This window comes from Oryctolagus cuniculus, chromosome 1, assembly GCF_964237555.1.
Source record: "Oryctolagus cuniculus chromosome 1, mOryCun1.1, whole genome shotgun sequence".
In the NCBI taxonomy this organism is placed as follows: domain Eukaryota; kingdom Metazoa; phylum Chordata; class Mammalia; order Lagomorpha; family Leporidae; genus Oryctolagus; species Oryctolagus cuniculus.
The window spans coordinates 6,046,038-6,176,422 of NC_091432.1; the positions used below are offsets into that span (position 1 = coordinate 6,046,038).

The following is a 130,385-nucleotide window of genomic DNA, read 5'->3' on the forward strand; positions in this document are numbered from 1 at the left end:
CCCTGCTGCACCTGCAGTTTGACGCCGATGAAGACCTGGGGGCCCTGCTCGGCAGCACCACGGACTCGGGGGGGCTCACGGACCTGGCGTCCGTCGACAACTCGGAGTTCCAGCAGCTGCTGAGCCAGGGTGTGTCCATGGCCCCACACACGGCCGAGCCCATGCTGATGGAGTACCCCGAGGCCATAACGCGCCTGGTGGCGGGGTCGCAGAGGCCCCCCGAGCCGGCCCCCGCACCCCTGGGGGCCTCGGGGCTCTCCAACGGCCTCCTCTCGGGGGACGAAGACTTCTCCTCTATCGCGGACGTGGACTTCTCGGCGCTTCTGAGTCAGATCAGCTCCTAGGGGCCCCCTCCCGGAGCAGCTCCCGGGGCGCCTGCGGTCCTGGGGTGCGCCCGCTGCCCCAGCTGCGGGCCACGTCTCCCGGGCGCGCGTTTTATTCTCATTGGCAGTCTCTCTCTCTCTCCTCGGAGGTGCTTGAGCGGAAGCATTAACTCCTGGAAAGGTGGGGCTGAGGCCTCGGGCTTCGCCTGTCCTGTTGGCCAGCGCCCTTCCGTCTAGGGAACGCGAGGGGTCGGCCCGTCCTCTGGCTTCCCGTGCTCTGCTAGAGAGAAGGGCCAGCTGGCGCGGCGCCGTGGAGGCCGCAAAGCCTTATGTCACGAGTCTTCCTCACGTCATGCCTTCATGCCCGACAGCGCCCGCGTGGCGCTCGCCGTGTCCTTGTGCCACACCAGCTCCGAGGGCCGGCCTGCCCGCCTGTGCGGTGCTGCCCGCTCTGGTGCGACCGTGCAGGCCCCCTCCAGGATCCAGGGCGGACTTGGCCTGAGACCCCCTGCCCACGCCCGCTGCCCTGTCCTCAAGTGCCTTCAGAGCGTGGTGGGCGGGCGCTCGGTGACCAGGCCGCGCGGTTCTCACGGGACAAACAACGCAGTAGGACTCTCGCTCTGTCTACTCTGAACTAATAAATTAGTTGCGAGCTGACCAGATCTGCCTTTGGTTTTGAGATTAACTTTGGGAGGTAGCGCAACAGGGATGTGCCCGCGGGTGCACAGCCGGCGCCGGCGCCGGGCCCGGAACTCCGCCGGGGCCTCCCACGCGCGGCGGCGGGCGGCTGGGTGGGGAGCTGAGCGGCTGCGCCCCCGGCGCCACTGGGCTGCGGCGCCGCCCGAGGCCGGATGGGGCCGGCCTAGGAAGCCCGGCCTTCGTCCAGTGGGCTGCCGGGGGAGAGGCCTGCCCACCCGAGCCCGGCACCCCGGCCCCGGGGAAACGACCGACTCCAAGCCCGCGGAGCCTGAACAAAGGCCGGGCCGCAGCCGCAGCCCAGAGGAGGGACTTCCGGCCTGGCCCTGCGCACGCGCACTGACGACGGGCGCCCTGCCGGCTGCGGCGCGCACGCGCGCAGGACGGTCCTGCGCTGGCGGGCGCTCCCTGGGCTCAGGCCGCCGGCCGGTGTGTTCCGGGCTCCGCACCGTTGCCAGGGTTGACAGTGGGGCGCGCTGCGAAAGGTAGCGACGTCTGGGAGCGACGCCGGTGGACGGTGCCTGGCCAAAGGAAGACGCGGGCGGCGGGGCCGGGGCCAGGGTGGCCACTCGGGGACCAGGCTCGGGAACTCCCGCCTGGGGGCGGGGCCGGGCCCCGGGTCAGGACTTGGGCGGACGTGCCGGCGCGCACCCGGGGCAGGACAGGGCAGGACCCGCGGGGTGAGGAGGCCGAGCTGGGAGCAGCGCTCCTCCCCCGAGTGAGCCCCGGTCCTGCAGCCCAGGCTCGGTCAGTGTCCTGAACCCGTCTCGGGGCGCAGTGACCTCACCACGCCCCCCGGCACTAAGTCCTTATCTCCAGCTAGACCTCTCCCCTGGGCGCCGGCCACTGGCCATCTCCACTCTGACACTGCTCAGGCCTCGTGAACTCACCCTGCTCCAAATGACCTCACCCGTCCCCTGCCTGCCCTGCTGGTCTCGGCCACCGCCCTGCCCCTCGCAGGAGCCCCAGCCAGAAACCTGGCCGCCACCGTGTGCCGTCTCTCTCGACGAGGTCCGCTCGCTGCTGCTAGCATCATCCCCTGGCCTGAGTCCCCCGGGCAGAACCCTGCCGTGGCCTCCTCCTCGGCCGGCCTGCAGCCAGACTGACCGCCCGATCTCCCGGCACTCTCCCTTTGAATGTGTCAGCCAGGTCTGTGTTCTGCTGACACCTGCCCCCCACCCCCAGTCCGAGTGCCACGGTGTCCAGGAGGCCCTGTGCAGCCTGCTCGGAGCCAGCTCCGGCCTCCCTGACCATGGTCCCTGCGGGTGCCCCAGCCCCAGGCCGGTAAGGCCCAGACCGGCCCTAATGGTTCCCATCTTTGCCTGTGAACTTGGAATCCTGCCGTGCTGTCCTCAGCGCCTGTGTCCATCCTGCCAGCGCCTTCCAGGACGGGGCACCGGCCCAGGGCGCCCCTGGCAGAAGCCCCCGCCTGCCGCGCTGGCCCCCACTCGCCTGGGAGGAGCCCGGCTCCACCCCGGTGCTCGCGCCTCCCGAGCCACGGTCAGGCTCCGCATGACCCGGCCCACCCTCCGCTCCGGACCTCAGCCCTGACCCGCGGGAGCAGAGCAGGACAGCTCTGACCCGCGGCCGCCTGCTTCCCAGTGTCGGTGCGCGGCAGCCGCGGGGAGCCAGCCTGAGCGCCCGGCCAGCGTCCCAGGGCCCCGACGGCGCCCCTCCCTGTCGCGTCGCCAAGCAGGGGAGCACACGAGCGGCGGAGGCTGCTTTACTCCCTGAAGTTCCCTCTCTCCAGAATATGTAGACAGGCGGTGGGGCGACCTCGCCACCACCCAGGGGCCGGGGAGGGGGGCAGTGCTGAGCCGCGCCTGGGCGCGGGGAGGGTTCCTGAGAGGCCGGCTCAGGCCACGTCGGTGCTGGGGGCGCCCAGCTGCTTGGAGGCCAGGAGCAGGCGGGTGGCTGCGCTCTCGGACTCGGCCTGCAGTCTCCGGTTGTTGTGCCGCAGGCTCCGCACCTCCTCCTCCAGGGCGGCCCTGTCCGCCTTCTCCTACGGCGCAGGGAGGTGCAGCCATCAGAGCAGCCCCCCCGCCCCCGCGGCAGCCCCCCGCACCCCTGCGGCAGCCCCCCTCCACCCCTGTGGCAGCCCCCTCCACCCCCGCGGCAGCCCCCTGCACCCCTGCGGCAGCCCCCCCCCGCAGCAGCCCCCTGCACCCCTGCGGCAGCCCCCTCCACCCCCGCGGCAGCCCCCCCGCCCCTGCGGCAGCCCCCTCCACCCCTGCGGCAGCCCCCTCCAACCCGCGGCAGCCCCCTCCACCCCTGCGGCAGCCCCCTCCAACCCGCGGCAGCCCCCTCCACCCCCGCGGCAGCCCCCCCGCCCCCGCGGCAGCCCCCTCCACCCCTGCGGCAGCCCCCCCCCCGCAGCAGCCCCCTGCACCCCTGCGGCAGCCCCCTCCACCCCCGCGGCAGCCCCCCCGCCCCCGCGGCAGCCCCCTCCACCCCTGCGGCAGCCCCCCCCGCCCCTGCGGCAGCCCCCTCCACCCCCGCGGCAGCCCCCCCCGCCCCTGCGGCAGCCCCCCCCGCCCCTGCGGCAGCCCCCTCCACCCCCGCGGCAGCCCCCCCCGCCCCTGCGGCAGCCCCCTCCACCCCTGCGGCAGCCCCCTCCAACCCGCGGCAGCCCCCCCCACCCCCGCAGCAGCCCCCCGCACCCCTGCGGCAGCCCCCCCCCGCGGCAGCCCCCCCACACCCCTGCGGCAGCCCCCTCCACCCCTGCGGCAGCCCCAGCCCCGGCCCCGCCCGGCGCCCCTCACCTTCTGCAGGTCCTCCTGCAGCTTCCTGAGCAGGGACTCCAGGTGCGAGACCTTCTCCGACAGGCTCCCAGGCTCCGGCCTGAGGACAGCAGGGGCGGGGCTCAGCCAGGCCAGGGCAGCGGTGGCCCCAGAGGCTCCTGGACCCCAGGACCGCGAGGGCGAGCGAGGGCGGGGAGCCTTACTCAGCGTCCGGCTTTGCAGCTCCCTTGGGGTCTCCGCTCTCCGGGATGGGCTGTCCTACAGGACAGAGGGGCCGTGTGGGCAGGCTGCAAGGGAGGGTGCTCGCTCCGTCCTGGCACCGGCCCTTGCCCGCGCCCGGCGGCCTCACCCTCCCGCGACAGCGACTCCAGGATGGTGTTGCAAGTCAAGGCGATCTCGGAGATGGACTGCCACTCGTCCTCCAGGGTCTCGCTGCCCGCCTCCAGCATGACTGCGGCACAACGAGGCGGGCTCGGCCGCGGCCCCGGGGCTGCGCCCCCCGCCCCCCACGGCACGCCCGTGCGCCCCGCGGCAGACTCACTCCTGCTGATGGAGTTCTGCAGGGACAGGGTCCGAGGCAGGAAGGAGGCCCTCAGCGCGGGGGCTGGGTCGCCCTTGTCCTCCTGGCCACTGGCGCTGCCCGGCTCACCCTAGGGGGCAGAGGTGCGCAGGGATGTGGCACTGCCCTCCGTCACGTCCGTGCTGCGGGGCTGCGCGGCTCTGTGCTCACCTGGCTGGGGGGCGTCTCGGGTGCCGACGGCTTGGCTGTGGTGGCCAGGAGGAGGTCCGGGGTGGTGTTGGGCAGAACGGGGGCCTCATCTGACAGGGAGCTGGGGAGAGCGGGATGGGGGGGGGCTGAGGGTCGGCAGGTGCTTTCCCAAAGGCTGGCCCGCCTGCTGGGGGCTCCCTGGGCTGGGCTGGCAGAGAGGCGGGGCCCACGAGTCACACCTGCGGGGTGACGGCGAGCTCTGGCTGTGCAGGAACTCGGTCCTCTCCTCGGCCAGGTCCCCGGGCCCTGGAGGGCTGCCACCATCTTGCAGGCACAGGTGCAGCAGCTGCATGGCGGTGGGCAGCAGGACCACGCCCGGGGCCTCGTCCTGGGCAGCTGCTGGGGCCCCCCGCCGGCTGGGCTCCTGCAGAGACAGCGTGTACAGCTCCGAAAAGCTCCTGGGGAAGTGGGGCAGGGCAGCGTCAGGCAGGACCCCCGAGGGCCCCACATCCCCCGCCCCGCCTCAGCTGCTGGGAGGAGAGCCCCCAGACTCCCTGCCGCAGTGGGACCAGCTGCCCGGCTGTGGGCCTGGGGCGGACGGCTCTGCCCGGGTTTCTCCATCTACGAAGTGTCCCAGTGCCCCGTGACACTTAAACGACACAGGTAACCGGCCCGGCAGCCAATGGCTCCTGCCAAAATCCGGCCTCCACCTTGTCTGTTTCTCTTCTTATAGCAGGGAGCCTGCTTTGCACTCCTGTGAGCTGCCAGTGCTCCGTGCCCGGCTGAGCGGCAGCAAGGAGCCAAGGGCATTCCCCAGGAGAAAACAGTGACAGCTCCCGGAGTGGTCCAGCTGCCAGTTACGCCACTTCACCCCGCCCCAGGGCAGGCATTCCTGGACACACGGGTGCTAACTCTGAGGGCAGAGCTGGGTAGCTGTGGCAGACCACGTGGTGCGGGAAGCCTACAACGTCTGGGAAGCCCTTGGCAGAAAACGGGTGCCTACACCTGTCCCAGCCCCGGCCGCAATCCGCCTTGCGCGGGGCGTGGGCGTGGGCGTGCGGGGGCGGGCGAGTGCGGGCATGGGGGCGGCCCGCGTGTGCGTAACTGGCTCCATGCCCCGCCTCTGGCGCAGAGAGGCTACGGCACGCGGCCCTCAAAGGCAACCCCGCGGGATTCTGAGGTGATGCAGTGACACGGGTGGCAGAGGCTGGTCAGCGGCCAGCCCCCGGGGCGCCCACCTCCCCACATCTCCCGCGCCCTGACCTGCGGGGCCGGCCGCTCTCGTCGGGGGGCAGCACGGTGATGCAGACCTTGGGCGCCGAGCGCAGCAGCTGGGCAGCGCCGTCGGCGCCGAGGCTGGGCAGCGTCTGGCCGCACACGCGCAGCAGGCGCGCCCCGGGCCTCAGCCCCGCCGTCTCGGCGAACGTGAAGCGCTCCACGTGCGTGATGAAGCCCTCTGCGTCCACCTGGAAGCCCAGGCGGCCTTGGCCGTCGCGGGGCAGGGCCAGCTCGCGGGTCTCACAACCCCGGCTCACCAGCTGCGGGGCGGGGCGGGGCGAGGGCAGGCGTGGGCGGGGCTGGCAGGAGGGGGCCGCCCCCGCACCAGCCCACCCCTTCCATGCGCGGAGCAAGCCCAGGGGTCGCGGCCCTCGCACCCCAGCCCCAGCTTCGCCCAGCTCCCGGGCTAGCAGGTTCCGCCCCCGGCGCGCGGTGCACCCCAGGCTCACCTGCAGGCGCGCCACGATCTCGCCCACGGCTTGCCCAGGAGCGCCGTCGAGCCGCAGCGTGATGGCCTCCCCACGGCCGTGGTACAGGTCGAGCTGTTGCTCCGAGAAGGTCCAGGCCAGCACGTCCCGGCAGGCGCAGTTGAAGACCACGCGGCCGTCGCGCGGCGCCACCAGCACCAGCGCCTCTGCCGAGATGCCCAGCAGACAGGGGGTCTCTGCGCTGTCGGGGCCGCCCGCCTCGGCCCCGGCCGCGACTCGCGCCCCGGGCGCCGCGCGCACGCCCCACGCCAGCGCGCCCGCCGCCTGCAGCTCTGCGCCCGGGCCCCTGGGGGGCACCCGGCGCCTCCCGCCCAGGGAGGGCAGGCCAAAGCGCGAAGCCGAGTCCAGCGACGTGGTGGTCACCTCGTTGGTGGCCAAGTCCTGCAGGTACTGCTGGCGCGTGCGCGTAGCCATGGCGTGGAACTGCCGCGCGTGGCCGGCAGCCTGCTCGCCGTTGAGCGCCTTGGCCAGCAGGAAGGCCCGGAAGTCGGCGTTGGCTGCGAAGGGGCCCCCGCCCGGGGGCAGAGCTGGCCCGAAGGCCGGGGTGTCCTGGGTCCGGCTTACGGCCACCCTGCGGGGAGGGAGGCGGCCGTGAAGGGGAGCAGGGAGGGTCCAGGACCCAGGGCTCGTGGGTGCGGGGCACGCACCTGTAGGTGGTGTGCGGGGTGCAGGGCGCGTGGGCGCGCACCACCAGGAACACATGCTGGAAGTGGGAGCGGATGGTGCTAGGGCAGAAGGGCTTGCTGCCCGGCTCCTGGAACACGATGGTCACGATGTCGTTGCCGATGTGGCGCTTCCGCAGGAGCTGGGGGCGGGCGGCGGGCGTGAGGGGGCACGGCCGGCCAGCGCCCCAAGTGCCGCCTCCTTGGGACACGGTGGCGCCCCTCGGGCCCGTGGTGAACACCCAGGGTGTTTGGGAAGGGGCCGGGCTGAGGGAGGGTTGCTGGGAGGCCGCAGAGTTCAAGCTCAGACTCCGCCCACTGCCTAGAACCCCCCGCCCACACCCCCGCCCGCCCCGCCCCCGCACCTGCTGCTGGTTGTTAGGCATGTAAGGCAGCATCGTGGACACGTGGAACATGATCTCGTGGTCCTGGTACGTGGTGTAGAGGGAGTGCGTGCCCGTGGAATCCGCTGCGGGGGCCCAGCGGGCGAGTGAGGGCAACCTGGATGGCCACAGGCCCCCACCCCCGCCTGTGGCCAGCCAGCAGGTGGACTGCCCTGCAGCCCCCTGCCCCAGGCCAGGGGGAGGCGCGAGACAGGAGACAGAGGGGAGAGACGGGCAGGGGCCGGGGGTCCTAGGAGCAGCAGGTGCTCTGTAAACACCACCTCCCAGGGGCCCGGGGGCAGGGCTGCTCCCCCAGGAGGCTGGGCTCAGTGGGAGGGGCAGCAGGGACCTGGGCCCTTGGACAGTCCCAGCCCCTCCTCCACCCTCAGCGTGGCTGCTGCTGCTGCCCTGCCACACCCTCAGAGGCCGCCCATCTCAGCCAGGGAGCCGGGCCCCGCCCCCTGCCCCGGGGCCTCACTTTTGGTGTCCAGCTGGGCCCGGTAGCTGTCAAAGCCCTTGAGCCGCACCACGTCGCCCAGCAAGGTGAGGAACTGCGTGAAGGCCGCGCCCGCCTCCTGATTGTTGTACATCTCCTCCTCGGAGCCCTGGCCCGCGCGGCAGTACAGGATGCCCACTTTGCGCTGGAAGCTCAGCTGGGGGCAAGCAGCGGGCAGAGGGCAGGGGTCTCAGTCCCCTGCCAGCCCCTCCCCGCCCCCACGCCGGCCTGCTCCAGTGGGGGAGGGGGGCCTGTCGGGCTGCAGGTGCACAGGAGGGCGGAGGGGACAGCGCGCCCACTCCCAGGACACACTGCCATCCCCCTCGCCGCAAGGCTGCACTGGGCTCCTTCCCCTCAAAGCCCTGGCGTCCCCCAGCCCGGCCTCGAGCCCCGGGCCACCTCTGCTCCCCTGGGCGCCAGCGTGTGCGCCCCGCGTCTCCCGGCTCCGTTCCATGTGTGCTCTGACCCCGTGGAAGCAACCCCAGGGTCTGCCGCAGCTCTTACCCCGCCCCCGAGGGGCCACGTCTGCCTGCACCCCACTTCGCTTTCACTGCTCCAAGCCCTGCCGCCCCAGTTCCACCCCGACTCCTGCCGCAGCCCACAGACGTGGCCTCCTCCAGCACCCTCTGGGCCACACGTGGCGCTGGAGACCCGGGACCCAACCTCTTCTGCCCCTCCCCTGCAGTGACTGCCGTACCCCCTCCACGGCGTGACACCCCCACCCCACCTCCGGTCCAGACCCGTTTCTCCAGCTGCGGCCCCACCCCCACCCCTCCCCCAGGAGGCAGGGGGCCAAGGCCCAGGGCTTGGCCTCCAGGAGCTGGCTGCAGGTGGTTCAGTGGGGCCCTAACTCAGCTCCCGCGGCCGGCACCCTACTGTGTGCACTGCAGGTGAGAGACCCCGCCCCTGGGCTCCCACCTCCTCTCCAGCCCACCATGCGGCTCTCACGTCTCTGGACAGCTGTGGCAGCCCTCCCCCTGGCCTCCCCGCCCTCCCCGGAGTCCGGTCCCCACGCTGCAACCAGGGCGCCACTGTACCCCTCATGTCAGCTTTGAATCCTTCATGGCTCCCCAGTACCCACGGAGCCAAATGCAAGCGCACCCCACCCCCCCACAGGCCTGTCCAGGGCTGAGCTGGCTCCCGGCGCCTGCAGTCAGTCCAGGCCTGGTTGCACCCGCCCAGACAGCACTGCGGATCCTGGCCCGAGCTCTCCATTTGCTCCCCTGGCTCAGGAAGGGCTCCCGGCGCTCACGGCCTTTGTGCCCCCCAGAGTTCCCAACATTCCCCGCCCCCTGATCTACTCAAGGAAAACACCTGGTCTGGCACCCACAGTTGGAGGAATGCTTGTTGAGTGACTGATGGATTGAAGGCACAGAGAAGGAGCACCAGGGCTAACGGCTGCCTGCAGCACAGCACAGCGCAGGCCTTCCAACCGGCCTGACCCTTGCAGGTTGTGGGCAGCTGCAGGAAGGAGTGAGCGCCCCGGACGGAGAGGAAGACCAAGCGGGGGCTGCAGGGCAAATGGGCCAGGACTGGGGACGTAGTTACCCTGGAGTAAGGGCTGTACCGTCCCTATGTGTCCCCGGGGGGTCTTCCCAAAACAGAGATTCAGTGGGGCTGAGGTGGGGCCCCAGAACCTGGTAGGGTGGGTGTGGCCGCCCCCCACTCACCACTTGCTCGTCCAGGGTGAGCAGCGTGCGGGGGACCTTGGGGGAGGCGGAGCCCAGGCGCAGGCAGGTGGGGCTCAGCCTGGGCGCCACGTGCTCCAGCAGCTTCCGGGGGGACAGGCCCCGCGGGGGCCCGGGCGGCAGCGCATCCTCCGAGATGGTGCCTCGGAGGGTCCGGAGCTGAGAGGGGGTGCAGGGGCCTCAGGACCCAGACGGGGCATGGGGGAGGCCCCCCCCCCCGCCTGAGCCCGCCAGCCCGCCCACCTTCGTGGTCCGAATGATGACGCGGTAGCTGTGCAGGGTGCCCCCGCCGCTGCTCTCCTTCTCCTCCCGCCGCAGGCTCACGGCCACGGGGCCCAGCGCCTCGTCCAGCCCGAAGAAGTTCTGGTGTTCTGGGGGGTCGGGCCCGGCTCAGGAGGGGCGGGCCCTAGGCCCAGTGCCGCCCCATCACGCTCTGCCCCAGTCAAGGGCCCAGCGCCTGCCTGTGCCCAGGCTGAGATGCGCCCTGGCCCCGCCCACCACATCCAGATCGCCCCCCTCCCTGCCCTGGTGCCATCTCCCCACAGCGGTGAGGACAAGGCTTCTGGCCATTCTGGACAGAATGATCCAGAAGGAGGCGGGGGCCAAGGCCCAGGGCTTGGCCTCCAGGGGCTGGCTACAGGTGGCTCAGTGGGGCCTAACTCCGCTCCCGCGGCCGGCACCAGGTGAGAGACCCCACCCCAGCCGGCCTCCCTGGGCCCGGCGCCCCTCACCTTTGCCATAGAAGTACTTGCGGTAGTAGCCAGCACCGAAGTCCGCATGCTCCAGGCTGTAGGCCGAGGTGCGGCTCTGCGGCTCCTCCAGGACGGACACGGCCGCGTTGGGCAGTGCAGGGGGCACAGGTGGAGACACGGTCCCGCCCAGACCTAGTTCACCCTCGCCCCCGAGCTCGCTCACAAAGCCGGGGGCCCCGAGCAGCAGGTCCGAGCTGGTGACCTGGTCCTCGGCTGCAGCCGGGGTCCCAGAGCCGGCCTCCGCGTGGCTCCCCGCCCCCCGCGGCCTTGGAGCCCAATCAAAGAGCAGGCTCTGCACATCGTAGTGGGCAAACCATCGGGGCTCCAGCACCGGCGGGAAGGCGGGCTCCGGCTCCTCGGCCGGCAGCCCCAGCAGTGCCAGTGGGTCCGTAAAGAGCCGGGTGGGGGCCGCAGCAGGGCGGCTGGCCTCCTCGTGGCTGTGGGCCCGCGCCCGCGGGCTGGCTGGCGTGGGGGGCCGGGCCTCGCCCGCATCGCTGCCGCTGCGCAGGAGCGGGCCCCGGGGTTGCCTGGGCTCAAAGGTGTGCGGCGTCAGCGGGGGCCGGGCCGGCTGGCGCAGCTTGCGGGCGAAGAGGTCGTCCGTGGGCGCAGGGGCCATGCCCCGCCGAGGGCTCCCCACGCCGCCGGCCCACATGGGCGTGCTCTGTGGGCCTGGCTCTCCAGGGGCCGGGCTGCATTGGTGGGCACGGATGCCTGGTGCCCCGCCGGCGGGCCGGGGTTCCTGCCATGAAGGAGGAGGGGGCTGCTCAGAGGGGCCTGGGGAGCAAACAGGAACCCAGGGCCCCCAGCCTGGTCCTCCAACCACCCAGGCTGGCTTCCGGCCCGCTCCGAGACCATCAAAGCTGCTTCCTCTTTCCTGGCCGCTTCCTCGTCTGCCTAGGGCTGAGGTTTCCAGACCCCTCCCTGGCCTAGCGCCGGGCAGGGCCAGGGCCCCGGACTCTTGGTGCCTCGGCCTGGAAGGTCCCAGCACCTCGGCAGCCCTAGGCCTGCCGGGGCCCCCCGGTTCCCACCCACACGCCTTGGCTTTTTCCTGGGCCCAGTGAGACGGCCCCCACCTAGACCTGGCCCAACTGGACACCCCATGGTCTCAGCTCGGACGGGAAACCCAGGGGCCACTGGTGTCTGGGTCCTGCCAGCCCAACAAAGGGAGGACGTCCTGTCCCCCGAGACCTTCCTCCCCACCCCTCCCACTTCCTGCAGGGTCCCGAGGAGCCCGGCACCCAGGGCCTGCTCGATGCCCTGGCGCCCGCCGCTGCGGCAGCTCAAGGACAGGGATTCCGGCCGTGGGGGGCAGTGCCCATGCAACAGCAATGGCAAGAGGACTCCCTTCGGGCAGGAAGTGGCCCAGCTCTGGCCCTAGCCCCCTGCCGGCCCCTGTATCCTGAGGAAGGTGCTGGGTCACAGCCGCTTGGTCACGAGACCCCAGTCGCCCTGGCCTGAGGGACGCGAGGGCCCACCCTGCAGAGGGAGCAGCTGATGGGAACTCCGGGGAGAGGCGGGCGCCGAGCGCCTTTCAGACCTTGAAATCCACAGCGGAGCGGGGATGGGGACCCGAGTCTCTCCGCCAGGGCCTCAGAGAGCTGCACCTGCCCCTTCCCGTGCCTGTGTGCGTAGGTGTGGCGTGGGGGGCTGGGCCGAGGCTCAAGGCCTCACAGGATGTAAGACTGAGACACCCAAGGCCCCAGGGACTCGCTGAGTGAGGAAGTGCGGTGAGGCCAGGGTCAGGTGCAAGGGGAGGGGAGGGGAGGGGAGCCGCGGGCGCAGGCCTCTGTGGCTAAGTCTCCGCACACCCATGGCGACGCCGTGCAGGCTGGGCCAGGAGGAGGTGGGGACGGCGGCTCCGTGCACCCCTCAGCCGGGGCCTCCAGAGCCAACCGAGCAAGGGCAGGCGGCCAAAGCTCGGTCCCTCCTGGGACGCGCCCTGAGGCTGACCTCGAGCCTCTATCTCTCATCTCTGAAATGGGTTACCTACCCCGTGCCCTCCCCAGACCACAGGGACACGTGCACGTGCGGCTCGGGCCTGGCGCGGCGTGCGTGTGGCAGCAGGAGTCTGCCGGCCCCTGCTCCGTGTGGGCCGAGCTCCCTGGATGTGTGTGCACCCAGCCCGGGGGCTGCCTGCTGCTCTGGCCCAGTGCCGGGCTCTGGCCCTGCCTTGGGGTGTTCTCAGGCTCTGCCCCCTGTCCCACGGCTGCACACAGGGTCCATTGAGGCCGGGACATTCCTCTCGGCCTGTGTCACCGAGGGGAAGGGGTGGCCCCGCCCCCACGGATCCGGAAGGCCTGGCTGCCCCAGGAGGAGGCGCTGGAAGATTCCCAACACATCTGGAGGTCACGACCCCACTTCTGTTGCCAGGGGGCGAGACAGATGTTTCCTCCAGGCCAGGCCAAGGCTGGGGGGCGGTGTGCAGGCAAGGGGAGGCCGCCCACAGAGGATGGGAGCCCCAGCACGGGGGGTGGGGGGAGCCCCGCACACACCCGGCAGCCAGAGCAGCTGCCAGCGGGGCCAGGAGGAGCCAGGAGCCGCGGCATCCACTCACCGTTCACAGGCCGAGCTAGGCCATCCCGCAGAGCAGGGAGCGGGGGCCTGTGGCCAGAGGCAGGGGGCTGGACACGCTGACTCGGGATTCAGCTGCAACCCGAAGGAAGATTGGGAGGGTGCAGGCGGCGAGCGTGGCAAGGATCTCGCTCCCCCCCACACACAGCGCCACCGGGGCCACGGCCGGGCCGCCTGGTCCCTCGCCCAGTTCGCGGTGCCTCCCGACCCCCGCTCCCGCCGGTACCTCGGGGGCTCCCGCCCGGCCGCCGCCTCCCGCGCTGGGGTCCAGCTGCCTGCTCTCCCGCTACCGCTCCGGGCGCCGGCTCCGCCTGGGGGCGGGGCCAGGGAGGGGCGGGGCCGCGGCGGGGGGCGGGGCCGGCCGAGCGCTGCGGCGGCGGGAAGCAGCAGCTCTGGCGGGAATCCAGGCCCAGGGGTGGTCAGCGCCACGCGGTGTCCGAAGCCCGGCCCGGGGGGTGCTGGGGGGCCTCTGCCACCCTCGGCCTTGGCCTGTGTCCTCGCTGAGAAACGGCAACAAGTGCCCCAGGACCCCGAGCGCAGAGCCCCGGGCACACGGACAGCAGGTGCCTCCGGGCGCTCGCTGCCTCGTTTCTTCCTAAAGCACCGTATACGGGTGCTGCCAGCGCCCTACGGCTCCTATCACCCGGGCTCCCGGGAAGGGCTTCGGCCGAGGTCGAGGCTGACAGCCGTAGGAGCCCAGGAGCAGGAAGTGTGGGCGTCTGGAGGCGGGAAGCTGACGCAAGACCTCCAGACCAAGGCTTGAGAAGGGGACCCAGGCCCGCCTCGGCCCCACCTGCCTGACCCTGCCCGCCCCTCACCCCGTCAGCCGGCCACCTCCTCCACCTCGTACCCACCATTCCCCACCGGAAGAAGAAACTGCCGACCAAAATCAAAAATAGTGTTATTAATTCTGGTGTCTCCAAAGCACGGGAAAAAAAAGGAAAAAAAAATGACCAAAAAAAAAAAAAAAAAAAAGAAAGAAACCACCCTTGCCACATGTCCGGCCCCAGGTCCTGGCCACGAGGACCGCCCCACGGACAGCGCAGGCCCAGGGGCTGAGTCGGTCCACAGGGGCTCAACGTGGGACCAGCCCCACGGGTTTGGCTCCAGGCCCTGGCTGGGAGGCCGACCCCCTCACATTGGGGAGCCCAGGCCAAGGACTAGGGATGAGGTCAGGGGTCACAGTCCTGGCCGTCAGTTCTAGGACTCTGGCTGACACAGCCAGAGGTCAGGGTTCAGACGGGGGAGCCCAGGCCACTCCGTTCTGTGGTCCAGCAGAGAGGGCCAGAGGCTGCAGAGGGTTGGGTCCGAGTCAGGGACAGGGTCCGGTGGGCGCCGGCCGCTCAGTACTGGTGCTCCAACAAGGGCTGGGCGGCCGGGCTCTCGCGCTCCTTGGCAGGGGCTGGCCAGTCCGCCGGGGCCCCGGCGGGCGTGCCGCTCTCAGCGACACCGCTGTCCAAGCAAGGGGTGTCCTGGGCTGCTCTGGGGGGCGAGGCCTCGGCGCAGGCGTCCGGGCTGAGGCTGAGGTCCAGAGGCGCCTGGGGGAGAGCAGACAGGCAGGTGGGCGAGCGCCCGAGCCCCCAGGACCCGGCCCTCCCGTAGGCCCCTTACCTGAGATTTGGGGGTGCCTCCTTTGGGGCTCCCTGAGGCTGGCTCCCCATCGGATCCTCCCAGCCCCTTCCGACCCCCAAGGCTCCACTTCCCACTGGGTCCCTCGGAACTGAGGAGCCCAGGGCCAGGGGGCCGTGAGGGTCGGGGACCCTCAGCAGGGGCAGGCGAGGCGGGGGGCGGTCCAGGGAGCCGAGGGGGAGGCCACTGCAGCGAGGGGGGGGGCCGCCCATCCCCGGAGCCAGAGCTCAGGGGTGGCTGTGGCCCCCAGCCAGGGCCCGGTGGGAGGGGCTGGTCACCGCTGCCTGTGGGGGCAGATAAGAGCAGACGCTTCAGCCGGCGCCCTCGCCACCGCGGGGCCAGCCCGCCCGCTGCTCACCTGCTGCGTTCTCGGGCGTGGGCTGTGCCAAGGGGGGGTTACTGCTGAGCGAGGTCAGGCCGCCCCCACCGCAGTCTGCCTCATCCACGTTGCCGCCGCTGTTGCAGCCGGCGCCGCAGCCCTTGTGAAGCCTGTGGGGGGAGGGGCGGAGGGGGTCGAGGCGACAGGGCTGAGGCAGGGGCCGCACGAGCACAGGTCCCAGCCCGGGACAGCCCCGGGACGGCCCCGGGCCCCGGCGTCGCCCTCCCTGATCAGATTCCACAGCCAGGCGGGGGGGGGGGGCACCCTGACTGCGCTGCAGCCGGCGGGGGAGGCGACACCTGCGGGGGGTGCGGGGGCACTTCCTGGCCACGCTCCAGGGGGGCGCGGGCGGGGGTCAGGGCTCACCTCTCCCAGCTGTGCAGGAGCCAGCGGGCGACGGTGCCCAGGCTGACGGGCCCGCCCCACAGCGCGCGCAGCTGCGGGTGGCTGCCGGCCAGCGAGGTGGTGAGCGGCGACACGTAGATGGGGTAGCCGAGCGGCTGGTCGCAGGAGGAGTTGATCATGTTGCGCAGCGCCTGCTTGGCGTTCTGGATGCTGCCGCGCTCGGGGTTCCGGTTGCGCAGAAACACCAGCTCCTGCTGCTGCCCGGCCCACAGGCCACGCACGCACTCCCGGTTCACCTGCGGGCGGCCGCGCGGGGCGGGGTCAGCGGCGGGGCGGGGCCGGGGCCGGGCGGGGCAGCGCAGAGCGGGGCGGGGCCGGGCGGGGCGGATCGGGGTGGGGTGGGTCAGCGGCGGGGCTGGGGGTCAGGGCCGGGGGCCGTCCCCACCTTGATGACGCGGAAGCTGAGATGGCGCCGGTTGAGCATGATGATCTTGTACTCGTCCGAGGCGTCGTCCAGGACATGGCGCAGGGCCAGCAGCGAGGGCGTGTTGCTGAGGATGGCGCTGCGCCAGGCCGGGTCGCCCTCGTGCGAGATGACCAGCCGCTCCTCGTTGGCCGCAATGGCGTCGTACAGTGCCGCCGGCTCCTCGTACTCGTCAGGGGACGTGAAGTGGTCCTGCAGCGCGGAGGGCCGGTCAGGGGCCCTGCCCTGGGGAGAGGCCGCATCGCCCTCCTGCCCGCCCACCGGCACACCCTCCCCACCTGGTGAAGCTTCAGGGCCATGCGGACCCCAGGCGCCACCACGCGGTGCAGCAGGTCCATGTCGGCGAAGACCCACTCGTCCCGCGGGGAGGTGATGCGGAAGTCCCCCTTGAACAGGGCGTGCAGCCCGTACAAGAAGGGCTCCAGGCTGGCGGGGAAGGAGGAGCCGGGAGGTGGGCATGGGGGCGGGGAGGAGCCGGGGCCTCAGGCTGCCGTGACCCGAGCTGAAACCCCTGCCCGGTTTCCCCGTCGTGCGGGGCGTCTGCCCACGAGCCTCACAGAGCCTGGGGACCGGAAGGCGCCCCGCCCACGCAGAGGGGCTACAGGGAGAAGAGTGTGGCGTAAGAGGCCCAGCTGCACCCACCACACTCACCTGGCCGACATGCTGTGAGAGGCGGTCCCCAGGGCCCGGCGGCCCAGCACGCACAGGCCGAAACACAGCGTCACCAGCGGTGAGTTCCAATCCTGCTCCACAGGCTGTGAGAGAGACCCCCATCCCCAGAGCTCAGCTCAGACCTGGGACAAAACAGGTGGGTGGGGGCCGGCAGCCCGGGGCCCAGGCCTGGGGGGGGGGGTGCTCAGAGCAGAGACGTGGGCGAGCCCTGGTTCCCAGAGCCCCAGGGTGGTGGCGCCCCAACCTGGCCACGCCGGGAGGCGCAGTACTGGATCCACTCGAGGTGCACGGCGCAGAAGGAGGGCAGCGAGAGACCAGAAAGCCGGAGGTCGTAGTCCTCGTCCACACTCAGCGAGAAGGTGGGGTCCGAGTCAGCGTAGCCGGGGGCCCGCACAGGCCGCAGGGCGGTGGCGATGCCCTCGTGGCTCAGCCAGGACTCCAGCTTCGGGGAACGGCTCACGTAGTAGATGATGCTCTGCAGAGGGGGTGGGACAGGGTGGGGACGCCCCGCCCCCGGAGACAGCCTCAGTGCCAGAGGCTTCTCCCCACACCGAGCTAAACACCCACCTCCTCCGGCCCACCTCGGCCCCTCGCCTAGGCCGGGAAGGAGAGGCCATCGCCGGGACAGGGGCTCCCAGGCAGCGTGTGCCTGGCTCCTGGCGCCAGCCCCACACTCTGCCCTGTCTGTAAGGGAAACTGAGGCTCAGGCGGATGCCAGCTTGCCTGATGGCATGTGGCAGGGTGGCCTGGACAGGAATACGAGCCCCCGTGACGCTGTGGGATACAGGAGTCAGGCTGCGGGGGCCAGCACTGTGGCGGGGCGCATCAACCACTGCCTGCGGCACCGCATCCCAAATGGGTGCTGGTTCCCTTCCCGGCTGCTCCACTTCCGATCCAGCTCCCTGACGCGCCTAGCAAAGCAGTGGGAGATGACCCAAGTGCTTGGGCCCCTGGGCTCATGTGGGAGACCCGGAGGAAGCTCCTGGCTGCAGACTGGTGCAGCTCCGGCCGTTGTGGCCACTTGGGAGTGAACAGTGGCGAGACCACCTCTGTCTCTGCACCCACCCCTGCCCTGTAACTCTGCGTCCACTCAGCCAGGCGGAAGTCAGGCCGGCGCAGCAGGCCCAGAGGCCTACGGGCCGGGGCCCAGGGCTCGTCAGGCAGCTGAAGCGCAGGAGTCCTAAGGTCCCCCTCAGAAAACAGAGCACCACTGCTGTGCCCCCGGCTAGTGGCTCCTGGCCCCCTCACTGTCATTACGCTTTAAAAGATTTATTTATTTACTTGAAAAGCACAGTTGGAGGGGAAGACGGATCTTTCATCTCCTAGTTCACTCCCCAGATGGCCCACAAGTCAGGACTAGGACAGGCCGAAGCAAGCATCGAGGAACTTGGGGGCGGCGCTGTGGCGCTGCAGGTAAAGCCACCGCCTGCAGTGCCAGCATCCCATATGGGCACCGGTTCGAGTCCCGGCTGCCCCACTTCGATCCAGCTCTCTGCTATGTTCTGGGAAAGCAGTGGAGGATGGCCCAAGTGCTTGGGCCCCTGCACCCGCGTGGGAGACCTGGAGGAGGCTCCTGGCTCCTGGCTCCGGATCTGCGCAGCTCCGGCCGTTGCAGCCAATTGGGGAGTGAACCAGTGGATGGAAGACCTCTCTCTCTCTCTCTCTGTGCCCCTCCTTCTCTTTCTGTGTTGCTCTGACTTCCAAGTTTTAAAAAAAAAAGGAGAATCCAGGAACTCCATCCAGGTCTCCCCCAAGGGTAGAAGCAGTCGGAGCCTTGGGCCATCCTCCGCTGCCTTAAGCCGGGCCAGAAGCAGAGTAGCTGGGGCTCAAAGGACACAGCTCCGCGGGCGGCAGCTTCACTGGCTGTGCCACGCTAGCCCCCGGGCCCCTGAACAGGCCCTGCTGGTTTCCAGCACAGTGGACACAGCCTCGGGAGGGCCAGGGCTGGCCCAGCAGGGGCATGGCAGTGCAGGCTGGGAACTGGCGGCCAATGTGGTGGTGGGGAATCTGTGTGCCAACCCGAGACGGAGCAGATGGGACTGGCGCTTTGCCTGGGGATGGGTGGGAGGGCGCCGCAGCTGGCCGTAAACAGAGGGCACCAGGCAGCAGGTGTCCAGCAGGGCACGGCGCGGGGAGGCCGAGTCGGCAAGATGACTGGGAACAAGCTAGGAAGGTCACGGGCTGCAGACAGCGCCCAGGGACAGGGGCTCTGCAGCGCCAGCCTGCCACCCCCTTGCCAAACCTCATGGGGTGAGCGGTGCAGCAAGGCTGGGGGCAGCTTCGGCTTCCGGCCCCCCCGCCCGGGGAGCGGCTCTGCAGGCCGGGCTCCACCACAGCCCCAGGACACTCAGGAACGGCACATTTGGAAACTGGCCGCTTGCCAAGGGTTCACTTTCGCCACCACCACTGTGCTCTGTGACACAACCCTCGCAGTGGCTGTCAGGAGGAAAGGGAGACCCAGGTCCAGCACCGGTAATGGTGCCAGCCTGCGAGCCCAAGCCACGGAGCAGCTCCGACCTCGCGGTCAGCGCCTGGCCAGAAGCAGGGGCGTGTCTGAGCCAGAGATTCCTCGCTGGCCCCGCCTCCTCCGAAACCACTCAAGGGTACGGCTGGGGAGAGCTGGGAGGAGCCCCAGGCCGGGCCCGGCTGCAGCTGGATGTAGGGCCAATCTCAGGCCACAGGGCTGGACTGCACTCCCGACTCCCAGGGCCAATGCTGCAGAGCGCGGCCGGGCCTGGCCTACCTCGAAGGCTGGCGAGGACGTGCCCCTACACTGGCCCAGGCCCTGCCCCCGCAGCCCTGACCCATCCCCAGGTCTGCAGAGCCTGCCCAGGCCCCCGGGCACCGCCAGCTGGCTGATTCTGTCCAGCCTCTGAGGCAGCCAAAGCGGTGGCAAGTTGGCCTCCCCAAGGGAATAACCCCGGTGGGTGCCTGAGGCACCGGAAGCCACCCAAGGCCTGAGCAGACTCGCAGGAGGCAGCAGTAACCTGGGCAAGGTCGCCGCCCTCAGATGGGTCAGCACCACATCCCTAGACCACAGCCTCGTTCCTGGTGAGGGCCACCATGGGCCGCTCTCCCTCCTGCAGGACTCCTGGGGGACAGTGACGGAAACCACAGCTCCTCTGACGTGTGACACAGCTGAGACCTTCGAGGGAGCAAGGCGTAGCTGGGGCTGCTTGGGACTCGCCAGAGGGAACCTGAGGTGAGCAGCCCACTGCCTGAAAGGACACAGGGGGTCCTGGGCTGTGACCATCACCCCCCCGATGCCCACGGCACTCACAGAACCAGAGCGCCTGCACTCCTCCAGGGAGAGTATGGCACAGCAGGGGTGACGTTCCAGGCCACTGCCCCGAGCCCTTCCGCAGGCCACACTGTGCTTCCTCAACCCCCGCTGTCCCAGCACATCTCAAGACCCGCGGGCCTGGCTTGGCGCCCCCAGGCCCACCACTTCACTCCCATGCTGGGAGACCTGAGGCTCCCCTCGGAGGGGTGTGAACCTCCCAGCCAGAGCTCGGCCCGTGGTAAGCACCCCTGCCCCGTGGCTGCACCTGCCATCACCGTGCGAGAATGCTGCTAGCAGTGTCTGCCGGGTGGGGTGGGGGTGGGTGGCCTCCAAGGCTGGCCTCAGCAAACGCCCTCCTGGGAGTGGCAGCCCAGTGAGAATCCACGCTCGTGCTGTGCACCTGCCCCGCGCACACTGCCAAGCAGGCCTCCAGGAGGAGCGAGCGCCTGGACCGAGTACCCGATCCCCCGAGCCACACCAGGCCTCCGGGGCCTGCGGTCGCAAGTGGCACTTGGAGGGTGCTTCGCTGAGGCCCGTGCATGCCCGAGCCCCGGAAGACAGGCGGGGCAGGCTGCGGCCGGTGCGCTCAGGCCGGCCCGCCGCCTGCCGTACCTTCACGTAGTAGGTGATGAGGATCTTGCGGAGGTCAAAGACCTGCAGCATGGAGGCGGCGTTGTTGTCGCTGATGCTGTAGCCCTCCAGCACGTACTTGCTGGCCGTCACCTCCCAGGCCAGCCAGCGCTGCCCGAAGGCGGCGTTGAAGGACAGCACGCGCGGCAGGTGGCCAGGCTCGCAGCAGCAGCAGCCCTCGTCCTCCTCCACCCCCTCGGTGATGGCCTCCACCTCCCGCTGCTGGCAGTAGGTGCCTGTGGGAGGGACACCCTGGCAGCGGCCGCGAGGACAGCCCTGCTGCCCCCTGCCAGCACCCAGCACCCAGCACGGCGCCTGAGGCCGGCTGCCCCCTCCTCCCCCGCAGGACTCCGCGTGTCCCCTTTCTCCTGACTTCCCGCAGCCACACCAGGGCAGGGTGGAGGGCACCGGGGTCCGGCTGAAATGCACAGGGCAGGGATCTGCTCGAGCCCCCAGCCCTCGCACCCGGGGGCCTCTTCTGAAGCTGGCGTCCGACGGGGGAGGCTGCCTCACTGGGGGTCCCGCCGCGCCTGATCACGGCCTCGCCTGACACCAGAGGAGCCAGGAGGGCCTGGCAGGAGAACCCAGAGCTCCGGGCCCCAGCTCCCCACAGTGCCGTGCAGCCACTCGGGACCCAGGGTCAGGGAGGGGACAGGGCAGAGCGGGACTGAGCACCAGCCTCCCGGCACCGTCTCGGGGCCACGCCTGCCCCCTCCCAGTCCCGGCCCCGCAGCTCACCCCGGAACTCAAGGCCACGCAGCTGGAAGGTGACCAGGCCATTGCCAACCTCGATGAGGTGCACGAGGGCGTTGAGGTAGTCGGAGGCCAGGACGAAGCAGTCGCCGGGGCCGTAGTTGCCCCAGCGGCCCAGCACCAGGTCCCCGCACAGCGTGTGCTGCAGAGAGCGCGTCAAGTGCTCGTAGAAGATGGAGTTGAGGTTGTTGTCGTCAGCGCCTGGGGACGCGGCAGACAAGGGACCGGGTGACGAGGGAGCAAGCTCCCGCCCTGGGGAGGACCGGCCCCCAGCACGCTGGGCGGGGACCCACCGGGGTTCCGGTCCAGCTGGGTGACGAGGCGGGTGTTGGAATGATCCACGCGCTTAGTGCTGCTCCGGGAGAGAACGACAGTCGCTGACCACGCAGGTGACAACGTCCACCAACGTCCACCGCCCCGCAGCGAGCCCGCTGGGCCCCGGCCCTGCCCAGCAGGGTCCCTCGAGGCCCACTCCTGAGCGCCGAGATCACGTATCCACAACGGCCCCAGCACACCGACGAGGAAGCACAAGTTCAGGGACGGGCGCCCCACAGCCCAGCCCCGCCCCGCCCTCCCCGCTGCGGGCTCCGCGGGCCTCACTTGTAGTCCCGCTCCCAGAACTTGAGAGGCCTGGCGTAGGACATGATGAAGACGGCGCTGCCCAGCAGGGGGTTGAGCGGCGTGGAGAAGAGCCCCGAGAGCAGGGCCTGCACGAACAGCATGGCCGAGTCTGCGCGCGAGTCAAGGAGGCGGCGGCAGCCCAGGGCCCTCCCGCCCCCCGCCCCCCGCCCCGGCCACAGCCCTCCTCGCACTCCCCAGCCAGACCGCAGGCGGCAGCCGGATACGTGGCACAGCAAAGGGCTGGGCGAAGGCGTGGAAGGCCGAGCCCCAGGTGATCTGCCAGGGGGCGATGTAGGTGAGCACGAACCGCAGCTTGTACAGCAGGTCCCAGAGCTGGCGGAGTCGGCCCGAGGTGAGAGACACACGGGTCACACACGGGGTCACACAGTCACACTCAGGGTCACACAGTCACACACGGGGTCACACAGTCACACACGGGGTCACCGCGGAGGTGGCGTCTGCACAGCCCCCAGGCTTCATTCAGGCCACGTGGGACCAAGCTCAAGGCCACTCCCAGCCCTTTCTCTTTGAACTTGGCTCCAGGCACCTGACACCAATACAACCCTGAACAGCTCTGGGGGGCACTAGCCATTCAGTTCACACAGTGATCCTGGGAGCTTCTTCCTGCTGGCCCATGGCACAGATGGGGAAGCCCAGGGTCAGGAAGACGGGAGAGGGTAACTCGTGTGGCCTGTGCCATGGACACCTGCCACGCTGGAGCAGCCTGCGTGGCGCCCCCGGCACCACTGCGAGCCGCCCTGAGCAGGAACCACCGGGAAGGGCATGTGCACACTCGGGCCCTGTGCCTCCTGAAACAGCTCTGAACAGCTCTCCAGGGCTGCGCTGGCGGAGGACAGAGCCCAGGGGTCAGGTCCCGGAGAACGGTGGGTCCCGACTGTCCTAACTGCTTCCGAGGGTGGCAGTCGGGGGATCAGACAGACCCGGGGTCGAGGCCTGGCCAACTCACTCTCGGGAGGACCAAGGCAACTCACGCCTCCTGTCTAAGCCTCGGTCCTGTCTAGAGAGCGGGAGGAGGCCGACAGCAGGGCTGGCCCGGGGCAGCGGGGCCAGGGCTCGGCCTGGGCTAAGCCTCCCCCAGCCAAGCAGACGGCTTGGCAGCCGGGCGCCTGGGCCAGTCACCGCTCACCTTGCTGCACAGCAGGGACATGAGGAAGTAGTCGAGCAGAAAGCCCTGGGAGAGGCGTGGGTAGTCGAAGTGGAAGAGCAGCACAGTGAAGGCCAAGGTCAGGTACTGCTGGGGCGGGCAGCAGAAGGCCGAGCGCAGCAGCTTCAGCCCAGCCACGGTCATCAGCAGCGCCCGGCAGCTGTGGATGACGGGCAGACAGCAGGCGCTGGGTGGGTACAGGTGACCTCGGTCATCCCTCTCCTACCCTGGCCTGAGTGCAACCCCAGGCCTCAGCTCTGCTGGGCCAGCGACCCTCAGTCTGCCCCCTACGGGCGGTGAAGGGGGGCACATCGGCTTTCAAAAGGGCAGGCGCTTCAATGGACAGTGTCTATTTCCCTATGGGCCTCGGTTTCCCCTACATCAAGTGGGAAGGGAGGGGACGGGATGTGGGGGGTCCTCACTGCAGGCAGAACTTGTCTGGGTGGCTGACGACAGTGTGGGCGTCCACCGTAAGGGCGTGCAGCACCACGGCAGGGTAGATGAGGTACTTCTCCACGCACTGCAGGCCGGCGTACAGCTTCTCGAACCACATCACCTGGGCGGCACCTGCCACGAGAGGCGGAGCTGCCGGCCGGCCCTGGCCCTCCCCAAGGGCGGGCAAGCCAGGGGCTGTGCTGGCTCCTAGAGACTTGGGGCAGGGTGGGGTGGGGCTGGGAGGTGGCAGGACACGGCGGGGGCCAGGGCAGACCGCCCGCCCTGTTCTGCTGTCTGCGGAAACACGGCTGACAGGGAACTCGATGCCCGTGAGGGGCAGCAAGGGCCACGCTGCCTGGGATCGCGGGCTGCAGGCCTTTCTGAGGGGCATCCCCCTGGTGGGAGCTAACCCCAGACACACGGGGATGCTGACCTGGGGTGGGGGGCAAAAATCTCCCTCTCCCGCTGCTTACAGAAATAAGGACCGTGACCTCCACAGGACAACCTCCCACTGCTTACAGAAATAAGGACCGTGACCTCCACAGGACAACCTCCCACTGCTTACAGAAATAAGGACCGTGACCTCCACAGGACAAAGCACAGTGTTTAAACACGGGCCGGAGCTTTTCTGACAGCACTACACAGCTCAGCGAAAACCCACAGCAGGCAGCTCCCCCCACAGCACGCAGCGTGCCCCCTGGACAAGAGGCTCCCGCAGGGCTCTGGACCTCCACTTCCAGTGCCAAGACGGCAGGAGAGGGCTGGCGCAGGCAAGGGGGGGGCACGGAAGGCCTGAGCCAGGCACGATGAGAGTGGGCAGAGACAGGACAGGGAAGGGACAGCAGCAGGGCAGACCAGGGTCAGCACACAGAGGGTGGCATGGGCAGAGGCTGCCCCCTGCTGGCAGCTCAGGCTCGAGAGCTACAGCTCCCACCAGGCAGCAGCTCCAGCCAGAGCCGATGCCCAGGCCCGGCCAGGCCAGCAGGGCAGGAGGGTGCACTCACCACGCACTTCGTACTGGCTGTACTCCAGCGGCTTGAGCACGGGCTGAGAGAGGCAGAACCAGGGCAGCTGCTTGCGGAGCTGCGGCAGCAGGTAGTGGGTGAAGAAGCCCACGGCCCCGGCCAGCGCGTACAACACGAAAGCCAGCACTGACTGCAAGACGGAGGGGCGGGGCTCAGGCCAGGCGCACAGGCCCAGGGGCCGCGGGGACCACCTGGCCCAGGCTGGGAAGAAGCTGCCCGGGGCCCCTGGGCTGCCAAGACCAAGGGCAAGGACCCGGCTGGACCACACGCACCTTCAGCGCGATGAAGACGGTGCTGGCACTGATGGCGAAGGTAAGCACGGCGATCAGCACACACATCACCAGGTCGGAGTGCAGGACCTCCCGCTGCAGGTCAGAGAGCAGCGTGGCTGCCCACAGCCACCCAGGACCCCGCACCTGCTGCCACCTCCCAGCCACGGCCCCGCGGCCTCCTGGTCCCGCCTCGTACCACCGACTGGCGCATCTTGTCTGGCAGCGGGTCCGGGGGCTCGGCTCGGGCTGTCTCCAGGCTGCGCTCCTCCAGCTCCGGGAAGACCTTGCTCCGGATCAGAGACCTGCGGGCGAGCAGGAGTCGGGAGAAGACGGGTCAGTGGGCGCCGGGAACGTGCAGACCCGCGGGCCCAGCACCCTCGCCACACGCGGACACGCAGCACCCACCAGAGCACGGTGGGGTCGCTGCTCTGCCGGCTCAGGTGGTAGGACAGCGCCACCAGCAGGCCACAGAAGACGGAGAAGAGGACAGGGACGTGCTGCTCCGGCCACGGGGACTGGGGAGAGAGCCGCGCTGGTCAGGGAAGGCGAGGGCGCGTGTAGGGGCTGCAGGGGCCCCCGTCTGAGAAGCCACTGCCGGGCCCAATCCACAGCCCTGTCCCAGCCGCTCCCAACCTCAGCACGCCCCTGCCCCCAGCCTCCCCTACCTTGATGGCCCCGAGACAGAAGCCATAGAGCAGGGCGGCGGCGAGCAGGCTGCGGGTGAGGCTGAACACTGCGGTGAGGGGGCTCGTGGCGGCTGCGCGGTGGGCAGGGCAGGTGAGACCCAGCTCCTCCGGCTGGATCCCACCTAACGCCTGCCCTGCTGCCCCGACCCGAGGTGGGCCTCCCGGGACACCACCCCGCCTGCTGCTGCCTCTGGTCCCCCACCCAGCCCTGCGAGGACCTCAGAGCTCCCAGCATCCTCTGGTTTAGCCACCTGCCCGGGAGGGGGCCCGGCAAGGACCGCGGGGCAGTCCAAGACCCCCCGGGCCCGCGCACCTGTGCCCCCGAAGCCATGCATGTCTATCTGCTCCAGCAGGTACATGAGGCAGGTGTTGACCTGGGGCAGGAGGCCCAGGAGGAAAACGAACGGGAAGCACAGGGTGAACACTGGCAGGGAGGAGACGAAGGCCCGGTCAGCCCGCCGGCCCCGCAGCCCCCGCCCGCGGCCGCCTCCCCGCTGCGCGAGCCTCACCAGTGGCCACGTCGCGTGCGCAGAAGAAGAAGGAGGCAGAGAAGAGCGTGAGGCCGTACAGGGACACGGGCGGGAAGGGCTGGGCCGCGCCCAGGGCGTCCAGCAGCCAGATGAGCAGGCAGCAGATGCAGAAGTAGACCGGCCGGCTGTACGCGATCACCCAGTTGTGGCCCTGGGGAGGCGGCCGTGAGGAGCCAGGCGCCCCGCGGACCACCCGCCAGGCACCGCACACGTCCACGCACCCAGGTCTGGCCCTGGGGAGGCGGCCGTGAGGAGCCAGGCCCCCCGCGGACCACCCGCCAGGCACCGCACACGTCCACGCACCCAGGTCTGGCCCTGGGGAGGCGGCTGTGAGGAGCCAGGCCCTCCGCAGACCACCCGCCAGGCACGGCACACATCCACGCACCCAGGTCTGGCCCTGGGGCCAAGCTAGAGAGCCTGCCAGAGTAGGGGGGTGGGGGTGGGGAAGCGAGGGAAACCTGCCCCCCCCCCCCGGCCTCAGCCCCTCCCAGGGCCCCCTGACAAGAGGCGCTGCTCCACAGGTACTCACGTGCATGGGAGATGCCGCATCGGGCTGGACGCTCTACGAGAGACGGGGCTACGTTGGCAACGAGAGCTGGTGCCGCCAGAGGGTCAGAGGCCCTGGACCTGCTCAGCTCCACCATGGCGCAGTCCTGGGAGACTGGGGCAGGGCCCTGACCTGTCCTCACTCCGGGGACTTGGTGACTGCACACAGCACGCCACCGCGGGCAGAGGCAATGCTAAGGGGACCAGCAGCACCTGATCTGCTTTCTAGCTCGCTCCCCTCCCAACGGTGGTGGGAGGGGTACGGCTGGGGGACGCTGGGGCTGGGGGGGCGACACGGAAGCAGCCTGACCTTCAGCAGGGAGTACTGGCAGGAGGCGATGACCAGGCAGAACTGGAAGACCCAGATGTCGGTGAAGAAGCCCTTGAGCAGCAGCAGGTAGCCCAGGAAAGCGACCAGGCTGCTCAGGCCCACGCCGAAGACGTTCTCCATCACCCCCCGCGTCCTGCAGAGACCGCCGAGTCAGGGCGCGGCCCTCCGGCCTCACCCTTCTGAGGGGCGTGGGGGACAGGCTCACCTCCAGGCCTCTGTGCCAGCCCCTCCTCTGGAGACCCAAACCTGTGACCTCACGGGAGGCTGGGTGGCGCCTGCTCCAGGAACCCGACCTGTCACTCTCCGCATCCCAGCCTCTGCCCCCCAGAGGCCCTCGGTCCCGGGGCCCGCCCACCTCCCGTCCAGGCTGACAAGCAGCCGTGCAGGTGGCTGCATCATCGTGCACACCGCAGGCAAGCTACCCGTGTGCACAGCAGCACCCCGCCGGCACCCAGTCTCAGCGCTAGGCGAGACCCAAACGGACAGAGAGCCCGGATGTGGTCCCAGGCTCCAGTCTGCTGCAGGGAACAAGTCACCTGACTTTCCCGGCCTCAGCGTCCCCTCAGAAGTGGGAAGTGAGGAACGCAGCATTCAATTCCCAACCAAACCTGACACAGAGGCAAATAAAGCCAAGCGAGCCAGCGGCTTCTGCTGCAAGCAGGACTTGGGAGAGTAGAGATTACTGTAGATACGGCCCCCACCCCACTGCAGCCTGCCCCAGCCCCCCTCCCCACACTGTGCTGCAGATACAGCCCCCACCCCACTGCAGCCTGCCCCAGCCCCCCCTCCCCACACTCTGCCACAGATATGACCCCCACCCCACTGCAGCCTGCCCCAGCACCCCCACTATGCCAGATACGACCCCCACCCCTCAGCCTCCCAGCAGCTTCTGACGCCATGACTGCTTCCACAGGTGCACAAAAGCTGGGAGGCCAGGGTCTGGCGACTGCCCGGCGGGCACCCCAGGGCAAGGCGGAAGGGCACTCACCGGTCCAGCAGGGCCAGCAGGGCGAGCCGCTCATAGCGCACAGAGGTCCAGCGGCCGGGGAGAAGCCAGTACTTGTAGCTGGGCTGGGCGCGGGGCGCGGCCTCCTCCATCAGCGTCTGCTCCTGGGATTCGTGCAGGGAGTCCTGGTCCAGCAGGTCAAACTGCGGTCCCCACAGCCCGGCCATCAGCCCCACCGCCCAGCACACCAGCCTGCACCTCTCAGGTCCCCAGGGGCTGCCAAGGGCTGCAGTCCCCACAGCCCAGCCATCAGCCCCACTGCCCCATGTGGTCCGTCGCAGCCCCCCCCCCCAGCACACAGGCCTGCACCTCTCAGGTCCCCAGGGGCTGCCAGGGGCTGCGGTCCCCACAGCCCGGCCATCAGCCCCACCGCCCCATGTGGTCCGTCGCAGCCCACCCCCAGCACACTGGCCTGCACCTCTCAGGTCCCCAGGGGCTGCCAGGGGCTGTAGTCCCGGGCTGCCCACGCAGGCAGCACATGCGGGTCACAGGGAAATCACACCACCGGGCGCCACCCTGGCACCGTGAGGCCTGGGTGAACGACCTAGCCTCCCGGGGCCCAGCCGCAGGCCTGGCCTGAGGACACAGTGGGGCAGGGTTGCCACCAGCTGCAGGGCACAGCTGCTGGTGCTGTGACGGTTACAAGTGACTCGGGAAGAAGGGGTGGGGCTTCTGCACTGCTCAGTCTGTCTGTGGCCGCCGGTGCTGGTGAGTGAGGGACGCGTTCGTGAGCTTCCCCCAAGCCCTAGGAGCCTGGGCTTTGCACCGTATTCCGGTATTTGCATCCCGGTATTCCCGGGCCGGCCGCATGGCAGCAGCTGCATCGGGATGGGTTCAGCAGGGACAGGAGCACCGCCGACAGCTACGCTGAGACCGGGACACGCACGGGGCCGCCGGGCAGTCACTTGTGGGGAGCGCCGGCAGAGGGGCCAGCGCTCGGTGGGTCTGGCCAACTGAACCGCAACTGTAACAGGCGGTGCTAACGGAAACCCTCTCCAGGACGAGGAGCCGCGAACACGGCCTCTCCAGGCGGGCGGACCCCCGGCTGCGGGGCAGACGCAGTGGAGGCCCCGGAGCTGCTCTCTACACGGCCGCTCCTTCCTGGGGGCCCGGGTCAGTGCCCCGCCCGCCACCAACACCCCTCCCCGCGCCGCCCCTCCCCGCGCCGCCCCGCCCCGCTCCTCACCTCCGGGATCTCCAGGGGCACCCGGCGCACCTGCATGCCCTGCAGGACCACAGGCCTCGGCTGCAGCAGGTTGAGGGCCCCCGCGGCCTCTGGGACATCGGCTGAGTGGAAGCTGGAGGAATGTGAGTGACGGTCCCTGTGGGAACACCACGACAGCAGGGCCTCAGGGGAGTCCGGGAGCAGGCAGGGTTGAGCCGAGCCCAGGCAGGCAGGGCAGCTTGTCCTAAGCCCGAGGGCTCCAGGACAAAAGGACACGAGAGCCAGAAGAGGCAGGCGACATTGGTACCGAGGCCACACTCCCCCATCTGCCTCCCTGGAGGTCAGCCCCAGACATCTGGGAGCTTCCGGCACGGAAGTGTCACGGAGCCAGGAATGCCAGGGCTCCCTGCGGCGCAGCTCTGGGCTTCACCGGTCCCGGTCCTCCCCCGCCCCACCCCAACAGAGGCGAGAACACCCCAGGCTCAGGGGGTCCCAGAAGGCGGCCCACCCGGGACAGGTCCAGCTTGGACTCACCAGGCTCCGTTGGCTGCCTGCTCCCCCTGCTGCCCTACAGGGTTCTCATAGCCGCCTCCGGCCAGGCCAAAGGTGTAAGAACGCCGCACACCTGGGGCAGGGACGTACAGGTGAGGGAGCAGCAGCGCCACCAAGGAGCAAGAACCTCACGCGCGTCCCCCGGGAGGGCAGCCCAGCGCCCAGAGCGCTGGACAGGGAAAGACACCCGCTCCCCTGGACTCCACAGAGCGGGCGGTGAGAACACCCGTGCCTCAGCGACACGGCAAAGGCGGCACCAGGTGACGTGGGTACAGCGCTTGCGCAGGCCAGGCGAGCACCGTGGCGGGAGTGGGAGCTGCAGCGGGCCTGGCTCGGGGAAGGGCTCACCGCTCTCGTCGTAGAAGTAGTGCACGGCGCCCTCGGAGGTGTCGTCGAAGGTGCAGGCCTCGTGCACGGTGGCGCCGGCGCGGGGGAGCAGCAGCGAGGAGGCCAGGTGCAGCGCCGAGGGCAGCGTCAGCGCCCGCGAGTGCGAGGCGGCCCGGCCCCGCTGAGCCTCCTGCAGGCTGCTGGGGAGGCGGGGCCCGGTCAGCGCCAGCCAGGGCCGGCCGCTCCCCACGGCCCCCCGGCCCAGCTGGTGGCTGCTCACCTGGGGGGCGAGCCCATGACGGAGGCCGGGGGCGTGGGGTTGCTGCCTGCGTTGTGACGCCTCCGGATGGCCTGGGTCCGCCTCACGCTGCTGGACGGGTCCCGCTGGCCGCTCTCCTGGGCTGTCAGAGAGAGGCCCCCGAGGGCGAGTTCCAGAGCTGGGGGCGGGGTGGGGGGCAGGACTCCGCCACGAGCTACCGGTCAGGTCTCGTCCAACCAGGTACCGGCTCTGGGGCCCGCCAAGTCACCTAGCCGTTTGTGCCTCTGTTTCCTCATTTGGAAATAACCACAGGGGCCGGCGCTGTGCCGTAGTGGGATAAGCCTCTGCCTGAAGCGCTGGCATCCTATATGGGCGCCGGTTCTAGTCCCGGCTGCTCCTCTTCTGATCCAGCTCTCTGCTATGGCCTGGGATAACAGTGGAGGATGGCCCAAGTGCTTGGGCCGCTGCACCCGTGTGGGAGACCAGGAGGAAGCACCTGGCTCCTGGCTTCAGACTGGCCCACTCCGGCTGTTGTGGCCATTTGGGGAGTGAACCAGCGGGGGGAAGACCTCTCTCTCCCACGCTCTGTAGCCCCACTTCTCAAATTGAAAAAAAACCCACACACAGCATGCACCTGCCCTGCTCCACCAGCGGCCAGGACGACGCGAGCCCTCAGGGAACAGAGGCCCAGGTGCCAACCCCGGCCCCGGGGCCAGGTGCTAAGAGGCTGGGCAGACAGCGCGCCCCAGCGGCCTGAGACAGACGCCGGGCTCACTCTGCCAGGTCTCTGTGCAAGCCCACGCCTCCGGCTGCCCGAACCCCAGGCCGCGGCGCAGCACTCACCTCCGCCCACCGCACCTTCCTCCTGCAGTTCCCCTCGCCAGCCCGGCTGGTTGGCAGCAGGTCCCCTGCGGGCCTCGGCAGGCAGCACGGCGGGCTCTCCGGCAGCCAGCTCCACCCCTGCCTGAGACTCCAGCTCAGCCTTGGAGCCAGCCAGGGGCGCCCTGAGCACATCACCCCCCGCGCCATCCATGCTCAGCACGCGGGCGTGTGTTTTGGCGCTGGCGGTGCTGGGCGTCCGCTGGGTCCCATAGGGCCGTTTGGGGGGCACTGCGGTCCCTTCCTCAGCCCCGGGAGGGGCCCGCCGCTTGCGGGGCCCCCCCGCTGCACCCCGGGAGCTCTCGGGGGAATAGCAGGAGGTAGACGAGGAGCTGCCGGTGCTGTAGCGGCGCTGTGACCGCAGACTGGAAGCCGGGCTCAGCTCACTGCCCTCGCTGGTGTCTTCGTCCTCAAAGAAGCTCCCAGCCTCGAGCAGGGGCCGGCGCGGGGCTCGGCCAGGCGGGGAGTGTCTTCGCAGGGGGGGCCGCCGCGTGCTGGGCCGCAGCAGGGCCAAGTCCTTGGGCCGCACCACCAGGAGCGGCTCAGCAGGTCCCGGCGGCGTCCCTGTTCCGATGACAGTGTCGAAGGAGCGCAGCGTGTCATCCGAGGGGACCCCTGCGTCCGGTGACGCCGGCAGCTCGGCCTCGGAGGGCGGGTCCGTGTCGCTGCCCTCGGGGGCCTGCCCACCGGGCGGGCTGTCCAGGTGGGTGGAGTTGGTCTTCTCGCTCTTGAAGCTGCTCAGGGTCTCCCGGTCAGTGCCGCTGAAGCAGGAGTCCGAGGAGCCGGCTTTCTGCGGCGTGGGCTCGCCGGAGCCGCGCCGCTCCAGGGGCTGGTAGCCGCTGGCCCCCCGGCGCTGCTCCCGGCGGCTGCTGGTCCTCACCAAGGCCCGGTCGGGCCGCGTCAGGGTCAGGAAGCTCTTGCTTAGCTCCTGGCTGAGGCTCCCTTTCAGCAGGGGGCTCATGGGGGTGTCGGCCACGCTGCTCCCGCCCCAGGGGCCTCCATCTCCAGCCAGGGGGGACCGCTCCGAAGAGTCCGTGCTGGGGAGCGAGGGCTCTGGGACAGCGCCCGGGGGTGTCTGCGGAAGGTCTCCAACTGCCAGGAGGGAAACAGAATGAAAGAAGGCACCCTGCCGAGCCTGGGGGCTGAGCGGGTGTCTGGGCCTGCGCCCGTCCCGACAGCCAGCCCAGGATGTCCTGAGACGGAGCATGGCTGGGGCGACTGGACCAGGCCCGCGTCTCCCACCCCCGGCCACTCACGCAGTCTCTCCTGGGAGCTCAGCTGCAGCATCGCTCTGTCGGCCGAGGTCACGATCACATTGTTGCTGCCCTGCTCGCGCACCAGCTCCTTGATGTCTGCAACCAGCGCGCCGGCTGCTTCAGCGGGACCCTGGGAGCCGGGCCACGCCACCCGGTCCCAGCCCTGCGCAGCCTCCGCCTACCTCTGAGGGGTCCAGCATCCTCCATCCGGGGCAGCAGCTCCTGAGCAGGCAGAGGGGCCCGAGGGAGCACACGGGGCGAGAGCTCGGCGCGTGCCCACGCCACAGACGCCTCCCGGGAGAGCGGTGGGACAAGCCAGGGGCTGCGATCACTCACCGAGACCTGGTTGAAGCCGAACACGGAATGCTGGGAACTGCAGCGGACGGGAGGCGTGGAACTCACTTTCCGAAACACCGTCATCTCCACTCCAGGGTCCCTGGGCGGGAAAGAGCGGGAGCTTTGACCCCCCCACCCCTACCTTTCCACGTCACCCCCCAGCAGCCTCATCCCTGCTTCCCCTCCGATCAGCTCCTCGCAAGCCCAGGGCTGGCCGCGGCGCAACCACTCACACCCACCCAGGCGGCCGGCACTCCCCAGGCTCAGGCACAGGCACCAGGAGCCCCCAGCACGCTCTCGGCCCCACCCACCGAGGCGGGTTGCCGTCGCCCTGGGCCGGTTCTTCCTCAGGCTCCCCCACGGTCGAGCTGCGCTTCTCCACAATCTCGCCCTGGTCGAACATGGCGTGCAGGCGATAATTCACCGTCTTGATGGTGGCGAAGATGACGGCCACCACCAGGCAGTACACGCCGGCCACTATCAGGCTGGGGGGCAGGACCTGGAGGGGGCAGCGAGTCAGGTCCCGCCCCCCGGGGTGCACCTGCCACCACCCTCACAGCCGGCCAAGGCGCCAGCCTGAGACCCTACGGGGGCTCTGTCTCCCACTTAACAGCAGAAAAACACGAACAGAGGGGCTCAAGGTCACCCAGCCCAGGAGAGGAAGACACTCGGCTCAGCTCCACACGTTCAAACTCTGCAGCCACTTGGGTCCCCGCCCCCCAGCGCCCCAGGGCCCGGCCGCAGAGCCCGCCAGGCTGCCCGCCCTCCGGGACCGGCCGCCGTCTCACCATGTACAGCAAGAAGGGAAAAGTGAGCAGGAAGATCCAGACATAGAGGTGGAAGCAGTTGGAGAAGGTGCTCTGGTGCGGGTCGAAGAACCAGCCGCCGGTGAGCGAGGCCCACACCCCCTGGCGCAGGATCTGCAACACCTGAGACCCCATGGCCCCGCCGCTGCTGCGCGCGCCCCGCGCCCGGGACCCTCATGGGGGCGGCCCCCGGCCCATGCCCCGCCTGGCGCCCGAGGGCCCGGGGGCCCGGCCTCGCGCTCACGCCATGGCCTCCCCCAGCGGGGGAGGGGAGATCGGCGGGCCGAGGGTGCGGGCAGGGGGCGGGGCCGTCAAGGGGACAAGGACCGGGCGCAGGGGTGGGGCCGCATCAGGGGCGGGGTCCGGGCCTCCGCCCCTGGCCCAGAACCACTCCGAGGGGCCGAGTCGGCAGGCAGGCGCCGGGCACGGGCCGGGCACCCGTTGGCGGCATCCAGATGTGGGCGTGGGGCGGGCGCTCCCGGAGTGCAGGCGGCCGGTCCCTTGGTTTCGGACAGGGGAAAGCCCCGGGATCCTGAGGTCCACTTCCGGGGTCGCAGGTCACCCGCTCGGGGCTCCGTGCCCGCCTCGCCGCTGCCGGTGCCGGCCCAAGGGGGAGGCCGGAAGAAGGAGCCGCGAGCCGCCAGCCTGCAGTGGCGCATGCGCCGGATGAACCCAGCGGGGACCCGGAAAAGGAAAAATCTGCCGGCTGGAGTGCGCAGGCGCAGAGGGCAGCCGCAGCGGGGGGACGCGGAGGTGCCCTTTGGGCGTGCGCAGTCCGGGTCCGGCGAGTACGGGCCGGAGAAGCGCTTGGGCGCATGCGTACAGCCGGGCGCGGCCAACCTGGTGGAGACCGCTGGGAGGAACCAAAGGCACACTTGAGTAGCCATTGGGCAGCGACGAAGTAATTGGTGCAAAAATCTTCCAATGAGTTAGAGGAGGCGTGGACGCCTCAGGGCCACAGCTCCCCGAGCTCTACGCCCCTTTCAGTGCTAGACCTCCCTACGTCATGAGCACCTCCCCTTCCGGGTCAGAGCTCAGACCCGGTGTGTAGAGCGCGACTCTCCGGAACAGGCAGAAGTAGTCGAAACGGGAGAACGTCGTCTTTCTTAAAGGGACAGGCTCAAAACAATACGGGTCACCCCGACCAGCGCTTGTGAGGACGACTCAGCTATTCTGAATGCAATCCCGGGCGGAGTTCCGGACCGCTGTCTCGGGTTTCTGCCTGTTGCAGAGGGGATGGGAAGCTGCGGGGTGTTTCTCAGGCGAGGGGACGAGGAGAGCCTAGCCGGTCCGCGCAGGGGAGGCGCGGCCGACTTCCCCACCTGCAGCCCACCCGCTCTGCCAGGCGGCGCTTCGTCGTCTCTGTGTGTCACCGCACGGACGCCCGAGAGGACGCAGTTCCGGCCCTGCCACCTCCCAGCCTAGGCCGGCCTGGGGGCTGCGGCGCGCCCAGGCCCGGTTCTGCTCCTCTGGGCCCGCTGGACGCCGAGGGCAGGCGTGGGCCATCCTAGACAGCGGACGGCCCAGCCCGGACCCCCAAGCCGGCTGCGATGGGGTCTGAGGCTACCCGTCCGGACCTCCCGCCTCCCCGGGAACTCCCCAGCCCAGCCGCCCGGAGCCTCCGGGAGCGGAGCGGTGCAGCCTGCCCGCGTCATCTGATGCTGTTTCCTGCAGGAGGGAGAAGAGCGGAAAAAAGTGAAACTCCACCCTCCACCTCTGCCTCCCGCCCCCGGGGCCAAAGTACAAAGGGAGGAGGAAGAAGGGAACGGGGTCGGAGCCGTCGGGCCGAGGGAGCCGGCCCGGGAAGAGGCAGCCTTGGCTCAGCCGAGGACGCACCCGCCCTCCGCCTCCCGAGCAGGAAGACCCCGGACCGAGCCCCAGCGCTGCCCCGGGCGGGCCCCGCCGAACCTTCAGCGGGCGCTGGAGTCAAACCCAGACTTCCAGGACTAGCCCGGGACTGCGGGACCCTCCAGCCCCTCCAAGCCAGCCATGGTGAGGCACCGGAGGCCCGGGGGCCCCACCCCTCCAGCCTGACCGGACCACCCTGGGTGCGCACCTCCAGAAGCCGGAGATGCGGGGGGCCGGGAGGCGACACTCCTGGCTCCCCAGAGAGGCGTGGGTCTGGGGCTGAGGGCCAGGGCCCGGATGCCCAGGTTCCGGGAGTAGGGCCTCTGCGGCCGCCAGCGGGGGTAAGAGCCAGGGGCACCCAGAGGAGGCGCCCACACCTCCCAGCACCGGCTCCTGGCCATGGAGCCCTTGAAGAACCTCTTCCTGAAGAGCCCTCTGGGGTCCTGGAACGGCGGGGGCGGCGGCGGCGGCGGCGGCAGCGGGGGCCGGCCGGAGGGGTCGCCCAGGGCAGCGGCGTATGCCAACCCCGTGTGGACAGCCCTGTTCGACTACGAGCCCAGCGGGCAGGATGAGCTGGCACTGCGGAAGGGCGACCGTGTGGAGGTGCTGTCTCGGGACGCGGCCATCTCCGGAGATGAGGGCTGGTGGGCGGGCCAGGTGGGTGGCCAGGTGGGCATCTTTCCATCCAACTACGTGTCAAGGGGTGGCGGGCCGCCTCCCTGCGAGGTGGCCAGCTTCCAGGAGCTGCGGCTGGAGGAGGTGATCGGCATCGGCGGCTTCGGCAAGGTGTACCGGGGCAGCTGGCGGGGCGAGCTGGTGGCCGTGAAGGCGGCCCGCCAGGACCCGGACGAGGACATCAGCGTGACGGCGGAGAGCGTCCGTCAGGAGGCCCGGCTCTTTGCCATGCTGGCGCACCCCAACATCATCGCCCTCAAGGCCGTGTGCCTGGAGGAGCCCAACCTGTGCCTGGTGATGGAGTACGCGGCCGGGGGGCCCCTCAGCCGCGCCCTGGCCGGCCGCCGCGTGCCCCCGCATGTGCTGGTCAACTGGGCCGTGCAGATCGCCCGCGGGATGCACTACCTGCACTGCGAAGCCCTGGTGCCCGTCATCCACCGCGACCTCAAATCCAACAACAGTGAGTTCCCGGGAGTGGGGAGAGCTTGGGGGCGGGTGGCAAGGCCGGCTCCCACCACCCGTCCTGGAGACAGGAGCTCCTGGCCTAGGGCGATCCCGGGTGACCCCAGAGTGGGAGTCCCGGGCTCCCGGGAGAGCCCTGCCAGGCCCCAGCCTGCCACTGCGGTTCGGGCGAGTTAAGAGACCGGGAGCTCTGGGGTGGGGCGTGAGCACCCTGCCCCACCGCGTGTGCCTGTGCCCCCCGCTGGCCCCTGCCCTGAAGTTCACCGGTGTGGAGGCAGCTCCTCCCGCACCTGGGGGGAGGGCAGCCCCTTCCAAGGCTGGGATTCCAGTCCCACCCCCGGCTGTTGCAGGACCTCCAGCTGGGAGCCTGTCTCAGTCCCTGAGAAGGGAGGGGAACGGCCTAGCGGCCTGGCCCTCGATGCCTGACCTGCGGAGGGCCCTCGGCCTTGCCCACTGCACCGCCAAGGGCCTTGCCCACTGCACCGCCAAGGGCCTCGCCTGGAGCCAGTGCTGGGCTGAGGGAACCTCCGCCTCTGGCTGTTCCAGGCCCTCACGGGCTGCCCGTCGGGGGCCCGGGCCGAGCGAGTGACAGTTTCGGGGGGCTTCCCTGGCTGGCGAGCTCTGCGCCAGGCAGGGCCGGCAGCGTTTGGGGAGAGCCTGATGAGCCGGCAAGGGCACGGGGCAGGACCCAGCCCAGTGGGGAGCACCGGGGACCAGGCCCTGCCGGGGCCCAGGGTGTGGGGAATGCTGGGGCCGGGGCCCAGGAGGGCCGTGGAGAGGCAGGAAAAGCTCTTATGAGGGGTCAGCGTGGGTATGTGGGCCTTTTGGCCTGGGCTGACCGTGGACATGGGGCTGGGGGTGGGGGCAGCAGAGCACCGAGACCTTTCTGGAACTTGCCTCTTCCATCAGAGGGGGCAGCTCCCATGGCTCTGCGTCACCCCTGGACCCCGGCCCCGCCATCCAGGGACCCCGACTCCTTGCCCCAGCCTAAGGGGGATTCCCCGCGGGTCCAGGGGGAGGGGACTCCTGTCTTCTGTTTTTCCTCCGTTTTCTTTCCAGAAGAAATGGAACAATAGCCCGGCCCCTGCTCCCCACCCTCCCCACCGCTTCCTGCGTTTCCTGCTGCCCCTGGGCCGGCTTCCTGCCCTGCTCAGCCCCTGCTCCCTCCCCAGCCCAGCTGCCTGGGGGTGGGGGGTGGCAGGAGAGGAAGGAGCCGCTGATGGCTCCCCCGCTCCTCCCCAATTCCCCCGCTTCCTTCTCAGAGTCTGGGCGGTGGTGGAAAAGGGCAGGCAAGGTGCCCTGGGCTCCCGGAGCCCCACGTCCAGCCTCGCAGACCCCAGGCCTGGGCCCGAGCTGCCGTCTGTGGGATTGGGGTGGGGGGGATGGGGGGCGCAGGCAGGAAACAATGGCGTGATTTTCCTGGACAATGGGGGCCTTGTGAGGAAGCCTGGCGGGGAGAGGAGGGGGAATTCTCCAGGCCCACGAGTCACAGGACTGACCAGCCAGCCCGGCCTGGGCCTGGCCTCCCCCAGTTCTTCCCCCAAAGAACCCCCTCCCCAGTGGGAGACCCGGCTCAGGCCTGGCAGAAAGGAGAAGTAGGGACCATGGCAGGGAAGTGGAAGAGGGGTGAGCGCCCCAGGCCACTCCCAAGCCCCACAGAGGCCATGGCGGGAGGGCGCCTGGAGGCGGGTCCCTTTCAGAGTTGGGGTGCCTTGAGGCTTGCCCAGCCCTGGGATCTGGAGCCGGTGCCCTGCCCACCCATCCCGGAGGTCTACGGCGGCACCAGGGCTCGGGCAGGGACAGTCGAGGCCCAGGCTGGGGCCAGGTCTGCGGCGGCACCAGAGCTCGGGCAGGGACAGTCGAGGTCCAGGCTGGGGCCAGGTCTGCGGCGGCACCAGAGCTCGGGCAGGGACAGTTGAGGTCCAGGCTGGGGCCAGGTCTGCGGCGGCACCAGAGCGCGGGCAGGGACAGTTGAGGTCCAGGCTGGTAGCAGCGGCTGCGGAGTGAAGCTGAGGCTTAGCAGGTGTCGGGGGGGGGGGCAGCAGAAGGGCCTCGTGTTGGGAGACTGGGGGTTCCTGGCCTTCTGTGTGCCTCAGAAGCCCCCACTGTGAGAGGGGGAGACGGCCTCCCAGCTGGAGAGCCCAGTGCCAGCTCTGAGGTCCCACAGATGGCGAGGGATGGAGCGCCGAGAAGGGGAGGCCCCCGCTCCACCCAGCTGCCCCCGGCCTGTCGCGGTTCCTCTTGGGTGGAGCCCGCGCAGGGCTTAGCTTACTGGCAGGAGTGTAAGATGGGGAGAGGCCAGAGTGGACGTGAGGACGCGGGCAGCAGAGCGTGTGGCGCAACGGGTGGCTGCGCTGCGTGGGCCCCGCGCAGGCCTGGAGCGCGTGGTCTGTCGTCAGCCTCGGCTCGGGGCTCGGCACCGCTAGGCTCTCCGCAGCAGGTGGATTTTGATTCAGGAGAGATCGCAGGGACTCTGCCGCCTCTGCCATGCACATGCGTGGGTTCGTGGCAAAGGTGGAGCGGCCAGTGGGCATGTGACCACCAGGTGGACCGGTCAGTGGGCGGCCGGATCGACTCCTGGCGGGCCTGGAGCTCCGAATGTGAAAGATGCCGCCGGCCCGGGTGAAGATGGCTGTAGGGAAGAGCCGGCGGCCCGGGAGCCGTGGACGGCAGGAAGGGGCCGGACCGCCAGGCCAGGGGCTTCGTGAGGTTCGGGGGGCTCGGCCAGTAGCAGGGCCAGAGGTTGTGTACACCCTGGTCTGCCACCGCCTCCGAGAAGTCTTCCCTGACCCCCTAGGCTGGGTTAGGTGGGCCCTGGGACGTGCACAGAGACGTGGCTGACCCAGACGTGGCCTCTCAGCCTCTCAGCCTTTGCTGTTCTGTGACTTGGTCCTCTTCCTGTTCCGCTTGAGCCACTTGCATCCCGCATGGAGTTGGGCGTCTGCCCCCAGCCCCCCCCCCCCCCGGGGTGAGAGCCGCGCCCCCGCCCAGCCTGACCCTGCGCTCCCGCGGTTGCCCCCAGCTCGTCCCCCGTGGCCGCCCTTTCTCTTCACATCCAGCTGCCTCAGGAGGTGGCTTTTGGAGTGGTTCCCCTGGCACTGGCTGCACCGGCCTGGTCCTGCCGCAGGTGCTCTGAGTCAGCCCCCCAGCCTCGCCGATTTCTCTCCAAGCCAAAGCCAGGGCTGGGGAGCGCTTGGCAGGCTGCCAGCTGGTCGTATGCGCTGCATTGCGAGGGGAGTTGGAACGCCGGCTGTGGAGCCGCACTCCCTGCCTTATCGCTGTGTTCCCCTGGCGAGTCACTCCCGGCGTGGCCTTCTCATCTGTACGGTGGGAATGTTCACACCCACCTCGAGGTGGCCTCTCGTAGATCCTCCGAAAAGGTGTCCCAGTGCGGTCATTATCGTTTCCTTTTATTTCTGTTTGCTTGTTTGAGAGAGACAGAGACGGACAGAGAGCAAACTCCCATCCACGGGTTCACTCCCCAAACGCCTGGAGTGCAGGCGGCAGGGACCCAACGGCCTTGAGCCGTCACCTGCTGACCCCCAGGGCCTGCGTTAGCCAGGAGCTGGAATCAGGAGCAGAGCCAGGCCCCCAGCGTGGGACGTGGGCATCTGAAATGCCAGAAAGCGCCTGTGCCCGGCGCCGCTATTTCAGTCCGATTCCAGGACGCTCAGGGCTGCGACACCCCCAAGGCAAGGTCTAGACCAAGGCGTGTCCGTGCCCTGACACCCGCGTCCGCGGCCCTTGTGCGGCCTGCTCCCGGTGTAGGGCAGCGACCCGGCCCTGAGCGTCACCCGTGGCCTGGCAGCTGGCAGGCTTTCTCCATGTCAGGGTCCTGCGGAGGACAGCGGGCTCCCAGCCCTCCCACCCGACCCTGGGCGCCCTCTCTCCCCGCAGTCCTGCTGCTGCAGCCCATTGAGGGTGACGACATGGAACACAAGACGCTGAAGATCACCGACTTTGGCCTGGCCCGAGAGTGGCACAAGACCACGCAGATGAGCGCTGCCGGCACGTACGCCTGGATGGCGCCCGAGGTCATCAAGGCCTCCACCTTCTCCAAGGGCAGCGACGTCTGGAGGTGCGGCCTGGGCCAGGGGGCCGCTGTGGGGGACTGCCGGAAGGGACCCACACCATTTGTTTCTGGGATGATTGGGGGGGTGAAGTGGCAGGAAGCGGGCAAGGAAGGGACACAGGCCCTCTGTCTCCCCCACAGCTTTGGGGTGCTGCTGTGGGAACTACTGACCGGGGAAGTGCCCTACCGCGGGATCGACTGCCTTGCCGTGGCCTATGGCGTGGCCGTTAACAAGCTCACACTGCCCATCCCATCCACCTGCCCGGATCCCTTTGCACAGCTTATGGCCGGTAAGCACGCGGGGCGGCCAGCTGAGAGGCAGAGCTCCTTGGCCCGGGACGTAGCCACCCACAGACTCGCTTATTCTGTTCCCCCTCCACGCCGTGCCCCTAGACTGCTGGGCGCAGGACCCCCACCGCAGGCCCGACTTCGCCTCCATCCTGCAGCAGCTGGAGGCACTGGAGGCACAGGTCCTGCGGGAAATGCCGCGGGACTCGTTCCATTCCATGCAGGAAGGCTGGAAACGCGAGATCCAGGGCCTGTTCGACGAGCTGCGGGCCAAGGAGAAGGTGCGGGAAGTCGGGCCCCGGGGTGGGCAGGGGCAGGGCCGGGAGCGGGAGGCGCCAGGCTGACCCCACCGCCCTCGCCGTCCCGAGCGCAGGAGCTGCTGAGCCGCGAGGAGGAGCTGACGCGCGCGGCGCGCGAGCAGCGGTCGCAGGCGGAGCAGCTGCGGCGGCGCGAGCACCTGCTGGCCCAGTGGGAGCTGGAGGTGTTCGAGCGCGAGCTGACGCTGCTGCTGCAGCAAGTGGACCGCGAGCGGCCGCACGTGCGCCGCCGCCGCGGCACCTTCAAGCGGAGCAAGCTGCGGGCGCGCGACGGGGGCGAGCGCATCAGCATGCCACTCGGTGAGGGGGCGGGCTCCAGGCGGCGCCCCGCCATTGGCTGCAGCGGCGAGGGGGCGGGGTCCGGCTTCTTCGTTGGCCGCGCTGGGATTGGTTTAAAGGGTTGGCGGGTGGGCTGAAATCTGGAAGGGGTGGGGCCAGGAGTGGTTTCTTTTTCCGTCTGTGGGCGGCTTCTGGCGGAAATATTTGCATGCCGATCTGGGAGTGGCTGCGCCCGGGGAGGGGCGGGGCTCGTGGAGGTTCTGGGACCGCCCAGGGGGCGGGCCGGGCCGGGCCGGGCCGGGCTCAGCCCCGATGCCGGATTCTGGGCGCGGCTCCCGGTGGTGGGGTCCCGCAGGTCTCTGCTTGCGGAGCACGGCGCCCGGGAAGGCAGTGAGCCGAGGCGCTGCTGCCTTCACCACAAACCTACACCCTGCTCCCCCCTGCCCAAACCCCAGACTTTAAGCACCGCATCACCGTGCAGGCCTCGCCCGGCCTTGACCGGAGGAAAAACGTCTTCGAAGTCGGAGCTGGGGACTCGCCCACCTTCCCCCGGTTCCGGGCCATCCAGTGTAAGAACCCTCGCCTCCCGTGCCCCACGGCCGCCTCCTCCTCCTCCCTGCCCTGGGCTTCCCGACACACGTTCATTCTTCGTTTTTTAATCAGTTAGTTACCTGGGTGACGCTGCGTGTTACCCATTGTCCTGGCAACTCTGCTGATGTTAATTCCTTACGACAATCCTGTTGGGTGTAGAGGTATCTACCTGTTAGGTAGATACTGTAGCCTAAACCTAAGTCCTTTATTTGCAAGACAGAGAGAGCTCCCATCTGCTGGCTTGCTCCCCAAATACCCAAAACCACTGAGGCTGGGGGCCGGGCTAAAGCCAGGAACCTGCAAGTCAGTCTGGGTCTTCCACATGGGCAGCAGGGACCAGAGGACTTGCTGTACAGCTGAGTGGCAAAGGCCAGAACTCAAAACCAGGCCATTGGCGTCAGGGCCTGCACTAAATTCTCGGCATCAAATGCCAGCCGTTAGACCACATGAGGTGTCCCCCTTCCCTGCTGTCCCCAGAACCCAGGCCCACCCCGGCCCTGACCCCCTCGGCTTCCCCCCGCCCCCGCACAGTGGAGCCTGCAGAGCCGGGCCAGGCGTGGGGCCGCCAGTCCCCCAGGCGTCTAGAAGACTCGAGCAGCGGCGAGCGGCGAGGGTGCCGGGCCTGGGGTCCCAGTCCCCCCAAGCCCGGAGAGGCCCAGGACGGGAGGTGAGTGCCCAGTGCCCCCGCCCAGCTTCAGCCCCTTCCCCACGGTCGCGAGACTCACAGAGGCCCCCCCCCCCCGCCCAGGAGGAGGTCCCGCGTGGAGGAAGCCACCTGGAATCTGGATTCAGAGGACTCGTCGCCCTTGGGGTCTCCTTCCACACCGCCGGCGCTCAACGGTAAGCGGCCTCCCCCACCACGCAGGCCCTGGCCGGGCCGAGCCGAGCCGATCCTCGGAACCCACGTCCAAGCTGCAGGCCCACAGGCAGCCTGGTTGCAGTCCAGGCCTCAGGGCGCCTAGTCTAGTGCCCCTGGCCCCGCGGCAGCCCCCGGGCCTCGGCAGACTCACGGGAGCAAAGGAAGCACCGTCGGGTGCCCCATGGACGCTGGCTGAGCCGGGAGAAGGGGAGACAGTGCAGGGGTGGAGCCAGGCGCAGATGAGCGGCTGCCGCCGTGTGCGTCTCCCAGCCCCGTGAGGAGCCCAGTGCTGGAGAGGAGGCCGAGGGGGCCCGCGCTCCCGTGCCGGGGCAGGCCGTGGCTTCTCCCTGAGGACGGCAGCGCCCGCTGCATGACGGGCGTTCGCCCCAGCACCGACTGCCTGGTGCCCTTCTCATGCCCGTTGCAGAGATGGGGAGGCTGAGGTTCCAGAGGTGGAATGAGCAACTCCAGACCCCCAGCTAAGCGTTAGGACCCCCGAGACTTCGGTTCCCACACTCACAGCGAGCTGCCTTAGAAGCTTCCACATGGGAAACACAGGCCGGGGGGTGCCCTCGCGTGCACAGCGCTTAGCAGCCGGAGGGTCAGCCGAGCGCTGAGCCCCGCACCGGGCCCCGGCACTGCTGGGCCTCGGAGGCCCCGGAAGTTGCAGCCCCCAGCCCTGCTGCTCGCGGCCGGAACACCTGCAGCTTAGCGCTGGCAGATCCGGCCCTGCTCAGCAGCCGGGCCTCTCCCCATGCCCCCCCGTCACGTCCGCCGTTCCTGCGTCACCATCGCTAACAGTCACGACAGCTAGCCTTTGCCAGGTCTCCCCGAAACACAGGCAGTCCCGTGAGGAGGCGCCGTCGTCGTGGGCTCCATTTTAGAGGGGTGGAGACAGGCACAGAGTGGGTGCGTGGCCCGTGCAGGCCGCCCACAGAGCAGGGATCTGGACCAGGCCCGGAGCCCTGGCTGAAAATGAGAATGGGGCCTCGGGAGGATTGTCCCGGCATCAGCCGCGGCAGCAGGGCCCTGGCTGTGTGTCCCTATGGCCGCCACCCTGTCCCCAGCTGCGGGGGCCGCGGCCACTCACTGCCCAGCCCCATGACACACCGCCTGGTGAAGCTTCTGCCCCAGGCCCTGACTGCCAGGGGCCAGGCTCTGTCCCTAGGGCCCCACGCGCGCAAGTCCACTCCCGCTCCGGGTCCGGAATGGGCCCGCTGCCTTCTCGCAGCTCACCGCCGGGACACCTCCAACGAGCCACCCGCTCCGAAGCCCGGTTTCTCAGGCCGCTGACTGCACAAACCTGTGTTCTCCCTCGTCTCCTGCGCTGCCCCCACCTCCTCTCCCTTTGCCTCATCCCTCTCGCTGCCTTAAGCAGTCTTCTCCCTGCTCTGCTCACACCCACCGTGAGGGACCCCGGCCTCCGGCCCGTGAGGCGCCCTGGGGATCCTGCCATCCGGCATTCAGGACCCAGATGTTAGAGATCTGGTGGAGGAAGCAGGTGCCCCGGGAGGCCTCCCGAAGGCAGTAAGTGCACAGGTTCAGGGGATCTGGGGAGGCTTCACGGAGGAGGTGAGAGCTCAGCTAGGTCTTCAATGGTGAGCGAGAGACCCCTGCAAGCCGAGGCGGGAAAGGTGTGCCAGGCTGAGGGCATCGTGTGTGCCCCGGCTGAGCAGCCCCAGGGAGGAGGAAGCCTGGGTAACCCCGCGCGGAACCGAGAGCCAGGGACCTGCATCCCCTGGGACGTGGGTCAGCGGATGTTTGTAGAGTGATTGCGTGGGCGAGTCTGGAAGCGGTGGGGAGTTCTTAAGCAGAGATGGTTCTTGAGCAGCCTTGCACTTAGGAGCCCTCTAGGCCCCCGGGGAGCAGCTGCCCAGAGCGGCGAGGGAGTGGCGGCAGGGCGTCGCCGGGCTGAGCTGCCCAGTCCCGTTGACGGCAGCAGCTCACCTTGGCTGGCCGAGCCCCTCCTCCTCGCCAGGCGCGGAGGACGGCAGAGAGGCCAGGGCCAGCCGGAGAGCACAGCCGGGGCCGGGCTCCCTCTGTGGCTGAGAGCTGGCAGGCATCTGTCGGGCTGCGGGCAGCACCCCAGGGACACCTCCTCCTCCTCCAGGACGCGCCCCGTCCACCCCCAGGCCAGCCCAACGCCCACGGCAGGAGGCCGATGCCTCGGAATCCAGGGTGGACGGTGGCCAGGCAGTGGCCGGAGCACAGGCCCAGCTGCTGCTGCCCGGAGCGAGGCCCGGCCCACTGCTCCAGCTGTGCAGCCTTGCGCAGGCCGCGGCCTCTTGTGTGTGTGTTTTTTTTGTTTTTGTTTTTGTTTTTTCTAATATTGAGTTATTTATTTGAAAGAGTTAGGGGAAGGGACAGAGAGATCTTCCACCCACTGGTTCGCTCTGAAAATGGCTGCAACAGCCCCGGCTGGGCCAGCCTCAGCCAGGAGCCAGGTCTCCCGCGTGGGCACAGGGGCTGAGCACTTGGGCCGTGTTCTGCTGCTTTCCCAGGCCATGAGCAGGGGGCTGGAGCCGCGGGACTGCACCTGGCGCTCATGCGGGTGCCCACAGGCGGCTGCACCGTGGGGCTGGGGCAGGAGGCTCGGACAGCATCAAGCCCCCAAGCCCTTTAGCTTGGGCCTGGCGTAGACAGTTGCTGAGGCCTTGGCCCAGGCCTGGCCTCTTCTAGGCTCAGTGCATTGTGGGAATGGGGGCGCTGCTGCCCACTCCACCCAAGCTGCCACTGGCGGGGTTGGGGGGTGGGATGCAGGAAGGCAGAGGGGCTTGAGACACTGTGATCTGGCCCCTTGCGGCTTTGCTCCTGCGTGCGTGCAGGGGCGGGGCGGCCAGGGAAGACTCGCGGGTTCGGCCTAACCTACGCTGCCCCGCCCGCAGGTAACCCTCCGCGGCCGAGCCCAGAGCCGGAGGAGCCCCGGCGGCCCAGCCCCGGCGAGCGCGGGAGCAGCTCCGGGACGCCCAAGCTGATCCAGCGCGCACTCCTGCGCGGCACCGCCCTGCTCGCCTCGCTGGGCCTCGGCCGCGACCTGCAGCCACCAGCGGGCCGCGAGCGCGGGGAGCTGCCGCCAGCGTCCCCCGTGCCGGTACCCCCACCGAGCCCAGCTGAGCCACCTCCTTCCTCACTCATCCGCTTCTCAGCCAAGACGCCCACCCCGGCGCCCCTGCTGCTGGACCTGGCTGTCCCCGCGGGCCAGCCCTCGGCCAAGAGCCCCCGCCGCGAGGAGACACGCGGTGAGCGGCCCTGCCGGTCCCCTGTGCGGGAGGGATGCGGGCGCTGGAACACCCCGGGAGCTGGGACCACAAGTCCCGGCAGAGCAGCGTGGGAGCTGAGCATGGTGGTGACGCGGCTGTTTTAGGATTTGACGATTTATTTGGGAGGGTTACAGACTGGGGGACAGTGGTACACAGAGCTCTTCCCTCTGCTGGGTCACTCCCCAGATGGCCGCAATGGCCAGGGCTGGGCCAGGCAGGAGCCAGGAGCTTCACCCACGTGGGTGCAGGGGCCCAAGCACTTGGGCCATCTTCTGCTGCTTTCCCAGGCCACAGCAGAGAGCTGGATCAGAAGTGGAGCAACGGGGACTCGCACCTGCTCCCATATGGGATGCCAGCACTGCAGGCTGCCGCTTAACCCACTAGGCCACAGCATGGGGGTGGGGGTGGGGGTGCAGGCCGGGGACTCAGGCCGCCCCAGCTTCTAACGGCAGGGCTGGGACCCTGGCTCCTCGCATAGCTTAGGGGGCCATGGAAGCCACGAGTCACCTAACCGTGTGCAGAGGTGGGGTGAGCAGACCAGGGAGGGGGCAAGGGCCCTGCGGCTGCCTGACCTGTGTCTCCCCACTCACTCGCAGGAGGCACCGTCTCACCTCCGCCTGGGACGTCACGCTCCGCTCCGGGCACCCCGGGCACACCGCGCTCCCCACCCCTGGGCCTCATCAGCCGACCTCGGCCCTCACCCCTCCGCAGCCGCATCGACCCGTGGAGCTTCGTGTCAGCGGGGCCCCGGCCATCACCCCTGCCCTCGCCACAGCCTGCGCCCCGACGGGCACCCTGGACCTTGTTCCCGGACTCGGACCCTTTCTGGGACTCCCCGCCTGCCAACCCCTTCCAGGGGAGGCCTCAGGACTGCAGGGCGCAGACCAAAGACGTGGGTGCCCAGGCTCCATGGGCGCCGGAGGCGGGGCGCTGAGCCGACCAGGCCGCACGCCCCCAGCTCCTGCCGCCCGGAGGAGCCACAGCATACACTGGAACAGGAGCCCGACACGCCTGTGTGGCCGCCTCGGTCTCCCCCAGGGACCCCGCCCCCTCGGGGGTCCGGAACACTACACTGCACAGGAAGCCTTCACACTGGATGACCTGCCGCCTGTGGGTCCCCCAGCCTGAGCTGCCCCGCTGGCTGGGAGGACCAGAGCCTGTCTCAGGGAATTGCCCCAGGGGAGGGGCAGGGAGGAGGGACCCCTGCCCCAGGGCTCAGGGCCTGGCCCTCCCCTCTCTCCTGCCCCGCCCTGGGCGCCGTCTGGGGCCAGGGGCTCTCTGCGTGCCTTCCTGCTGCCCCGGCCAGGGCTGGGGCCGTAGCCTTGGGATCCAATGAAGCCAAATAAACGCGGAAGCTGTCTCCCAAATGCAGCCTGTGGCCTTCTGTCGGGGTAACCGGGAGAGCGGCCGACCTCGTGGCTGCACGGTAGGCCCACACCACCGTGGAGGGAGCCTCCAGCGGCCTCCAGGACAGCGGGTCACTCTGGCGCCCCCACCCTTCCCCCATCCAGTGACCGCGTGTGACACCCCCACTGCTGGGTGGTCCCTGCCCGTCCCCTGGGCCAGCTGCAGCTTCCTGGCCATGCTGCCCTCACCCGACATCTTGGGAGGATTGCCCAGGGTTTGTCTCCGCCCCGTGGGCTGGACACGTGTGGAACACACCCCATCCACCTTCCAGTGTGGGGACTCCCCTTGGCACCGGGGGCTGCCAGGGAGCCGCGCCAGGACCCGGGAGGGCTCTGCCCGCCAGGCCTCAGGAGGGGGGCGTAGAGGGACGTGGGAGGGCTTTGACAGTGCTACCTGCCAGGCGCTTGCCCTTCATCCCTCCCTGCCCCCCACCACCCTGGGGCAGAAGCCGTGCTGTCCCTGGGCAGCCTGTCCTGTTCCTCTACTAACCGGGGGCGGGGCACCCTCTCTGCCCCTGGCAATGCTCAGGACTGGGTGAGAGGGCTGGGTGTCGCTGAGCCAGAGTGACCTCCAATTAGCGTGAGAGCCCCCTCCAGACCGGGCTTCCTCGCCGCCGTCACCTGCTACACCAAGGTCTTCCCCCGCCCGGATCCCTGGGAGCAGGGCTCAGCTGCCCTCCCTGGCCCTCAGCCCGGTGGAGTCCCTGCCGCCACCCACACAGCATCTCCACCCAGCCCTGCCAGCCCCTCCCAGGTGCCCGCAGTGGAGCAGCCCTGCCCAGCCCCTCCCAGGTGCCGGCTCCACAGCACCCCAGACTTCAGCTTCACCATGGGCCGGCTGAGGCCCTGGGCCCGCTACGGGCTCCTGCTGGTGGCCCACCTGCTGGCCCTGGGGCTGGGGGCTGCGGTGCTGCGGGCGCTGGAGGGGCCGCCAGCACTGCGGCTCCAGGCCGAGCTCAGGGCCGCGCTGGCCGCCTTCCAGGCTGAGTTTGGGGCCTGCTTGCCGCCGGGAGCGCTGCAGGAACTGCTGGACACTGCCCTGAGAGCCCAGGCCCACGGGGTCTCCAACCCGGGCAATGCCTCGGAGGCCAGCAACTGGGACCTGCCCTCGGCCCTGCTCTTCGCTGCCAGCATCCTCACCACCACCGGTAAGGCCCAGTAGGAGGCGCTCCCGAGGGCCAGGGCTCCCAGGGGTCCCTGTGGACGAGCCCCTCCCCCAGCCCTGAAGCGCCAGAGCAAGCCCAGACCCTGTCGGGCCCAGCATCACAGCGGGAGGCTCCCCACACCAACACACCCCAACTGGTGCCTCCACTTCAGCTGCCAGCAGGGGCGTGGCTTCCCCGGCCCCACCCACAGGCACCCTTTGAGGCCTTGGGAGAGGCCAGATGCCAGGGGCCTGGGGTGAGCAGGGCACACAATGGAGGGGTACCCCACAAAGTTCGCTGCGGCCGGCCGGGTGGGAGGGCTAAGCCTGCGTCCCACACTGGAGGGCCCAGCCCAGCTACTCTGCTGCAGACGGGCTCCCTGCGAACACCCGGGGAGCGGCAGACGACGGTCCCCTGCCTCCCACGTGGGAGACCAGCAAGGAGTGCCTGGCCCAGCCCTGGCGACTGGGGAGTGAACCAGTGGTTAGAGGATCTCCCCCACCACCACACACCCTTTCTCTCTGTGTCACTCTGCCTTGCAAATATTTCCACAAAGTTCATGAAACATGAAATGAACACTTTATTTTGCTGCACAAATATTTTGCAATGCATGTATAGTTTTTTCATAATTCACGTTTCCATGAACTTTGTGAAGACGCTCGAATGGGGAGCACAGACCAGGACCACCGACTCAGGAAAGCCAGGAGGGGTGGCTTCTGGGGAGAAAGTCCTGGTGAGCTGCTAAGCAAGGCGAGAGGGGAGAGAGCTAAGGGTGTAGGAATTCCTGCCGGGGGGGGGGGCATGCACACAGGCCAGGGGAACCCCAAGATACAGCGAGAGGACCCACAGCCTGCTTTTAGCTTGTGGCTTTTAATATTTTTCTGTATTTATTTGGAAGGGAGAGTTTCAGAGAGAGAGATTGATCTTCCACCCACTGGTTCACTCCCCAGACAGCCATAACGGCTGGGGCTGGGCCACAGCTGGGAGCCGGCTTCTTGGTGGTCTCCCTCACGGGTAGCAGAGGTCCAAATACATGGAACAGCCCCCGCTGCCTTCTCAGGCGCGTTAGCAGGGAGCAGCCGGGACTCGAACCAGCGCCCGTGTGGGATGTCTGTGTCACAGGTGCTGGTTTAACTTGTTGGGCCCTGATGCCAGCACTGCCCAACCCCCCCATTTTTTAATTGAACGTTCTATTTCCAAGTTCTGCCAGAATCGCAGGGACCTATTCACACTCAACCTGAATTCCTTCAAGGCTGCAGAGGAACCGGGCCCGCCTTTGGGCACAGCACACGCTCTCCGGGCCACCCCAGAGCCCACCACTCCCTCTTAGGTCACATCTCGCCGTCACGACTGGCCCATCCTGTTCTCCCACACGCCATTGCCCGCGCCCGACTCCCCGCCTGCCCAGGCCGCTCCAGCCTCCAACGCCCTCTCTCACACCATCTCCTGTCCCCCTCCTCCACGGGAGGGCAGGGCCCCTGCAGCCCGGCTCCAGCACACAGCCGGGCACAGGACCACGCCACACACCTTTGGGCGGGGGGGAAGAGTGGGTGACAGCTCACTGGCTGTGGGTCTGGGGGCAGGACAGTTCTCTAAATCGGACCCGCCACAAAGGCCCGAGGGATTTTTTTCTTCTTTTAATCCTTTCGTTTTCCAGACACGAGTGGCCCAGAGAGGCCAAGGCAGTTTGTCCAGCATTCCCCAGCGACCCAAGAGCAGAGCCTAAAGTCCATGCAACTTTGGCCACTAGAGGGCAGCGTTCCGCCGGGGTCGGGGGCGATGCTGGACGTGGGGATGCCAGTGAGCACCCCTCTTATGGGCTTACGGCCCCCCGTCTCTACCCCCCCCCAGGTTACGGACACATGGCCCCTCTGTCGGCGGGCGGAAAGGCCTTCTGCGTGGCGTACGCCGCGCTGGGGCTGCCGGCCTCCCTAGCACTCGTGGCCGCCCTGCGCTGCTGCCTGCTGCCCCGGCTCAGCCGCCTGGCGGCCTGGGTGACCAGGCCCTGGCAGCCCGCCCCGGCCAGGGCCGCGCTGCTGCAGGCAGCGGCCCTGGGCCTGCTGGTGGCTGCCGCCTTTGTGCTGCTGCCCGCCCTGGTGCTGTGGGCCCTGCGAGGTGACTGCAGCCTGCTGGAGGCCCTGTACCTCTGCTTCGGCTCGCTCAGCACCATCGGCCTGGGGGACCTGCTGCCCGGCGGCGGCCGGAGCCTGCCTCCGCTCATCTACCACTTGGGCCAGCTCGCGCTCCTCGGTGAGTCCCAGGGAGGAAGGGGGAACCTGGACTGCGGCTCCCATAACCTCCCGGAGCTGGGCTTCGCAGGGGTGAGGCCCCGACCCCTGCCCAGGTGCAGGAGGGGCAGTCCGGGCGGACCCCTGGGCAGCACCACCAGGTGCCAGGTGGGTCCCCGCCCCAGAGGCGCGCGGAGGTCGTCAGCAGCGCCCTGGCAACCTCTCCTCCCCAGGTTACTTGCTCCTGGGACTCCTGGCCATGCTGCTGGCCGTGGAGACCTTCTCCGAGCTGCCCCAGGTCCGTGCCATGGTGAAGTTCTTCGCGTCCAGTGGGCCCTCGACGGCTGAGGACCAAGGAGGCATCCTAGGCCAGGACGAACTGGCGCTGAGCGGCCCCCTGCCCGCGGCCGCCCCAGCCTCTGAGCAGGCCCCCGCGTGCTGACCGGGTGTCCGGTGCCCCAGCTCGGCTCCTTAAAGCGCCGGGGGCGGGGCCGAGTGGACACGAACACGAGGGCGGGTTGGGGCGGGGGGAAGAACGTGTCGGGGTTTACCCAAAAAAATAAAAGTAAAATAAACCGGGCACCGACTCGGCTGTGCTGGCGCAACTTCTTTACAAACGCGACTTCCTGAGTCCAGCCTCGCGGGCGTCTGGCTCCGCGAAGCCCGCACAGCCCCGCATCCCCGCGCGCCCCGCTCTTCCGCCCGGCTGCGGGGCGCGCGAGGGCTGGGGAGCGGACGCGGGCGCGCGGCGGGTCCCGCGCCGATGCACGCACACACTCAAGACAGGCAAATAAATAGGGCGGCCGGGGGTCTCCGCGGGGCAGGCTGGGGGCTCCGCGGGGCGGCGCGGGCGGCCTCAGCTCAGCGCGCAGCGTTCGCGCCGGCTCAGCTGGCGGCTCAGCTTGCGGCGTCGCTGCTCCAGGCCGCGCTCCAGGCGCTCATCCTCCTCCAGGGCGCTGGGGCGGGCGGAAGGGTCCGAGTCAACCCGGCGGCCCGCCCCAGCCGGCCCCGGGCCCTGCCCCTGCCCCGCGCCCGCCCCCACTCACATCCGCTCCTTGTGGTCCAGGTTCCGGACCAGCTCGTCGCGCTGGTTCACCAGCGACACCAGCTCCTCCAGCAGCAGCTGCTCCCGGTGCTGCTGCGCCACGGTCTTCTGCCAGTCTAAGCGCAGCGGAGGCTGCGGGTCAGGTCAGGGGGTCCCCACCTGGGCCCCATCCTGCCTCCCGCCCCGCCCGGGCCCCCGTCTCTCACCTTCTGTGGCCAGCATGGCACGCAGCTCCCGGCTCAGCAGCTCGAACCTCCTCTCCAAGTCCTGCTCTTCGATGCTGGGAGGTGAGGGGTGCTGGGTCAGGGAGGGGGCGCCCAGCGTCCTGGCCACTCGCAGACCCCGGCCGCCTGCCCATCAGCTTCCGTTGTAGGCGGGCACCTGACCCCGGTACAAGTGGCCTCCGGCTGCTGCCCCCTTCCCACCCTGCTTTAAAATTTCTCATTTGAAAGGCAGAGTGGTAGAGGGAGACCTAGACTCTTCCATGTCCTGGTTCATTCTCCAAGTGGCTGCAATGGCCGGGACCCAGGAACTGTTCCCATCTCCCACGTGGGTGGCCTGGGCCCAGGCACTTGGGCCGTCTTCTGCTGCCTTCCCAGGAGGGTTAGCAAGGAGCCGAGGGGGAACGGGACGCTCCGCCCGGCACCACTGGCTCCAAGTATTCACTCTTGACAGGCGGGTACCCGAGGGGGAGGACGCGGGCTCTCTCCCCGAGTGGCCCCATGGTAGAGCCCCTCGAAGGCACTGGGTCAGATGGCAGGACTCAGCCCTAAGCTTCCTGGGCCATGTTTCTGTGGACTTTGGCTGTCACATTTGTAAAAAGGCTGCTAGGTGAAGATGTATACCCTGGGGCCAGCGCTGTGGCCTCTCGGGTAAAGCCGCTCCTTGCAGTGCTGGCATCCCACACGGGCGCCGGTTCGAGTCCCGGCAGTGCCGGCATCTCATATGGGCGCTGGTTCAAGTCCCGGCTGCTCCACTTCTGATCCAGCTCTCTGCTAATGCGCCTGGGAAAGCAGTGGAAGATGGCCCAAGTGCTTGGGCCCCTGCACCCGCGTGGGAGACCCGGAAGAAGCTCCTGGCTTTGGATCAGCGCAGCTCTGGCTGTTGCGGCCAACTGGGGAGTGAACCAGTGGATGGAAGACCTCTCTCTCTCTCTGTCTCTGCCTCTCTGTAACTCTGCCTTTCAAATAAATGATTTTTTAAAAATTCAGTGAGGTTAATCCGAGTTGAGCGATGAGTTTTCAAAAGCACTTTGCGGGGCGAAGCGGACGGCTCCGTCCACGCCCCCCGACTCACAGCAGCTGCAGCTGGTCCTGCCGCCGGATGAGCGCGTTCTTCTTGTTGACCAGGGTGAACCACTCCTGGATCAGCACCTCCTCCTGCAGCCTGTCGGCACCTGAGTGAGACCCCGAGTCACGGCGGGGCTCGGCAGGGCAGGGGGGGGGGCTTGGCCGGCGGGAGGGGCCCCACGCCGCCCCACCTGACTCCATGAGGCTCCTCAGCTGCGTCTCCACCTCGGCCGCCCGCCCGTCTATCTGCCTCTGCTCCTGCTCCAGGGCCTGCAGCTCTGCGCACACGTACTGACTGGTGTCCTGGAACCTTTGCTGGGAGGGAGAGGAGGGGCAGGCCGGGGCGGGCTCCACCCGAGCCCCGCCCAGGAAGTGCCCATCCATCAACTCCCCACCAGCCCTGCTTACCAGCCCGGCCTCCTCCCCTGGGCTTGGGGGTGTCTCCTCCTGCGGGGGGCTCCCACCTGCAGAGAGACAGGCTGAGGCACCCCAGGCAGCAGCTGCCCCCAGCCCAGGCTGGGTGAGCAGCCGGAAGGGAGTTCGGTCACAACTCTTACCCCTACGCCCACCAATGCCAAACTACTTACCAGGGGGCTGCTGGGGGGCTGGGGCCGGGGCTGGAGTTACTGGTGGGCTAGGGGCAGTGCTGGGGTCAGGGCTCAGGACTTCCTGTGGAAGAAAGGGCCAGTGAGGGGGGTCAGCGGGTTAAGCCTCTGCCTAGTGCTGGCATCCCTTAGGGCCGCCAGTTTGAGTCCCGGCTGCTCCACTTCCGATCCAGCTCTCTGCTAATGCACCTGGGGAAGCAGTGGAGGATGGCCCAAGTGCTTGGGCCCCTGCGTCGGAGACCCGGGAGAGGCTCCTGGCCGGTGGCTTTGGCTTGGCCCAGCCCTGGCTGTGCGGCCCTCTGGAGAGTGAACCAGCAGACGGAAGATCTGTCTGTCTCTCCCTCTCTCTCTGTAACTCTACCCTTCAGATAAATAATAAATCTTTTAAAAAAGAAAGGGCTGGTGATAGCCGAGTGAGTCCCCAGTAGCGCTGGCCTGGGAAGGGTGAGGTCCTCATCCCGGGCCCCGCCCACCCAGCGGCCTCTCCAGTCCCCAGGCACAGAGCCCAACCCCCCTCCCATCCAGGGGCCATGAGTCCCCAGGCAAACGCCAGGCCTCCCTCCAGGCCCTGAGCTTGGGCCAGGCCGGGGACCGCGGCCTCACGCGTGGGAGCCCGTGGGGAAAGGCTGGGAGGGCTCAGGGAGCCTCAGCCCACTACGGAGCTTCTTGGGGGGCCTCTGTCCTGCCTGCTGGTCCTGGCATCTCCGCCACGGCCGGGGCCCCACGCGGTGACACAGCTGCCCCAGGCCATCCTGGACGCACTTCCACCTCCCGGCCTGATCCCCTCCCACACCCACAGGACCCCGGATTCCAGCCGGGAAGGGCAGGGCTGACCCCGATGATGCGTTCTGCCCCAGTCTTGCTGGGGGTGGGGCTGCGCTCAGCTCGGCGCACGGCCCGGCCACCCATCTGGATCACAGGTCAAGGGAGAAGGGGTTGAGCCACCCCACTGTCCTCCCCAGCCTTCCCGTCTCTGAGAGCTACCCCAGGCACCCCGGCTCAGGTGCCACCCTCCACTCGCCCGGGCCACCAGTCCTGGGACTCTCTCCAGGGGGCGCTCCCAGCCCCCCGCCTTGCTGGCCCCTTCCGGTCTCCACTGCCTACCCCAGGTCCCCACGTGGACACCGCCCTGTGGCCACAGTGATGGGACTTTCAGTTCCCTAAGAAGTTGGCCTCCACCACTGCAGCCCAGCAGAGCCCCGCCTCCTCCAGAGGCCACTTCCGGCTCCCACGCCTCTGTCCACACCCTCCCCGACCTTGAAGCCGCCCCACCAAAGCCTGCCCTGAGCCCCAGGCAGGGCAGGTGCTGTCCCCGTCGGCCTCCCTGATCCCAGCTGGCATCTCCCCACCCCACGGTGCCTGCCTGTCCCGCATGGCTCCCTGATCAGAGATCAGAGTCACCCTTCGGATTGGGCTGCGCTGACCCAGGGTGCACGCGACTCAGGAACCATCGTTAACATCTACGGAGCATCTGCGACGGGCGCTGGAACACTTTCCTGGACCAACGCTGCCACCCCCACGTTGAAGATGAAGCTTAGTGAAGGGGAGGAGATTCCGAGAGGGCCTGGCCCGAGCCTGTCTGAGCCACATGTTTGTTCCCCAGCTTGGAGACCCACTGGCTCCTGCTTCTGTCCCTGCGTGTGCCATGGGAGAAGTCCCAGCCCTGAGCGGCACCTTGGGGGGGTGCAGCAGGGCACACAGCTGCCCCGGGACAGCGGCCTGCACTGGTCATCTTGCAGAGCTGTTGTACCTTTGTCCCTCATCTTCAGGAACAGTTAGGTTAAGTGGCTCATCCAGGGTCACACAGCCAGGCAACAGAGCCGGGTCCGGCAGAGGGCGCCAATCGGGGCCCACACCCGGGACTGCACCTGCCTCACTGGAGCCTGCGCCCTGGCGTAGAAAGTGCCTGCAGCACCGACATCCCATACGGGTGCCCGTTCAGGTCCCAGCTGCGCCACTTCCAATCCAGCTCCCTGCTAATGCACCTGGGAAAGCAGCAGGTGGCGGCCTGCAGGTGGGCCCCTGACCCATGTGGGAGACGCAGAAGAAGCTCCTGGCTCCTGGCTCTGGCCTGGCAGAACTCCACTTATTGAGGCCATTTGGGGAGTGAACCAGCAGATGGAAGATCTCTCTCTCTCTATCTCCATCTTTAAATAAATAAATTTCAGGGAGCCAGCACTGTAGCTTAGTAGGCTAAGCCTACGCCTGTGGTGCCAACATCCCACATGGGCACCAGGTCAGGTCCCGGCTGCTCCACTTCTGATCCAGCTCTCTGCTTATGGCCTGGGAGGGCAGTAGAGGATGTGTGGGAGACCTGGAGGAAGCTCCTGGCCCCTGGCTTCAGAGCGGCCCAGCACCGGCTGTTGCGGCCATTTGGAGGAGTGAACCAGTGGATGGAAGACCTTTCTCTCAGTCTCCCTCTATCTGTCTCTAACTCTTATCTCTCAAATGAGTAAATAAATCTTTGGGAAGAAGAATGAAGGCGTCATCAGGGAGGGTGACAAGGACTGGCCAGCAGTACGGATAGGGCTCAAGGCTCAAGCAGACCGGGGCAGGAAGCGGAGAGACCTCACCCGGCCCTGATGGGACCCCAGTGCTGCTTCCCGTGTCTGGCCCAGACCCCTCCCGCAGGGCCCCTCTCCAGGACGCCCTGCTGGGCCACCTGCTCTTCTGCTGGGGTTGCTCCGGCCCCGCCCTAATGCCAGGGTCCCTGAGCTCATGCCACCCCACTCCCCGGGGCACGGCCAGACCAACCGCCTCCGGACGCAGGCATGGGGCTTGGGGCCGCCCTGAGGACACGTCTCCTCCAGCCCCTGGGTCAAACGTTTCCGTGGGGCAAGAGCGAGAGGAGGGCCTAGCTAGAGAGAACCAGATGTTGGACGCCGGCCCAGGGGCGCAGCAGAGCCTCCCCTTAAAGGGCCCCCGACGGCCCGCGGGTCCCTGAGGGAGCCCTGCACCTTCTCGCCGCTGTGTTTCTACGGGCGCAGGTTCCTCTCCACTTGAACCGCCCCTCCCATTCTCCACCTGGAAACTACCCGCCCATCTCACCCGCTGGGCTCAGAGGGCAGCGGCTTGCAGAGAGCGGTTCAGATGTATCGCCTCCCTCCCTTCACACTCCGGGGCCACCTGGGCAGCCGAAGGTGGGGAGCAGCCTTGGCAGGGCCGCCCCTGCTGTAGGAGAAAGGTGTGGCCTGCTCTCCCCCAGGGCCCGGCTCCCCCCAGGACACCCTGACACACCGACCTGAGCCTGCAAGGGCCCAGGCTCTCCCATCTCCAATCTCCCGCCAAGAGGAGACTGGTGTCCAGCCACTGGGCTTACAGATCCAAGCCCGAGGAATTCAGCAGGTGGGCCCTGGAGTATAGAAACCCTGCCCCTGCCTGGGGCCAGAGGCTGCTGCCCCACTCCCTACCCCCTGCCACCTGCCAGGAAAGCGGCACCCAAACCCATCTCACGGTCCCAACAGCGGTGCCCTGGGTGCCCACCGGGAGCCTGCCGGAACTGCCTGCCACTGCCCGCGATTCCCCACAGGGAGCGCCCAGCGCTCAAAACCACTCAAACCCCCCACCCCGCTGGCGATGAAGCCGGGGACCCCGGGGGGCTCCCCTGATGGGAACTCACGGCCACACCAAGGGACCCTGGTGCAGCCCCGGCGTCCCGATTACCACGGTGCGCCCAGCAGAGTGCCGCCCACCGACTCTGTCCGGGGGCGCACCAGCCTCAGCCCCGCCCCCGGGACCCCGCGCGCGCCGCTGGGGGCGGGACACTCACCGCGGGCGCTGCCCCCGAGTCCGGGTCCTCCGCCGAGAAGGAACTGCTGTTCCTTAGCCGCGAGCGCCTCTTCTTCAGCAGGTCGGCGTCGCGCACGTGCGAGAAGGAGCCGTGCGCGCGCGGCGGGGGCACCGGCCCGGCCTCCCCGCAGACGGACGGCCGCCGCAGCCTCACGCCGCCCGGCGCCCCGGCTCCGGGGCCATCGGTCGCGGCCTCCGCAGGTCGCGCGTCACGGGCGGCCTCGGCGGCCAGGCCGTCCCTGGAGGTGCTGCCCGCGTCTGCCGCCCTGGGGGCCGCCCCGGGAGTGGCCCCGTTCGCGGCCTCCTTGGGCTCCCTGGGCGCCTCGGCCCCGCACTCCCGCAGCCGCTGCGCCAGGCCCCCCGCGTCCAGGGCGTCGGGCGGGCTCGGCGGCGCGCTGCCCACGCGGTACGTGCCCGCGCCGCCGCCGCCCTCCAGCTGCACCAGCTGCAGCTCCTGACCCGTGCAGAAGGCGCGGATCTGGCACAGGTAGGTCATGACGATGAGCTTGTCTGGCACCGACAGCAGCACCATGTCCGCCGGCTCCAGCAGCCGCGACACGCCCAGCGCCGCGAAGCCATCGAAGGCCTGGGAAGGGGTCAGCGGCTGAGGCCGTGGCCGGGGGGGGGGGGGGGGGGGGCCTTGGGGGGGTCCCTGCCCTCCATCACCTAGCAACGGCACACCCTCCACCCCCCACCAAAGGGAAGCATGCTTGAATAACACCAAAACCAAGCTAAGGAGAGCGCACAACTTCTCGCTCCAACACTCGGGGCGGCTCACCTGTTTGTTGTTGTGCTTGATGTTGAGCGGGTCCAGGGCCGCGTAGTCGCTGCGGGGAGAGCCCAGGTCAGCGGCCGCCGCCTCTGCCCTCCCGGCGGGCCGCCCGCCCCCACTCCCGCCGGCCTCTCACATCTTGTCCGGGTGGAAGTGGTGCAGGATGGCGCAGAAAGCCAAGCCGTTCCGCCAGGAGGTGGTGAAGTTGGTGACGCGGACCCCGCGGTAGCCGGCGGTGACTTCCTGGCACCACTCCAACAGGGACTGGCTGGAGCTGACCAGGGCAGGCGGTGCCTGGGAACACAGAGCGGGGGGCTGAGGGGGTGGGCACCTCGGACCTGGGCCCTCTGCCCCTCGGGGAAGCTCAGGCCTCCTGGCACAAAACAGCCGCAGTTCTGAGTTTGCCGGGGTCATCAGGGGCCTGGGGCCGGGCTAAAGTGTTTCTGGCCCCAGGCAAGGCCAGAGATAACCAGCAGCCCACCTCAAGGTCAGCCCAGAAATCAGCTTAGGGCGTCCAGCTCCATGCAGCCCAGGGAAGCCGGGGTAGGGGAGCCAGGGCATCCTGAGACAGGAGGGGTACAGGGGCTCCAGGAAGACGAGCCTGGCACCCACCCCTCCTGGTCCACCAGGTGGGTTCATGCAGAGCCGCCGCTCGCTCAGCCCCAGGTTAGCGGGAAGCAGCAGACTGGGCCCTCGGCGGCCCCCGTCCCTACCTGGCTGCCCGGCAGCCTCCTGTCCTCTTCCGGCTCCTCTGGGGAGGGGGCCCCCGAGGGCCCGGGCACTGCAGCCCCTGCCCCGCCGGCCTCTGGGGGGCTTCCCTCCGCTGCCTCCTCCTCAGTTCCCAAGACCCCAGCCTCTGCTTCCTGGGCCTCAGAAACACATTTGCTCTCTGCAGAGCCGGCCTCCGCCCCCGGGGCCCTCAGAACCTGCGACTCGCCCTCTGGGACTGCTGCCGCCTGAGACCCTGCCGTTCTCTGCACCTCGTGTCCAGGGGTCCCCCCGGCCGCAGTCTCTTCCCGCAGAGGCTCGGCCTCGGAAACTGCGCGTCCCGTCTGCCGGCTCCTGGGTTCCTCCGCCTTCCCAGCCTCTGGCCCTGGGGCCCCTGCAGCCCCCACCTCTGTCTCCCAGCCCCCTGCTGTCCCGGGGCCCCGGGAGCCCCCCGCCACCGCCTGCTCGGATTCTCTCGTCCCGGCTTCTACCCTCAGAGCCCCTGGGTCCCCAGATGCTGTGCCCTGGGCCCCCAACACCTCGGCCTCTGCCATCCTAGCTTCTTCTCTCCCTGGGACCCCCGAACCTTCAGCGGCTACCTCCTGGGTCCCCCGTATCTCAGCTTCTGCACCCCCAGCCTCTGTTTCCTCGCTCTCCAACACCCCGGCCCCCAGCACCCTGGCCTCTGTTCCTGGGACCCCGACTTCTGCCTCCTGGGCCCCCAGTACCTCAGATTCTGCTACTGCAGTTTCTACTCCCAGGGCCCCTGAATCCCCAGAAGCTATCTTCTGGGTCCCCCGTATCTCAGCCTCTGCACCCCGAGCCTCTGTCTCTGGTGTCCTGGGGGCCCCCACCTCTGCCTCCTGGGCCACCATCATCTCAGCCTCTGCCCCCAGTGCCCTTGAACCCCCAGATATCTCCTGGGTCGCCAATGTCTCAGCCTCTGCACCCCCAGCCTCTGTCTCTGGTGTCCTGGGGGCCCCCACCTCTGCCTCCTGGGCCACCATCATCTCAGCCTCTGCCCCCAGTGCCCTTGAACCCCCAGATATCTCCTGGGTTGCCAATGTCTCAGCCTCTGCACCCCCAGCCTCTGTCTCTGGTGTCCTGGGGGCCCCTACCTCTGCCTCCTGGGCCCCCAACATCATCTTAGCCTCTGCCCCCAGTGCCCTTGAACCCCCAGATATCTCCTGGGTCACCAGCGTCTCAGCCTCTGCCATTGGAGTCTCCGTCCCCACTACTCCTGAAGTCCCAGCCTCTGTCTCCTGGCTCCCCAACACCTCGGCCCCTAGTACCCCGACTTCTGCCCCTGGAGCCCGCAGGTCTGCGTCCTGTGCCTCCGAGACCTCAACTTCTGCTCTCCTAGCCTCTGCCCTTGGGAACGCTGACCCCCCCACTTCCGTCTCCCGGATCCCCTGTCCCTCCCACTCTGCCACCCCGGTCTCTGCTCCTAGGGCCCTTGGCTCCCCAACATCTGTGTCCCAGACCCCCTGGTCAGTTGGCGACGGGGCCCTCGGGCACCTGCTCACCTGGGGCCCGGTGCTCGCAGCTCCAGCGGGGGGGCCCTGCTCCGGGCCTGAGCTCCCAACACCGGGGGCTGCACCCCTCCCCTCTGTGCCTGTGCTCTCCTGACCTGCAGTGTCCCCGGCCCAGCTGAGGTCATTCAGATGCCCCGAGTGCCCCCGAGGCTCTGCTGGGGACGCCTCCTCCCCGGTCCTGACCCCCATCCTCCCCTGAGAGACCCTTGGAGGAGCCTCGGGCGTTGCCCCTGTAGCCCCTGGCCCCTTAGCGCCCCCACGTCTCTCCTTCGGCCTCCGCTCAGCATCCCCCTGACTAACCTCTGAACTGTCTTCAGCCTCCGCAGTGCTGACCCCTGACCTAGTGTCTGCTTCTGCGACTTCCGACCCACGATCGGTGCCCACCCCACTGACCTCTGGCCTGTCCCCAGCGTCCCCTTCTGCAACCTCGGGGCTCTGTCCTCCCCGGCAGTCCCCGGAGCCTCCGTCCTCAACGACTGGAGGATGTCCCAGGCTGCCCCCCTGGGCCTCTGCCCCTGCCTCAGGGCTTGCCGGGGCCTGGGTCTCCTGGGAAGAGCCCGTTCCCGCGGGGGGAGCTCCTGCGTCCGGCCCTGGAGTGACTGAGGGGCGGGGGGTGTCGGAGCCCTTCCGGAGCCGAGGGGCTGGGGTGGGGGCCGGGCCCTGGCCTGGCTGCCTCGAGGACCTGGGGAGAGAGCGAGAGGCAGTGTTGGGGCCCACGGTGCCCACCAGCTCCACCCCCACCTTCAGTGCCAGCCCTGGGCGGGGACGCGCAGCTCCCCACACGGGCAGGGGCGGGGGTGGGCTGCTTCCAGAGCTCACCTCATCTCTGGGGGGGTTTCTGGGGGCCTGGGGGCCTCACACCCCACGGGGCCCCCTGGTCCAGCAGCAGGTTCTGGCCCCTGGCCCCGGGAGGCCCTGGCCGGGGGCACAGGGACACTCACAGGGACTGGGCTGGACTCCTCAGCACTGGGAGGGCTGGCAGCTGGGGAGGAAGGCAGGTGGCCCTGAGGCCTAGGCCGGAGACCGGGGTCCAGCCTCCCCGCTCCCCCCACGCCAGCCTGGGCCTCACCTGCCTCCGGCAGCCTCACTCGGCCCTCCTCTTCCTCCTCAGAAAGGGCCTTGAGCTCCCTGGAGGGCCCTGGGTGGGCGTGGGGGCACAGTCAGCCAGGGCAGGGTCCTGGCAGGTCCACACCCCCACCACACACACACACACTGGAGGGCAGGGCCTACCTGGGAAGCGCCCTGGCCTCGGGGCACCGGCCCGGCCTGGGAGCAGAGACAGGCACACAGGTGCAGAGAGAAGGGGGAGGGGGAGAGAGAGAGAGAGAGCCAGCATGGCAGACAGAGCAGGAGGGAGGACGAGGACACGAGGACGCCTCGGGGGCCGTGAGGGCAGCGGCCAGGGATGAGACTGGGCCGCGGCCCACTCTGGCCTTACCACCCACCTGCCACAGCCAGGGTTGGGACGCGGGCACCTGCCGGGGGTCAGGGGGCCAGGGCTGGGGGAGGCCTCGGGAACCCATCCCCTAAAACTTAGCTAAGGACCCCAGGGGCAGCGGCCAGGCTGGGACAGTCAGGGCCACGCGGCGGGGACTGCCCGGCCCTGCCCCACCGGCCCTGGGCCAGACCCGGAGCCCACCTGGCTGGAGGCCTCGAGCCCGGGCCTCGGGGGCCGCCGGGCCGCTGGCCTCGTCCCCGTCGCTCTCAGCGAAGTCGTCCAGGTTGCCCACGTCACAAGGTTTCACGCTCATGAGGCTGGCGAGACTCTGCATGTCATCATCCCTGGGGGTCAGGGGTCAGGGGTGAGGGCTGGGGTCAGAGGTCGCAGGCCAGAGCCAGGACGGGCAGGCGAGCACTCACGTGGCGCGGCCCTCCCGCAGCAGGACCCCTGAGAGGGTGAGGCTCAGCTCGGCCTGCACCACCTTCACCGACTTGGGCTTCAGCCGCAGCCGCAGGGGAACCTGGACGGGCACAGGCCCTGCGTGGCGGGCCAGGTCCACCTCGGCTGTGGCCAGCACCTTCCGCTGCCCCTTGGACTCCTGGGGGGGAGGGGCGGGGAGGAGCATCAGTGCTGCCCAGGTTCCCCACCACCACCCGAGACCCTGGCCCCAGCCCACCTTGGCACTCACATTCTCAACAACAAACGTCCACTCTTTGGCCTCATACTGGTCCACGTGGGGGTCCTGGGAGAGAGGCCCTGGTGAGCACGGGGCCCAGAGCCTGTGCGGCTGCAGAGGCGCCGGCAGGGCCTCGGCGGGGCCGGCCCCTCCGCTGGGCGCACCCCAGCTTCTGATGCCAGTGTGTTGGGGAAACGCCGCCTCCTCCCAGGAGACCTCCCGGGCTATCACGCGGGGCAGCTTCCATCTCCCCCCCCCCCACCGCCACGGCGGCCGGAGAGCTAGAAAGTCACCCTGTAGAGGGTCACGGAGACGTCCACGTTCTCGGGCACCACCCACACCACGGTGCCTCGGTAGGGGTTCTGGATGCCCGGCTGCCAGCTGTGGGCCTGCGGGGGGGGGGGGGCTGTCAGAGCGCTCCCTTCCCCCACTCCCCCTCCCGGTGCCTCCACCCCCTCTTCCTTTCCCTCCTCGGGATTCTCGCCTGGCCCCCGACCCGATGCCACGCCCCCAGCCGCCCCCAGCCCCACCTTGGAGCAGATGCGTCGGTTCCGCCGGGTCCACACCACCACCAGCTTGTCTGGCTGCCTGGGGAAGGCGGGGGGGGGCCTATCAGGCTCCCCAGCTCCCTCGGGGGTTCCCCTATGCCCACGCCCCTCCCCCCAGAGAAGGCCTGGGAGCCCCTTATCTGGGGCCAAGCAGTGCAGGGTGGGGTTGCTGAGGCAGGGCGGGGCAGGAGGGCAAAGGCCCCGGGGAGCACCACCTGGCAGGGACTGGGACACCAAAGGAGGCGGACAGACAGACGGACAGGCAGCCTCAGGACAGACAGACAGACAGACGGACAGGCAGCCTCAGGACAGACCCACCGGCTCGCAAATACCCACCGTGGACCCAGCCAGCTGGGGGGACAGGGCAGAGCTGAGGTGGGGCAGGGGGACACTGCCAGGTGGGAGGGGGTCTCCCTGAGGTTGGGGCTGTCAGAGGAGGCTTGGTGGGGGAGGGGTGGCCATGGGCAGGGGGCACCGAGCTTCAGTTTCTGGGGGGAGCGGGGTGGGGGGGTTTGTGGCTCCAGGGGCAAGAGGGTTGGAGGTGAGGCCAGAGAGGCAAGTCACAGAGGTCCACAGGGGTCCAGAGCCCCGGCTCAAGACGATGACGACAGGGGACAGGGGAACCGGAGGCTCAGGAGGTGACACACTCCTGGGGGGCTGTGCTGGAGCCCACCCATGGCCAGGCCCGCGGGTGAGCGCCCCTCTGGGTTAGCGTCTAACTGCTGCCCATGAAGGTGGAGAGACTGAGGCAGCACCGAAGAACCCTGCTGGCCACCCCCCGCCCCGCCGCCGCACACCCACAGGGGTGGGAGCGCTCACTCGTGGCCATGGCCGTGGCCGGGCCAGGAAGCCAGCTCTCCCAGGAACCCCTGAGGCGGCCAGCTGCAGGCCACTGCCCAGCAAAGGGTAGCCACCGGGCCTTCCCAGAAAGGGGAAGTGACACGGGGTGCCCAGGAGGGCGGGGCTCGGCCAGGCGGCCTGACTCAGGCCGGACACGCCCTCCTGGGGAGCTGCGACCTGGCCAGGGGCAGCTTCCTGGCTTAGGCGCCAGGCTGAGAAGCCCAGGAGGCCCTACCAGCGTCTGTGACTCAGGCCCTGTGACACTTCCCGGCCCTGGGCCTGCCCTCCCGGGACCGTGCCCAGCGACCCCCGACCTCACAAGGGATGCCGGGGCACAAGCCAGAGGCCAGAAGCCAGGCGCCAGCCTCTCCCGGTGGTACCCCAGCTGGCCCCGGCCTCTCTGGGCCTCCAGTTGAATGAATGATGAGCTGGCCGCAACTGCCCACAAGACCCCAGCCTCCTGCCCCCACCCCTCCCCTCGGACCCCATGGTCCCTTCCTGCCCCTGGCTCTCCCCCTGGGGAGCCTAAATTTAGCCCCTCCAGGCGGGTGAGGCCCCCACAGCTGTGCCCTAATCCAGCCAAGGGAAGCTGACACCAGCCGGCCGTATATTTAGGGTGTGACGCAGGGGCCTGGGCAGCCGTGGGTGGAGGCACGAGAAGATGCCCCTGGCCCACGCGCAGGCCAGGCCAGGGCCCGCAGCTCTCTTGAGATGCCCCCCCCCACCACGCCGCAGACCCCCTCCTCCGGACTCACATCCCCCCAGGCCCTGGGGCCCCTTTAAGCTGCTCCCGCCTCCTCCTCATCCCTCCCGGTGCTCAGTTTCCCCTTTTAAGGACATTTCCAGCCTCCCTGGCCGGCTCAGGCTCCGGGGGGGCGGGGGCCTCTGGCGCCACAGAAGGCCAGGGAAGAGGGGGCCACAGCTTTGTCCTGAGCTGGACTAGGGCCCTCAGGGTAGCGGTTCTGCCCCCGGCCACCTGCAGATCCAAACTTGCTCCGCGTCCCGAAGCCACCCAACTCCCTCTCGCTGGCCCAAGACTGCCAGTTCCCTTCCAGGGGGGCCCTGACCACAGCCCACTCCCAGACCCGACCCCCACCCCCGCAAAGCTGCTGCCACCCGGGGGGCTCTGGGGGTCCCACAGCTGCAGGGGCACTTGGGACGCCAGGGCCCAGGCGAGCTGGCCGGCAAGGCTCTCTGAGACCCTCCGCTCGCAGGCCCCGGGCGGGGGGCCCTCGGCCTCCTCCCACTCACCACTTCTTGGTGCACTCCAACACCAGCTCGTGGTAACAGGCCACAAACTGGAACTTGGCAGCCCGCTTGCCCACGCGCTGCAGGCGCTTCCAGACCGAGGTCATGGTCCCCGCCGCCCCGCCGCGCACCTCTCAGGTCCGGGGCGACAGCTGGCCCGCGACCGTTGGCCCGGCCCGTGTCCCCATGGCCTCCGGGGCTCCTTCGCGCACTGCCCGCCCCGTCCGTGCCGTGGTGTGCGAGGCTCGAAGCCCGGACGGCGCTCCCAGCCGCGGCCGCTGGGGCCTGCCGGGTGGTCCGGCAGCGTCGGCGGGGCCGTGCGGGGCGCGCCGGGTGGGCCGCGCTCGGGGCAGCTAGCACGGCTTCCTGGAGCCGCACCCCCGTCGGAGGGCGGGCGGGGCCGCGGCGCGGGGCGGGCGCGGAGGGCGGGGCGAGCCGGCTTCCGGGGCCTCGTGCCGGGGCCCGGGGGCGGGCGGAGGGGGTGACCCGGCCGCGGGGGCACGCGGAGGCGCGGGGGGCCGCGGGGCGGCAGCCGGCGGGGACTCGCGGCAGCCTCCCTTCCTGCCGGCGGCCCCATTTCACAGACTGGGAAAAGAGAGACCTCGAAAGGGGAGGGGACTTGCTCAGGGTTGTGCTGGAGTCTGGGCTGGGGCCAGGTGCCCCGGAGCGGCGGGCTCCAGCAGGTACCAGCGTCTTAACCGGGGCGCCTCTACCCCTCCTCCCAGATCCTGACCCCACAGCGAGGGGTCCAAGCCCTGCGCGTGCTGGGGGCCCAGGCGCCGGCACTGCGAGCCTCAGTCTTGAAGCCTGTTGAATGGGGGCAGCTGAGGAACCCTGATGGTTCCGCCAGGTCCTCCTGCCAGGCGGGATCCGTTATCGCGGACCGGAAGGCATTCCCTCCCCTCCCCGGGAAGCCTGCCCCAGGCGCTCACTGCTTGGCTAACACCTAGATTACAGCCCTTATCGCCTGCCTCGCCGCAGGGTGTCCCGCTCAGCCCTGCCCTGGGGCGACAGACGCATCAGCCTACGGCTCCCCTGCCCGCCGCTCTGCCAGGTTTGCAAACGGACCGCAGCCTGGTCCTGGGCCCTCAGCTTGAAGACACGGTCTGATCTGCAGGGGGTGACCGCCGGGCTGTCCGGAGAGCGGCTGCCCGCACCCCCCGAGTGTGCGGACGGCTCGCCTCCGTGAGCTTCTTCCGGGGGGCTCCAACCCAGGTCGGGCCTGCAGCCCCGGCAGCGCGGTCGCTGGTTTCCTCTCCCATAGCACCCCAAGGGGCCGCAGTCTGTACTGACGTCAGCGCGGGAGGGCTGCCTGGGACCCACTCCTGCGGTTCCAACTCTGGGACAGCCTCGGACTCCGAGGTGCACGGCAGCCCGCGGCCCCGCCCCGCCCCCAGCCTCCAGGGAGCCCCAGGGCTTCGCGCCCCGACCCTTCAGCCCCCGCAGACCGCGCCGCCGAGGGGCCCCAGGCCCCGGCCCCCCCATTTCCTGTGCCGCCCCAGCTCCGCCCCGAGGTGGAAAGTTTCTCTTCTCCAGATGGGGCGGCTCCTCCTTTCCTTCCCGGCGGGCCTGCGAGGTTCGCAGCGAGCGGGGCTGGGGGCTGGGGGCTGGGGGCTGGGCTCCGCGGCTGCTGGCCGAGATGGGAAGTGACTCGACCGCAGTCGCTGAGCCGCGGAGCCGCGAACGGCCCCCGCCCCCGCCCCGGGCAGGATGCGCCGCCGGCCGCCGCCGAGCCCTCCCACGCGGGGGCCCGGGCGCCACCTGCCGGCGGAGCGCAGCGCCACACTCGCCGGGACCCCGCGGCATCCCCACGCCAGAACCAGCAGGCAGGACACAACGCCCAGAGTGTTTATTGATCTGCGCCCCTAAACTCAAATATCCAGCGTGGGGCCTTGGCCCTGGAGGAACCCGGGACCAGAGGCGGGACGCCCCTGAGGCAGCGGCAGGTGCAAAGGAGGCGGCAGCCGGGCCCTCGTCCCAGTCTCGGAGATGCCACGGGGCGCAGACACTTCGGGTCCACCGCGGAGTGAGAGCGGGCAGGGCGGGGGCGCGCCTGGGGGCGGGGGAGGCGCAGGGGCCCGCCCGGCGCCCTGCCCTCCTGAGGCGAGCGCGGTGTGCGGGGCGCAGGCTCTGGAGTCCGGGCACGCCTCAGAGGCCGATGTGGAAGGCGTCCTGCAGCCACTGGTCGCGCGCATTGTGAGTCTGGGGCACGGTGAGGGGCGGGGGGTCGGGGGGCAGGCTGGCGTCGGGCGGCTCCTCGTCGTCGGACAGGCCCGCGTCCGGCGGGTACGAGCTGTCCGAGTGCAGGGACGACGACAGGTCCTGGCACAAGCTCAGGTCTTGGCACAGATGCTTGTAGTCCTGGATGGACTCGTACAGGCCCCACAGCTGGCACAGCAGCGACATGTCCAGCTGCCGCAGCCCCACCTGCGGACGACAGAGTGGGCTGGCGCGGGGCGCGGGCTCCCCGGCGCGCCCCCGGCCCCGTCTCCGCGCTCTGCCGAGTGAAAGCTGTGGCGGACACAGGCCACCCCCTGCAGGCAGTGTCAGGGCACCAAGCGGCAGGAAAGAGCGCCGGGAGCCAGCGCCCAAGAGTGCCTGGCGACCTCCGCCCGCCCCGCCCCGCGCAGCCCCCCGGCGCCCGCCACTCACCATCTCCTTGCGCAGCGCGGCCAGCGCCGAGTCCAGGTTGAGCGGCCGCCGGGGGCCGGCTGCGGCGCCCGAGGCGGCGGCACCGGCGGCGTGGCGGGCCCCGTCCGGCGCGCGCGCGGCGCGGCTCAGCTCGTCGTGGATGCGGCTGCGCTGGCTGTAGACGCGCTCCAGCTCCCGCCACGAGCCCCCGCTGGCGTTGAGCAGGCCGCTGAGGCCGCGCGGCAGCGGCGGGAGCCCGGCCAGGGCGCAGCCCGCGCCGCCCGGCGTCTCGGCCGCGGGCAGCCCGTTCATGGCCGGCCCCGCACCCCGCAACGCCCCGCGCGGCCCGCAGGCCCCGCCGCCGCCCGCAGGCCGCGCTTTGTTCCTTCCCTGGCGCCGCCGGCTCCGCCCCCTGCCCCACCCCCGTGGGCGGGGCCTGGCTTAAACAGGCAATGGCGTGGGCCCGAGCGCGCAGAGCCGGGGAGAGGGAGAGGAGTGGGGGGCGGCGACAGGGGGCAGACGCCGTTCCTGCTGCTACACACCCCCCGCCCACTTCCCCTCCCGAGGAAAGGGGTCTAAAAGCAGGTGCGGGGTCTGCACGGCCTCCAGCCTACGCAGGAGCTGCTGGGCGGGGCCTGGGCTGGGGACGACCGCTGACTCAGGATGCTGGGGGCAGGGCTGGGACGCCTCGGGGGACGGGAGCCAGAGCCCAGGGAGCGGGCTCACCCCTCCTGCCGCTGTCGGGGGCGGGGGGCACCTCGCCCGCCCCGCGGGAGAACTGGGTGCCCCCCGCCCGCCCCGCGGGAGAACTGGGCGGGGACCCGCTCAGGGCGTCCGGGGCGCACGCGGGCGGACAGGGCAGACCGACGGCGAGCGGGCGCGGGCATGCAGAGGAAGGACACGCACACGCAGGTTTTCCCAGAGGTTTTTCTCAGTGCTGCAGCTGCTTCAGGCTGCGCAGGGCCTCGGCACAGGCCCGGATGAGGCCGCACAGCTGGGTGCTGGTCTCCAGGCAGGAGCTGGAGCCCAGCTCGGCCGAGGCCCAGCTCAGCTTCTGCAGGAGGGCAGCCTGCGCGCCGGCCAGGTTGTCGGCATGCAGAGGCACCGGGGCAGGGGGCGGCGCCTGGGCCGCCTTCAGCCCCGCGGCAGCTCCCTCACAGTGCTCGGGCCGGGGCACCGGGGGCTGGGGGGCTGGCCGAGAACCCGAGGCGGGGGGCTCCGTGGCAGAGGCCAGCTGGTGCTCCCGAGCTTGGGAGAGCGCAGCTTGTGCGTTCAGGGCTACGGAAAGGAGAGAGCGGAGGGGGCCGTCAGGGCGCCTGGCCCGTCTGCGGCTCTGACCTTCCGTCCCGGAGGCCTTTCCCCCGCCCCGCTACACCCTATCTCCTCCATGTGCCCTGGCTTCATCTCGGGGAAGGCGCTCTGAGTCCGTGAGTGGAGAGAGCCCCTGACCCCCGCCCTGCCCGGACGAAACTGCCGTTCCCCGGGCCTGCTCACCCGGGTTATCTTTATCCACGTCCGAGTCGAGCTCCTGACAAGCCACGCAGTAGATTTTCCGCTGTTTGTCTTGGAGGAGGATGGTCTAGGGAGCAGACAACAGCGGGGGCAGCGGTGAGCGGAGGGTAGGCCGGCGCCCGCCCCCGCCCCCGGCCCCCCGGCCCCCCGGCCCCCGGCCCCTCTCCTCACCCCGCAGTCCGCGCAGGTGTCGCCCAGCATGCGGTAACCGCGCAGCAGGTAGTCGCCCATGAGCCGCGAGATGCGATCCTGCCGCTCCCGCCGCGCCTGCAGCACCTTCGTCTCCGCCTCGGTCGGGGGTTCCCAGGAGAAATCGTCGACTTCTGGGGAAGAGAGGCACCATGGACCTGGGTCGTCCTGGAGCGGGCCGCCCCCGGGCCCCCGCAGCCCAAGTCCTCACCAGCACCGTTCAGGGCCATGTTGCCGTTGTCGCCGCCGGGCTCACCGGAAGTGACGCACAAACGGCGCGCCTCCGGCTACGGCCCCGCCCCCTCCTGCCGGGCACGGAGCAGGGCGGAAATGACGTCTTCGCTCGGCCCTCATGCGTGGGTCTGCCGGGAGTGGGGCGGGTCCGCTGCCCGAGCGGCCGTGCCCTGGGGGTGCGTCGGCCCGCGGGAATTCAAAGGACAGAAACTTCCGCCTGGAGGGGCCTCCGGAGGGCCGTCTCCGTTGCGCTGCGCTGGCCGCGAGACCTGGAAGCGGCCTTGCCGGATCGCCCTGCCCGCCCGCCGCGGTCGGAGGGGACCCCTTGGCTAGAGGGATCCCCGCTGGCCTCCGCCTCCCTCGGGGCTTCCCTCGCAGTCCCCACCGCGATAGCAGACGGCCCGGGACGCGCGCGCGAGGAGGCCCCGGGCGGGGACCCTTCCGGCTTTCAGACCCCCCCCCCCCCCCCCCGTCGTTGTGTGTGCGATGTCGCAGGCTGGTCCCGAGACTGAGGCTGCCCTAAGCAGACCAGCGACAGAACAGAACAAAGCAAGCTGCTCGCCCCCAGACCCGCGCAGTGCCCGCTCCTACGGGAGACGGAGGGCGGGGGCGCGCGTTGCGCACTGCTTCCTCGGGGGTTAAATGGAAATCACCGGTGCCCCATGGTGATGTTTTAGTTTTCTGTGGTATCTCCCCGTAGGTCTCCTTTGCCCTTGATGAGGCTGGGAGGAGCCAGATGGGGCAGGCGCTGGTCTTGCACCTGCAGCCCCTCGAGGCTGTGAGCCAGGGTGGTGAGAGAGGACCTTGGCCTTCAAGCCCAGGCGCCTCCTCTCGGTAGGACTTGCTTTCTCCGTCCTACCCGAGTGCCTTCTCCCGGCCGCGTCTGTCCCCCAGCACTGACTACTTGGAGAACCCTGCACCCCTCTTCACCCTCACCACCTCCCAGCAGGCTCTTGGGCAGCGATGCACCTGCTGCAGGTCTTCCTCCCGCTGGACGCCTTTGCTCTCTTCCTCGAGACCACCTGATGGGGTGGGCACATCGGTTATTCCCAGTGCGCAGGGCAGGAAACGGGAGCCTTTTGTCAGAACCCTTTACTGTCTCCCCTGGCACTTAGACACAGGTCCCAAGTCCTCGCCGTGACCTTGAAGGTCCCACAGGTCAGGGCCACTCTGCCTGCCCCTCCCCTGCCTCAGTTTCCACTGCTGCGTGGCCAAGGCACGGGCTGGAATCCGGCAGGCCGGGTTTGATCCTGGATCTGCTGCTTCCCGGCTACGTTGCCTGGAGTAACAGACCTCACCTCCCTGGGCTTCGGCCTCTGTCGGTAAAACAGCCCCGGGCGGGGTGGCTGGAGGGCGTGGTCAGGAGCTGTGAGCCGCTGGCCGGGTCTCCGCGTCTTGTCCAGGATGCTGGTGCTGAGCACGCCCTCTAGAGGGAGGGTCAGGCATACCCGGTGTCCCTGACCGCTCGGGGTCCTCCGTGTCTGCCGTGCCCACCTGTTGACCGCATTGTACGGCCAGCCAAGCCGTAAGTGGCCTTTCACTGGTTCCTGTTCATAAGGAGGAATCCTGCAGGGGTGAGAGGCAGCTCTCCTCTGGGTGGGGTTGGGGAGTGGAGGGGCGGCTCCTCATTGTAACAAACAGCACTCGGGCTCATCCCGGGAGCACAGGAGTCCCCGCACCCTTTCAGGTAGCGTTCACGGTGAAGCGTGCACGCCACCCTTGCATGGAGGAGGCACCCGAAATCAGGTGGGGGGCGAGCGCTGGGGCTCAGCGCGTTCAGCTGCCGCCTGGGGTGCCCACGTCTTGTATCTGAGTGCTGGGTTGAGTCCCAGCTACTCCACTTCTTTTTTTATTATTATTATTATTTTTATTTTTGACAGGCAGAGTGGACAGTGAGAGAGAGAGACAGAGAAAGGTCTTCCTTTGCTGTTGGTTCACCCTCCAATGGCCACTGCAGCCAGCGCACTGCGCTGATCTGAAGCCGGGAGCCAGGTGCTTCTCCTGGTCTCCCATGGGGTGCAGGGCCCAAGCACTTGGGCCATCCTCCACTGCCCTCCCTGGCCACAGCAGAGAGCTGGACTGGAAAAGGAGCAACCAGGACAGAATCCGGCGCCCCGACCAGGACTAGAACACGGTGTGCCGGCGCCGCAGGTGGAGGATTAGCCTAGTGAGCCGCGGTGCCGGCCGAAGCTACTCCACTTCTTTTTTTTTTTTTTTTTTTTTTTTTTTTTGACAGGCAGAGTGGACAGTGAGAGAGAGAGACAGAGAGAAAGGTCTTCCTTTTGCCGTTGGTTCACCCTCCAAAGGCCGCCGCGGCCGGCGCGCTGCGGCCGGCGCACCGCACTGATCCGATGGCAGGAGCCAGGAGCCAGGTGCTTTTCCTGGTCTCCCATGGGGTGCAGGGCCCAAGCACCTGGGCCATCCTCCACTGCACTCCCTGGCCACAGCAGAGGGCTGGCCTGGAAGAGGGGCAACCGGGACAGAATCCGGCACCCCGACCGGGACTAGAACCCGGTGTGCCGGCGCCGCTAGGCGGAGGATTAGCCTATTGAGCCGCGGCGCCGGCCGCTACTCCACCCAGCTGCCTGCCGATACACCTTGAGTTCTTGGCTCCCACGTGGGAGACCTGAATGGGTCCTGACTACCACGCGGGAGCTTTTCCCTCTCAAGGGAATCCCCTGAGGCCGACAAACTCCCAGAGGAGACCAGGGCGAGGTGTCCTTTATGCCTTGAGCTCTTCCTGTCCTAGCTTGGGTTTGCAGTGCTGGTGCAGATGACCCCTGGACCTTAGGAACTGACCCAAGTGAATCTGAGTTCCTGTGATTCACTGGACTGCCCCGGAACACCCCGCCCCCAGCTTTATACTAAAAGGAATAAGGGGGCGGCATACGGGCGCCGGTTTGTGTCCGGCTGCTCCGCTTCTGGTGGAGCTTCCTGCTGTGGCCTGGGACAGCAGCAGCAGGTGACCCGAGTGCTTGGGCCCTGCACCCGCGTGGAGGCCCAGAGGGAGCTCCCGGCTCCGCCATGGCTGTTGTAGCCACTTGGGGAGTGAACCAGCAGAGGGAAGACCTCTCTACTCTGACATTGAAATAAATAGATAAGTCTTTACAAACAGACCAAGCCAAATCAAAGTGCGGGGCTGGGGTTGTGCGGCAGGTTAAGCTCCACTTGCCATGCTGGCGTCTGATGTCGGAGCACTGGTCGCAGTCCCAGCTGCACCACTTCCCAGCCAGGCCCTGAGAGCGCAGTGGGAAGCAGTGGATGAGAACTCAAGGACTTGAGGCCCTGCCAGCCCGTGTCGGGGACAGATGGAGCTCCTGACTCCTGGCTTTGATGGGGTCCAGCCCTGGTGCCTGCACCCATGTGGGGCAGAAGATCTTTTTCTCTTTGTCACTCTGCCTTTCAAGTAAATAAATAAACTGAAAAAAAAAAAGATTTCAAGTCAAGAACCTAATCTTCACCTTGAGAAACCAGAAGAATAGACCAAAACAACTAGAAGGAAAGATAGAATGAAGATTAGAGTGGAGGGGCCGGCGCTGTGGTGTGGTGGATAAAGCAGCCGCCTGCAGTGCCGGCGTCCCACATGGGTGCTGGTTCTAGTCCTAGCTGCTCCACTTCCAGTCCAGCTCCCTGCTGTGGCCTGGGAAAGCAGTGGAGGATGGCCCAAGTCCTTGAGCCCTGCACCTGCATGGGAGACTCCTGGCTCCTGGCTTCAGATCAGTGTAGCTCCGGCCGTTGCAGCCATCTGGAGGGTGAACCAGTGGATGGAAGACCTCTCTCTCTCTCTCTTTCTCTCTCTCTGCCTCTCCTCTCTGTGTAACTCTTTCAAATAAATAAATATTTTTTAAAAAAGATTAGAGTGGAAATAAATGAAATAGAGAATAGAAAGTTGATAGAGAAAAGCAGCTAAACCAGAAGCCCTTTGCAAAGGGCAATAAGATTGAGAAGCCCTTAGCTGGATGGACAGACCCAAGCCCAGGCTGGCGGAAGTGTGCCAGCCTTGAAGCTCCAGTTGGGAAGCAGTGTGGCTGCTGTCATGAGCCCGGGAGTCCTCCAACGTCCGTGATAACATTCCTACAAGCACGTAGGGTTTCTCATGGCCATGGTGTCAGCTAACTGCGGAAACAAATCATGACCGATCCCGATCACTCGTGTAGATGTCCATGCTAAAGGCCCAGCCTGCGCTATCCCGACTGTCCCTGCTGCGGCAGGGTGAGTGCGAAGGGGAGAATTCTGATGCCAGTCCCCACTGCCATTCCTGCCGAAAGCACTGTCAGGGGAGGGGTGCTGGACATCGGCACTGCGCCCGCACACTCCTGAGTGCGGGCGGTGCTTCACACCTTCAGGTCAGAGTGAGGCAGCCCAGGTCGGCTCTCGGGACTAATCTCTGTCGTGCTTCTGGCTTTCCGGCTAGTTCACTGACCTCGGGCTGCATCCCAGGCACTGCAGCGTGAGACGCAAGTCTCCAGTCCCATCAGGGAAGATGGCGCTGGCAGGCACGCACAGCAGCGTGGCAGTCAGGGGCCCAGAGGCAGGCTCGGCGTGGCCAGGTGCCCCCGGCCCTCTCCCTCTTCATTTGAGAGGTTGACAAGCAGAGCGCTCCCGTTATGGGCTCTTTTTTTTTTTTTTTTTTAGATTCATTTTATTTATTTGAGAATCAGAGTTAGAGACAGAGAGAGAGATCTTCCGTCTGCTAGTTCACTCCCCAAATGGCCACAACAGCCAGAGATGGGCTGATTCAAAGCCAGGAGCCAGGAGCTTCTTCTGGGTCTCCCACGTGGGTGCAGGGGCCCAAGCACTTGGGCCATCCTCCACTGCTTTCCCAGGCCATTAGCAGGGAGCTGTGTTGGAAGTGGAGCAGCTGGGACTTGAACCAGTCTCCATATGGGATGCCAGCGGTGCAGGCAGAGGCTTAACCTACTGTGCCACAGCACAGGCCCCACCAGCCATTGGTTCTTCTCTGATGCCTATCATAGCCCAGACCAGAACTAGGAGCCAGGCATTCAACCAGTCTGTCATGTGGGTGGAGGAACTCGCTTATTCCAGGAATCACCACCGCCTCCTAGGGTCTGCATTAGCAGAAAGCGACAGAGCTTGGCATTGAACCAAAGGCCTCTGATGTGGGACTTGGGTGTTGTAACCAATGCCCTTAACTGCTAGGATAAAGGTCCACTCCTAGATTCAGGCTTTTATTTATAGAAAGTTTTATTTATTGATTTGAAAGGCAGAGTTACAGAAAGAGAAGGAGAGGCAGAGAGCTCTTCCATCCACTGGTTCACTCCCCAGATGGCCGCAGTGGCAGAGGTGGGCCACGCCAAAGCCTGAGCCTGGAATGCCATGCTTGGGTGGCAGGAGCCCAGGCACTGGGCCATCTCCACGGCCTTCCCAGGTGCAGTAGCAGGAAGCTGGATCCTAAGTGGAACAACCGGGACTCAGACTGATGCCCATACAGGACGCCAGCACCGCGGGCGATGGCTTAACTTGCTGTGCCTCAGTGGCACTGCGAGGTTCGGGGTGTCACAGCGATCCCCCTGGGAACTGCTGAGGCCCCTCAGAAAGACCTTGATCATTTAGGAAAGACGTGTTTGATTTGTTTGAAAGAGAGCGTTATAGGGAGAGAGGGAGGGAGAGAGAGAGGGATCTTCCCTCCCCTGGGTCACCCTCCAAATGGCCACACCAGCCGAGCTGGGCTGGGACGAAGTCAAGAGCCAGGAGCTTCCAGCTCTCCCCTATGAGTTCAGGGGCCCAGGTATTTGGGCCGCGTCTCACTGCTTTCCCAGACAAATAGCAGGGAGCTGGATAGGAAGTGGGGCAGCCGGGACTTGAACTGGCGCACACATGGGATGCAGGCACTGCAGGCGGGGGCTGGACATACTAAGGCCCCTTAATCCCTTTCGAGAGCAACCCTTCAGGTGATCTAGAACCTCCTGCTAAGCCCCACCTCCCAGCACCACCACCCTGGGGACCAAGCTCCCAACACAGACTTCTGGGCCAGAGCACAGAACTCGGGGTACAGGGGACTGCAGTGAGCGGGGTGGTGCGCCTCTGTCTGACACGGGAGCCTCCTGTCTTCGCCAGCATCCATGCGCCTGCCCAGGCTGCAGTGCCAGCTGCAGGCCGGGTAGAAGGAGAGCCCCTCCACAGTCCTTGACGGGGCAGACGTGCGGGCCGCACCGCCTAGGACGGGGGGGGGGGGGGGGGCAGACGTGCGGGCCGCACAGCCTAGGACCGGGGGGGGGGGCAGACGGGGTGGGCAGACGTGCGGGCCGCACCGCCTAGGACCGGGGGGGGGGGGGCAGACGGGGCGGGGCAGACGTGCGGGCCGCACCGCCTAGGACAGGGGACAGACGTGCGGGCCGCACCGCCTAGGACGGCTGTGCAGCTGGGAAAGCAGCAGGCCCTCCCCTGCACTTAGGACCGGCAGCACCATCACTGGGGCCAGGCTGACACCCACCTGTGCGGCATCCCCGGCCTGGCGGGAGGGAGGCCCTTCCTGGGTGATCGTAGGATCTCATGGCCATGGGTGGCTCCAGAACCCACGTTCATAGCACCCTGTTTCCGCTCCAGCAGGCACTTTCTCTTGCCGTTCACGGCCACGGGAGCTGCCTGGCGTGTCTGTGAGACAGGAAAGGCCGGGCGACACGGATGAACACGAGCAGACTCACGTTAGGTGTGTTTTCCTCGGACCAGGCACGTGCCGAGAGTGTTTCAGGAAGTGGCTCATTCAATCCTCGGGACAGAGCCATGAGTGAGGTCTCACTGCCCCAGCGAGGCTGCGGCTGGGCGGGGCTCAGTCAGTGGCCTTTTCCTGCCCCTGGAGGGAAGGGAAGAGGGGCAGGCAGAAGAGCTTCGCTGATTTCCAAGTGTGAAATGGGTTTACTTCATTTCCAACCCGTCTCTCAGTGCTCAGCATCTCGGTACCCTCTGTGGGTGGCACATCAGAGCACCCTAACTTCAGAAAAGTGTCTTTGGGGCCGGCGCTGTGGAGTAGTGGGCTAAGTCTCCGCCTGCGGTGCCGGCATCCCGTATGTACACTGGTTCCTGTCCCAGCTGCTCCTCTTCCGATCCAGCTCTCTGCTGTGGCCTGGGAAAGCAGAAGATGGCCCAAGTGCTTGGGCCCCTGCACCTTCGTGGGTGATCCGGAAGAAGCTCCTGGCTTCGGCCTAGCCCAGCTCTGGCCATTGTGGTCATTTAGGGAGTGAACCAAGGGATGGAAGACCTTTCTCTCTGTCTCTCTATGTAACTCTACTTCTCAAATAAATAAATGTCTTATTAAAAAAAAAGTGTCTTTGGGCTGGCGCCGCGGCTCACTAGGCTAATCCTCCACCTTGTGGCGCCGGCACACCGGGTTCTAGTCCCGGTCAGGGCGCCGGATTCTGTCCCGGTTGCCCCTCTTCCAGGCCAGCTCTCTGCTGTGGCCCAGGAGTGCAGTGGAGGATGGCCCAAGTGCTTGGGCCCTGCACCCCATGGGCGACCAGGAGAAGCACCTGGCTCCTGCCTTTGGATCAGCGCGGTGCGCCGGCCGCGGCGGCCATTGGAGGGTGAACCAACGGCAAAGGAAGACCTTTCTCTCTGTCTCTCTCTCTCACTGTCCACTCTGCCTGTTAAAAAAAAAAAATGTCTTTGGAAGCAAGCACTTCACTAGCAGTTGAGACATCTGTGTTGTTTTTTGTTTGTTTGTTTTTAAAGGTTTATTTATTTGAAGGCAGAGATACAGAGAGACAAGGACACACACACACACAGATCTTCCATTCACTAGTTCACTCCCCAGATGAATGCAATGGCCAAGGCTGAGCCAGGCCGGAGCCAGGAGCCAGGAGCTTCCTCCGCATCTCACATGTGGGTGCGGGGCCCCTGAAGCACTCGGGCCATCTTCTGCTGCTTTCGCAGTTGCATTAACAGGCACCTGGCTTGGAAGTGGAGCAGCCGGGACTTGAACCGGCACCCAAACGGGCTGCAGGCACTGCAGGCAGAGGCTTAGCCTTCTAGGCCACGGAGCCAGCCCCTACGCCATTCGTTAGGACACCTGTGACCCACGTCAGTGCGCTGGGTGCGCTTTGCAGCTCCTGAGTCCGGCTTCCTGCCAGTGCCATCCCGGGTCACTGGTGATGGCAACAGGGTTGGGCTCCTGCCACCCATGTGAGAGCCCCGGATTGCGTTCCCGGCTCCCAGCTTTGGCCCTGGCCCTGGCCCAGCTTCCGCCCACTCACCCCCACCGCATCACCTTCCTCAGAGCCTGGGAACCTCTCAGAGAGGCAGCACGGGGCCGGGCCTGCCCTACGCGGCCATCTCGGCTCCCAGCCTGGCCCGTGGTGAAAACAGCTGACACAGCCATGCCGAGGACCTCCGAGGTGGCAGGCGTCTGCTCAGGGCTCCTTGTTCCTGGCTGAAGAGCAGTGAAATGGAGGCAGAGGAGACCTGGGGGATTTTCCCAGCCCACGCTGCAGCCAGGATCGTCCGCGGCTGGAAAGCACCACTGGGCTCTGGGAACTCCCGAGACGTCGCTGCCGTCACTCGGCACAGCGGCCCCGTCCGGCCAGTCCCGCGAATGAGCCATGGATTCCAGACCTGGCTCTGCCGCCGCCGAACAGCTGTGTGACCCCGGCCAATCCCTGAGACCCCAGAGCACGTGTGCAGTCAGGACGGCCCCTGGGCCCCGGCCCCTGGCTCTTCTCTGTCCCTGCAGAGCCCCAAGCCCACCCATCTCCCAGGACATTTGGGGAGCACCTCCACGCCAGGGTGGCGTCCTTGGCCCTGGCCACACGGTGCTTCCACGCACTCCCCTCACTGGCCCCAGGAGCAGCCTTCAGCGCTGGGGCGGCTGGGTGCCTCCGCTGGGTCACAGTCACCCCGCAGCCCCTGGAGATGAAGGGCTGAGGTGCCCACGTCACTGTCCACGGCACCAGACCTCCTCGTGGACACTCAGGGCCCCGGGCTCCCCCTGCCTCTGCTCCTGCTGGTCCTGGACTGACTCTGCCTGCTCCCCTGACCTGCCTGGTACACGCTGGGGCCTCCTCTCTCCCCCGTGCTTTCCCACGGCCAGAGATGTCCCCTGTGTCTGCAGGACACGTCTCCTGTCTGACCTGGGTTCATGTGTCTCCAGGCATCTGAGAGTCAGCAGGTGCCACACACAGCTTCAGGCCCCCAGGGGCTCAGGCCAGACACCGGGAGCCATTCCCGCCACCTGCCTCTCCAGGACCCTCTCTCCAGTCTCCACATCCCTCCTCCAGCTTCATCGCCATGAGCTCCAGCTGTTATCTCTCCTGGGATGAAGGCAGCCCCGTTGTGAAGAAAGTAAAACCCAAGGGGCCGGTGCTGTGGTGTAGTAGGCTGAGCCTCTGCCTGGGGTCTGACATCCCGTGTGGATGCTGGTTCGAGTCCCGGCTGCTCCTCTTCCATCCAGCTCTCTGCTATGGCCTGGGAAGCAGTGGAGGATGGCCCAAGGCCTTGGGCCCCTGCACCCACATGGGAGACCCGGAAGAAACTCCTGGCTTCGGAACATCATTGTGGCCATTTGGGGAGTGAACCAATGGATAGAAGACCTCTCTCTCTCTTCTCTCCTCTCTGTGTAACTCTTTCAAATAAAACAAATAAATCTTTTAAAAAATTGAGGATGTTCTTAGTTTTAAGACAACAAATTCTCACTACGCCTCTCCCAGCTCCACTGCTGTCCCCCACCCCACCCCATTGCTCCGCTGGCCTCTCTGCAGATCCTGGAAGGCTGGAATCTCTACCCGCCTCGGCCCCTCAGCCCCTCGGCCCCTCGGCCCCTCAGCCCCTCGGTAAACAGCCTCTTTTTCGGTCCTCTTAATTCGGGTCTCCTGCAGGCTCCCCTCAGTCACCCTCCAGCTTCCAGGAAAATGTCCTTCCTGCGAGAGGGGTTCCTGGCCCCCCAGCCCTCCCCCCGCTCGCGGTGCCAGCACCCACTCCGCTGTGAGCACGGTTGGGCGAGTGCTGACCGCTCGCGTGCCCAGCCTGGCGAGGGCACACCCGGCTGCTTGGCAGGCAAGCGCCCGGCACGTGGCAGGTTCTGTTAGTTGGATGACCAGACCCCCATCTCACAGGGAGAAAAACTGAGGCTTGGCGGGAGTAACTGCAAGCCAGGAGGGTTTGACGGTGCTTCGTGCCAAGGTGCGCCACGGGCCGCTCTGGCCAGGGGAGGGTTGGGTTCAGATGAGTGTGAGGGAAAAAATGAACAAAAAATGCTCGGCCCGCGCCTGGCAGGTGCTAAGCATTCAGTATTATTCCTGGCCTCAGTGTGTGACCCGAGCCAGCAGCGGGCGGGGCGTGTGTGTGTGTGTGTGTGCGCGCGCGCCCCTCACAGCCCTTCCTGGATTCCAGCAGCAGGGACCCCTGGGGACCCAGGGAAAGCCCTGCAACACGGGCTGGACTGAACAGCGCTGTGCCCACCGGGCAGCTCAACCAGGCTCCCCAGAGGGTCTCAGAGCAGAAAACCAGGCGCCCCTTCAACAGGTGGGAGAAGCTGGCCCTGAGCTCCTCCCTGGCGCTCCGGGAGAGGGCTGGAGAGCCCCTCCCTTGGCAGTGCCCCCTGCTGGGGTCTGTGAGTCACAGACAGATGCTGGGGTCTCCCCGCAGCCCCCCTGCTGTGGCCTGGGCCCAGGACACTGCCACTTCCCCTCCTGGCCAGTCAGGCCCAAACTCAAGACCCCTCCCCAGCCCCTGCCAGCCCCTGCCCGGGGGCCCTGCCGTGCCCCTCCCCAGCGCCCTGGCTCTCAAGCAGCCCCCCCCCGCCCCCCGGCTGTTAGCCTGGGAAGGGGGCCAGGCCCTGAGCTCAGACCTTGGCGATTCGAGTGTCTGAGGCCCAGAGCCAGCCCCGCCAGCCAGGCCAGACGAGGGGGAGGGGGAGGTGGCAGGGTGGGCACCAGGAAGCCGCTTCGGGGGCGGCTGGCCGGGGGGGGGGGGGGGCTGCCCGGGGGGGGCGCTGGGTGTGCAGCTTTGTTCTTCGGACCCGGCGGCTCCTTCCTGGGACGTCGCCGCGCTCCGGTCCTCAGCACCGGGCACAAGTGACCTCGGGACTGGGAGACCCCCACACGTGCCAGGGAGGCTGGGAGGGCCCCGACCGTCGGAATGGCCCGGGGCAAGGCTCATCCGCTCCGCCAGCCCCGGTCTCCCGCTCCGCGGGGCGCGGCGCGGTCTCCGCAGGCTCCGGCCCCGCCCGGAGGAATCCGGCGGCGCGGCCGCGGGTCCCAGGTGAGGCCCCCTGGAAAGCGCCCAGCGCGCGGCCCGGCGAGGGCGGGCATCTGGGGTGGGGACCGCCCCCCGGCCTCCGCCCGCCCGCACACCCTCGCCGCTCCGGGCGGCGGCGACGACGCTTTAAACAGAAAAAAAAAGAAAGAAAGAAAAAAAAAAAAAGAAAAAAAAAAAAACTCTCTCCCTGGCCCGGGGCCAGCGTCCCAGCCCCCCTCGCCGCAGCCGCGCCGCTCTCCAGCCGAGAAAACAACTGCTCACTGCTGCTGCGTCCGCCGCGCGCGCCCTTGCTGCCCCGCGGCCGCGGGACGGAGCCGGCCGGGGAGGCGCGCCGCGGGCGCCGCGGGCCTCGCTCCTCCTCTCCGCCGGCCTCGCCGCTGCGGCCTCCGCGCCGCGCCGGGCTGCGCCTTCCCTCCTCCTCCTCCCCCCGGGCCCCGGGCACTTTCTGGGCCCCGCGCAGCCCGGCCTCCATCTCGAGGTCGCCTCTCCGGTCCCCTCGCCCCCCGCCGCCCGCTCGCGCGCCACAGCCCAGGGCCCTCGGGCGCCGGGCCCCAAGCCCCGGCCCGTGCGCGCCCGCCGGGCTCCCGCGGCCCCGCATGCCCGGGCCGCCCGGGGCTGCCGGCGGCCCGGCTCCTGAGATGCGCGGGGCGGGGGCGGCGGGGCTGCTGGCGCTGCTGCTGCTGGCGCTGCCCGGCCCGGGCGGCGGGGCGGCGGGGGGGCCGGCGGGCGAGCGCGGCGCCGGCGGGGGCGGGGCGCTGGCCCGCGAGCGCTTCAAGGTGGTCTTTGCGCCCGTGATCTGCAAGCGGACCTGTCTCAAGGGCCAGTGCCGGGACAGTTGCCAGCAGGGCTCCAACATGACGCTCATCGGAGAGAACGGCCACAGCACCGACACGCTCACGGGCTCCGGCTTCCGCGTGGGTGAGGGCCGGGCCCCGGCTGGCGGGCGCGCGCGGGCGTGGACGGACAGACCCCGGGCCGGGATCTGCGGGACCCGTAGGAGCCAGGGGTCCAGGGGCGCAGAGCTGGGGCCCTGAGGCCTTGGAGGGGGGGAGTCTGGAGTCCTGGGGGCTCATGGAGGCCTGGACTTGGAAGTTGGACGACAGAACCGGGCTGGCCCAGGCGCCGAGAGGGAGGGTGCGGGGTGTGCTGGGGTGTGAGCTGAGGGCAGGAAGTCCCAAAGGGTACACACTCCCCCAATAACGCAGGCTTTGTAAAATGCCCACAGCCGGGCCTGCTGGGCAGACACCTGCCTCGGCTGGGACGGAGGAGCAAGGCCCCCTGGGAGTGAGGGAGTTAGGCACAGACGTGGAGGCCTAGGGAGTGGGGTCCCCAGCCCCCGCCTTTCCTGTACCACCCCAGGAGCGTCCAGCATCCCTGCTCTGAGGCCCTCCCCACTCAGCCCCCCCCCCCAGCATCTTTCTTCCGAAAGCCAGGCCTGGGGCTCAGCCCTGTGGGCCAGGCCGGGGGGAGGTGTCCCAGCAGTAATTACCCTCCTGGACAGGGTAATTAGACCGAGCCCAGGATGGCACCAGCGAAACAGCCCCTCTCGACACATTCCTGCACTCACAGACCCGAGGAACCCCCTCTTGTGGCTCCCGGTTCCCAGGAGCTGGGGGGGCGGTGTCTGTGCACGTGGGGGGCATGCAGAGCGGGGGGGGGGGCTGTGATTAAGTGCCTGTCTGTGTTGTCTCGGCTGCGTCTGCGAGGGCGCACATGGGCGTGTTTACATAGTGAGCCGGTGCCGGTGTCAGGATGCGTCTGTGTGTGTGTGACCAGATGGGGATGCGTGTGAGCGGGTGTGGGCCCAGCCTCCCAGGCCCCCTGGCCGTTCCTGCCAAGGCTGCTGTCTCCGTCCGTGCTGCCCACATCCCCCAGGCTCAGCGCCCAGGCCACAGTGGGCGGGTGTCACTGGGAGGTCACCCTCACCGCTGCGGGTGACTCACTGGGAGGCAGGAAGGAGAGGCCTCTGCCTCCCCCGGCCCAGGACACACCCCTCCTGCCCTGAGAGCCCTGGCCCCAAGAGGCCGGCCAGGATGGGCTGGGCCGGGCTGCTCTCCGCTTGACCCTGAAGGTCGAGCATGGCAGCTGTCCCTCTGGGGCCTCTCGTGTGTCCAGGAGAGCGGCACCCCCACCTTCCCACTCTGGGAAGCGAAGGCAGCCGAGAGCTCAGGTGTGAGTTTTTGTTTTTGTATTAAAGAGGTGTTTATTTGAAAGGCAGAGTTAGAGAGAGAGAGAGAGAGAGAGAGAGAGAGAGAGAGATCTTCCACCCGCTGATTCACTCCCCAAATGGCCACCACATCCGGGGCTGGGCCAGGCTGCAGCCAGGAGCCAGGAGCTCCATCCAGGTGTCCCACGTGGTGGTAGGGGGGCTCAGAGCACTTGGGCCAACCTCTGTTGCCTTCCCCGGTGGCCTTAGCAGGGAGCTGCGTCGGAAGTGGAGCAGCTGGGGCTTGAACCGGGGCTCCCATGGGATGCCGGCAGCTCAAGATGGCTGCTTAGCCCCCTGCGCCACAGTGCCGGCCCCCACCTAATCACTTCGCCATCCATTCCCTCTGCACGTTCTCTGGGACTCCTGGCTGAGGCGGACCTGGGCCTGCCCCTCCCAGGCACCCTTTGTAGTGGGGGAGGCTGCAACCAAGCCGGGTGCCAGGCAGGGCCAGGCCGAGGGTGGGCGCTCGGGAGCGGGGGCAGGGCTGGCTCCCTCCCCGGCGCAGCTGGGGCAGCACGGGTGAGATTTGACTCTGCGGAGCTGGGGGAAGGGGCACCCGGGGAGGAAGGAGTGGAGCCCTGGTGTGTGGGGTGCACATGGGGGAGAGAGGGGGCGGGGCCGGGGAAGGTTCTGGGCCGGGAAGAGCCTGGAATGTCTGAGCAGGGAGGCCGCGGTGAGCCGGGCTGTGCAGTGCCAGAGCTTTGCCTCAGGCCAGTTTCTCTGCAGAGGCTGGGACTGTGGACGGCCTGGGCCAGAGAGAGGGGCAGGAGCCAGCGAGGGGTCTGAGCGGGAGGCCCGCCCGAGCCGGGGAAGGAGGCCGAGGCCGTGGGGAGACCCAGCTCAGTCACGCCCCAGTGGTGACCCCGGGGCAGCGGGGGATGCTGACTTGTGGCCGTGGGAAAGGGGTCTGTACCTGGCAGGACTGAGGGGCGGGCTCCGGGGTGTCCAGGCAGAGGCAGGGAGGGAGCAGAAAACTGACCTAGGCAAGAGGAGGCGGAGGTGCCAGGGAGGAGTGGGCCCTTCGCCACCAACACAGCGCCCCCTGCGGACCCCACAGAGCAGAGGCCCCTCTCCCCAGCGGGCACCTGGCCTGCCCGCCTTGGGCCGTAGGGTGTTGGGAATCCAGACTGCACGGTTCCTCTGGAGAGATGTGTGGTCAAAACCAGCTCCCCGCGGAGTTGGGCAGGGAGGCGGGGCGGCCGTGGGCGAGGGTCGGCCTGGGCCCTGACCCCCCTCCCCTCCGCAGTGGTGTGCCCCGTGGTCAAAACCAGCTCCCCGCGGAGTTGGGCAGGGAGGCGGGGCAGCCATGGGCGAGGGTCGGCCTGGGCCCTGACCCCCCTCCCCTCCGCAGTGGTGTGCCCCGTGGTCAAAACCAGCTCCCCAGGGAGTTGGGCAGGGAGGAGGGGCAGCGTGGGCGAGGGTCGGCCTGGGCCCTGACCCCCCTCCCCTCCGCAGTGGTGTGCCCCCTGCCCTGCATGAATGGCGGGCAGTGCTCCTCCCGCAACCAGTGCCTGTGTCCGCCGGACTTCACCGGGCGCTTCTGTCAGGTGCCCGCCGGAGGAGCCAGCGGGGCCAGCGGCGGCGCAGGTCCCGCGCTGGGCCGAGCCGGGGCCCTGTCTACAGGCGCGCTGCCGCCCCTGGCTCCGGAGGGCGAGTCTGTGGCCAGCAAGCACGCCATCTACGCCGTCCAGGTGATCGCCGACCCTCCCGGGCCGGGGGAGGGGCCCCCTGCCCAGCATGCAGCCTTCCTGGTGCCCCTGGGGCCGGGACAGATCTCAGCGGAAGGTACCAGGCGACGGGCAAACCCGGGGAGGCCGAGGTGGGCGGGCATCAGGGCGGCCGGGCCCGGGCGAGGGGCGCGGGGCAGCCCTGAGGCCACCGCGCCCCGCCCCCCAGTGCAGGCCCCGCCCCCCGTGGTGAACGTTCGCGTCCACCACCCGCCCGAGGCCTCGGTGCAGGTGCACCGCATCGAGGGGTCCAACGCCGAGGGCCCGGCCCCCTCCCAGCACCTGCTGCCGCACCCCAAGCCCCCGCACCCCCGCCCACCCACCCAGAAGCCCCTGGGCCGCTGCTTCCAAGACACGCTGCCCAAGCAGCCTGTGAGTGACGCGCATGCGACCGGCCCTTTGGGCCTCTTGGGGTGGCCCTGCAGGCTGGAGGGCGGGGAGGGGTGCGAGCCTCGGGGTGAAGGTGGCTCTGTGACCCCTCCCCCCACGCCCATCCCCCCGCCAGTGTGGCAGCAACCCCCTCCCCGGCCTCACCAAGCAAGAGGACTGCTGTGGCAGCATCGGCACCGCCTGGGGCCAGAGCAAGTGCCACAAGTGCCCCCAGCTGCAGTGTGAGTGCCCGGGGCCCCCCCACGCCCCGCCCTCAGTGCGGGTCCCCAGCCCAGCGCCCACCAGGCTCCTCTGTGTGCTCTGCCCCCACCCCCGTGCCCTCCCTTGCCCCCAGCTGCAGTGTGAGTGCCCGGGCTCAGCGGGCGCCCCCCATGCCCCGCCCTCAGTGCGGGTCCCCAGCCCAGCGCCCACCAGGCTCCTCTGTGTGCTCTGCCCCCACCCCCCCATGCCCTCCCTTTCCCCCAGCTGCAGTGTGAGTGCCCGGGCTCAGTGGGCGCCCCCCACGCCCCACCCTCAGTGCGAGTCCCCAGCCCAGCGCCCACCAGGCTCCTCTGTGTGCTCTGCCCCCACCCCCCCATGCCCTCCCTTTCCTGCCACAGGCCCCCAATGTCCACCCCCTAAACCACCCCCATCCTCTCCTCTCTCTGCAGACACAGGGGTGCAGAAGCCAGGGCCTGTCCGTGGGGAGGTGGGCACTGACTGCCCCCAGGGCTATAAGAGGCTGAACAGCACCCACTGCCAGGGTACGGCCAGCAGCAGGCCCGGTGGGAGGGGCAGGTCACTGGGGGTGGTCCCAGGGTGGCCGAGGGGGGGCTGGGGGCTGGGGCTGGACCCTGTGGTTCTGGGAGCACTTTACTGCCGCCTGTGGCCGTGGGATACAGGGACCCAACCCCCACCCCCAGACATCAACGAGTGCGCGATGCCCGGCATGTGTCGCCATGGTGACTGCCTCAACAACCCTGGCTCCTACCGCTGCGTCTGCCCGCCCGGCCACAGCCTGGGCCCCTCCCGCACACAGTGCATTGGTGAGACCGCGGGGGGCACAGGGCCCTGGGAAGTCACAGGCATGTGGGGGGGGGCTCTAAGCAGCAAGGGTCGGAGGTCACAAGAGATGCGAGTGGGGGCAAAGGCAAGGCCCAGAGCAGACGGGGTGCAGGGCATGTGGGGTCAGGGAGTCTCTGGCGTCAAGGTCACGGAGACCTTGAGCTTGACGAGGAGGGGGCGGGGACAAAGTCCAGGGCAGTTAGAATCGGGGTTCAGCGCGATTAGGGCCACAGAGGATTCTGGGATCATGGGACATTAGGGTCACAGGGGGTCAGGGGCCACATGTGGATGGAAGGCTGCCTAGGCCTGACGTGCGAGGTCTGGAGCAGTGGGCAGAGGTGCCCACACCCCCTCTGCCCCTGCAGCGGACAAGCCGGAGGAGAAGAGCTTGTGTTTCCGCCTGGTGAGCCCGGAGCACCAGTGTCAGCACCCACTGACCACGCGCCTCACCCGCCAGCTGTGCTGCTGCAGCGTGGGCAAGGCCTGGGGCGCGCGGTGCCAGCGCTGCCCAGCAGATGGCACTGGTGAGCCGGGGCGGGGCGGGGCGGGGCGGGGCTGGGGGCCGCTACCCCTGCCGCACCTGGGCGGCGCTCACCTGGGGGGCTCTCTCGTCTTCACCGCAGCTGCCTTCAAGGAGATCTGCCCAGCTGGGAAGGGGTACCACATCCTCACCTCCCACCAGACACTCACCATTCAGGGCGAAAGCGACTTTTCTCTTTTCCTGCACCCTGATGGGCCACCCAAGCCCCAGCAGCCCCCTGAGAGCCCCAGCCGGGCGCCGCCACCTGAGGACGCAGATGAAGAGAGAGGTCGGGCCTGACCCGTCCTGTTCCCTGACCCGTGCCGAACCCCCAAGCCTGCGCTTTGGCCCAGAACTTTAACCCCGAGCTGTAACCTCCTATGCCTTGATGGCTAACCCAGGGACCTTGCTCAACCATCGCTCCTTAGGCCTGGTCCTCTGGGCACTGAGCAAACTCACCCTAGCCCAGGGTCCAACCCCTGACCTCTGAGCCAGAGGCATGATTACTGCCCTCCTAGCCTAACCCCAAAGACCCGGCCGCTGACCCCCGACGGTCTCCTTCCACCCACCCAATGCTTACCTGCCCTCTTCCCTTTCAGGGGTGACCACCGACTCAGTGAGTATGGCGGCCCAGGCGGTGGGGGTCGGGGAGAGAGGGAGGCAGGGAGACACGGAGGCCTCACGCTGTTGTCACCGCAGCCAGTAAGCGAGGAGCGCGCCCTGCTGCAGAGCCACCCCACGGCCACCACCACCCCCGCCCGGCCCTACCCTGGTGAGCCAGGGCCGCAGGGGGCAGCCCTCGGGAGGGGCCGTGGGCGGGGTTCACAGCCCAGGGGCTGGGGGCGCCACGGCTCTCGCCAGGGAGACGCAGGCCCCCTCCCCCGCACTGACGCGCCGCCTCCCGCAGAGCTCATCTCGCGCCCCTCGCCACCCACCATGCGCTGGTTCCTGCTGGACCTGCCCCCATCCCGCAGTGCGGTGGAGATTGCTCCGACCCAGGTCACAGGTAAGGCCCGCCCGGCGGGGCCACGCCCTGCTGAAGCCACGCCCCTGCCCTCTCCCGCATCCAGCCTAGGGCAGAGGCACGGGCCGCCGGGAGCCGATGCGGGGCGGGCAGTAGGGAGCTTGGGGTCGCCGAGGGCATTCATTCATTCATTCATGCACTCGGTCATTCAGCCAGCCACGTGCTGGGCGCTGAGAGGTGCTGGGGATGCAGGTAGAAGCTTGGAGATGAGAGAGATCAATGAGGAAGCAGTTTGTCTCCTTCATCCATCAGAGAAGAGGGGAGCACTCTGGGCGCTAGATGATGAGTAGGGCAAGGAGAGGCTTCAGCCTGCAGGAGGTCCAAGGGGCGGCCATGGCGCGAGTCCGGGGGCTTCGGCAACATTTCCTAGCTCCCACGGCACAATCCCCGTGCCAGGCTGGCTGTGCCGCTGTACCGCAGGAAATGGCATTTGCCCCTCTCACGTTCTGGGGAGTGAGCGTTGCTAGGTCCTTTTCCTGGTGAGGTCCCCCCAGGTCACCCAGCTGAACCAGAGTCAAGCCTTCCGCGCGTGCGTGTGTGTGTGCATGTGTGTGTGCGTGTGTGTGTGTGTGTGCTGCCACCCTGGCTGCAATTCTAGACGTGTATGCAGGCTCAGGTGCAAAGCGGCTGCCCTGGGACTCTGGGAGCGTGGGGGCGGCCTGGGGAGGAGGCGTGGACAGGAAGTCCAGGGAGAGAGGCAGGCTGGGAGAAGAGAGGGCACCAGTGGCCTGGTGCGCTGGGGGTGGGGCAGAGTTCAGCATCCCAGCCTGGTCTGCATGATTGAATGGGGGGATGGGGTGCTGGGGATGAAACTGGAGGTTGTGGGGGGATCAAAAAGAGGGAGGTGCAGGAGGCAGGGAGGCCCGGGCTTGGGGACAGAGACAGTGCGGGCGGTTCCTGCATCTGCTCACCTGTGCACACCTGTGAAACCAGCCCCTGCCTGCCTCCAGAGGGGAGGTGCTCAGCCAGTCTGGAGGAGGGGCCCGGCCCCTGGCGCGGGGTCATAGAGGGATGGAGGATGGGGGGTTGGAGAGTGGGGTCTCAGAGCCCCTTTGGGTAGGGGGAGCACCGAGGAGACCGGGTTTGGTTTGAGGTGACTGGGGTCAGGCCTTGGAGTAAGTGGGGATCCGAGTGCAGTCCTGCCGTCCTAGTTTGGGGCCATCTGGGTGCTGATAGTGGGGGCTGTCTGGGATGGAGATGTAGGACACCCCAGGACTGGGTAAGAGCAGGCAGGAAACTGCGCATGATGGGGGCTCAGGCCTGGGGCCTGGGGTCCGCCCTGCGCAGATGGGGAGGGGGTGCTGCGCGCGCAGCCCCTGACCCGGCCCCGCCCGCAGAGACTGACGAGTGCCGGCTGAACCAGAACATCTGTGGCCACGGGGAGTGCGTCCCCGGCCCCTCGGACTACTCCTGCCACTGCAACCCGGGCTACCGGTCGCACCCACAGCACCGCTACTGCGTGGGTGAGCGCGGGGCGGGCGGCCCGGGCGGGGCGGGGGGCGGACCTCGCGGGCGCGCGCCTCTGATGTCTGTCTGTCTGCGCGCGTGCCCCTCAGACGTGAACGAGTGCGAGGCGGAGCCGTGCGGTCCCGGCAGGGGCACCTGCCTGAACACCGGCGGCTCCTACAACTGCCATTGCAACCGCGGCTACCGCCTGCATGTGGGCGCCGGGGGCCGCTCATGCGTGGGTGAGCGCGCACGGGGCGGGCGGCGCGGGGCGGGCGGCGGGGCCCCCTCCGGCGGCCGCCGGGTGATCGCCCCCGCCGCTCCCCGCACCCCCAGACCTGAACGAGTGCGCCAAGCCCCACCTGTGCGGCGACGGCGGCTTCTGCATCAACTTCCCCGGTCACTACAAGTGCAACTGTTACCCCGGCTACCGGCTCAAAGCGTCGCGGCCGCCGGTGTGCGAAGGTGGGGCTCCCCCCCCACCGGCCCTGGTTGCCCCTCGACCTGGGGCGGGGGCGGCGAGCCTGCGCTCCCGTCTGGGCCCGGCTCTGGGCCTCTCAGAGGCGGGCGTGTGGGAGCCCAGAGAGCGGGGTTCGCCTTGTTGACTTGGGGGCTCCCGGGCCGGCCACGTGGTCCCCAGACGGTGCCCCCCCATTCTCCTCCTTCCCCCTCTTTCCCTCCCCCCTCTCCTATGCAGACATCGACGAGTGCAGGGACCCTAGCACCTGCCCGGATGGCAAATGCGAGAACAAACCCGGGAGCTACAAGTGCATTGCCTGTCAGCCCGGCTACCGCAGCCAAGGAGGCGGGGCCTGCCGCGGTGAGGGCGGGGCCCGGGCCTCCAAGGCGGGGAAGGGCGGGGGTCGGCCCCGGGCGGAGGAGATCGCCACGAGCCGATCCCGAAGCGAGCTGTCTCCGCCGCAGACGTGGACGAGTGCGCCGCGGGCAGCCCCTGCTCGCCCGGCTGGTGTGAAAACCTCCCCGGCTCTTTCCGGTGCACCTGCGCCCAGGGCTACGCGCCCGCGCCTGACGGCCGCAGTTGCGTGGGTGAGCGACCGCGCCCTCATGCCGCGTGCACTGAGCCCCGGGGGTGGGTCACGCTCTGTAGAAAGTGGGTGATCTCTGAAACGGGTGGGTGGAAGCTGGCTAATCCACGCCCTCCCTTCCCCGGTCCTGATTCGGTGGCTCAAATCCCACGTGGGACTGACCTTAGGGGGCGGGGCTTGAGGCTAGATAGGAAAGAATGGGGGAGCCTCGGTGGTCCCTCCCTGCACCCACGTTTGTTATGCAGGAGGTGGCCTGGAGGCGGGATTCAGAGACAATACTGGGCCCCGGGCTGCGGGCCTGGATGCAGCTGGGGTCTCCCTGGAAACGCTGGCCCCTGGGGAGGAGGGTGGCCTGGGTTAAAGGCTCAGGAGGAGTTAGCCGACCAGTGACAGGGGCAGGATGACGGCTGTGGCCTCAGGATGGCCAGGGGATAGAATGATGTTAGAGAAACGCCAGGCCAAATTGCCTGGGCTGTTGGCTGGGTGTCAAGGTGGAGGAGCAAAGGGAGTAATGAGCGGCAGGTTTCCTGTTTGCTGGGATGGAGAGCAGGCGTGGAGGATGTGGGGGGCCAGGGCTGACCAGGGCAGCTAGCCGTGCCGAGGCTCCGCTGGGCCAGGAACTGGGACCATGCAAGAGGGAGACGCTGGTGTGGGGGCCGACTGTGCCTCTGAGGAGAGGCCGTGGCTAGGCAGGGGTCTGGGGCAGGACCTGCTCCCCCCTCCAGCCCATGTCTCTGCCCCAAGGGACGTGTCGGGGTGGCCAGTTCCTTCATTCATGAGCAGGGACATGTTTCTGGGAGGACCAAGGTACAGGGAAGCTGTCCGTTTAGGGCGCAGGCGCCGTGGCAGCTGAGGGGCAGGCTGGCTGGGTGAGCAGTGAGAGCAGGTGGGCTGTCAGTCCCGGCCCAGGGACCCTGGTGGCGCCCCGTGGGGCAGGGTGAGGGCCCCGGCACTTCTCAGCTCAGCTGGCCTCAGCGCAGCTGCTCCAGGTGACGGGCAGGCGTGGGAGAGCAGCAGAGATGCGAGGTGACGCCCAGGCCGGCCCCGACCCCCGCTGTGCCCTGCAGACGTGGACGAGTGTGAGGCCGGGGACGTGTGTGACAGCGGCATCTGCACCAACACCCCGGGCTCCTTCCAGTGCCAGTGCCTCTCTGGCTACCATCTGTCCAGGGACCGGAGCCGCTGCGAGGGTGAGGGCGTCTCAGAGCTGGGGTGCTGGCCTGCCCTGGGGCATGGGGGTGGTGTGGGAGCGAGCCAGGGCTCCGGGGGGCAGCCGGGCAGCCTCGGGCCACGCCTGGGCTCAGGCCCTGAGCTTCGCCACCCTCTCTGCCCCTTGCAGACATCGACGAGTGTGACTTCCCTGTGGCCTGCATCGGGGGTGACTGCATTAACACCAACGGCTCCTACCGATGTCTCTGCCCCCAGGGCCATCGGCTGGTGGGCGGCAGGAAGTGCCAAGGTGTGGGGCCGTGCGGGGAGCAGCGATCCCCGGACACGCTGTGGCTGGCTGGCTCTGCAGCTGTCCATGTGCTCAGTCTCCTTCCATTTCACCGAACAACGGTGATGATGAGTTAGCACCGTGCGCGGTGCCAGGCGCTCCGGGAAGCTTTCTCTCTTTTTTAAAGATTTGTTTATTTGAAAGAGTTAGAGAGAGAGGTAGAGAGAGAGAGAGAGAGAGGTCTTCCATCTGCTGGTTCACTCCCCAGATGGCTGCAGAGGCCAGAATGAACCAATCTGAAGCCAGGAGCCAGGAGCTTCTTCTGGGTCTCCCATGCGGGTGCAGGGGCCCAAGGACCCTTGCCGTCTTCTACTGCTGTCCCAGGTGCATTAGCAGGGATCTGGGTCAGAAGTGGAGCCGCTGGGACTCAATTCAGCATCCATTATGGGATGCCGGTGCTGCAGGGGGCAGCGTCGCCGCCACGCCTCAGCGCCGGTCCCTCTGGGAAGCCGTGTACAGGCACTAGTGTGTTTAACCCGACGGCTCAGCCAGACACGCCTTCCTCTGGCGGGAGGCTCCCAGCACCTCCTAGGGGCAGGTTTTGAGCTACGGAGCGAGTGTGCAGCGACGGTTCGACGGTTCGGAGGAACCTGACTCCGACAGTTCAGGGTGAGGCGGCGGCTGCTGAGTTGGGGCGTGAGGATGGGTAGGGGTTCCCAGGCAGACAGAGGCACAGGATGGCGCCTCATGCCCGGCAGGGCGGTCACTCCAAGTCCTGGGGGAGCCGGCCGCAGGTGCTCCTGGGCCCGCTGGGAAGAGCCAGGCTTTCTGTCTGTCCCCAGCGGGGGCCGCTGCAGGTTTTGTGCGGGTGGCACTGGTGGGTGTGCACACCCCCCCATCCCCGAGGCCAGACACCAGGGGCGGAGCTTCCTGTTGTGTGCGCTTTGAAGTCAGGGTGCAAATTCAGGCTCTGAGCCTGTGTGCTGCCCGAGGGCGCACGGCCCAGGGAGCCAGGGCCGGGTGTCCGTGTGCGCCACGTTTGCCCCCTGCTTCCTGCAAACCTCGCTCTCCCCAGACATAGATGAGTGCAGCCAGGACCCGGGCCTGTGCCTGCCTCACGGCGCCTGCGAGAACCTGCAGGGCTCCTACGTTTGCGTCTGCGACGAGGGCTTCACCCCCACCCAGGACCAGCATGGCTGCGAGGGTGAGTGTCCGCCCAGCACCCCCCACCTCGGGAAGACAGCTCCCCTGAGGGCAGCTGGGCGGGGAAAAGGGTCCAGGAAAGCAGGAGACAGATCGCTTCGGCATGGGCAGCCTGGTGAGGGCGGCGGGCGGCCTCGAGCAGCCCTGAGCGCCCACCGCCCCCAGAGCTGGAGCAGCCGCGCCACAAGAAGGAATGCTACCTGAACTTCGACGACACCGTGTTCTGCGACAGCGTCCTGGCCACCAACGTCACCCAGCAGGAGTGCTGCTGCTCGCTGGGGGCCGGCTGGGGCGACCACTGCGAAATCTACCCCTGCCCAGTCTACAGCTCAGGTCAGCAGCCGCGCGGGCCGCTCTCCCGGGCGAGGGGCGGCTGCGAGAGGAGGCGGAGGGCGCGGGCCCGAGCCCCACGCCCCGAGCGCTGCTGCCTCCTCCCCTGCCCACGGCCGCGCTCTCCCCGCAGCCGAGTTCCACAGCCTCTGCCCGGACGGAAAGGGCTACACCCAGGACAACAACATCGTCAACTACGGCATCCCGGCGCACCGAGGTAAGCCCCGCCCCCGCAGAGATCGGCCCGCCTTTCCTGTAAGCCCCGCCCCGGCCCTCGGAGAGCCGGGCCCCACCCCCGCGGAGATCCGAACCGAGCCTTCCCTGTAAGCCACGCCCCTCGGAGAGCCGGGCGCCCTCCCCGCCCCCTCAGAGATTCGGACCCCGCCCCGCGGAGATTCGGGCCCCACCCTTCCCCGTAAGCCCCGCCCCGCCCCTCGGAGATCCGGACCCGGCCTCCCCTAAGCTCCGCCCCGCGGATCCGGGCCCCGCCCTTCCCTGTAAGCCCCGCCCTGCACGCGCACGGCGCCGCGCGGAAAGCCCCCTCCCGCGCACGGCCGGGCCCAAAGCCGCGCGGCGCGGGGCTGCGCGCCCACCGCCCGACACCCCACAGACATCGACGAGTGCGTGCTTTTCGGCGCGGAGATCTGCAAGGAGGGCAAGTGCGTGAACACGCAGCCGGGCTACGAGTGCTACTGCAAGCAGGGCTTCTACTACGACGGGAACCTGCTGGAGTGCGTGGGTGAGCGCGGCGGAGAGGCGCGCGCAGCCGCCCCCACGGCGGCCTGCCGCTGCCGCCCGCGCCCCTCCCCGCACGCTGCCGCCCGCGCCCTCGCCCTGCTCCCCAGCGCTGCCACCCGCGCCCCTCGACCCGCTCCCCAGCGCTGCCGCCCGCGCCCCTCGTCCTGCTCCCCAGCGCTGCCGCCCGCGCCCTCGTCCTGCTCCCCAGCGCTGCCACCCGCGCCCTCGCCCTGCTCCCCAGCGCTGCCGCCCGCGCCCCTCGCCCTGCTCCCCAGCGCTGCCGCCCGCGCCCCTCGACCCGCTCCCCAGCGCTGCCGCCCGCGCCCCTCCCCGCACGCTGCCGCCCGCGCCCTCGTCCTGCTCCCCAGCGCTGCCGCCCGCGCCCTCGCCCTGCTCCCCAGCGCTGCCACCCTCTCCTGCCCCTCCCCCAGACGTGGACGAGTGCCTGGACGAGTCCAACTGCCGGAACGGAGTGTGCGAGAACACGCGTGGCGGCTACCGCTGCGCCTGCACGCCGCCCGCCGAGTACAGCCCGGCGCAGCGCCAGTGCCTGAGCCCCGAGGAGATGGGTAAGGCTCGGGCCGTTCAGCCGGGGCGGGGAAGGGGCGCGGGGCCCGGCCGAGGTGCGACCGCCGCCCCCACCCTTGCCCTCGCCGCCCCTAGACGTGGACGAGTGCCAGGACCCGGCGGCCTGCCGCCCTGGCCGCTGCGTCAATCTGCCGGGCTCCTACCGCTGCGAGTGCCGCCCGCCCTGGGTGCCCGGGCCCTCCGCCCGCGACTGCCAGCTCCCCGAGAGCCCGGCCGGTGAGGGCGAGGGGCGCGCGCGGACCCCCGGACGCCGTCTCCGCGCAAGTGGGCGGGGCGGAGGCGTTGGTGCCCGCCTCGGGCGCCTCCCTGACGCGCGCCCCTGCCCGCAGAGCGCGCCCCGGAGCGGCGCGACGTGTGCTGGGGCCAGCGCGGAGACGACGGCATGTGTGCAGGGCCCCTGGCCGGGCCCGCCCTCACCTTCGACGACTGCTGCTGCCGCCAGGGCCGCGGCTGGGGTGCCCAGTGCCGCCCGTGCCCGCCGCGCGGCGCAGGTGAGCCGGCGCGGGGTGCGGCGGGGCGCCGGGGCGGGAATCAGGGTCCTGGCGTCGCTGAATGCCCCTGCCCCCTCCCAGGGCCCCAGTGCCCGACGTCGCAGAGTGAGAGCAACTCCTTCTGGGACACGAGCCCCCTGCTGCTCGGGAAGACGCCGCGAGGTGGGTGGCGCGGAGAGGAGGGGGCGGCGGCGGGCCCCCACCCCCCACGCTGGCTCGGGGTGGCGCTCAGACCCCTGTTTGCCCGGCGGTCGCAGACGAGGACAGCTCGGAAGAGGACTCGGACGAATGCCGCTGCGTGAGCGGCCGCTGCGTCCCGCGGCCCGGCGGCGCCGTGTGCGAGTGTCCTGGCGGCTTCCAGCTCGATGCCTCCCGGGCGCGCTGCGTGGGTGAGCGGGTGGGCGTGCGGGCACGGCGGCCCCCGGCTAGACGCCTCCCGGGCGCGCAGCGTGGGTGAGCGGGCGGGCGGGCACGGCGGCCCGGGCTCGACGCCTCCCGGGCGCGCTGCGTGGGTGAGCGGGTGGGCGGGCGAGCACAGCGGCCCCGGCTCGACGCCTCCCGGGCGCGCAGCGTGGGTGAGCGGGCGGGCGGGCACGGCGGCCCGGGCTCGACGCCTCCCGGGCGCGCTGCGTGGGTGAGCGGGCGGGCACGGCGGCCCCCGGCCGGGCCGGACCGAGGCAAGGCCGTGTCGCCCCTCGCCCATCCCCGCAGACATCGACGAGTGCCGAGAGCTGAACCAGCGCGGGCTGCTGTGCAAGAGCGAGCGCTGCGTGAACACCAGCGGCTCCTTCCGCTGCGTCTGCAAAGCCGGCTTCGCCCGCAGCCGCCCGCACGGGGCCTGCGTGCCCCAGCGCCGCCGCTGACGCCGCCCTCGGCCCCCGCCGCGGCCATCGCCAGTGGGTTCACGTCGACCTCTCGCTCCTGCCCAGCTCGGGACTGGGGCCCAGGGGCCTTCGGGGGCCCGCAAGACCCCTTCCCACCCCCGGAGACCCGAGGGCTCTGCCCGCTTCACTGTGGATGCTGGGGGCCCCGGGGCGCTGCCAGCCTTCCTCCCGGGGGGCGTTCCTAGAAGCTGATCCATCAGGCCGTGCCTCTTAATCCACCCTTGGCTTTCCAAGCAAATTGGAGTCTGCGGGCGGCGGCTCCCGGGTGCGCAGCGTCGCCCCCAGCCGCCACAGAGCCCGGGACGGGGAGTGTGAAATAGAATTTATTGTGGCTGATTCTGTACACGGCGAGATGCGCCGGGCCGGGCCGCCGGGCTCACATGGTTTGTACAATAAATACACGCGCGGGCGCGCCCGCGGCTCAGTCCAGCTTCCGCGCCCCCAGCTTCAGGGGGCCCTTGGAGTTCTTCTTCTCGGCGCGGCGGGCCTCCATCTCCCGCCGCCGCTCCTCGCGCTTTTTCCGGGCCAGCTCAGCCTTCGCCTGCCCTGGGGGCGGGGAGCAGAGGGTGGTGCAGGTTGGGGGGTGCACGGGGGTCCCCCCAGCAGGGCCCGCAGGGGTCAGCCCTCGGGGTGGGTGGGCGGGCGGCACTTACGGCTCTCGGCTTCCAGGCCCTCCCAGCTGTCGCCCCACGAGTCCGGCCTGGGCTAAAAAGGAAGTGCGGGCCGTTGTGGGGACTCCCGGCATCCCGCACCCAGGCTGCCCCTCCCAGGGCTCTCGGGACGCGTACCTGGGCACTGGGCCGGGCAGACAGGGCAGCAAAGGGGTCGCCCTTGTCGTTGGCCTCCGGGCCGCCCCAGTTGTATTCGCTGGCCAGGCGCGTGCCCTCCGGCTGCTCCCAGGAGCCCTCGGCTTCCCAGCTGCTCCAGTCTGCCTCAGGGGGTCTGTGGGCTGGGGCGCTGGCCTGGAGTGCGGAGAAGCAAGTGGCCCCGGGCGGGCGGCAGACCCCACCACCACCATATACACCCCCGCCTGAGCCAGCTCACCTGCACACACACACACACCCCGCCGGAGCCAGCTCACCTGCACACACACACACCCGCCTGAGCCAGCTCACCTGCACACACACACACACACACACCCCCGCCTGAGCCAGCTCACCTGCACACACACACACCCGCCTGAGCCAGCTCACCTGCACACACACACACACACCCCCGCCTGAGCCAGCTCACCTGCACACACACACACACACACCCCGCCTGAGCCAGCTCACCTGCGCACACACACACACACACACCCCGCCGGAGCCAGCTCACCTGCACACACACACACACACACACACACACACCCCGCCGGAGCCAGCTCACCTGCACACACACACACACACCCCGCCGGAGCCAGCTCACCTGCACACACACACACACCCCACCTGAGCCAGCTCACCTGCACACACACACACACCCCTGCCTGAGCCAGCTCACCTGCACACACACACACACACACCTGCCTGAGCCAGCTCACCTGCACACACACACACACACACACCCGCCTGAGCCAGCTCACCTGCACACACACACACACCCCACCTGAGCCAGCTCACCTGCACACACACACACACACACACACCCGCCTGAGCCAGCTCACCTGCACACACACACACACACCCCCGCCTGAGCCAGCTCACCTGCACACACACACACACACACACACACGCATGTGCACTCACCTGCCCAGCGCCGCCCAGGCTGACGCGGCCTCCGCTCCTGCAGTCCTGGGCCGGCACGGTCTCGGGCTCCTGCTGTGGTGAGGAGGAAGACGTGACCCCTGAGCCCCCACATCCCCCCCCCCCCCGACCCGGAAGCTGGGCGTGGGCGTGACCCTTTACCCTTTTGCCTTCTTCCGCTCTGCTTCTCAGGCGCACAGGTGGACTCCTGCCTGCCCTCACCCCCTTCTGGGGCTCCCTGCCTTCTCCACAGGGCCAGCGGCACCTGGCCCCACCCCCACCCCCACCCCCACCCCCCGTCAGCCTCATTCCATCCTCAGCCCTCCTCCAAGCGGGCCTGGGAGTGGCTTCTCCTGGGTGGGCCCAGAGCAGGTGGCGAGGGACACAGCAGCAGCCCAGCGAGTGTCCCGACCCTGGGTGCGTCTCGTCCCCCACCCCGCTCCTGGGCGGTCCCTGGAGTTGGGCTCGACAGCTGGCTTTGCCCCATGACAGCCATTCCAGGAGGCCAGCTGCCAGAGGTGCCCTGCAGGTGGCAAGGACCGGACCCCTGCCGGGCCCCACATGACGCTCGGCCTGACCCGTGCCGGGCCCCACGTGACACCCTCCACCCCGCCCCCCGCTTTTTAAAAACATTTATTTGATGCAGCCGGTGCTGTGGGGTGGAAGGCTAAGCCTCTGCCTGTTTGCCAGCATCCCATAGCTGCTCCACCTCCAGTCCAGCTCCCTGCTAATGACCTGGCATGGCCCGAGTCCTTGGCCTTCTGCTCCTGGCTTCAGCCTGGCCCAGCCCCCACCTCTGTGGCCATTTAGGGGGTGAACCAGCGGATGGAAGATTCTCCTCTGTCTTTAAATAAATAAATAAATCTCTAACAACAATTTTATTTGAAAGGCAGGGAGACAGAGTTCACCTCCCAAATGCCAGCAGCAGCCGGGGTTGGGCCAGGCCAGAACCAGGAGCTGGGACTCCATCTGGCTCTCCCCGTGGGGGGCAGGGACCCGAGACTGGGCCAGCACTTGCTGCCCCAGGGTGCACACCAGAACTCTAGGCAGGCACCGCAGCACGGGACGCAGACACGCCGGGCGGCCGCTTAGCCGGGCCCCAGAGGCCCCTCAGCCCCACTCACCTCCAAGCTGCCCCAGTCTTCATCGTCCCATCTGTCGGCAGCACTGCCGTCCTCGGCCGTGTCCCTGTCCTCCTCCTGTGCCTCCCAGCGGCCTGAGCTGGCGGGGCTGGCGGGGCTGGCCGGGCCGGGGGTGGGGGCTGGGCTGGGCTGACCTGGGGAGCAGAGACTCACTGGGCTCCCAGAGGTGCTGGGGAGGGGGCACCAAGGAAGGGGGCGGGTCCGACCCCATGTCCTGTGCCCATCACCACCTCCCCAGGGGGAGCCAGGCAAGCGGGGCTCCGGGTGCTGCACCTGCCCCTCCCCGGACCGCACGCAGCTAGGCTGGGACTCACCCTCCGGCGCGGGTCCCTGGGGCGCACTGGTCTCCGCGGAGGCAGCCGTGGGGTGTGCGCGGATCAGCTTGGAGGTGAGCGAGGAGACCCCAGTCACGGCCCAGCCCGCCCAGCTGGCTGCGGCGCCTCCCACCCCGGGGCTGGAGGCTGCGTGGACGTCCTTCTCTGGGCAGTGGCGGGAGAGAGGCAGGTGTGGGCACCTCCGGCTCCACGGGGGGCGCGGCAGCCCCTCCCTCTCGTCCCGGGGCGGGGCGGGGGAGAACCTGACCATGGGCACTCACCCACTTCTGCCAGCTGGGAAGGGTCCTCGGACACAGACTCCAGCTTGGACAGGAAGCTTCGAATGGCTTTGAAGGCCTGTGGGGAGCCAGGCCCAGGGCTGGGCTGGTCCTAGCTGTCCTAAGGCAGCCAGCTAGGACCCAGGTGCCCCGGCCCCAGCCCAGCCGCGCCTCACCTGGTCCCGCACAGATCTCTCGGGGTCCACGGTGAGGCCACAGAGCACAGGCAGGATCTTGTGGGCGCAGTCGTTCACCGAGTAGAGGTTGTGGGTGGCAGCAAAGCCCAGCACACCGGCGACCCGGGATGGCGCAAATGGGTCCTTAGTGGCCCGGCTGAAGGCGGAGGTGAGGACCCTGTGTCTGGTCTGGGGCGGGGCAGGGGAGAGGGCTCCTGGGTAGAGGGTCCAGTGGGGGCCCACAGCTGCCAGCCCCGGCTTCCCACAGCAGGGGCCTACGGGGCTCCCAGTTCTGAGAAGCGCGGGCTCATCACTAACAGCCTAATGGAATAGCCAAGCTACAGCTCTGGATCTAGCCTCCTCCAAGGTCACTGGGCGCCATGCTGCCCAGGGCAACAAGGCCAGCAGCTGCTGGGCCTCCCTTGCACCTTCCCTGCCCAGCTGACCTGTCTGGGCACAGCAGACATGTGAGTGATGAGCCCTGGCTGTGGGGACGCCCACGGGCCTGGGCTGGGGTCTCGGATCTACACCCTACTGGCTGTGTACCCGCGCAGCCACCTCCGGGACCTGGACCGGGGCTAACAGTGCGCCGGTCCTAGGTCTCCGGGGAGACCAGCCCCCACCCTGACCCCAGGCTAACAGTGCACAGGTCCCAGGTCTCTGGGGTGACACCCGACCCGGGGCTAACAGTGAGTGAGTCCCAGGTCTCAGGGGAGACCAGCCCCCTCCCCCCCAACCCGGGGCTAACAGTGCGCAGGTCCCAGGTCTCGGGAGACCAGCCCCCCACCCTGACCCGGGGCTAACAGTGCGCAGGTCCCAGGTCTCGGGGAGACCAGCCCCCCCCCCCTTTCCCGCCACGGCCCCCGCAGCCGCAGGACGCTCACGGCGGCACTGAGGTAGGAGCCGATCTTGCCCAGGCAGACCGTGGTGTTGCAGCGGATGGGGCCCTGCTCGTCCTTGGCCTGCAGCCGCGCGAAGTGCTTCATCAGCTCCACGTTGAGGTTGCTCTCGGTCAGCTTCGGAGCCAGGAGCAGCATGGACTGCCGGCAGAGGGCGCGGTGGGAGCGGGGCGCGCACGCAGGCCAAGAGCCGGGGCCAGAACATGCCCGGGGACCCTGAGGTGGCCGCGGTGGCCTTGGGCACCGAACAGAGCCGCCTGACCCTCCAAACCACCCCCACCCCGGCCCCACCCCACACCCGCGTCGCCGCTCCCCTCGCACCCCCCCACTTCCCTCCCCCGCCCTTGGCGCCCTCACCCCCCCAGCTGGGGCCGAGGCCGCCCCCACGCGGCTACACCTGGCGTAGCAGTTTGAGGCCCCCGAGGTCCCCCTCCCCCGTGGCCGGCCGCTCCCCTCACTGCGTCCCGTCGGGACCCTGGAGCCGGTTTCAGGCCTCCTTCAACGCCGGCAAGCCCAGGGGTGCAACCTCCAGCCCCCACTCGCCAGCCGCCCACGGGGGACACCCAGCCTCCTCTCACGGAGTGGCTACTCAGCCGTCCAACCGCCCGGGCCAGGAGCCCCAGAGCAAACGGCACCGGCTCCCCTCCCTCCACCTGCAGCCAGCCCCGGCCACGGCTCAGCGGGGCCACCACAGCCCTGGGCCGTGTCCTCTGCCCTGACGGGCCACTCTCCACCCAGCCACGGCCCTGCTCTAGTCAGGAGGACCCAGGGTGTGTGCCAGGCCCCCCACGCCCTGCACGAGACCCCAGCCCCCAACCCAGTACCCCCTCGGCCACGCTACCCTTGCTGCTACTCCCGCACTCCAGGCCGCCCCAGCCTCAGGGCTTTGCGCGTGCGCCCCTAGCGCAGGGAGGCCGTTCCGGTTTCCTGGGGCTCACTGGTCTCCTTTCCCTAGGGAGCCCCCTTCAGCAGGGTCTCCCTCGACCCTTGTTTGCTTTGCTTTATTTTTATTTGAAAGGCAGAAAGAGATGAAGAGAGAGAGGAGTATCTGCCGTTCACCCTCAAACGCCTGCACCAGCCGGCTGGGCGAGGCGGAAGCCGGCGCCAGGGCCTCCATCGGGCTCCCCTGTGGGCAGTAGTGAGCGCGCACCAGCAGGAAGCTGGGACCACACCAGGCTCGCCGCGGGAGGCGCAGACGTCCTCCGGGCACCTCAACTGCCGAGCGCCCAGCCCGTGCCCTGCTCTGGAAACGGCTCACCCTCCCCGCCCTCCTCCTCCCTCCCCGCCATTCCCTCCCTCCTCACCCTCCTCCTCCCTCCTTGCCCTCCTCCTCCTCCCCACCCTCCTCCCCACCCTCCTTGCCCTCCTCCTCACCCTCCCCTCCCTCCCCCTCCTAGCCCTCCTCCCCACCCTCCTCACCCTCCCCTCCCTCCCCCTCCTAGCCCTCCTCCCCTCCCTCCTCCTCCCCCTCCCCTCCCTCCCCCTCCTCGCCCTCCTCCCCACCCTCCTCCTCACCCTCCTCCTCCTCCTCGCCCTCCTCCACACCCTCAGCTGCTGGGCTGCCCCCGTAGCCTGGCCCGCGTGGACACACCTGCCCCTTCCACAGCCTGCTCCGACACACAGGCCGGACTCGAGGCCTCCGAGGCCTGGGCTGAGCCCCCTCCGGGCCCAGCCACACCCACCTTGACCGTCTGCTCCCGGATGGCGGGGTTGGTGTCCAGGAAGCCGTGGACGACGTGGGGAAAGATCTGGGTGTTGACCGTCGCCTCATCGAGGTACTGGATGAACTGTTCCATCTGTGGCCCAGGGTCGGGTGGGAGAACTGGTCAAACCCTCCCGTCCCCCGAAGCCACGGGGCCACTCTCAGCAGGCACTGGCCGGCCAGGTCAGCCTCCTGGGTCCCCTGCCTCAGGCCCGTGTGGAGAGCAGGGGCCACTGGGAAGAGCCAGGGCCCGGGAGCCGCAAGGCTGGCTCCTGGGCCTCTCAGGCGCCACCTGCACTGGCCCCTCAGAGCCTGCACTGGCCCTGACAGGGATGTGTCCACGCGCAGCTGGACGGGGCCTGGGAGCCACCAGGGAGCCACGCCCTGGGTCACAGGGGTCCCCAGTCTAAAGCCCATCAGTCTGATGCTCCCGGCAGAGACCGGACCCCCACTCTAAGTGCAGGAGTCCCCGGGCCAGGAGCTGGGGGCACCCGGGCCTTGCAGCCTGGCAGGGCGTCCCCCGGCTGCCAAACAGCCCCGCGACAGCTCCGCTCCCGGTCCTCACGAGTGCACACATGGGGGGGGGCGGGGCAGCTCCCCAGGACCCACCTGCTGCAGGAGGCGGATGCGCATGGCGCGGTCGGGGGACGAGAACATCTTGACCAGCACGGGCACGATCTGCTGCCGGTACTCCTCGGCCTTCAGGCGCTCGCCCACCTGCAGGGGAGAGGCCCAGCCCCGCCCCTGAGCCCCGCCCCAGCTTCCCGCGCTGCCTGCTGGCTGGGGGGCACGCCCTCGGCAGCTCCTCCATCTCCGGGCTCCTCTCTCTGGGTGAGGGCCCCAGCACGGGGCTCAGGAGAGCTGGGTGCTGGGTGGTCGGGGGGAGGGGAGGAGGGTGGTGGCAGCTGACCCCTGGGCCCTGGGGCAGGGCGGATGGGTCACTCCAGGGGGTCTGTTCTGGGCAACGGGAGGGAGGCTGAGGGTTCTGGGACAAGGGTCTGGGGTTGGAGGCCCAGGGCCTCCCTCCCCAAGGGAATACATCTCCATAGACGGTTGGGCACCCTGGCTTCAGCCACTGGGAGGCAGCGAGGAGCCCCTCGCCCTGCGGGCTGGGGTCGACCCGCACCAGGCTGCCCAGCCCCAGGCCGTGTCTCTGGCAGCTGAGCCGCGCCAGGTCAGCTCCTGCCCCACGGCTCCGCTGGCCCGAGCGTCCCGCTCCCCTCCCCACGCACCTTGAAGAGGGGCGTAAGGACCACAGCCCCGGCGCTGCCGAACTCGAAGGCCGTGAGCAGCTGCGGCAGCACCCTGTGCCGGCAGAAGGCCTCGGGGAAGGCGTCCAGGCTCTGGCTCAGCTCTTGGAAGAACTTGTGCTTCTCGGCCGGCTCTTTGATCTGGCGGAGCGAGGACAGCGGGGGAAGAGGCCGGTCCGGCAGCGCCGGGGCTAGGCCTGCGGGGCCCGGGCCCCCTCTCCCAGAGCTAGGCCTGTGGGGCCTGGGGCCCCGTCTCCCAGAGCTAGGCCTGCGGGGCTGGCGCCCCGTCTCCCAGAGCTAGGCCTGTGGGGCCCGGGGCCCGTCTCCCAGAGCTAGGCCTGCGGGGCCCGGGCCCCCTCTCCCAGAGCTAGGCCTGCGGGGCCCGGGGCCCCTCTCCCAGAGCTAGGCCTGCGGGGCCCGCGCTCCATCTCCCAGAGCTAGGCCTGCGGGGCCCGGGCCCCCTCTCCCAGAGCTAGGCCTGCGGGGCCCGGGCCCTCTCTCCCAGACTTGCTGCGCCCGCCTGGGCAAGCTCCCGTCTCTGCCAAGTAGGACGGCGGCTCGCCCGCTCCACTGGCCCAGCCGAGGACTCAGCCGAAAGAGGCGCGTGCGAGCTGCTGGCGTGGGGACGGCACGCGGCACGGCTGGGCCAGCCCCTCGGGAGGTGCGGCTGGCCAGGGAGCCCTTCAGCCACCCCAGGACGCCTACCGGGAACCCACTGCAAGGATGCCAAAACTGACGCTGGAGGAGGTGGAGGAGCTCACCTGGTTTCCCGGCCCTGGCCAGGCTGGCGCCCCCCAGGACTCGAGGCTGGGCCCCCCCCAGGGACTGCAAGCTGAGCACCGCAGGGACTCCCCCCGGGAATGCAGACCCAGCCCCCAGGGACTCCCCCCAGGACTGCAGACCCAGCCCCCAGGGACTCCCCCCAGGACTGCAGACCCAGCCCCCAGGGACTCCTCCCAGGACTGCAGGCTGGGCCCCTGGGGCCCCAGGCTGGGCGGAGTTCGTGGCCGAGGGAGCAGTGGCGTTTACCCCAGAGCGGGTGGTCCTGCAGAGCCACGGCTCGGTGGTTTCCTGCAGCCCCCACCTCTGTCTGAGGCCGGAGCCCCCACTCACGCTTTCTCAGCACAGGAGTGACCGCGAAAGCCTCAGATCCACCTCCCCCTGCTTTATGAGTAGAAGCCAAGGCACAGAGAGGGCAAGGAGCTTGTCCAGAGCCGCACAGCAAGGAAGCACCAGGCAGGGCTGACCCGGGGCACTGCTGCACGGAGCCTTTCCGAGAGGCCGGCACTCCCCAGCCACAGAGCAGGCGGCTGAGGGCCAAGGTCAGAAGCCCAGAACGGCCAGGCAGGGACCGCAACCCAGCCCACAGTCCCTGTACAGCCTCCCCCACAGCCACTTCTTGGCCCAGGAGCAGCAACCTCCGGCGGGGGACAAGGAGGACCTGCGTGGCCCTGCAGCGGCTCTGACCACAGGGTTCGGGGGCCAAGACCCAGGGAGAGGCTACACCATGTCCAGGGCACACACCAGGAGTCACAGCTGCCCCCGACCGGAAGCGGGGCCCCTGCTCTCCCACGGCTCCCTGGGAGCCGGCCAGAGTCAGCCGCCTTCCTGCTGCGGAGTCTGAGCAGGGCAGCCTGGCACGGCCAGCCGTGTGCGGACAGCTTCACGGATCCAGGTGCCCGCGGCGCTCGCCCCGCCCGGGAGGCCCAGGGGCCACTGGCTAAAGCCTCCCCCTCCCCCACGTCAGGACAGGGACTCCATCCCATCCAGGTGGAGGTGCCCCCGCACACAGCAACACAGTGGGGCATAGAGCAGGACCTGCCTCTCCGCACCCGGCAACAGCGCTGCGGGCCAGCGGGACCACGGCTCTCCACGTCACAGCTACGGAAACTGAGGCCGGGGCTAAGCGGACGGCTCCCCCCAGGCCCGCACCTTCAGGTCCTTCAAAGCACCCCGCCTTGGCTGTCGTTGCGCGTACCCGGAGGGGGGGGGGCACCGGATTCCTCTCCCACACCGAGGCCTTGTTCACTCAGGCCCTGTTCACTCCTCGCCAGATCCTGGGGCAGGGACCTGGGTCTCTCCTCCCCGCCCGGCATGGAGGGCTGTCCCGTCCGTGAGCGGAGCCCGCGGAGCTGCTGGAACAGCAGGAACCAGCGGGCACCGGAGCTGGGAGCGGGCACCGCATGGCCGGCCGGGCGCAGATTCAGCCAAGCGCAGGGAAAACCCTCGGAGGATGGCCGCAGCGAACGGCACCGTGGGGCCGGAGCTCTGGCCCGGCGGGTTAGCTGCTGCCTGGGCCACCAGCGCCCGTCCCGGAGCACGGGTGGGTCACTGTGCTTCCCAGCCAGCTCCCTGCTAACGCGCCTGGGAAAGCAGCGAAAGACGGCCCCAGTCCCGGCCCTGCACCCACAGGGAGCCCCGGACGCAAGGCCCGGCCCCATCTGGGGAGAGAACCAGGACACGGAAGACAGCTTTCTGTCTCCTTCCCTCTGTCACTCTGCCTTTCAACTGGACGAGTAAGCATTTTTCTAAAAGCTGCATCTACAGCAAACGCATACGGACTTTTTTGGGCCGTGATTTCTCAAACAGCAGGGCGTAACAGCTGCTTACGGCCGTCCACGTAGTATTGAGCCCAGGAAAAGAGACGCGCGTGGGTTCGGTGAAAGTCCTATGCCGTTGCCAGAAGGGACTCACTCGCGCATCCGTGGGCGCTGATACCCCGGGGTGTGGGGCGGGCTCTGGCCCCACTCCGGTGGATACTAAGGCACGGTCTGTGCCGACCCCTTCCTCGCCAGGCGCGCGTCAGCCAGGGGAAGCCACACGCGGGCGAGAGCAGGCGCCAGGGCTGGACGCCCGCCGGCAGCCCAGGCTCGTCTCGAGGGTCTGCCCATAGGAGACCCCGGCCGAGGAACGCAGGCCCGCGGGGGCGGGGGGCCCACCTGAATCTCCTCCAGGAAGAGGTTGGTCTCCACAAAGCGGTTGTCCATGAAGCCGCCGGGCGCCCGGCAGTTCTGCAGGAAGCGGGCTGGGTTGGGGCGCAGCTTGGGGTTGGCGCCCACCAGCTCGCAGTAGTGGGGCACGAGCGACTTGGGGATCTGCACGGGAAGGGCCGGCCGTCAGCGCGGGGGTAGCTGGCTCCCAGAGGCTGGGCGGGACAGCCAGGGGCCACCCACTTACCTTCCCAGGATTCCGCAGGGCGGCCGCCCGGGGCAGGGGCCCGTTGAAGACCTCCCAGATGAGGCAGCCCAAGCGCCACATGTCTGCCGACCTGTGCCAGGGACCCAGAACTGCCAGGGACGCCAGGGCGCCAGGCCCATTCGACAGATGAACCAAGTGAGGGGCCTACCCCTGGTCCCCGAGTCTGCAAACTCAGAGCCACCCACTCACAGCCCTGCCCGACCACCCTGAAGACCCTGGGAGCAGGGAGTGGCCCCACTGGGGGACTGGTTCCCTCCGTGGCCGGGCAGCAGGGGACAGGCGGCTGCTCGCCAGTCTCGGGGTCCAGAAGGGGACAGAACAGGGCACCCACCACTTCTCTGTGGCCACTCTGCCGCTGGGGTCGGCCAGCTCCGGGGGGTCATACTGCTCGAGCTCCGGGACCCCCTTCCGCGGAGGGCCCCCGCCGTCGCCCTGGGCCGAGTACATGTAGTCCAGGCCCCCGAGCTTCCACTCTCCGGCTCGGTCCACGAACACGGCCGCCATGCACACATTGTTGTGGATAAGGCTACAGTCGTTGACCAGGAAGCTGAGGGCTTTCTGGGGGCAGAAGGAGCCATCACGGCCCAGAAGCCGGGCCCCCGGCCCAGCTCGCCCCGCCGCCCCCACCTACCACGATCTGGTGCAGGCCCCAGGACAGCTCCGGCTCCTTCGGGCCCCCCGCCTCCGCGCCGGCCTTGAGGTGCGTTGCCAGCGGGGTCACGGGCTCCGTCACCACGTGGAAGCATTTCTCTGTCTGCGGAGGGGGACACGGGGTCTCAGGGCGGGGAGGGAGGGGCCCGGTGGAGGCGGCAAATCTGCGGGTGCTGGGGGTACCTCCAGCCCATCGATGTAGGCCAGGATGTTGGGGTGCCGCAGAGTTTTGAGGCGCTTGAAGGCAGCTCTAGCCACTTGGGTCTGCTCCTCCGAGCCGGGCTTCACGTCATACACGAAGATGGACACCGGGCTGCCCGTGGCCTGGGGGAGAACACGGCCGTGAGCGGCGGGACCCGGGGCCGCCCGCTAAGGGAGGGCCCCCAGCTTCGGCGCCCCAAGAGAGGGCCAGGGGCCTGGGCTCTCGGCCCGCAGGGGCGCGCTCCGGTGCGCCCGTCGGTCCCTCAGCCCTCCCGCCCGCCACGTCGGCACTGCCCGGCCCTCTCCGCGGCCCGCGGCCCCAGAGGCTCTCGCCGCCACGTCAGGCCGGGCGCGACGCAGCGGAGCCGGCGGCACGGGCTAGGCGAGGCCGAGGTCGGCCGCGGCCTGCGGAGCGCGGCCGCGCTCACCTTCTTACGGCCGCGGTGCAGAACCCAGGGTCCCGGCGGGCCGCCTTCGGGGGGCTCCGGGCTGAGTTCGAAAGGGAAGTCCCGGACCGGGTCCCGGGCAAAGAACCACATCGTCTCCGCCGCCGCCGCGGGCTCCGGGTCCGCCGCTCCGGGTCCTCCGGCCGCCCGAGCCGGGGCGGGGCGGCCGGGGGCGGGGCCGTCCCTGGAGGGGCGGGGCGCGGCCTGGAGGGGCAGGGCCGGGGCGGGGCCGCGGGCCGGCGAGACCTGCCCACAGCGCCCCTCCGCGGCCAGGTCGGGCACCGCCGCTTTCAGCTGCCGGTCCCCAGCGGGTCACCCAAGCTCTCCGGAGCCTTGTGCCCCTTTATCTAATAGGGGCGTGGACGTGAGGAGAGCTTAAGAAAAGACGGACGCAAGTGGAAACCGAGGCAAGAAGGCGGGGAGATAAGCAGCCCGCCAGCAGCGAGGTGGGCGCTCAGGGAGGGAGGTTGTCCCCAAGCCACAGACTCTCCCCCACACTGGATGGGGGCTCCTCAGGGGCTGGGCGGATCCGGGGCTGGTGGAACACAGAAGTGCACAGCAGGGAGCTGGAGGGGATGCAGACCCTGAGAAGCGTGGGCGTGGAGCATTGAGGGAGGGTGAGGCCCGGGAGTGGAGAAGCCAGCCGTGATCCCAGGAACGGGAGGGTGGAGGTGGAGGCACAGGGCGTGGAGGGCCCAGCAGCCCCGGCCCTGCCTGTGCTTCTGCAGCTCAGTCGCCCATCTCCCTGGGGGCCCAGCACCCTCACCTACTAACCGGGGTGACTGATGCCAGCGCCCCGCCTGCACAGAGCAGCCCTCGGGGCACACCCGGTCTCCTCTCCCTGTCCACGTCCCCCACGTCCCTGCGGGGGACAGAAGGGAAGTCACAGCCAGAGGGGCGGGCGCGGGGCACAGCAGGTTGAGCCTCCACCTGCAAGGCTCACAGCCCTCAACAGTGCACCAGGTCAAGCCCCCGCTGCTCCACTTCTAATCCAGCTCCCTGCTAACGCATCCTTGGAAGCAGCAGACATGGCCCGAGTGCTGGGTCCCTGCCACCCACGTGGGAGGCCAGGACGAAGTTCTGGGCTCCTGGCTTCAGCTGGGACCAGCCCAGGTTGCTGTGGCCACGTGGGCAGTGGTATATGGATGGAAGATACCTGCCTCCCTCTCTCTCCTCCCTCTTCCATTCTGCCTTTCAAATAAACCAATACATCTTTTTTGAAAGGCAGAGTGATAGAGTCAGAGGGAGACACGGGGGGGGGGGGGATCTTTCATCCACTGGTTCACTCCCCAAATGGCTACAATGGCTGGAGCTGGGCTGATCCGAAGCCACGAGCCAGGAGCTTCTTCCAGGTCTCCCACACAGGTGCAGGAGCCCAAGGACCTGGGCCATCTTCCACTAAGCTTCCCCAGGCCACAGCAGAGAGCTGGATCGGAAGTGGAGCACCCGGGACTCGAACCGGCGCGCATATGGGATGTCGGCACCACAGGCGGGGGCTTCACCTGCTCCGCCCCCAACCAGTAAATCCTGAAAAAGAAAAGAAGCACAGCCAGAGACCTTTCTGTGCGACTTGAGCGGGCGGAGAACAGTGACACCGCTGTGGTCGTGAGCCGGGCAGGGGGAGGAGGCAGCCGTCGCAGGGCGGAGGGCTCGGCGCCTGGACCCTCGCGCAGCGCGGAGCGCCGGCCTGAGCCCTGAGGCCGCAGGGTGCGGAGGGAGGGAGCGGCGGGCGCTGCCTTGGGTGGTGGTCGCGGTGGAGGGCAGGGCTCTGAGAACGCAGGGCTCACACGGAAGCGATCAGGCCGCGGAGTTTCCCCCAGCGCCTGCCAGAAGTCGGGCTCGCAGCGGGCACAGGACCCCACGCGGGGAGGGCGCGGGTGGGACTGGGGCCGCGCACGAGCGGAGCGGGTGCGGGCCGAGCCTGCGGGGCTGGGCGGGGAGCGCGGCGGCCAGCGGCCACCAGAGGGCGCTGCTCCAGGTTCCCGGTGGAGCCACCGGCTCCTGCCGCGGGCCGGGCGCGCTCGGAGCATCCGTGTGGTCCACACCGCACCGTGGGGGTAATGCCAGCCCCTCGTCACGGGGGCAGGGGCCAGCGATGCACCCATCTTACAGGTGAGGGAGCTGAGGCCCGAGCCCTGTGTCCTGCGAGCCTCACCATCACCTGGGGACAGCCCGGGGCGGGCAGGCTTGGGGACCCCAGGGGCAGGGTTTCACGCGGCAGAAGCGAGGCCGGCGCCTGGGTCTGTCCGTGGGGGAGCCAGGCCGCGCCTTCCTCTTTCAGGGAAGTGCTTGGGATGGGGTCGGCCTCACACAGGGGGCACACGGGGAGCGAATCCGGAGGCCTTGCCAGAGAAGGCAGGACCGGGATGCAAGGAAAGAAAAGGGGCGACCGGGCGGGCGGGCTCAGCGCCTGGGAATCTCCGGAAACGGGATGGGGTGAGGCAGGAAGAGGAGCCCCGAGCCTCGGTGGGGGAGAGCGCCGGCCGTGCACCGGGGAATTGGCGCGGCGGCACCGCCAGCCCTGAGCAGCGTCTGCCGTCCGCAACCGGTGAAACAAACCACGGGCAGGGAACCGGGGCTCTGTGTTGCCGCTGGTGAGAAGTCGGGAAACTCCTCTGGCTGCGTGGGCTGGGGGGCAGGGGAGGCAGGGACCCCACGCAGCAGGCGCTGCTGGCAGGGGGCACACAGCTGGCAGTGTCTGCCAAGCGCTGGTCCATGCGTCTCCTTTGTCCCAGGAATTCCGCTTCTAAAACTTGACCTGTGCAGACGCTTGTTCTAGCACATTCATTCTCGTACAAGGTTGTAAGCTGTTAAGAGCTGGGATTCTGAAGCCGGGCCACCCGGGTTTGTATCCGAGCTCTGCTGCTTCGGAGCTGTTTGGCCTTGGGAAGGTGCTTGGCCTCTTTGTGCCTCAGTTTTCTCATCTGTGAAATGGGCGGGCACTGTGTTGCAGCAGGCTAAGCCACGGCTCGGGATGCCTGCGTCCCATTTTGGAGTGCCTGGTTTGAGTTCCAGCTACTTTAGGCTTCTGATCCAGCTCTCTACTAACGCACCTGGGGACGCAGCGGGTGATGGCTCAACGACTTGGGGTCCTGCACCCACGTGGGAGACCGGGATGGAGTTCTTAGCTCCTGGCTTGGCCCCCCTCCATAAGTGCGGGAGGCTGAACAATGACAACCCCCACCTTCAAGACGCCCACTTCCTAATACCTGGAGCCAGCTGCCCCCATGGTAAGAGAGGCTGAATGTGACCAAGTCCGTGAGGGGTCTCGGATGGACAGGTCAGCCGGGATCGTCCTGGTGGGCTGCTGTTGGCACAGGGGTCGTTGTAAGCGGGAGGCAGGTGTCCTGGAGCCACAGAGGATGAGCAGGACGACAGGCGTGCCGGGAGGACTGGGGGGTTAACGTAGGCAAGTACTTGGAGCGATGTGCAGCGCACAGGAAGTGCTCGGTGGTGCTGCTTTTGTGTGGATTGTGGAGAACTGGGTAACCGATGTCGTCAGGAGTTGAGTGCCGGTGTCCACGTGGGGCCGCGGCCAACAGAACTGCTGCACTAGAGGTGTCTGCATGGTGACGTGGTGACGGCGGTGGTGGTGATGGTGATGGTGGTGATGGTGATGTCAGTGATGGTGCTGGTGATGGTGATAGTGGTGATGGTGGTGGTGATGGCGACAGCGGTGATGGTGATGGTGGTGGTGGTGGTGGTGATGGTGATGGTGACGGCAGTGCTGGTGCTGGTGATGGTGACAGCGGTGATGGTGATGGTGGTGATGGTGCTGGTGATGGTGATGGTGATGGCAGTGATGGTGACGGTGGTGATGGTTGTGACCTGGTGACAGCGGTGATGGTGATAGTGATGGTGGTGGTGATGGCAATGATGGTGATGATGGCAGTGATGGTGATGGCGGTGATGGTGGTGGCGGTGATGGTGATGTGATGGTGACAGTGGTGATGGTGGTGGTGATGGCGGTGATGGTGATGGCAGTGATGGTGATGATGGTGATGGTGATGGTGGTGATGGTGACGGCAGTGATGGTGGTGATGGTGAAGGCGGTGATGGTGATATGATGGTGGTGATGATGGTGATGATGTGATGATGGTGACGGCGGTGATGGTGACATGGTGATGGTGATAATGGTGATGGTGACGATGATGGTGATGGTGGTGTTGATGGTGATGGTGATGGCAGTGATGGTGATGATGGTGATGGTGGTGGTGACCTGGTGATAGCAGTGATGGTGATAGTGATGGTGGTGGTGATGGTGATGATGGCAGTGATGTGATGGCGGTGATGGTGGTGGCGGTGATGGTGATGTGATGGTGATGTTGGTGATGGCAATGAAGACAATGATGATGATGGTGAAGGCAGTGATGGTGGTGATGATGGTGATGGTGGTGGTGATGGTGACAGCAGTGATGGTGATGGTGGTGATGGTGATGATGGTGATGATGGTGGTGGTGGTGATGGTGATGGCGGTGATGGTGACGGTGGTGATGGTGATGGTGGTGATGGTGATGGTGGTGATGATGGTGATGGTGGTGATGGTGGTGATGGTGACAGTGGTGGTAACCATGGTAACGGTGGTTTGGATGAAGATGAGGAGGAGCAGGGCAAGGATGGCCGTGACCCTGTGGCAGTGATGCAGGTGGTGACAGACGGTGCTGGGGGTGAGGGGAGGATGGTGACGTCACAGCTGGCTCCCGAGTCCTCCCCGTGTGTCGGGCACCGAGGTGAGCAGGCGCCCTGTGTCGCCTCCTCCAATTCTCACATCACCACGAGTCCGGGTTCAAGCGGATCAAGAAACCACCACGCAGTTTGAACGGGGAGAGTTTAACAGAAAGAACAGTAACCGCACCAGACTGGAAACAGGAATCTCAGACACGGGAGGCAGCCCCGCTGCAGGGCTGGCCTGGAACGGTGGGTGGGCCGTCCTGTCCCAGGTCTGAGACCCGCACCCTGCGGGGGCGCAGTGGCTGAAGCACCACACTGACCCCACGGAGTTTGCTGCACAGCCGCCCTCTAGGGTGCTGGGGGACAGGCCCGCCACCACTCCCGGGAGGGGGCGGGTGCTGGGAGAGCACTGGAGGAGGGGTCCCTGCCCCAGGGGTGGCTAAGAGGAGGGCGGCAGAACAGGACCCAAGGCCTCGCCCTGGGCCGGCGCCCTGCAGCACTGACATCCCATCTGGGCGCCGGTTTGAGTCCCGGCTGCTCCACTTCCCATCCAGCTCCCTAATACAACTGGGGAAAAGGCAGAGGATGGCCCAAGTGCCCAGGGCCCCTGCACCCACGAGGGAGACCGGGGTGCAGCTCCTGGCTCCTGGCTCCTGGCTTCGACCTGGCCCAGGCCCGGCCATAGCGGCGGCCATCTGGGGAGTGAACCAGCGGACGGAAGACCTCTCTCTGTCTCTCTCTGTCTCTGTCTCTCTCTCTCTCTCTCTCTCTCTCTAACTCCGCCTTTCAAATAAATAAAATGAATCTTTGGAAAACAAACAAGCTTTCCCTCCAGAAATGTCTCTCAGCGCCCTCTACCGGCAAAGCTTATCGTGCCACCCCGGCAATAGAAACCTGAAGAGCCGGCAGAAAGATTGAATTCCAAGCTCAGATACATCAGTGACCGGCACGGGGTCATCAGGTCTGTTTTACACATGAGGAGAGAAAGAGCAGCTGGCCCAAGGCCATTGCACGGTCAGCGCTCGGCCTTGCTTTCCTTACCAACTGTTTGGAAAGCAGGTTGCAAAAAAATGGTCCGTGTTACATCGCCGTGGGGAGCCGGCCTCTAGCCCTGCGCCTTTGCAGCCGCGCTGGCCACCCCGCCAGGACCTCGGGGACTTGGCAAACGCAGCGAAACCTTGGCATTCGAATACCAGCAAGCATGGTGCTTCCGTGATGGCACGCACAAAGCTTTCACACAAGCTTGAATTACTTTTTTTTTTTTTTGACAGGCAGAGTGGACAGTGAGAGAGAGAGACAGAGAGAAAGGTCTTCCTTTGCCGTTGGTTCACCCTCCAATGGCCGCCGCGGCCGGCGTGCTGCGGCCGGTGCACCGCGCTGATCCGATGGCAGGAGCCAGGAGCCAGGTGCTTTTCCTGGTCTCCCATGGGGTGCAGGGCCCAAGCATCTGGGCCATCCTCCACTGCACTCCCTGGCCACAGCAGAGAGCTGGCCTGGAAGAGGGGCAACCAGGACAGAATCCGGCACCCCAACCAGGACTAGAACCCAGTGTGCCGGCGCCGCAAGGCGGAGGATTAGCCTAGTGAGCTGCGGCGCCGGCCTTGAATTACTTTTATAAAGAGAAAAGATATTTGGGGCCGGCGCTGTGGTGCAGCGGGTTAATGCCCCGGCCTGCAGTGCCGTATGGGCGCCAGTTGGAGACCCAGCTGCTCCACTTCCAATCCAGCTCTCTACTGTGGCCTGGGAAAGCAGCAGAAGATGGCCCAGGTCCTTGGGCCCCTGCACCCACGTGGGAGACCTGGAAGAAGCTCCTGGCTCCTGACTTGGGATCAGCGCAGCTCCAGCCGTTGTGGCCATCTGGGGAGTGAACCACAGATGGAGGACCTCTCTCTCTCTGTGTAACTCTGACTTTCAAATAAATAAATAAATAAATATTTTTTAAAAAAGAGAAATATATTTATAAACACATGTAGGTATACATTCAATTTGCTATATATACAGTATATGCAAAGGAGTTTCAAAACATTTTGTGGAGAAATGGGACTACAGGATGAGTTGCGGGGGCCGGCGCTGTGACGTAGCGGGTAAAGATGCCACCTGCAGCACCGGCATCCCATGTGGGTGCTGGTTCTAGTCCCAGCTGCTCCACTTCCGATCCAGCTCTCTGCTGTGGCCCGGGAGGGCAGTGGAAGATGGCCCAAGTGCTTGGGCCCCTGCACCCGCATGGGAGACCCAGAGGAAGCTCCTGGCTCCTGGCTTCGGATCGGCACAGCTCTGGTTGTTGCGGCCACTGGGGAGTGAACCAGCGGATGGAAGACCTCTCTCTCTCTCTCTCTCTCTCTCTCTCTCTCTCTCTCTTTCTTTCTGCCTCTCTGTAACTCTGCCTTTCAAACAAATAAATAAATCTTTAAAAAAAATGCAGCTACAAGAAAAAATATGAGCTGGGACAGGTGTTTGGCCTAACGGTTAAGACACCCACATCCCGGGGCCCGTTGTGGAACAGGGGGGTAAAGCCGCCTCCTGCAGTGCCAGCATCCCATATGGACGCCGGTTCGGGTCCCGGCTGCTCCACTTCCGATCCCGCTCCCTGCCGATGCCCTGGGAAAGCAGTGGAGGACGGCCGAGTCAGCTGTTCGCTCAGGTTCAGGAATGGGTTCCACACAGACCTGGGAGGGAGCAGCGACGGCTCACGCGGTTGGGCTCCTCCCTGGACCGCGTCCCCAGCGCCTCCCTGCTTGGGCCCCAGCCTGGGCTGCAGTGGGCATCTGGGAGCGGGCCAGGGCGTGCGTGGGACCGCTCGCTCCCTCTCTCCCACTCAGATTAGACAGATGCCTGGGCGGCTCCCCCAGAGGTCCTGCCTCCTCTCAAGGAAGCCCAGACAGGGAGGGGAGGGAGGGAAGAAGGTCCCCAGGCCACGCCCTCCTCCGTCAGAACTGGGCGCGAGTCAAGAAGCCGGCTCGGGGCACTCTGCCCTTCTGAGACAAGAGCCAAGGCCAGCACGGCCAGACGAGACTCCCTGTCCCCTGACCTGGGACGCCTTGCTCGGGTCAGGAGGCTGAAGACGGTGAAGCAGCCGCAAGGGCCCAGCCCCGACACCGGGACGAGCGCTCCCCACCCCGGTCCTGCAGGCTCAACCTCTGCGCCGCAACGCTGGCCCCTTAATTCACATTTCACCCACTAAGACCAACACCCAGCAGCCGATTGGTTTCTCCCAGAGATTGAAAAGCTGATTTAGGGACCGGCGCCGTGGCCCACTTGGTTAATCCTCCACCTGCAGCACCGGCATCCCATACGGGCGCTGGTTCAAGTCCCAGCTGCTCCACCTCTGATCCAGCTCTCTGCTGAGGCCTGGGAAAGCAGTAGAGGATGGCCCAGGTGCTTGGGCCCCTGCACCCACGTGGGAGACCTGGAGGAAGCTCCTGGCTCCTGGCTTCCGATCAGAGCGGCTCCAGCCATAGTGGCCATTTAGGGAGTGAACCAATGGAAGGAAGACCTCTCTCACTGTCTGTAACTCTACCTGTAAAATAAATTTTAAAAAATCTTAAAAAAAATGGCCAGCGCCGCGGCTCACTAGGCTAATCCTCCGCCTTGCGGCGCTGGCACACCGGGTTCTAGTCCCGGTCGGGGCGCCGGATTCTGTCCCGGTTGCCCCTATTCCAGGCCAGCTCTCTGCTGTGGCCCGGGAGTGCAGTGGATGGCCCAAGTGCTTGGGCCCTGCACCCCATGGGAGACCAGGAGAAGCACCTGGCTCCTGCCATCAGATCAGCGCGGTGCGCCGGTCACGGCGGCCATTGGAGGGTGAACCAACGGCAAAGGAAGACCTTTCTCTCTGTCTCTCTCTCTCTCTCACTGTCCACTCTGCCTGTCAAAAAAAAAAAAAAAAAGAAAGAAAGAAAGAAAGAAAGAAAGAAAGAAAGAAAGAAAGAAAGAAAGAAAAAAGCTGATTTAAAAATTCCTCGGAGTAGCTAAAACAGTCTCGAAGAAGGCGGACACAACTGAAGGCCCCGTCTCTCACAGCTGCGAACGTCAGCCCAGCGCGGCAGCAGTGGGCGCTGGGGAAGGGTGGGCGGGCGGTGCCCTGGCCAGCGCTGCTGGGCGTCTCCACCCCCTACCGGGTTGGCGCCCGCGGACCCCAGTGCGCACCTGCTTCCTGCTTATGTTCCTGGGAGGCAGCTGGCGGCGGCCCGGGTGCTGGGCCCCCGCCATCCCAGTGGGAGACCTGAGTGGAACTCCTGGCTCCAGGCTTCAGCCTGGCCCGGCCCTGGCTGTAGTGGCCATTTGAGGAGGAACTGGCAGAGGGAAGATTCTGTCATTTTGCCTTTCAAATGAATGAATGAATCTTTACAAAAATAATAGTGGGTCAAGAAAGAAGTAAAAAGATAAATTACAAAATATTTCGCGGTAAATGAAAATATTTATTGAAAGGCAGAGCAACAGAGATAGACAAAGAGAGAGAGACAGACACACAGAGAGAGAATGAGGATCTTCCACCCGCTGGTTCCCTCCCCAGATGCCCACAATAGCCAGGGCTGTGAGGCCAGACCAGAGCCAGGAGCCGGGAGCGCCCTCCGGGTCTCCCGCGTGGGCGGCCGGGAGCCCGCTCGGCGCCGTCCGCTGCCTGCCAGGCGCATAGCAGAGAGCTGGGACCCGATGAACCAGACACTGCACTGTGGGATGCCGGTGTCCCGGGTGCTCGCTCAGCCCACTGTCCCAACACCCATTCTGACAAATAAACTTCCAAAAGTCTTTCAGTATTTATTTCTTTAAAAGGCAAAGTGACAGGGAGGGGGGTAGATGGAGACAGATTTTTCATCTGCTGGTTCACTCCCGAAAGCTGCAACAGCCGAGGCTGAGCAAGGCCCAGGCCAGGAGCCAGGAGCTCCACCCAGGTCTCCCCACGGGCGGCAGGGCCCAAGCACTTGGGTCATCTTCTGCTGCTTCCCCAGACACATTATTGGGGGCTAGATTAGAAGCAGAGCAGGCCGGCGCCGCGGCTCACTAGGCTAATCCTCCGCCTAGCGGCGCCGGCACACCGGGTTCTAGTCCCGGTCGGGGCGCCGGATTCTGTCCCGGTTGCCCCTCTTCCAGGCCAGCCCTCTGCTGTGGCCAGGGAGTGCAGTGGAGGATGGCCCAGGTGCTTGGGCCCTGCACCCCATGGGGAGACCAGGAAAAGCACCTGGCTCCTGGCTCCTGCCATCGGATCAGCGCGGTGCGCCGGCCGCAGCGCGCCGGCCGCGGCGGCCATTGGAGGGTGAACCAACGGCAAAAGGAAGACCTTTCTCTCTGTCTCTCTCTCTCTCACTATCCACTCTGCCTGTCAAAAAAAAAAAAAAAGCAGAGCAGGGGCTGGCACTGTGGCGTAGCAGGTGAAGCCACTGTCAGCAGCGCCGGCATCCCATGTGGGCACCGGTTCAAGTCCCGGCTGCTCCACTTCCGATCTGGCTCTCTGCTACGGCCTGGGAAAGCAGTAGAGGTTGGCCCAAGTCCTTGGGCCCCTGCACCCGCGTGGGAGACCCGGAAGAAGCTCCTGGCTTCAGATCAGTGCAGCTCCGGCCATTGTGGCCATTTGCAGAGTGAATCAGTGGATGGAAGACCTCTCTCTCTGTCTCTGTCTTCTGCCTCTGCCTCTCTGTAACTGCCTTTCAAACAAATAAATAAATCTTTTTTTTTTTTTTTTGACAGGCAGAGTGGACAGTGAGAGAGAGAGAGAGAGAGAGAGACAGAGAGAAAGGTCTTCCTTTGCCGTTGGTTCACCCTCCAGTGGCCGCCGCGGCTGGCGCACTGCGCTGATCCGATGGCAGGAGCCAGGTGCTTCTCCTGGTCTCCCATGGGGTGCAGGGCCCAAGCACCCGGGCCATCCTCCACTGCACTCCTGGGCCACAGCAGAGAGCTGGCCTGGAAGAGGGGCAACCGGGACAGAATCCAGCGCCCCGACCGGGACTAGAACCCGGTGTGCCGGCGCCGCAAGGCGGAGGATTAGCCCAGTGAGCCGCGGTGCCGGCCTCAAACAAATAAATAAATCTTAAAAAAAAAAAGCAGCAGAGTAGCCGGGACTTGAACCCCGCTCCACCATGGGGTGCCGGCATCACTGTGCCGCGACGCTGGCCGCTGAACTTGAGAATGTAAAGGTCTCTGTGCCACTTGATGACGAGGGCATGGAGGAATTGGAGCTCTCCCTGCAGTGCCGTTGGCAATGCAAAATGGTGCTACCGTTTCGTAAAAGTCTGGGGATTTTGAGGCCGGCGCCGCGGCTCACTAGGCTAATCCTCCGCCTTGTGGCGCCGGCACACCGGGTTCTAGTCCCGGTCGGGGCGCCGGATTCTGTCCCGGCTGCCCCTCTTCCAGGCCAGCTCTCTGCTGTGGCCAGGGAGTGCAGTGGAGGATGGCCCAAGTGCTTGGGCCCTGCACCCCATGGGAGACCAGGAGAAGCACCTGGCTCCTGCCATCGGATCAGCGCGGCATTGGAGGGTGAACCAATGGCAAAGGAAGACCTTTCTCTCTCTCCCTCTCTCACTGTCCACTCTGTCTGTCAAAAAAAAAATAAATAAAAATAAAAGAAGAAGTTTTGGGATTTCTTTAAAAGTAAGCACACATATTCACACAGCCTTGCACACAAATATTTGTAGCGTGTTTATTAATAACTGCCCCAAACTGGGAACAGGTCAAATGTACACCAAAATGCAAATGGATAAGTAATAATAGTACATTCTCAGCCACAAAAAAAAAAAATGTTTGTTGAACAGGTGTGTTGTGAGGGACATAGGACAGTACCTGCAATCCCGAATTTATTCACTAGATGGCAGCAAAAGCCCATTCATTTCCAGTTCCTTTTTTTTTTTTTTTTTAAACAGGTAGCCTCAGACAGTGAGAGAAAGGTCTTCCTTCCGTTGGTTCACTCCCAGATGGCCGCTACGGCCAGCGCTGTGCTGATCTGAAGCCAGGAACCAGGTACTTCCTCCTGGTCTCCCATGCGGGTGCAGGGCCCAAGGCCATGGCGCCGGCCCCTCCGTCAGCTTCTGTCTCCCGGGGCTGCCTCCACGGCATCACCTCCAAGCTCGCCAGAATCAGGAAACAGGATGTGATGTATGTCTCCTAGAGTTTCTGGACCATCCAAGGTGTTGTGGCCTAGCTAAGGGCTCCGTCTGTGACACCACCATCCCACATGGGCACTGGTTCAAGTCCCGGCTGCTCCACTTCTGATCCAGCTCTCTGCTGTGGCCTGGGAAAGCAGTAGAAGATGGCCCAAGTCCCTGGGCCCCTGCACCCACATGGGAGACCCAGAAGAAGCTCCTGGCTCCTGGCTCCTGGCTTCAGCCTGGCCCAGTCCCGGCCATTGCAGCCATCTGGGGAATGAAACAGTACATGAAAGATTTATTCTTGCTCTAACTCTGCCTTTCAAATAAATATTTTTTAAGAAATACCTTTCAAATAATTTTTTTTTTGACAGGCAGAGTTATACAGTGAGAGAGAGAGAGAGAAAAAAAGGTCTTCCTTCCGTTGGTTCACCCCGCAAGTGGCTGCTACGGCCGGCGCTGTGCCAATCTGAAGCCAGGAGCCAGGTGCTTCTCCTGGTCTCCCATGGGGTGCAGGGCCCAAGCACCTGGGCCATCCTCCACTGTACTCCCGGGCCACAGCAGAGAGCTGGCCTGGAAGAGGGGCAACCGGGACAGAACCGGCACCGCAACTGGGACTAGAACCTGGTGTGTCAGCGCCACAGGCGGAGGATTAGCCTAGTGAGCCACGGCACCGGCCCTCAAATAATTTTTTAAATGTCTGTCCCTCTCAAATAAATAAATCTTAAATAAATAAATAAAATGTTTATCTTCATTTACTTAATAGGCAGAGCAAGAGAGAGAGGGGTCTTCCTTCTGCTGATTCACTCCCCAAATGCCTGCAACAGCCAGGACTGGGCCAGGCCAGACCAGGAGCCCAGAACTGCACTTGGTTCTCTCACAGGGGGCAGCAGGGACCCAAGCACTTTGAGTCTGCTGACTCCCAGGATGCATTGCAGGAAGCTGGATCAGAAACGCAGAGCTGGGCCTGGTGCTGTGGCGCAGCGGGTTAAAGCCCTGGCCTGCAGCGCCAGCCTCCCTCGTGGGCGCTGGTTCTAGTCCCAGCAGCCCCTCTTCCAATCCAGCTCTTTGCTGTGGCCTGGGAAAGCAGTGGACGATGGCCCCAGTGCTTGGGCCCCTGTGTGGGAGACCCAGAAGCAGCTCCTGGCTCCTGGCTTCGGATCGGCACAGCTCCGGCTGTTGCCATTTGGGGAGTGAACCAGTGGATGGAAGACCTCTCTCTCTTTCAAGTAACTCTTTCAAGTAAATAAATTAAATATATTTTTAAAGATCTTATTTATTTGAGAGGTAGATTTACAAACAATGAGAGGGAGAGACAGAGAGAGAGGTCTTCCATCTGCTGGTTCACTCCCCAGATGGCCGCAACAGCCGGAGCTGTGCCGACCCGAAGCCAGGAGCCAGGAGCTTCTGTCTCCCACACGGGTGCAGGGGCCCAGGGACTTGGGCCATCTTCTGCTGCTTTCCCAGGCCACAGCTGAGAGCTGCATTGGAAGTGGAGCAGCTGGGACTTGAACCGGCGCCCATATGGGATGCCGGCGCCACAGGTGGAGGATTAACCTACTGCGCCAGAGCGCCGGCCCCATAAACCTTAAAAAAAAAAAAAAAAAAGTGCAGAGCCGGACACTCAGGGGCTCTGCAGTGTGGGATGCGAGCACTAGCAAGGCCCACCCCGAGATCCAGCCTCTGGCTGTGGACACAGCCTGTTGGGGACTCTGCGTTCCGCACTCCCTTTGAGGCAGACAGAGGTGACTTTGGGCTGACTTTCCACCCTTGCCTGTCACCGATGGGAGCCGGGTCTGGCCTTTACTACATTTCCATGGGATGCATGCAGCCATGCAGCCCGGCAGGTCCGCGGCCTGCTGTTCCCCAGTGCCATGTGTGCGCCTCCATGGGAGCCCTCAGCTCTGCACACCCGGCCCTGCTCCCACGGGGACACCCAAACGGGGCGAGGGGACTCCGGGCAGGCCCGCAGCGCCTGGTCCAGCTCCTCCCGTGGCCAGGGACAGAGCTGTCCCAGCACTCAGGCCTGTGGCCAGAGCCCACTCAGCCTGGGGTTAGCCATTGCCTCAGCCAAGGACGGCGACACACAGGTGAAGTAAGGGAGCTGACTAGGGCTCTGATCCCAGCTCCACTGCTCTGGCCACGAGCCAATCACAACCTGCTTCCCCCATTCACAAAATCAGGTATTAGGATGGCAGCGCTGCTGGGGCCGGCGCTGCGGCGACTCCACTGGCCAGGAATGCGGCGTCAGCAGGGGTCCCCCACCATGCTGGGTGCCAATCTTCCTTAGACCTGGCTGGGCTGATGGGAATGGGCCTCAAGGCCCAGGAAGTGGGGTGGGATGGCGTCCCAAGGAGGGACATATACTAAGGGGTTTCACACCGGGGCCACAGGCCAGCCCTCCCAGTATCAGAGGCACAATGTCCCAGGGGACAGGGACCTGCACCGGCTGCTCAGCCACTCAGAATGTACCTTCACAAAGGCAGGGCCGGTCAAGCTGCCATGAACCGCACGTTCTGTCCTGGCTGCCTCACCTATCCAGTTTCCAGGCTGGAAAAGGCAGATGGCCCAAGTGTTCGTGGGCTGGTCCATCCACATGGGAGGCCTGGCTCCTGCCTGGCCCGGCCCTGTTGCAGCTGCCTAGTTCAGGAAGTGAGAACACTTGCAAACTGTAAGTGTCAGGGCCAGTGCTGTGGCATGGCGGGTAGAGCCTCCGCCTGCGTGTGGCATCCCGCACGGGCACCGGTTTGAGACCCCGCTGCTCCACTTTGGATCCAGCTCTGGGCCGTGGCCTGAGAAAGCGGAAGATGGCCCAAGTGCTTGGGCCCTGCACCCATGTGGGAGACCCAGAGGCGGCTCCAGGCTCCTGGCTTCGGACTGGCACAGCTCCTGCTGTCGTGGCCAACTGGGAGTGAAGCAGAGGATGATCTCTTTCCAATGGATAAATCTGTCTTGTACCAACGTTCCTGTGGCAATGCTACCTGTCCCGACACTCCACCAAGCGTCCCGCCTCCTGAGCGGCATCATGAACGCCGTTTCCCAGGGATGGGACACCCGGCACCACACCCCCCATCTACTCAGGGACAATTATTTTATACACAGAAGAATCACACCAATGAAGTTTTCAATTTTTATTGCAAGAAACCAAAGTGAGTCTTTCTTCTCCAACACTATGAAGACCACCTGAAAGACAAGGAGTCCGTTTCTTGTGTGAGTAAGCAGAGCCAAGGCAGGGTTCACACGAGTTCCACGTCAAGGACGAGACGCCGAGGCCGGCGCTGTGGTGGTTAAGGGCCTGTAGGGGACACCGGCATCCTATATTCGAGTGCTGGTTTAAGTCCTGGCTGCATCAACTCCCAGCTGCTGCTCTTCCAACCCAGCTACAGAAGCCCACTCTCCCCCCTCAGACAAGTAAAGTTGGGGCCAACACTGCGGTGCAGTGGGCCGAGCCACTGCCTGCAACGTCAGCGTCCCATTCCAGCCCTGGCTACTGCACTTCCCATCCGGCCGACCGCAGAGGCACTTGGGAAAGCAGAAGGTGGCCCAAGCATGTGGGAAGCCAGGATGAAGCTCCCGGTTCCAGCCTGGCCCAGCCCTGGCTTTGGTGGCCACGTGGGGAGTGAACCAGTTGACAGAAAACCTCATCCCCTCCAGCCGCCTCGTCAACTGCATCTTTCGCAGCTCCCACTCGAGCCCAACACCCATCACGAGGACAGGCACGACAGCAAGCAAAGACGCCGCAGGGATTTGAACCCCGTCCTGGAATCCAGGAGTGCCAACCACCAGCATCTTTTGCTTTTTTTTTTTTAAGCTAGATAAAGGCCAAAAAGCAAAACCTGAGATAACAAGAATTGTTTTCTCAGGAAAAGAAAAACCTTGCACGGCCCTACTGGAGACACTGGAGAGCTGCTTCCTTCCACTAAGATGCTAGCTTGGCTCAGTCTGTTACGTTCACCTGAAAAAGTCGTAGCACAGAGTTTGGCAATCCCACCCTCCGCGACCTAGCTCGTCACAGACTGTCCCCACCCACGACAGCTCGCAGACACGTGACTTCTCCACTTACTGGTTTCAGTTGGTTTTAGTCACTGGTAAGTGCTATAGGTGAGACAAGAGCTCTTTACCTGTGGTTTTAATAACTAACAACTTGCAGGCAAATTAGTGGACTTTTCTAGTAGTGCAACCCGCCACACCTCGGACCACGGTTACCTTGAAACCGATTATGCATCATGCCCACAAGGATCCGAGCTACTGGCTGCAGCGAGGTGAGGGGTGAAGGGTCTGTGCTAGGCCAAAGGCTGGGGGTGGCGATGTGGCAGAGAAGTCGCTTGTGGGGAGACCTTGCTTTTAGCAGGCTTCTGGAAAAGCTAGGGAGAACTGGTTGCCCACTTCCCCCTTTCCCTCCCCAGCAAGCACCGCAAGTTGGGCTTTGTTCTAGCAGCTGCTGTGAAAACAGCCCGGTGGGACGTTAAGGTAAGCCCGGGAAGGCGGGGCTGAGGGAGTCCTCACTGCCAGAGTCGGGCTGTGAGGCTGACACTTGTATCGACCTTAGTATAATAGCGCTTTGTTGTCTCTTGCCACAGGAAGGCTCCGTGGTTGTCCTACTTTAAGCCTTCAGTGCCTTTAGTGAGGGGTACCTGAAAAATCTTAAACAAAGGCTTAGCGCCCACCTCGCCCTCCACCCCCACGCCAACACACCACTCTGCTCACATCCAGCGTGAAGCTGCAGTCTGCTCACTACACTCTCACCCACACTGAGCTGGTTCCACACAGAAACAGAAAAGGCTGGTTCACCTGTCATCCTCATTTTGTCCCCTGGTGAATTCAACAGGAAGCTCCTTCTACAGTCTGAAGTACCATCTGAAAGAACTAGTGGTTCCCAGCCCCACACTTACAATGGAATGTGCTTTGTACAATTAAAGAGGCTACTTTTTCCTTACTGGGTCTGGCTTCTCTGGCCTTTCGCATACGTATGTCTGCTGCTCTGAGTGCTCCTGCATGTGGGAATTGAGACCAAGGGAGGGGAGAGACACCCACAGACAATGCACTAGACCACTGGACTTCAACATTTCCACTTGCCAGTTACACTTCTTCAAGACTGCTGCTTGTTTGGGTATTATGTCGTCACTGATTTTAAGGTTGCATCTGGAAAAGACTAAAGGCTTCAGTGCCCCCCCACCCTACCAGAAAGGAACAAAAAGCATTTTACCTAAAGGAGCACAGCAAAAGGTATGGCTTCAGTCACAAACACGACTGCTCAGAGCCGCAGAAATCCCCTCAACACGCAGCCTTTACCACTCAGCTGGGATTTTCCTTCAACAATCACTACTCCAAGCATTGGGGACACAACTTTGACTCATACTCCAGTCGCTTTACAATGCACTCTAACAGCAGCGGGAGCAGCACAGTACTGCCTTAGTACTTGCCAACAGAACAGACAGACCTGAGGTCACACAACTGCGTTCTGTGTAGTCTGAAAAAAAAAGCTAAAACAGTAAGCCCCACCCCGCCTCCCTCCAAATTCCAGGAAGAGTTTGAGTGTGCCCATAAACTCACTGCAGGTCTCCCACTCACAAGAACAGAAGGCAGAGCCAAGCACTCATATGCCAGTCAAATCCTGAACAGCTCCATGAAGCGTGAAATGAAGGTCTGCGAAGGGAAAGTCTTTACCCCCCAGCCCCCACCCCAGATGCCTAGGCTCGGCCGTGTCCATCGCTGCCTAGTGCGGATGAGATGTCAGAAGCACTTCAGAGTTCACATGCAAACTTGGGGAATGTGGAAAAGTAGCTTCTTATTTCAGTTTGGCCACTGTCCATTTAAACACCTCTGACTTTCTGGAAACAAAACGTGTAATTACCTTTGACTCTGATCATAATCTCCCACCTGTCTAAGAGGTATTTATTCCTTATTTACAGGGCCTCTACTGCCATTTGCCTGGAATTATTAAATGCTCATCAATTTATGAAGAATAAAATGTCTTTCCTGCCTTAAGTTAAATTCGTTCTTCCGCTCAATTCCTGATCGTGTCCATTAGAGTGTTCGCAAAGTTTCTGAAAGATTAGAGAAGAATCCCCCCAAGATTGCCCCAACACTAACTACAGACAAACAGTATTTTATTTAAATAAGGAGACACCTTTCTAAAAGCATACATTCCTAATGTTTATTAATTTGAACGATTTAATAGTTTTCTGCACAATATACATTACATTTAAATTTTACCAAGATAAAACATCTGATTGTTAACAGCACGTTGTATTGCCCCTTCTGAAGGGTCTTTAGAAATTCAATGCTAAAACAAATTCCTTATTTTTGTAAGCACTCATGATTAAGGCACTAGCCAGTGAAGAGGCTTCTAAGGAATTAGGATGCCTCAGAGTGAGGGGTGCGACCCCATCATGGGTGCCTCCAGGCCTCCTGGCCAAGTTAGAAAAGGCCTGATGGGAAAATCCCTCACCATCCCGCAATCCCCTCACTAAGGGGTCAGGAAGAAGTGCCTTGCTGAAAACCCCACAGCTTCTGAAGATAAGCACTTATCCCTAACATGCACTACTGCGGATGCAAGTGAAACTTATCTGTTCACAGCTGCCTGCTGTTCTGCTCCGGGCGGCATGCAGCAGCTCCTCATAGCAAGAGAAACCTGTCTGAGGCAAACGAGAGATTGGCCGACAGCACAGCCGCCGCCTCAGTCCACTGGATCCCACTCATTTACTTCAGCTTCTTCTATTCCAGATTTACTGTAGTGTAATCATTTGCATTTCATTTCGCTTTTTTATTCTGCTTTTGTAAAAGCAGCATTTTTGAGATGAATATTTGATCTTCATTCAATTCTCATCAATTCCTTATTTTTGTGGGTACAGCTTGATAAGCCATAACTTTTTAAGTGGTAGATTCCATAACTTTACATTTTGTAGCTTCTGAATTTCTCATCAATTCCTTATTTTTGTGTTGTGTGGGTACAGCTTGGTAAGCTGTAACTTTTTAAGTGGTAGATTCCATAACTTTACATGGTGGCTTTCGCTTAATTTTTTTTTTTTTTTTTGGCACATGCAGACAATGTGTTCATCGGCAGTAAGCTCTCGGGGTTATGCTTATTCCCCAGTGGAGTATGACATACAATCTTTTCTGCCTTTACTTATCATTCACCAAGGAGCTGTTCCCTCTGCATCTAGGCCATCACACTGCCAGGCTGGTTATGACTCAGATGATGTTATCTGAAAAAAGTCTACAGAAAAAAGAGGTTTCCCCTCCCTCACCAACAAAAACCCACCCTCTAAGAGACATTCAAAACTGATTTACAAATAAAGATACAAATTTCAAACATACAATTTACAAAATTCTTGAAGCATACCTTTACGTCTGGTTTCAGTCTTACAAAGAAAACACTTTTCCTACACTAAAAGAAACTTGCTTACATACAACTGAAAACAGTCTTACTTGAGAATATAAAAGCTACCATCAGCAGAAATCCCTTCAGGGTCATTAAGCCACTTCCTCGCTCTGCAGTTCCTACAGTAGCATTAAGTTACATTAAATCACCTGAAAGAAATTCCAAGAGAGAACCACACACTACCATATCGAATTTTAGCGAAAATTCCCCAAAATTGTAACTTGTTATTCCACTGAAACCAAACCCCCGGTCCAACACCTTTCTTCCCCAAAGCCCTGTGACTTTTAAGGGGCTCGCTTTCCTTGCCCAAAGGAAAGCACTGGAACGAGCCAGCGGGTCTTTGTGAATTTCCCCACTACCCGATTCAAAAATTAAAAATTTACAGAAACAGAAACTAAAGGATTGGGGGTTTACTTGCCAACTTGGAAGTTGATATTTCTTTAGTTTTTCCATCCTAAGTATTTAAGTGCTCTGGCATGAGTTATCTGAAATCATAAACTAAACAATTACCTAAACCCCACCCCACCCCCAACCATTAACCGGCCCCTGCCTAATTGCCAAAATCTGCCCCTCCCCTGAAGGCATTTGAAGTCAGGTGACTTGGAAACTTAACTTCCACAGCTGGCCTAGCCAAGCTCTTCTGCCGGCTCCTGAGACGACTGCCCAGGAACCAAAGCTGCACTGTGCTGTGCCTGCAGCTCCAACCGGGCAACTCCAGGACAAAGGCAGCTCCAATCCACAGCAGCACACACTAACCCCGTCTGCCAATAGTACTATAGCATCTGCGAGACCTTGGGGAGAAAAAAAATCACATTTTCCCCACCCTTTCCTCTCCCCTGTTTAAGATCATCCCCAAATGTAAGCATCAGTAGCAAGTTCCGGAGTGAAGCACTTGAAGTCTGGTGGGGAGGGAGTAACTACCAGCCATTCCTCCGGCATCGGCTCCGGCCTCTACAGACTGAAGCCCGGGGTGCGGATTAGTCTGATACTCGATTCTTTCTGCCTTTAGGATTCTAGACAGACCTAAGGAAAAAAAACTCAAAACACTGCCCACTCTCCCCCGAAAAATTCATTTAAAACTCCCAGTGAGACACCCAGACTCCACTTAGAAAACTAAAATTCAGGGTGGGTGGAGGGGGGTCAGATCATCTATTCACAAAACTAAGTGCTTCATTGCCCCAGCGGAAATAAACTGCCTAGGAATTTGCGGAACCTGTCTCAAAATGGGCTCCATCAAATTTACCATCTCCCTCAAACTAGTTAAAAACAAAGACTTGCCATCTACCATTCCTCCGGGCCTTGGCAGTCTGCCCTCACAAGCTTCAGACAAGCAGAATTTAAGCCTGGAAGAGAGAAACCTGCAACACCCGGCCATCGGCCTCCTCCGGACTCCCCCGCACCAGTAAGAGAGCAAAACAGGTTACCACGCTGCGGTGACCACACGGAGCCGCAGAAGGCCGGCCTCACCGTCACCCGCTTCCGACCACACCACCGCTCTCCCGGGCCTCGCTCGAGGGCTCGCTGGCTAGGCTGCCCTACTACGCCACACCGCCGGCGCCGCCGCCTGGCTCCTGCTCCTGCCGCGGGGTCCTCTTCCCTACGCCTCCTCCACCGCACCGGCTCCTCAGCGCCGGCCTCACACTGGCTCCCGGTCCTGTCTCCTAGTCCACCGCCGCCACTCCGTCCGCTGGCACCGCTAGTCCTGAGCTCCACGTCCAACGCCACTACTACGTCGGCAGTAACTCTTGGTCTTCAATCGTTAGCAAAGTCCATCTAGAATTTCCAGACTACGCTACCGCATTTTAAGGCTTTTCAAATTCTTCTACCTCTTCCGAAAGCACTCCTCCTCGGGGTGTAAATCACTCAGTCCTGTTTAAGCAGCTTTTCGATGCGGTTTTTAACCAATATCCCTTCTGGCTTCCAATATTCTTCTAAGCGAGCCTAGCTCGCAACCTCGTCTTACACCCTCGCCTCGGCACCATCAGACACCAAACCGGCGCCTTCCGAACACTCCCTGCTCCTGCTCCATCCCTGATCCTAACCAACTCCACCTCACTCCTCTCCCTTCTGCTTTGCACGCCTAGCTTGTAGCCAAGTTGTCAACTTCTTTTTCTACTTGCAATTTTTCTCGACAGTATCTTCGATCATTTTCTATCTTCTAGTTTTTCGGTATTTTCTATCTTCTCGATATTTTCTATCTTCTAATTTTTCTATCATTTTCTACTAGTTTTTCGATATTTTCTATTTTCTAGTTTTTCGATCATTTTCTATCTTCTAGTTTTTCGATCATTTTCTTCTAGTTTTCGATATTTTCTATCTTCTAATTTTTCTATCATTTTCTATCTTCTAGTTTTTCGATATTTTCTATCTTCTAGTTTTTCGATCATTTTCTTCTAGTTTTCGATATTTTCTATCTTCTAATTTTTCTATCATTTTCTTAGTTTTTTGATGTTCTCTATCTTTAGTTTTTCTATCATTTTCTCTTTAGTTTTTCGATATTTTCTAATTTTTCTATCATTTTCTATCTTCTAGTTTTTCGATCATTTTCTTCTAGTTTTCGATATTTTCTATTTTCTAATTTTTCTATCATTTTCTATCTTCTAGTTTTTCGATATTTTCTATCTTCTAGTTTTTCTAGCATTTTCTCTTTAGTTTTTCGATATTTTCTATCTTCTAATTTTTCTATCATTTTCTATCTTCTAGTTTTTCGATCATTTTCTATCTTCTAGTTTTTCGATCATTTTCTATCTCTAGTTTTCCGATCATCGTCATCTTCTAGTTTTCTTCTCACACGCGCCCTCGGCTGCCTAACTGCTCTCCGGCTCCAGCTGGCTCGGCCCCGTCTCGAGCGCGCCCTCGGGCTCCGCAGCGCTCACCCTGCCACTCCCAGTTAGCCCCTCCTGGCCTCGCTGGCTAGCAGGCTCAACGGGCTTCCGACGCACTCTCCCCGCCACGAGTTCTAACTCCTCCTAACCTCCAACTTCTTCTCAATCATTTTAATAGATTACGTAGCGGCCTACAATCTCGCCTTTTTAAGCGCCGTCTAGGCCCTACTTAAATCCACTCCGTCCTAACGCTCGCCTTCAGCGCCGGCTGCCTCAGGCCGCGAAGCCCTTCTCGGCTCAGCTTTAACTCCGTGAAGAAGCCGCCTCACCCTACGCCAGGCGTTACGAATAGATTTCTTCTTCGCTCTCTTCTCCCTGAATAATTAGTCTTCATTTTTTTAAAAAATCGTATCGATTTTAAGTCCTTAGCGCTAAGCGAGCCCTCAGCCCTGCCTATCAGCTCTGTCAAAGTCGGCATCGCGGCTCCTCGCCGAGAACTTATCTGCGCCTCCCG

General features: G+C 66.5%; 10 protein-coding genes and 1 long non-coding RNA gene across 39 annotated transcripts in view; 5 read left to right on the forward strand and 6 right to left on the reverse strand.

Annotated features, from left to right (window-relative positions):
* Nucleotides 1-980, forward strand: part of RELA (RELA proto-oncogene, NF-kB subunit) — a 7,735-nt gene extending 6,755 nt beyond the window's left edge. For both annotated transcript variants that reach the window (XM_051827971.2, XM_051827970.2), the window contains exon 11: nucleotides 1-980. This exon is cut by the window's left edge and continues 255 nt beyond it. In XM_051827971.2, coding sequence (XP_051683931.2) covers nucleotides 1-344 — 344 coding nt within the window. In that variant the 3' untranslated portion in view covers nucleotides 345-980.
* Nucleotides 981-2,726: 1,746 nt separating this feature from the next.
* On the reverse strand, nucleotides 2,727-13,133 carry SIPA1 (signal-induced proliferation-associated 1). Of its 4 annotated transcripts, none has more exons than XR_011386363.1 (17): nucleotides 13,014-13,133; nucleotides 12,770-12,862; nucleotides 10,196-10,959; nucleotides 9,708-9,835; nucleotides 9,447-9,623; nucleotides 7,759-7,933; nucleotides 7,263-7,366; nucleotides 6,883-7,040; nucleotides 6,197-6,806; nucleotides 5,733-6,007; nucleotides 4,709-4,893; nucleotides 4,491-4,590; nucleotides 4,302-4,410; nucleotides 4,110-4,211; nucleotides 3,964-4,018; nucleotides 3,782-3,860; nucleotides 2,727-3,021 (listed from the first exon to the last, which is right to left on the reverse strand). XR_011386363.1 is itself a non-coding variant. In XM_051827965.2 (17 exons), exons 3-17 carry the CDS (start codon nucleotides 10,866-10,868, stop codon nucleotides 2,875-2,877), a joined length of 3,111 nt encoding a protein of 1,036 aa, XP_051683925.2. In that variant the 5' UTR covers nucleotides 10,869-10,955; nucleotides 12,771-12,862; nucleotides 13,014-13,133; the 3' UTR covers nucleotides 2,727-2,874. The 4 variants fall into 4 exon arrangements, 3 of the variants coding, with proteins under 3 accessions (XP_051683925.2, XP_069924643.1, XP_051683927.2); XM_051827965.2 differs by having other exon boundaries at nucleotides 4,709-4,927; nucleotides 10,196-10,955; nucleotides 12,771-12,862; XM_070068542.1 differs by having other exon boundaries at nucleotides 4,709-4,927.
* A 538-nt stretch (nucleotides 13,134-13,671) lies between these two features.
* On the reverse strand, nucleotides 13,672-34,166 carry PCNX3 (pecanex 3). 9 transcript variants are annotated; one of them, XM_070068495.1, is made up of 35 exons: nucleotides 33,142-34,166; nucleotides 32,665-32,852; nucleotides 32,354-32,453; nucleotides 32,200-32,239; nucleotides 32,018-32,113; nucleotides 30,726-31,853; nucleotides 29,904-30,024; nucleotides 29,645-29,820; nucleotides 29,279-29,369; nucleotides 28,766-28,901; nucleotides 27,562-27,683; nucleotides 26,553-26,706; nucleotides 26,226-26,258; nucleotides 25,676-25,847; nucleotides 25,480-25,590; nucleotides 25,146-25,237; nucleotides 24,886-24,995; nucleotides 24,677-24,782; nucleotides 24,481-24,573; nucleotides 24,188-24,338; nucleotides 23,171-23,315; nucleotides 22,731-22,908; nucleotides 21,808-21,916; nucleotides 21,563-21,692; nucleotides 21,256-21,314; nucleotides 20,948-21,163; nucleotides 20,192-20,445; nucleotides 16,541-16,771; nucleotides 16,276-16,379; nucleotides 15,903-16,050; nucleotides 15,586-15,816; nucleotides 15,162-15,436; nucleotides 14,775-14,905; nucleotides 14,399-14,700; nucleotides 13,672-14,325 (listed from the first exon to the last, which is right to left on the reverse strand). In XM_070068495.1, exons 1-35 carry the CDS (start codon nucleotides 33,292-33,294, stop codon nucleotides 14,131-14,133), a joined length of 6,081 nt encoding a protein of 2,026 aa, XP_069924596.1. In that variant the 5' UTR covers nucleotides 33,295-34,166; the 3' UTR covers nucleotides 13,672-14,130. The 9 variants fall into 9 exon arrangements, with proteins under 9 accessions (XP_069924596.1, XP_069924602.1, XP_051683906.2 ...); XM_070068501.1 differs by having other exon boundaries at nucleotides 27,562-27,722; XM_051827946.2 differs by having other exon boundaries at nucleotides 29,645-29,823.
* Nucleotides 34,167-34,299: 133 nt separating this feature from the next.
* On the forward strand, nucleotides 34,300-47,177 carry MAP3K11 (mitogen-activated protein kinase kinase kinase 11). The gene is made up of 10 exons (XM_002724300.5): nucleotides 34,300-36,142; nucleotides 40,042-40,222; nucleotides 40,358-40,506; nucleotides 40,610-40,785; nucleotides 40,878-41,121; nucleotides 41,556-41,669; nucleotides 42,223-42,358; nucleotides 42,440-42,531; nucleotides 45,436-45,789; nucleotides 46,407-47,177. Exons 1-10 carry the CDS (start codon nucleotides 35,407-35,409, stop codon nucleotides 46,742-46,744), a joined length of 2,520 nt encoding a protein of 839 aa, XP_002724346.3. The 5' UTR covers nucleotides 34,300-35,406; the 3' UTR covers nucleotides 46,745-47,177.
* Nucleotides 47,178-47,758: 581 nt separating this feature from the next.
* Nucleotides 47,759-51,169, forward strand: KCNK7 (potassium two pore domain channel subfamily K member 7). Of its 2 annotated transcripts, XM_051827976.2 has the most exons (3): nucleotides 47,798-48,364; nucleotides 50,213-50,611; nucleotides 50,823-51,169. In XM_051827976.2, the coding sequence occupies exons 1-3, from the start codon at nucleotides 48,046-48,048 to the stop codon at nucleotides 51,029-51,031; spliced, it is 927 nt and encodes a 308-aa protein (XP_051683936.1). In that variant the 5' UTR covers nucleotides 47,798-48,045; the 3' UTR covers nucleotides 51,032-51,169. The 2 variants fall into 2 exon arrangements, with proteins under 2 accessions (XP_051683935.2, XP_051683936.1); XM_051827975.2 differs by having other exon boundaries at nucleotides 47,759-48,364; nucleotides 50,213-51,169.
* On the reverse strand, nucleotides 49,213-65,797 carry EHBP1L1 (EH domain binding protein 1 like 1). Of its 14 annotated transcripts, none has more exons than XM_070068522.1 (21): nucleotides 65,217-65,797; nucleotides 62,980-63,037; nucleotides 62,743-62,838; nucleotides 62,462-62,515; nucleotides 62,193-62,371; nucleotides 61,972-62,114; nucleotides 61,563-61,598; nucleotides 61,402-61,470; nucleotides 61,152-61,314; nucleotides 60,726-61,014; nucleotides 58,803-58,952; nucleotides 58,226-58,383; nucleotides 58,096-58,144; nucleotides 57,298-57,903; nucleotides 53,511-53,592; nucleotides 53,332-53,387; nucleotides 53,115-53,238; nucleotides 52,931-53,030; nucleotides 51,841-51,914; nucleotides 51,636-51,750; nucleotides 49,213-51,545 (listed from the first exon to the last, which is right to left on the reverse strand). In XM_070068522.1, the coding sequence occupies exons 1-21, from the start codon at nucleotides 65,660-65,662 to the stop codon at nucleotides 51,446-51,448; spliced, it is 3,147 nt and encodes a 1,048-aa protein (XP_069924623.1). In that variant the 5' UTR covers nucleotides 65,663-65,797; the 3' UTR covers nucleotides 49,213-51,445. The 14 variants fall into 14 exon arrangements, with proteins under 14 accessions (XP_069924623.1, XP_069924621.1, XP_069924620.1 ...); XM_070068520.1 differs by having other exon boundaries at nucleotides 58,803-58,958; XM_070068519.1 differs by having other exon boundaries at nucleotides 60,324-61,014.
* A 1,122-nt stretch (nucleotides 65,798-66,919) lies between these two features.
* FAM89B (family with sequence similarity 89 member B) lies at nucleotides 66,920-68,532 on the reverse strand. Its single transcript, XM_051827980.2, has 2 exons — nucleotides 67,738-68,532; nucleotides 66,920-67,512 (listed from the first exon to the last, which is right to left on the reverse strand). The coding sequence occupies exons 1-2, from the start codon at nucleotides 68,026-68,028 to the stop codon at nucleotides 67,234-67,236; spliced, it is 570 nt and encodes a 189-aa protein (XP_051683940.1). The 5' UTR covers nucleotides 68,029-68,532; the 3' UTR covers nucleotides 66,920-67,233.
* On the forward strand, nucleotides 68,329-68,930 carry LOC138848513 (uncharacterized). Its single transcript, XR_011386377.1, has 2 exons — nucleotides 68,329-68,469; nucleotides 68,524-68,930. It is a non-coding gene; the product is annotated as an uncharacterized lncRNA (long non-coding RNA).
* On the reverse strand, nucleotides 68,630-69,789 carry ZNRD2 (zinc ribbon domain containing 2). The gene is made up of 4 exons (XM_051827979.2): nucleotides 69,629-69,789; nucleotides 69,400-69,551; nucleotides 69,211-69,295; nucleotides 68,630-68,994 (listed from the first exon to the last, which is right to left on the reverse strand). The coding sequence occupies exons 1-4, from the start codon at nucleotides 69,645-69,647 to the stop codon at nucleotides 68,648-68,650; spliced, it is 603 nt and encodes a 200-aa protein (XP_051683939.1). The 5' UTR covers nucleotides 69,648-69,789; the 3' UTR covers nucleotides 68,630-68,647.
* Nucleotides 69,790-80,990: 11,201 nt separating this feature from the next.
* Nucleotides 80,991-96,366, forward strand: LTBP3 (latent transforming growth factor beta binding protein 3). 2 transcript variants are annotated; one of them, XM_070068578.1, is made up of 28 exons: nucleotides 80,995-81,777; nucleotides 84,524-84,853; nucleotides 84,965-85,167; nucleotides 85,301-85,406; nucleotides 85,836-85,928; nucleotides 86,088-86,210; nucleotides 86,595-86,753; nucleotides 86,853-87,038; nucleotides 87,349-87,365; nucleotides 87,449-87,521; nucleotides 87,657-87,755; nucleotides 89,111-89,236; nucleotides 89,330-89,461; nucleotides 89,556-89,684; nucleotides 89,917-90,039; nucleotides 90,144-90,266; nucleotides 91,333-91,455; nucleotides 91,605-91,724; nucleotides 92,779-92,907; nucleotides 93,072-93,239; nucleotides 93,370-93,453; nucleotides 93,847-93,975; nucleotides 94,406-94,543; nucleotides 94,638-94,778; nucleotides 94,892-95,053; nucleotides 95,135-95,215; nucleotides 95,311-95,442; nucleotides 95,765-96,366. In XM_070068578.1, exons 1-28 carry the CDS (start codon nucleotides 81,456-81,458, stop codon nucleotides 95,914-95,916), a joined length of 3,903 nt encoding a protein of 1,300 aa, XP_069924679.1. In that variant the 5' UTR covers nucleotides 80,995-81,455; the 3' UTR covers nucleotides 95,917-96,366. The 2 variants fall into 2 exon arrangements, with proteins under 2 accessions (XP_069924682.1, XP_069924679.1); XM_070068581.1 differs by lacking the exon at nucleotides 94,638-94,778 and having other exon boundaries at nucleotides 80,991-81,777.
* On the reverse strand, nucleotides 96,248-108,093 carry SCYL1 (SCY1 like pseudokinase 1). Of its 2 annotated transcripts, none has more exons than XM_070068595.1 (18): nucleotides 107,901-108,093; nucleotides 107,455-107,595; nucleotides 107,252-107,374; nucleotides 106,952-107,178; nucleotides 106,600-106,690; nucleotides 106,362-106,517; nucleotides 103,405-103,563; nucleotides 102,782-102,889; nucleotides 102,153-102,266; nucleotides 100,456-100,611; nucleotides 99,572-99,760; nucleotides 99,399-99,474; nucleotides 99,118-99,282; nucleotides 98,786-98,937; nucleotides 97,665-97,733; nucleotides 96,726-96,899; nucleotides 96,591-96,642; nucleotides 96,248-96,483 (listed from the first exon to the last, which is right to left on the reverse strand). In XM_070068595.1, the coding sequence occupies exons 1-18, from the start codon at nucleotides 108,009-108,011 to the stop codon at nucleotides 96,359-96,361; spliced, it is 2,388 nt and encodes a 795-aa protein (XP_069924696.1). In that variant the 5' UTR covers nucleotides 108,012-108,093; the 3' UTR covers nucleotides 96,248-96,358. The 2 variants fall into 2 exon arrangements, with proteins under 2 accessions (XP_069924696.1, XP_069924692.1); XM_070068591.1 differs by having other exon boundaries at nucleotides 97,665-97,736.
* Nucleotides 108,094-130,385: the final 22,292 nt, after the last annotated feature.

Bases quoted from the DNA above. Each gene is read 5' to 3' on its own strand.
- SIPA1 (XM_051827965.2), bottom strand. From the start codon at position 10,868: ATGTGGGCCGGCGGCGTGGGGAGCCCTCGGCGGGGCATGGCCCCTGCG. The intron at 9,836-10,195 runs GTGAGGGGCGCC...CCGACCCCCCAG, and splicing joins CAAGTACTTCTATGGCAAAG to AACACCAGAACTTCTTCGGG. The intron at 3,022-3,781 runs GTGAGGGGCGCC...CCTGCGCCGTAG, and splicing joins TGCAGGAGGACCTGCAGAAG to GAGAAGGCGGACAGGGCCGC.
- PCNX3 (XM_051827942.2), bottom strand. From the start codon at position 33,294: ATGGGGTCTCAGGTGTTGCAGATCCTGCGCCAGGGGGTGTGGGCCTCG. The intron at 32,454-32,592 runs GTGGGTGTGAGT...TTTCCCGCCCAG, and splicing joins GGGGAGTGCCGGCCGCCTGG to GGACCCTGGAGTGGAGATGA. The intron at 24,996-25,145 runs GTAGGGGAGGCT...CTCTCTCCCCAG, and splicing joins TCTGTCTCGGGGCCATCAAG to TCCCCGTGGCCGGAGCAGCA.
- MAP3K11 (XM_002724300.5), top strand. From the start codon at position 35,407: ATGGAGCCCTTGAAGAACCTCTTCCTGAAGAGCCCTCTGGGGTCCTGG. The intron at 40,507-40,609 runs GTAAGCACGCGG...CCGTGCCCCTAG, and splicing joins CTTTGCACAGCTTATGGCCG to ACTGCTGGGCGCAGGACCCC. The intron at 42,359-42,439 runs GTGAGTGCCCAG...CCCCCCGCCCAG, and splicing joins GGAGAGGCCCAGGACGGGAG to GAGGAGGTCCCGCGTGGAGG.
- KCNK7 (XM_051827975.2), top strand. From the start codon at position 48,046: ATGGGCCGGCTGAGGCCCTGGGCCCGCTACGGGCTCCTGCTGGTGGCC. The intron at 48,365-50,212 runs GTAAGGCCCAGT...ACCCCCCCCCAG, and splicing joins CAGCATCCTCACCACCACCG to GTTACGGACACATGGCCCCT.
- EHBP1L1 (XM_070068510.1), bottom strand. From the start codon at position 65,662: ATGGGGCCGCCGGCAGGAAGGGAGGCTGCCGCGAGTCCCCGCCGGCTG. The intron at 61,471-61,562 runs GTAGGCCCTGCC...ACGCCCACCCAG, and splicing joins GAGGCCAGGGCGCTTCCCAG to GGCCCTCCAGGGAGCTCAAG. The intron at 58,384-58,802 runs GTAGGGACGGGG...CTGTGTTCCCAG, and splicing joins GGAGGCTGCCGGGCAGCCAG to GCACCGCCTGCCCTGGTCAG.
- FAM89B (XM_051827980.2), bottom strand. From the start codon at position 68,028: ATGAACGGGCTGCCCGCGGCCGAGACGCCGGGCGGCGCGGGCTGCGCC. The intron at 67,513-67,737 runs GTGAGTGGCGGG...TGTCGTCCGCAG, and splicing joins CCGCGCTGCGCAAGGAGATG to GTGGGGCTGCGGCAGCTGGA.
- ZNRD2 (XM_051827979.2), bottom strand. The intron at 69,296-69,399 runs GTGAGGAGAGGG...TCTGCTCCCTAG, and splicing joins ACACCTGCGCGGACTGCGGG to ACCATCCTCCTCCAAGACAA. The intron at 68,995-69,210 runs GTGAGCAGGCCC...TCCTTTCCGTAG, and splicing joins CGTGGATAAAGATAACCCGG to CCCTGAACGCACAAGCTGCG.
- LTBP3 (XM_070068578.1), top strand. From the start codon at position 81,456: ATGCCCGGGCCGCCCGGGGCTGCCGGCGGCCCGGCTCCTGAGATGCGC. The intron at 86,211-86,594 runs GTGAGACCGCGG...CTGCCCCTGCAG, and splicing joins CTCCCGCACACAGTGCATTG to CGGACAAGCCGGAGGAGAAG. The intron at 95,216-95,310 runs GTGGGTGGCGCG...CGGCGGTCGCAG, and splicing joins GCTCGGGAAGACGCCGCGAG to ACGAGGACAGCTCGGAAGAG.
- SCYL1 (XM_070068591.1), bottom strand. From the start codon at position 108,011: ATGTGGTTCTTTGCCCGGGACCCGGTCCGGGACTTCCCTTTCGAACTC. The intron at 98,938-99,117 runs GTGAGTCCCAGC...TCTGCTCCCCAG, and splicing joins CCAGGGACCCGCGCCGGAGG to GTCAGCCCAGCCCAGCCCCC. The intron at 96,900-97,664 runs GTGAGTGCACAT...TCCGCACTCCAG, and splicing joins GCCTGGGCGGCGCTGGGCAG to GCCAGCGCCCCAGCCCACAG.